This window comes from Danio rerio, chromosome 21, assembly GCF_052040795.2.
Source record: "Danio rerio strain M-AB ecotype USA chromosome 21, GRCz13ab, whole genome shotgun sequence".
In the NCBI taxonomy this organism is placed as follows: Eukaryota; Metazoa; Chordata; class Actinopteri; order Cypriniformes; family Danionidae; genus Danio; species Danio rerio.
The window spans coordinates 25,141,129-25,285,307 of NC_141041.1; the positions used below are offsets into that span (position 1 = coordinate 25,141,129).

The following is a 144,179-nucleotide window of genomic DNA, read 5'->3' on the forward strand; positions in this document are numbered from 1 at the left end:
AAAATGTACATAGACTCTATTGACAAATTAGAATTTGTTAATAAAGGCTTACTTTTCACCTACTTTTAGTACCTTGGACTTGATGTTTTTGTGTATCTTTATAAATCCTTTATCCAAAGAGCACCAGCACATCAATTACCCCTCAAGAACTTTTTGTTTGATTCTGGAAATATTAATGTTTGCCAAATTGTTGTTTGAAATTAATTTCACACACATGACACTCATGTGCTACTAGCTGGGAAAACGACATTTAACCATTTAATGTTTCATAAATATATAACAAATAAATAGATATGGGCCAGTAAGGTCCTTTTGCACCTACTGGTAGGCTAAGAGGGCTGCTATCATCCATCCACATAGCTAATCAGCTATGGATCACATTATTATATATAAATGTTATATAATACATTTATATTTATATATTTGTATATATATTAAATTTTATTTTTGAAGGGGAGCTGTGCCTACTTTCTATTTATGTCTAGAAACGCTCCTGCACAACAGTAATGTAAAAACAGATCTAGATCTGGAGTTTTCTCTATTACTCGTTTTACTCTATTATTTATGTTATTTGTTAAATTTCCCATTAATTGTATTTTATTAATGTCTATCCCTACCCCAACCCTAAACTTAGTTGTCACAGTAATGTAAAAACAGATCTGGATTTGGAGTCTTCTCTGTTAGTATAGCTGATTAACCATGTGGATGGATGATAACAGCCTTCTAAGCCTACCATTAGGTGCAAAAGGCCCCTACTGGCCCGTGTCTATCTGCTGATAACCATTGATAACAGCCATTCAATCAAGTGATAACATTCGAAGCAGGTGGCTATGTGTAAGGGATGGACAACAGTGTAATTAAATAAGTAATTAAAGAAATTAATCACAGATGTAATTACATGCAAGTATTTAATCAATCATAAGTACAATGAAAAAACATGTATTTACACAATAAGTACATTGTAAAAAAAGATTTATTCGAGTGTTGTGGGGAGTCAACGGATCGTTCCAGAACCGAACAAGCCACAGACCATGTTATCCTTAAAAGATTGGTTGGTGCCTAAATGTCTGAGCTTTGATTTCATTTTCAAAGCAATCCACAGGCACCCAGCAAAAGGCAATCCACAGGACGACTATCCAGTCAACATCACAGTTGCGTGTTAATTAACTTTACACCTTAAAACAATAAGAGGCTCTACAATCAAAAACCCACCAAACCGGTTTTTGAGAAGTACCTTTTGGTTTGCGTGTCCTTTGGCGTCTGCAAGGAATACACATTCTCAGGCAGACACAGAAGCTATCAGAAACGCTTGCAAAGTTTAATGGACATACAGTAAAACTGTGTTTATTTGAGTAATGTATGTTTGCTTTATGTTTCTGTAGATTTTTGTGTGTACATGTTCCATGTGTTTAACAAAACTGTTATGGATAGTTAATGAGTAATAGCCCTTAGTGATAAATGAAATCTACAGAATGTTTGTGAAATACTTCATGTTTGGTATCGATTGAAAGCTAGGAACATTTCATATGCATTGGTTTATATGAAGAAACTATACTATGAAAAGTGTCGACGTTATAAGACTTTATTTTAACCACTATGCTATCAAAGCAGCACCCACACCAGGTGTCAACCCGGCCTCCTAGAGGGCAGAATTGGGGTGTGACTCCACCCCGCACCTTATCTGATTGGACAAGCATTGTGTAGACCCAGCCTCTACCAAAGCCTATAAAACTTTGAACAAAGGAATTTCATCGTCGTCTTTTGCCGGTCATCTTTGCCAGTCGTCACCGCCGTCGCTGCCCGGACGTCGCTCTTCTCGTGCTGTGGCCGTTACATCGCCTCGCCGGAAGCCTCGTTACATCACGGAGCAGACCGCGACCTTCACTTGCTGCCGGCTCGACCCCCGATCTGCTTGTGCAACCGCTTCAACAACAAGTCATCGGGTCAACACATCCAAACTCTGAAACTCATCCTAACTACAGGAACCCAGGAAGGACTTCGAACGCCGCCTTGTCCAACATCCGTATCTCTAGCAATCGACTAAGGAAACCCCTCTTCACCGACAAGGGAATTCCATCACGTCACTGAAGTTGCTACGCTGACCAATCAGCTTCGCCGGGATTTCCCTTTGGACCAGTCGAGGAAACCAAATTACATCAGAACGCAAGTAGCACAAACAAGGTTTCTATCCATTGCTGACTCTGGTGTGAATTATGTTTAAGTAGTAAAGAATAGCGAAATTCTCTGCTTTTATGGTTTCTCTCAGGTTGCAATGCTAAGAACTTAGCAAAGGCTAGAAGTTAAATCCACTCAGTCAAAACTCTCCTCAAACTGCTTGTGCGTGTGTGTATGTATGTGCGTTTGTTTGTTTTACGTAGATTAGTACTTTGTGTTGTAGAGTAGCAATAAACTTTTGTTTCGTTTTAAGATCCGTGTTGGTGTGTTGTGTGCTTTATAAGTTAATGCCTCAGCTTCAGATACTGCTACCTTGCTCATTAAATAATTAGATACTGTTTTTATATTGTTATTGTTGGCCACGTAATAGTATAATACAGGATTGCTTTACACTAAACGTTCTATTTGCTGGACAAATACTTAAGTTAAGTGTAAGCTTTAAATAATTCTATGTGAATCATGTTCGAATCTTTGATTCGAATCCCCAAAGTTTAAACATGATTTAAACCAAAGAGCTGATTCTTACATAGTGGTGGAGAATGCGGGCAAGCAGATCTAACTTTTAAAGCACAAAACCCAGAAATCACGTTGTTAATCTTTTCTATTTTTGCCTGGAAAGAATAGATTAGAGGGAACAAAAGTTTTGTTACTGCACAATTTCATTGTGGTACCATTTGTTTTATTGCTTGACTACATTTAGTGTTGTTAAGAAAGTAAAACTTCATTTAAGTTGTCCGCCGAGACAAACTGTAAGCCGCTCTAAAGCGCATGTAGAGAAAGACAAAGCGTATTCCTTTGTGCTTATCTCATAACGTTATATAAGGCCTTCACAGTATGATTTCGTACGCCGCGATTCCCGGATGGAAACTCAACTGTGTTTTCTCCTGGTAACTGATTTAGCATAGCTAACTAAATTCTTGTTGCCCTGTAATTTGCTAAGACTTAGTGAATTATTTAAAACGCGGAGCTCAGAGAAAGCTGCCTAGCGTAGTTTATAGGAGAAGTTTTGAAATTGATCAATTGAAATTGTGGTTTGATTCCACGGATGTGTTTGCAGTCTACACAGACTTAACACAGAGTGCTGAGATCCCCCATATCTCTGTCCCGATTTGTATTAATCTCAGAAATCCTGTTGATTAATTTATCTCACTTTCATGAGTTGAGATGGTTCAGTACTGTTAAGATATAAAATCTAACTAGTGCTTTCTGCTTGAACAGTGTGAGATGCGCCGTCATCTCAAGTGATACTGTGAAATTTGCTAAAATTCCACTTTGTGGTCGTTGCCATAGCAGCAACCTTGGTCCGGAAGTACAGAGAGACTTGCCGGAATTACATTCAAGCGCGCATGTGCAGTCCGCCAGTGCCAGCTTGAATTGTAAACAAAGAGCATAGCGTGAAGCTAAGCTAAACTAACGCTAACGCGTTTGCATTAAAGTTTATGCATTTCCAGTAGCAGCGAAGGCTAATAGATAGCACGTAGCATTTAGTGGTCTTAAATGCATTGCATGGCTGATGCTTGAAATAACTCTTGCATCTCAGTTGTTTCTCTTTACTCACCTTGGAAAAGTTGACGAATGCAAAGTTAATAAAAGTGTGCACGATCTAACTGCTGAGTTTAATCACCATCATTTTATTTTATTTTTGTTTTTCCTGCTGTACTTGGCCTGTTGAATTTGATCAGTTTGAACTCACATAAGCTGTTGGTTTTATTAGTGATGAATTATAGTTTTGTTTTCATGACAATAAATTAATGCTCTCTGACCTGTACAAGTATAAATACTTTTTCCATTCATCAACATCTAGGAACACCCATTTCCTATAATTGTTGATTTATACGGATAAGACTCACTGATTAAATTAATTATGATTGTTTAATTTAATGATAAACTGCATTAAATGTTACTCTAACCAACTTCATTGTTTTGAAATTTTAATTTCATTAATGGTTCATTTATGCATGGCTTTATCATTTTAGCAATAATTAATAATTTAATTTAGTCATTAGTGTTCTTATCAATCTTAATGATAACTTATAAAAGTTATTACCACGTTAAAGATTTAAAGTTAAGTTCAATTCAAAATTAAATTTAGTCTATTAAATTTAGTTTATTTTAAGCCTGCTTACAGACAGTGCTCCCCCTGCTGCTTCATTGATGCAATTGGACAGTGCAGCCCAGTGAGCTGTAATGGTACCAACCTAAGCCATCATTGAGCCTAGTCTTAGAGCAGTAGCCCTCCAATTAGCCAAACTACAAAAGGAAAATTCAGATTTTTCTACTACGTAGGCTAAGCATTTACTATATAACACAATAAAACCAACACTTCTTGTAGTGTCAACTCGACAGCGCCACCGCTTTGACATCCTTAAAGACACCTAATGCTAAGAGAAAACTAACTCCTTTGTTATCTCTTTCAACTAACTATCTTCTTTTTACTGGACTATTGATGCTGGTTTAAGGATTGTGCTTGTGAGAGTCAAAAAGCAGAGAATTTTAGAAACATTTAATAGATGTTTGGGACACTTGAACACTTTTAATTGTTGAAATTGTCTGATCTCACCCCTCCTTTCTCACTCATCAGGTCAACAAGAGGATAGGCGTCGTTAGATCCAATTCTAAACACGCATCCAGAAACAATTTATTTGGTGTACGGAGTCAATCCTATTCAGAAGCCAATACTGTTATTGTTTTCCTACTTTCTGTCACTTCAGAGGAAAGTTAATAGCAACTTCAGTCCTGGTATTTAGAAATCTTATTTTTATATTTAACAAAAGCTAAAGGAACCCTCTCTCTAGGAAAGTGGAAACTACAGATTTTCACCCTACTCCTTAGTCTCCTTATCACTTTTGTTTTCTTTGTTCTCTCACTGTGTCTGTGCTACTGACTCTTTCCACAGAGACTACCAGTTAGACACGCGTACCCACCAGAGGGCCACAGTTCCAGAGAACCACACTTAACTCAACATTAGTACACACTTAACATTGCACATTAACATTTCTCCTTTTCTGTTTGCATTGTTCTACCTTGTTTTTTTTCTTTCTCCTCTCTATCTCTCTTCAAGGTCTGTGTCAGTTAAAATCCTAAGTCCTCCCCCCGCCGCAAAACATGGCTCACTCCAAAGATCCTGTTGGCCACTGGAAGGACCTGGAAACATGGCTAAGCATTGTAACAGGCAGTCTCCTCCCTAAAGCTGCCGAAACACTGCAGCCCCTGACGCAAAAACAATTGGATGAGAACATAGACAGCATCATGAAGCAAGACCCAAGTCAAAGCTTCAACCACAAGGAGCTGGCCAAAATCACTGGTACTTTGAGTCACACACTCATAGCCACCCTCAAATTGAGTGACAGACACGCCTCCCAACTCCAACACAAGCTGACACGCCTGCAAGCCCGCATCAAGCAGCTAGAGCTAGAGGCTCAGGAACGTCTGGAACAACCAAATGAGGTGGATGAAGGTACCACAGAGGAGATCGAATAATTACAAGAAGCTTTAACAGCAATCACAGAAGAAAGAGAACAAGCCAGAGCAGACCACGCTGACGTCGCTAACAAGCTAGATTATGCTGAACAGCTACTGAAGGAAGCGAAGGTGGACTTAAGAGACAAGAAGGCCAGAATCAAAGCCCTTGAAACTCACCTGAGCGAAGCAAGACATGAGATCGACAGACTAATGCAGGAAGTGGATGACATCAAAGAGGAGTCCGCCAGTGAACTCAGGCATGCCTATGCACTGCGCTATGAACCTCCAAAGACAAGATGTGCACCAGCCTCGCCCCTGCCAAGCAGGACAGGATCCCCTGTCCCTGAGCTCTCACCTATTGAAAGAGGTGAGAAACCATGCCAAAGATCTTCGCCAACACCTTCTGAAGAGCCTTACCTTACCCCACAGCGACGAGAGCCTGTGATAGCCAGTCACAGATCGTCATACAGTCTGGACCTTAAAGACCTTGACAAGCTGGCCAGAAACATTGGGAAGTTTACTCCAAGTGTGTCAGGTGGTTTGGAGGTCCACGCTTATTTGCAAGACATTGATTTCCACCTGGAAATGAGACCCAATGTCTCTAATAAAGAAAGACTGTATTTGCTTCGAGCCACATCCAGCACTGAGGTGCGCAGCTTCCTGGACCGACAACCGGCTCGGGTAAAGAATGATTATCGCTTGCTCCAAGAAGCCCTCATCAGAGAGTTTGCAAACCCTGAATCAGATCAAGGACTTTTAGGTGCTCTGGAGACAAAACAAGCTCGCAATGAGTCCCCACATGCTTACTACAACCGACTCAGGCAAGCCTTTTTCGGAACTCGCAACGAACCGAATATGGAAGAAGACCTGAACTTTAAGATTCTCTTCCTGAGAAACCTCCATCCTGCAGTAAGCCAACATCTCGGAGTACTCGCATGCCCACGAACAATGAGCATCCAACAATTGCGAGATTTGACACAGAAAGCCCACGACAAACAAAAGATGGTGTTAGAGAAGAACACTAAAACTGCAAAAGTTCTTGACTTTAACACCCAGAATCCAGAACTGGCACTAGAGGGTGCCCAACGCCCAAACAGCGTGAGACCACTATCCCCAGCGTGGAATGCGTCTCCGTCCAATAGACAACAGAACTCCTACGCTGACACGAGATTCAAACAGAGTAACAGTCACTGGGATGGACTGCATGGACAACGACGCTCACCTGAACACCACCAGGAAAGAAACCAATGGGGGTCAAACAAAAGCTGGTCACCATCCAGTAGTCCCTCCAAGGGAAGACATCAAAACCCTGTAACATCAAGTCCAAGGAGTCAACGAAGGTACTCCAGACACTTCCACCCTGACAACGCTCAGACTCAATCCCAGCAAGAGGAAAATGCCCCACCGGGATTTAACCCTCAAGAACTGGTGAAATTGATGATGAAAGAGTTTCTCAAATGCATAGAGGAGGACAGGAAACGGGAAAAGGAAAAAGCAGATTCAGCCTGACTAGTCGCCGAGCGGAGAAGCAGCAACCCCCTGAACCAACAAACACTTGCAGGTGAAAGCCCTCAGGCTCCCAAAAGTGCCGTTCGGGTCGTCTGCCACTCCTCCGACAAACCTCAGTTCAGTCCTGAAACCCTTCCTGACCCATGCCAAACTCCGCTACCTCCGTTACTGGATGAACATTTGACTGCTCCATCATCATTGAACAACAAATGGGGGAGGACCACAACTTGACACAGATCAACTGTTCTACCCTCTTCACACTAACATAACCTTTGACATTCTAGGGAAACACCTAGTTAAACACAACACTAATACTTTCTCCTCTACAGCACTGCTAGAACAACTTCTAGTAGCGAGGATCCACTCCACGTATGCAACACTGTTATTGCTGGTTTTTAACCTATCTTGTTTTTTTGCATCCCTGTGCCTCTTGATTTCCTTCTTTCTCTCTCTCTCCCTAACTGATTTGCAGTTCCAGTCCCCTCTACAGGGAACTCCTGCAAATTCATGCATAGGGCCTAAAAGTAGGATTGACTCCTTCTCCCAAATTAGTGTCAATTGCTGCAGAATTATTGCTTATTTAAGTTGAAGCTAGCGCCACTCCATACTTGCAATGAAGTAAACTAGCTAAATAACTAAATTTGAATTATTTCAGGCAATGTTACACTACACCTTGTGTTCTTGACCCGAACAATTTAAGCTAAAACCTGCACCAGAACTCAGTCTATGGAATGGAAATGTGGTTTGTGTCTTGTGTGTCTGTTCTCTCTCTACCTATGCCTCTTGTTCCAGTGTCTGCCGATGTTCATGCCAGGAACATCACCATCCAAATGGGGGATGTGGGGAGTCAACGGATCGTTCCAGAACCGAACAAGCCACAGACCATGTTATCCTTAAAAGATTGGTTGGTGCCTAAATGTCTGAGCTTTGATTTCATTTTCAAAGCAATCCACAGGCACCCAGCAAAAGGCAATCCACAGGACGACTATCCAGTCAACATCACAGTTGCGTGTTAATTAACTTTACACCTTAAAACAATAAGAGGCTCTACAATCAAAAACCCACCAAACCGGTTTTTGAGAAGTACCTTTTGGTTTGCGTGTCCTTTGGCGTCTGCAAGGAATACACATTCTCAGGCAGACACAGAAGCGATCAGAAACGCTTGCAAAGTTTAATGGACATACAGTAAAACTGTGTTTATTTGAGTAATGTATGTTTGCTTTATGTTTCTGTAGATTTTTGTGTGTACATGTTCCATGTGTTTAACAAAACTGTTATGGATAGTTAATGAGTAATAGCCCTTAGTGATAAATGAAATCTACAGAATGTTTGTGAAATACTTCATGTTTGGTATCGATTGAAAGCTAGGAACATTTCATATGCATTGGTTTATATGAAGAAACTATACTATGAAAAGTGTCGACGTTATAAGACTTTATTTTAACCACTATGCTATCAAAGCAGCACCCACACCAGGTGTCAACCCGGCCTCCTAGAGGGCAGAATTGGGGTGTGACTCCACCCCGCACCTTATCTGATTGGACAAGCATTGTGTAGACCCAGCCTCTACCAAAGCCTATAAAACTTTGAACAAAGGAATTTCATCGTCGTCTTTTGCCGGTCATCTTTGCCAGTCGTCACCGCCGTCGCTGCCCGGACGTCGCTCTTCTCGTGCTGTGGCCGTTACATCGCCTCGCCGGAAGCCTCGTTACATCACGGAGCAGACCGCGACCTTCACTTGCTGCCGGCTCGACCCCCGATCTGCTTGTGCAACCGCTTCAACAACAAGTCATCGGGTCAACACATCCAAACTCTGAAACTCATCCTAACTACAGGAACCCAGGAAGGACTTCGAACGCCGCCTTGTCCAACATCCGTATCCCTAGCAATCGACTAAGGAAACCCCTCTTCACCGACAAGGGAATTCCATCACGTCACTGAAGTTGCTACGCTGACCAATCAGCTTCGCCGGGATTTCCCTTTGGACCAGTCGAGGAAACCAAATTACATCAGAACGCAAGTAGCACAAACAAGGTTTCTATCCATTGCTGACTCTGGTGTGAATTATGTTTAAGTAGTAAAGAATAGCGAAATTCTCTGCTTTTATGGTTTCTCTCAGGTTGCAATGCTAAGAACTTAGCAAAGGCTAGAAGTTAAATCCACTCAGTCAAAACTCTCCTCAAACTGCTTGTGCGTGTGTGTATGTATGTGCGTTTGTTTGTTTTACGTAGATTAGTACTTTGTGTTGTAGAGTAGCAATAAACTTTTGTTTCGTTTTAAGATCCGTGTTGGTGTGTTGTGTGCTTTATAAGTTAATGCCTCAGCTTCAGATACTGCTACCTTGCTCATTAAATAATTAGATACTGTTTTTATATTGTTATTGTTGGCCACGTAATAGTATAATACAGGATTGCTTTACACTAAACGTTCTATTTGCTGGACAAATACTTAAGTTAAGTGTAAGCTTTAAATAATTCTATGTGAATCATGTTCGAATCTTTGATTCGAATCCCCAAAGTTTAAACATGATTTAAACCAAAGAGCTGATTCTTACAGTGTTTAAAATTAAAGATTTATTACAGTGCACTGTAACATGCATCCAGTGACAGACTCTATAAATGTTCTAAAATAGAAACACATCGAGGGTTCAATTTGTTTTCTGCCCACACCCACCCATGTCAACCTCTAACCCTCTTTTCAGAGCAGTTCTTGGGGAAGTGTTTCCTGCCTGTCACCATATTTACAGCAAACTCCCAACAGAGTCTTTCACGGACAAGTTGGCAACTTGCAGTAAACAAGTGCATCTTTCTGAGAGCGGAGGAGGGTGAAGACTCAGGTTGCATGTGTGCGTGTGTGTTTGTGTGTGTGTGTGTGTGTGTGTGTGTGACAGCAGACTATGAGACTGTTACAGAGGAAAAGAGCTGATATCTTCTTTACCTAGGGGCACAGACATAGTTTAGGGGTTGGCAAGGACAGCGTGGCATTGAGATATGGTAAAAAGCTATGAATTATAAAGCTAGAGCAGCGGTTTGTTTGATTACTGCTCATGCACTCGCTGACAGCTACTCTGTCAATCCAAGGATGTGTAGAAACCTTGACATGTTTAGGGCCTGTTTCACAACACACACAGTCCCTAGTGAAAAAAAAACACCCAAAACATATATATATATATATATATATATATATATATATATATATATATATTACATTACTGGTCACCACTTTACATTTTAGGGAAATCTGAATATTAATAAAAAAATTTAAAAAATAAACAGTCACATATTTCTATTAGAAGTTATCAACTTAAATACTACTAATTGTATTATATTTGTATTTCATCTGCCTGACACTTGAATATATATGTAATAGATATGCATTTTTTTCCTGATAATTGAAAGCTACTTTAGATTTTCTCTGCAACACTACTCACTCTGTACTAAAATGTTTTTAAAAAGGAAATCATATTTTTATGATCTGTCAGGTTAATGCTAATACTAATGGTTGGGTGGTCCACATTCAGAGAAAAATCTGCAGTATTTGAAGCACATTAACTCCAAACAGTGTGTGAACACCCTCCCATACATGGACGTCTCAATGATATCCTAATACCTGTGATTAGACAAGCACTTCAGCAAAGGCTCCAGCGGAATGTAAAAATCTTCTACTGATGAGTTTGAGTACATCTCATTGACATAAACATTTACTAATGTGAGTAATATTAGCGTGGCATTTGCTAATGAGTGGCAACATGTGAAGATTTACCATTAGTTCTAATTAATTAGAGCATGTCGTGTCAAACGCTGCAATATATTTTGCTGTCTCTCATGGCAGTTCATCCAATTAAAAATGACCTTTACTCTTGGTTTTTCCAATTACAATAAATGTTTATAAATTCTATTGGCTTGCAGGTTTGTATGCAGACAAACAATGGAACCACCCTGATGAACATTTGCAGTGTTGTGTCATATAGATTGCAAGCTAATAGTATATAATTATGACTAAAATGCAGAAATATGGGCCATGGTTCTTTAATATCACAAGTATAATACGGGAAGCTAAGCTAATTAAGTTAAATAGCCAGTGTCAATCAAAGTGACTCATATGGTATGTGTTTAAGAGACTCGTCTGGCTCGAAAGATATGAAAATAAGCACAAAATATTTGTCAAAATGAATTATACTGTAGGAACATAAGTAATGGGTTATATTCATAATTTGGCACCATCATGATATGCATGAGGAAATCTGTCACCAGACCTATTTGTTTCGCGTTTTGCTGACACAGTTCATCTGAAGCAACGTGATGAAGATAATGGCTTAGTTCCAAAGACTAGTGAGTCAAGTTGCTGTGTGCTGCCTACATAGACAGAAGACTGTAATCTTAGAGGAAGATTTTCAAACTCAAATGATACAAAAATTCCCATCAAAATCAATGCATAGTCTTACTGTGTGTAAAACATAAATACAGAAAAAAAGAAATATATACATATATTTATAAAGCAAGCATTAAAGGCACAGTGTGTAATATTTGCCACTAGAGGGTGCACATTCACAACAAACAAATGAGTAGGTTGATGACGCCGTGACTGAGTGTGGAATCATGAGAGTTGTGTCTTCTGCATAGTGAATAAATTACAGATTTACAATTTATTTTAACTTAATTTAAATTCACTACTGATGTTTACAGAACCATTTAAATTGTATGCACCTTATTCTAAAATGCATTTTTTTGGTCTTTAGATACCAAAGTGATTTTGTTACCTGTGGATCTTCAAACTTCACATCCAGGTAAGAAAAACATTAGATACAATTACAGATATAATTATTTGCAGGTAAGTAAAACATTAAAATTGCAACAGTAAAATTGCAAACAATAGTGGGCTCCATAGAATTACATTTGATATCTGAAGATTTTTTTATGTGTGCAACAGTAAAAACAGTAAAAAAATGTCCTAATGCAGTTTCTTATTATCTGTCAGTCTTTTACTAAAGCTAACTGATAACAGTGACCTCACTGAACTGTCATTTGCCAGTCACATTAAATTTGAAAAAAAAAAGTCAATTAAATGTAGCTTTAGCAAAAATTTAATGTAAACCTTAATGTAATATGTAAAATGGCAATGTATTTATTTATTTAATAAAATTTGTATTATGACATGTGCAAAGTTTGGTGCAAATTGAAGATGACAATTAAATTATAGAATTTGTATTCTATATTTTTCATATAGCCATTTTCAATCAGTTTTAATATCTAAATTACATACACATTCTTATGCTTTATAAGTTGCCAAAATAAACTAAAAATGTAATACCTAAATTTTTATAATTCTTTGATTGACAGGAAACCACAATGACATACACTGTTACACTGAGTAAAATCACAGTTTTCTTTAAAATTTGATAACTAAAAACACCTGGAATAATGTAAGTACACAATAACCTGTATAACCTTTTTTATTTTTTAAATAGAAGTTTAACTAAGGTAATTTTTAACTGATAAACTAAGGTGTTTCATCCATGCATCATTCTCACTGCACTTTTGTAACTTTACTTGTAGTTATTTCCTATTTAGTATTTAGCTATTTAATGTTGTTTGGTATCAATCACCTGAACTCCTGTTTCTTTTTTGTCTCCACCAATAGAGTTGTGAGGAATCAGAGGTGCATGCGGCTGCCCACGGGAAAAATTTGCCATCAGGCCAACACAGTTTGGATTATCATAGGACTGTCAGAGGTTTGCCAAACCTGTCAAATGCATGATGACTCCTGTTTGGACTTACTGATGTCCTCGACTTCAAGTATCCATCAAAACTGTATACATATGAGATATATCAGAGACTCTTTGTGGGACTGGACATTATGCATCCTAAATCTTCATCAAAATATGCAAATCTCCTCACTGAGTTGCCTTAGATGATTTCTCAATAGGATCTGTTATTATTAATGTTTTTATTTATGTATTGTGTATGTGTAGCCACATTAATGGCCTGTTTTGTAGTCACTATTAAAAGGAACACCGATTGACATTGAATGCATGTTATGGTCTTTAATCCATCCTCCCATTCTTATTTAATTGTTATTGACAGGAAAGTCTGTTTATCTGTTTTTACTTGTGTATATTGTGCTTACAATATAGAAATGAAGATTTATTTTCTGAGGTTACAGCCAGAAGTCAATTGAATTCATTTTAAATGACATATGCATGGTTAATTTTATTTAGATCATTAAGTTCTTAATACTTAATTAAAATAAGTACAATCAACATATAGCAATGTATAAGTAAGTTAAGTTTAACAAAAAAAGTAAGTTTATCTGATTTTAGTAATTTTAGAAATATTAGTTGGCTCAACTTAATTTTATTGCATTTGTTTTAAGCAATGTTTTAGTGTTTAAAATACTTAAAAAAGGCTGGAAGTTGAATCAACCTAAAACGTCCGATGCAGCCACTTGCCTCACTTTTTATAAGTTAGATCTAGGTAACATTTTTTACAGTGTTCATTACATCCTACAGGATTCCTGCAGAAATCGTATTCATGAATGAGCTAAAGCATTCAAAACCTACTATTTTTGGTATTATGAAGAAAGGATGAAAGTTGTCAAAACAATATTGATTAAGCATTTGCTGATGAGACGGGAGTAATAAGACACAAAACAGCAGAGCTTATATTATGCCACAGTCCACCAATTCCGGTTCTTCTGGTCATGATCATGTTTTTTTTAAATATTTTTTTTTATTATTACACCAATATGTTTATTCTGTGTTTCCCATTCCCTTTGTTCAAAGCAAAGGTGTTTTAAAGGGTGAAACATTTAAAAAACAGATTTCAAATATGTTACTATTTTGTCCCCACATTGAAAAAAAATTATTCATTGGATTTACTAAATTTTATAACTGGTGGCAAACCATTTTTATTGGCTGAAATTAAACAAGCAGCACAACTGTTTTCAAACTGATTATAACCGTAGAATAATTTCTGAAGGATCGTGACACTGATAACTGGAGTAATTGTTCTGAAAATACAGCTTTACAATCGAAGTAATTAAATTAAATTAAATTAAGTTAAAAATTGAAACTGTTGAAATTTAAACAACATGTCAAATGTCTTTTTTTAAACAACGTTGACAATGTTGCCATTTTTAATGTATTGTGAATCAAATAAGTACAGTCTTGGTGGGAATAATATATATATATATATATATATATATATATATATATATATATATATATATATATATATATATATATATATATATATATATAAAAAAAAATCACGCCATCCCTATATGGAGTGTGTGTAGAGAACAAAAAAGGCCAGTCACAATTCATTATGCAAATAGAGGTAAGAAAAAGGCCAATGGTAATTCACTATGCACATGAAATTTATGTTCTGAATGCTTAATATTTCATTGAATGCTTACACATTCACATTTTTACTAAAAGTCTACTTGAATTTCCTGTCTTTATTAAAAAAACACGCTGTTTGCAATTAGATAAAACATTTAATAGTGTGAGTGTCAAGGAATTATAAAAAAGTGAAATAATAGTTTATTTCTGACAAAAATTCTTACACTGCTATGTTTTAGTGTTATTATTGATTTGGGAAATTATAAAAACTGCAACCACTCATTGCTCATATTCAAATCATACTACTTTTTTCCAGAATTATTATTTGTGCCCACAAGGTCTTTTCCTTGGTGAACCAAAAAATAATACATATATCTGTATTGATCAGCTTGTGGGAGAGCAGAGAGATAGCACATGCCTCAAAGCCAGAGTGATAAAAACCTGTCTAAGGAAAGTTACGCAGGAATCAATGTTGGCAAAGGTCACGAAAGGGCAATTGCTGTCATCTGGAGAGTTAGGTGTTTTTGATGACGTTCAAGCTGTGCTCCTTTGGGCTGTTAGATTAAACTCAACTAGTGACCGCCAGAATTCACAAAGAGCTTTGCATTGCATGGCCATCAGAACATAGAGAGCTGGTGTAACCATGGCAACAGGGTAATGTACAGCTATGTGAGCAAATTTCTTTGACATTATATTGGCTCATTTCAATCATCATCAGGTGATTGCTAAGATAATGAAAATATGGTACTATAATAATAACAGATGATACTTTATAATAAGCACCAGTTTGTGGTTATTACACATACACATTTATCTTAATTATTTTCAGCAATACCTCTAAATAGGCGAGGCAGTGGTGCAGTAGGTAGTGCTGTCGCCTCAAAGCAAGAAGTTCGCTGGGTCGCTGGTTCGAACCTCTGCTCAGTTGGCGTTTCTGTGTGGAGTTTGCATGTTCTCCCTGCCTTTGCGTGGGTTTCTTCCGGGTGCTCTGGTTTCTCCCACAGTCCAAAGACATGCAGTACAGGTGAATTGGGTAGGCTAAATTGTCCGTAGTGTATGAGTGTGTGTGTGGATGTTTCCCAGAGATGGGTTGCGGCTGGAAGGGCATCCGCAGCATAAAAACTTGCTGGGTAAGTTGGCGGTTCATTCCGCTGTGGTGACCCTGGATTAATAAAGGGACTAAGTCGACAATAAAATGAATGAATGAATGATTACCACTAAATATCTTTAAAGGGCACCTAGGTTACCCATTTTTTCAGATTTAATATAAGTCTTTTGCGTCTCTAGAATGTGTATATAAAGTTTCAGGTCAAAATACCCATCAGATTTTTCATTATACTTTTTACAAGATGCTGTCTTATACTGATTTCCAGCAGGGGGTGGTTTTGTCGTACTGCGCCTTTAAGCTTTTTCCTTCCCGCCCACTGTTTCTACATGCCTCCTCCCTCAGCTGCGTCAGACAACAGACAGACTTAAAGGAAGGAGGTCTCACGTAGCGTTCGTGAGATACTACAGTAAGAACTAACCTTTACTAATCAGTATTGTGAAGTTGCATTGATGAGTCACACACAATATCGTTACAAACACACACACACACACACACCGCAGATGATACACACACACACGCAGGCAGGCAGACAGACAGAGCGTGCTTAGCCTAGTTAAGGCTAACCTCAAGTGTGGATATCTGTTATGCTAATGTACAAAATAAACCTGATTTAACTTCCACAAACCGGGATTGAAGCGTCTTCTTTTATAATTGTTCTGACACGCGGCTGTGCTGATAAAGTAAAGCTGAAGTAAAACGCTGTGATTAATTACACACATACTCTGTTTTAAAACACTTTAAACATGTGAAACTTACTCTTAATCACATCTGATGATGATTGCTGATCCTAGCGAACAGAACAGACCTTTTATTCCCGGTTGCTTTGCGTATGTCTGTCCGGTCTTGTTGACATATACACGTGACTACCGGAACATGTTAATGCGCGCAGCTGTCAATCAATTCGGTGGGCGGGGGAATCGCACAACTACGTAATGGTGCGATCGATTTGAAAACAGCTCCAATTGGCCGACCCTTTTTTTTGTAGTTAAATTGAAAAAAAAAGGACTGGGTGTGTTCATATCACCCCAGTATGACGGTCTATACACTATACCAACACACAGATCTGTCCAAACAGCAAGTAGATTTTTTACCATAGGTGCCCTTTAATAAAACACATCTGTCTTTTGTTTTAATATACTTAAAAATGTAATTTATTCCTGTGATGCAACAGTGTCACATGATCCTGCAAAAATCATTGTTGATATGCTGATTTAAAAAGAAAAAAACATCCTTAATAGCAACTATTAAAAAACTTGTTTCGCTTAATATTTTGTTGTGTTTTGTGATGTGAAAATATCGATTTATTTTGTATCATAATATATATCTTCTAATACTTTTGATCAACTTCATGCAAGCATAAATACAGCATCATTTAAAGTGGTGGTCCAGGGTATATTTTAAGGCTTGGTTGTGTTTATAAGATACAAAGCAATGTGTGCTCATGCTTCATTTGTAAACAACATTATTTTTTTCACATTATTTTTTGATTATTTGATATAAAGCTACTCAGCTAACATGAAAACGACATTGTCATACGTCATATTTCCTAGTTTCTCCGAAAGATTGCCCTCAAGAGGCTCTGATTGGTCAGTTAACAGAATGTGCTGTGATTTGTGGATTGGCTCCACGCCACCAGGAAAATGTCACACCTCCACATGCTCGCACTTTTGCAATGTGTAAATACTGTCAGTCAGAGTAGCTGTTAGCCGTATCAGTTTGAGCCTGAATCAAAATGACACAGAGAACACAGTTGAACTTCACGCCTGCTCTCTAACACAAAGGGCTCTATTTTGACAATCCAGGTGCAAAGTCCAAAGTGCAGGGTGCAAAAGCATTAAGGGTGTCAGAATCTACTTTTGCTATTTTAAAGACAGGAAAATCTGCTTTGAGTCGTGGCGCATGGTCTAACGGTTGAGCTTATTCACTCAATGTGTTTTGAGAATAAACCAATCAGTGTCTCATCTCCCATTACCTTTAAGAGTCAGTTGTGTCACGCCATAGTGCATTTGCTATTTACATGACAGACTTTATAAGTGGAAAAACTAGAGAGAAAACAGTTAAACAGAGCATCTATAAATCGAGAATGAGCCTTATCATCGTGGATAGGGAAACGTGTTGTATGCACATACATCCATTTGCCTATACATAATTAATTTTGTTTATTAAGGGCAAAGATTTGTTTCAAAACTATTTCTAAATTCAGTTCTAATTTCCAGCAAACGAATAAAAGAACAATAATAACGAAGTGTGTTATAAAAAACTGAGAGATATTCTAATGCACATGCTGTGCCCGATATGGTCTAAAACCTGACAGGTGGACAAATCTAAGATTTTTTAAATAAAAACAAATATAAATTTGCATATAATAATTAATACTATCACTAATAAAAACATCATACTAAAGCAAATTGTCATGAATAAACTAAAAAAAGCCCTCCGAGATGAAGGCATGAAGGCGGTGGTTTTTATATTTATTTAGGCCAGAAAATAATATAATATAATTATGAAATATAAATAATATAATAATAAAATGACTAAATGTAAATGTAATATTTTTTGTAATATTTTATTCCTTTAATTATTTTTCATTTGTAAAGAAATTTGGTATTGCTGTACATCCTGTGTGCATTAAGCAATGCGTAAGCAAGGCGCACAACTAACACGCTCTGCGCTGGACTTTAGACCTACTCTAAGCTAGTCTATTGAACAGTGTATTTTAGTTCCTCAAAATAGCAACGCGCCTTAACATGCCTCCTTTTTTAGACCAGACGCCTATGGGCACACGTATGAGCGCAAATGGATTTGCTATTTAAACAGCGTGGCGCAAAACGCCAAAATGACTCTTGCGCCAAGTTGAAACTAGCAAACAACAAATGTGTCCCGCCTTGCGCTGCATTGCACAGTGTGTATTATAGGGCCCCATATCTGACAAGTGTCTTTCATATATTTGGAATAAGCATGTGTAAGTAATATAAAACGTTTACTTATCTTCAGCGAGTTCATTTTTTGAGATGTATAATGCAGGGAAAGCAGCCGCATAGAGAGACCCTGCATTCTTAATGAATGTGACAGTTTACAGGGGTTTTAAGCATCCAAGCATTTATCGTTTTAATACATAATTAAAAAAAAAAAACAGACACCTAAATTTTGAAAACAAATACAAAAATGCGTGATCTGTTTTCCATAGTCTGTTCATAATTCATCAACTAAATAGTTACAAATGAAAACAAAGTACCAAGTAAAAAATATATGCAAGTCATATGGGCATGTTCATGCAAATTATATATTTATGTACACATAATATGAGCCCTTTTGTTTAAGCCAACATGGCTGAGCAAACACATTGGGAAAATATTATAAGTCCAAAACCACAGTAACTGAAAACAGAATATTAACCACAGATCAGCAAGATATCTGCCCTCCACATCTTTGAAATACAAAGTTTAAACAGGTTTGCATTTCAAGGAACCAGTGCACTCAGTAATCTCACCTTGCAAAAGCAAACACTGAACGGAAATCTTCAGAGCCAAGATAAGATTGCTTAAAGTTCACATTCGTTTTTTGACAGACCCTTTAGAATATTCCAGAATATTTCTTGCAGAAGTTGAGGAGAGTTTAGGAAATGGAGTCTAACACAGCAAGATAAATGTCCATGTTTATTTATTGTGGTGCTTGCGTATCCATTCCCACATTCGAAGGCAGGCATTGGATGTGTATCTAGCCAGCCCTGATAAACCATCAGTAAACCTCACTGTAGGAGGTCATGTGAATAGATCATTCTGGAAGGAAACGTCTATTCAACACTGAGTTATCGCAAACAATTCCTCTCCAAGGTGTTTTCACTTCAAACAACCCACCATTTAGACATGATAAAGCTTTTAGCACAGGACCAGATAATGTATGGGAGCGACGAAAACAGAATATTGCTCATGTTGGATGAAGTGATTTGAAGCAACTGTTGTGAAACATTATGGATGTGAGTGCACTGCAGAGAAAAGCTAACAAACCTCTAACCTCTGGCTTAACCTGGTATGATTGGCAAGGCTTGACCTCGGTTTGGATTCGGTATTGGCTCGTCTCTCTTCGCTGGTCACACAAATCTTAATCATAAGTCATAAAAATCAGTTGCAGTCAAGGTGTGAGGGATTCAAGTGGGCGAAGGTGGAGGATTTGCGCTGAAAATGTAGTCAATTCAGCCAAGTGCACTTATACTGAATTAGAAACGTCATGCATTATGCAAAAGATAGACAAGGCATTCTCACTTTCGCTGTCTCAAGTAGTTTCCTACAAAATTGCAATGCATGACATGTATTTACGGTAAGAACTCTTCAATAATATATAGACCATACCATACCATTGCTACACAATATATATATTTTTAAAATTCTCTTTATGAGAAATTTATGAGACGCTTTTGTTTCTGATAGGATTGCACTAAAACTTCAGCATTTCCTCTCTGGGCTTATCTGATATCGCAGTCACTCCTCCAACATAGTTCTGTGCTTACTTCATATAATCTCTTCTTGGATTTTTGTTATTCATAGCAAAAAGAGTGTTTGATTTAAATCAAGGAAATCTGTTATTTTTATCCAAGAAGCTGTCTGCATACTTCAGGATTTTGTGCAGCCTACCTGCAACAGATGTTGCTTTTACTTCTGTAGGTGATTTTCCTGGAAACAAATGGTTTACAATTTATCAACCTCTCAGAGAGGTCAATAACTTTACTCAATAAGGTAGTCATAGAAACCCACAAGGATGGCATTTGTTCAATATTTTTGAAGTCATCTGACCTGGGTTGACCTGATCTGACTGCATTTCTCCTTTGTTGTACACAGTGGTGGAAAGAGTACTGAAAATGCATACTCAACTAAAAGTACTACTAGCCAAATAAAATGTGATGCAAGTACTGTAGAGTATAAGTTCATTCATTCATTCATTCATTTTTCTCCGGCTTAGTCCCTTTATTTATCAGGGGTCACCACAGCGGAATGAACCGCCAACTTATCTAGCATATGTTTTACGCAAAGGATGCCCTTCCAGCTGCAACCCAGTACTGGAAAACAACCATACACTCTCACTTGCACACACATACACTATGGCCAATTTAGTTTATTCAATTCACTTATACCACATGTCTTTGGATTATGGTAGAAGCGGGAAACACTGGAAGAACATGCAAACTCTACTTAGAAATTTCAACTCACCCAACAACCAACAACCTTCTTGTTGTGAGGCAACAGTGCTAACCACTGAGCCAGTGTCGCTCATAGAGTATAGGTATCTGTTTGAAATACTACTCAAAGTATGAGTAGAAAGTAACCCTTTTAAAATTATTTTAGTGTAGTAAGTAATGAGTATCATAAATGCACATTAATGCTATAATACTACCTATAATAAGCCAACTAAAAGCAAGAGCTAACAGTGTTAAATCTGTGAATAAGGGGCAAAAATCTTGCAGCAACAATTTTAAAGCTTAGGTTATGGACTTTGAACTCGGTGCTAAGAGAATATACATGTATACAATTTGTGCACTTATTTAAAAAACATAACATTCTGTAGTTTTGTTCTGCATTTAGTTATTGTTTAAGTTTAGTCAGTGATTTCACTCATCATACAGTAGGCCTCCTTCATCTTCTCATCAAAGACATGCATTTAAACAGTCTCTCATTCATTGCATGTATTGATTAAGTCTTCTTGGACACTTTTAATGCCACCGCACTGTATAAAGTTTCATTCTTATTATGTACCCTTATATACATTTCTGAAGAAAAACAATTTTTTTTTTGGCAGTTTTTGTTTTTGCGAATCTGCCAGAGGGCACTGTGTACACTTTTTTTAAATCTCAAATTTATTCCACAAGGGCCATTCACACCTATTCTTCTTACATAAATCCACAGAGGCCGCTGATTGACTGACCAATCGACTGAATCAACCTTCTTCCTTCCCCAAACCCAACTAATAGTGTTTTAAAAAGCACAGATAGATCAGTGCCCAGCCACTTGCCTAAACCCAACTGACAATGTTTTTAAAAGCAATCAAGAAAAAAGTAAAGCCCTCATGATTTTTTTTTTCAGATTTTACCACAATTTCACCAGGTTATTTACTTGTTTACTTTAATTTTTGCCTTTTGTTTTTGTCCTACCTGCTTTCTAGAACCGTTCTTCACCACAGTCAAACCCCATTGTCATTTCGCCATTGTCATATATATATATATATATATATATATATATATATATATATATATATATATATATATATATATATATATATATAGCATGTGTATTTTTACTGTGCTAACATGCAGACACTATATATTCATATATATATATATATATATATATATATATATATATATATATATATATATATATATATATATATATATATATATAGCATGTGTATTTTTACTGTGCTAACATGCAGACACTATATATTCATATATATATATATATATATATATATATATATATATATATATATATATATATATATATATATAGCATGTGTATTTTTACTGTGCTAACATGCAGACACTATATATTCATATATATATATATATATATATATATATATATATATATATATATATATATATATATATATATATATATATATGAATATATAGTGTGTTTGTTAGCACAGTAAAAATACATATGCAGCACAATATATTTATACATTTAAAGAAACTATTCAATTACTGTAATCTGAGTATTTGTAATTTTATGCATTTCAATCTGAGTATTGATTGTACATAGGATTGTCACAATTTCAGATTTTTCAATAAATAATGGTAATACTTTATTTTGTTGGTCCATTTGAGTATTAGTAGACTGCTTGCCTAATATCTGTTGTTATTGCTCCTTCAACAGCCATTTAACTGACAGTAAGAAATTTTGCAAGTACAATGTCAACTTACACTAACCCCAACCTAACAGTCTACTTATATTATATCTACTTATATAATATTAATGATATTTTAAAGCATCTTTAGAAAACCAGTAAAAAAAGTCTCATTAGAACCCTACACTGTTTGAACTACACTGTTTCAATTTACTATGATCTTCTATGTGAAGCTGCTTTGACACAATCTACATTGTAAAAGTGCTATAAAAATAAAGGTGAATTGAATTGGATTGAATGATTGGAAATGAAGCATAAATTATATTGGTTAATATTGCTCTTTACACTGAAGGCAGTTAGCATTACATTAAACATGCATATTTGTTTTTAAAAAATGCCCTAGATGGCTTGAAGAACACTGAATAAACATTTTCAGTTGTAGTCATGTGTTGATTTTCTTCAGGTTTCTTCAGCTTCATCAGTCAATAGCATTTCTACAGTGTATGCCCTTTACCCAGATAAATTGTTGTGTCATATGCCACTAGATTGCTGTGTCATATTGCAGTGTACTATTCATTTTTAAAGATTATAATCATCACTAACATCACCGGTATACTGATACACAGTAACAATATTTCATTTTTTAAATATTATAATAATCATCAATACTGTTATATTGTGACAGCCCCCAGCTGTGCAATATGAAAAAAGAGAGTAATCCGGCAGCACCTCAAATACATTTCAGGGCCATGACTCAACAGGAAGTTGAACACATCAAACTGGAAAAGGATGCATACATTGATTACTGACATTTTTCAACATACATTCAGCAAGCCGATTGAAGTCAGCTGGATATCATCCCTCCAAATGACAAGCCTTCTGTGAGAGCTCCGCGCACAGTAAAGCTTCAAGAATTATCATAATATACATTCATTTGCACAAATTCCCAACAGAAAACCTCTGCCCTGCTAACCGCGAGCCCTGCAGCGAATCCTTTTTACCACTGCTACAAATAAGACAGAGTCATTACTCAAGAGATGGCTGGTTCAAGGCAAAAAAGCTAGCTATTTCCCTTCTCTGGGCTGCAGGGCTACTCTGGGATTTGATCAACATATCACAGAATTTCACCCAGACACTCGCTCAACTTGCTGCTTTATAGCAGAACTCACCCATCATATGGCACATGGGCTCCGAACCAGTGCACACAAACTCGGTTTCGTAACTTGAGTGAGCTGCTTATGGAGATTCTGGTGTGAAAACACTGCAGAAGGTAGGCATCTTAATTATGCTGCCTACATAGAGGCAGATACCTCATAAATATTTTATGATTAAGATGATCACTTATGCATTGCAACAAACTAAAGAAAGAAAAAAAATCCAAGAAGTTAAATTATTTTAACTTTATATTGAGATAAAAGTTACATTTAACAGTAAAATAAATTGATTATTTCACATAATATGTTAATATGGTTCGCTTGCATATAGTGTGAGACCAATTTTGTTAGCGCACATGCAATAAGGATTGACTGCATTATATTTTAGATCCAGTGACTGGCAACACTCACATTTTCTAAAATAATATGACAGGCTTTGGTGATTGCATTGCAGCTCTTGCTAAATTATCAGCTAATTTGTATGTATCCGTACAATCATATTTGTACAGATTCATATGATCTGCTCACAATAGTTGTTTAGGGGCATGTCTTTGTATTTTTTTCTGAAATTAGACTTATCTGTTGGAATAAGATATGCAAATTCACAGGAATTAGACACTAATTTGCCAAAATGTAAATCAGTTTTCCTGAGAGATGAGGTTGTGGTGGTTCAGTACTCTGCTTTGCATTTTTAATGCTCTATGTATTTTACATAGTTATTTTTAAATAGACTGTCTCAAGATGGAGTGGCCTTGAATTCCTATTCATTTGTGCAATCGTTCTTTCACTCCCTCTAATGTGAATCTGTTCTGTTTCTTTGTGTGAGGGTATGAGTAATCTAGGTCTGCAACCCCACAAGTAACAAGCCCCAAAATGATTAGTAATAGGCAAATTATCACTATCAGCATTTAAAATTCGTGCACTGTTCTTCTCCACTCCATTACACATCACTTTTGTTAGGATGGCAAAAAGGGAACATTTTTAAACATGTACATCAGCGTTCAGACAGTTCACATCAATGGCAAAAAGACAATGATAACTAATCAAATTAATAGGGTGGTCTAGTGTGTTTTTAAGGCTTGGTTGTGTTTAAAAGATGCAAAGCAATGTGTGCTCATGCTGCGTTTGTAAAGAAATCACAATAATTTTCATATATATTGCTTTAATTAAATACAGTTACTCAGCTAACATGAAAATGACTGTCATATTTCCTAGTTCTTCTGAATGGCCCGCCCTCAAGAGGCTCTGATTGGTCATCTAACAATGTTCTGTGATGCGCTGATTGGCTTTACATCACCGGAAGAGCGTCATGGCCCTACACATGCTTTTGCGCTGTGTAAATACTGTCTTCACGTCACCTCACGCCTGCTCTCTAAAATAAAATCTGACTAGTGTCTTACACAGATATTCGGAATAAGCATGTGTAAGTAATATTAAACGTTCACATAACTTTTGTGAATTCATTATTTGAGATGTATAATGAAGGGAAAGTGGCTGCGTAAAGAGACACTGCAGCACTGCTAAAGATTGTGGGTGTTTACAGGGGTTTGACGGATAAATATGAATTTGTAGCTAAATTGTTAACCCTGTCAAACAACATTTCCTGTTGTTTACATCCTTGTTTATGTGCTACAACATCCCATTAGCACTGGAAACTATGCATGTAATAGATCAATTGTAACAAATTAAAATAATTACATGTTGTGGCTCACAATCCAAAGCTTCTATCATGGTTGGAGCTGCTTCTTCTTTGAGGAGCTTTTAGCCTAATCCAGCACAAAACTGGAAGAGATTCTAGAAGCTATCCTTTGTCAAATGCTAGAGCTATACCTTAAAAGTTATATAGCTATATCTTAATAATTATTTGGAACAAAATTAAAACTAAATTGTGATCTCACTAACTCGGATGTATTTGTTAGTAGTCTCCTAACTTCATTCACTGTAGGCTTTGCTAAGCTAACCCTGTAAAATGTCTTCCTTGCATTGAACTTCGAATACATTCAAAGATGTTGTTTGTTCACACAGCTTCATTACACATGAACTAAAGTTTAAAATATGATATTGTAGTGGACCACCCCACTTTAAAGTAGGTGGGGTTTATGCTTTACAGTCACAAAGTACAAATTTCAGTAAAAATAATCAGTTTAATTGTAAAAGCATCTAATGTATGAAAAGTGTTGAACAATTGAAGTGTTAAATGTCTGAGAGTAATATACTTTACAGTAAAGCAAACTACATTTCGACCATCAAATATAGCTTTTTAATTGAATATCATCCTTGGTATACACAAAGTGCACATATTAAATTTTATCTATTTGCATACAGTTTAAAATAATAACTTTTCAACTACAATTACACCTAGATTTTCGTTCTTTTCATTAACAAAACTGTATTTCCGCCAACTAAGACAGAGTACTGCATTGGAGCAACTGTTTTTATTTTTACAATATATTATTAAAAGATATGGATTTTATGCTTTAAAATGTTCATATGTATATATATTTGGCTGCAAAACAGCTATGCAATGTCAAACAACAAAAGATGAAGATAAACGTGCATTTGTTAAGTGCTTGTGCAAGACAATAACAATAACATCATCTTATTTTGTGCACTACTTTATTGTCATGTTGTTTGTTCTTTTCTCTGAGGTGAGAAAGTTAAATAGCTAACTTACTTTTATAACCTCACAGCATCAAAGAGTAGCCAAAATAACCACTATAGGAGTAAAAAAATCCATCCTGTAGTGACTTCACTGTCAGAGCTAAAGCAGATGGATCGTGTTTAAGAGAGATAACTCTCTCTAAGATAACAACGCTGGCTCAACCTTTTAGTTTAGCAAGTCATTTTTTCAGATAGTAGACATTTGGGAAATAGCTAACAGTAATTAATTACTATTACAACCAGAGGCATTTTCGCTGAGGAAGCTATTCAGACACTGCCTTCTCCTTCTCCTCCTACTGTACAAATGCAAAGAATGCAACAGAATTAGGGGGAAAATTACAAACTATGTCTACTACTGCACATATTTTAATATAATAACACTCTAATGATCACATCTGACCCTTTATCTGGAAAATATTTACTGTAATGAAATGAACAGTGTAATGAACGGTGCTAATTCTCCAAAAATTCAAAGAAAGCATAGACTACAAAGAACATAGACTACACTAGCACAAACTTCCATAATAATGACAACTATGCTACATGACCCACCAGAACAAGTCCCAAAGCACATGTAAAATCTCAAACAAAACTCACAATTACAGTTGGCAATCAAAATCTAGTAAGCATCATGCACTTCACTGACTCTTCATGCAAACACGTGTAATTTAAGAGCACTTTCCTCTTGCAGTCAGCTCTTACAAGAGAGTTTCTCTCAGTCAATTTTGAAATCCTACCTGTGTTATTTTACAGTCGAGTGAGCTCAGGCCATTCCTGGGCTCAGACAGCACCAGTCAGCCTAAATAAGTGCCATTTTGTGTGTGTTTTTTTTTAACTCACTGTAACCTTTTGAAGACTTTCACAAGTCATTAGTTTGTAAGTTCTTTTGTATTGCTATATATTCTGATCGATATTTGAGGCTAAGTGGTTTATGGTAGCAAATTATGTTCATACAAAATGGACATATTCAGGGAAAAACAGGTGATTGAAGGCTTTTACGAAAGTCACCTCAACCTAAATAATAATATAAAGAAAAATGCAGGTGGTTGAAATTCACTGACCTTTACTTTTGCCTTTTTACTGGTGTGTGTACTTTCTGTAAGTATAGTACATGACACTAATCAAATTTCCATAAAGATAATAGAGGAAAAGCATCATTTATAATTGGTAACAGACTGGGAGGTTCATTCTGCTGTGACGACCCCTGATAAATTAGTGACAAAGCTGAAGGAAAAAACTAATAAATGGTAGACTTTTGACAAAAGAATGCCTATATAAGGGGGTGGGGTGTCTTTTTTCACTTTATATTAAGTGGCCTTAAATAATATGTACTTATACAATGTACTTATTGTGTAAATACATGTTTTACTTTGTACTTATGATTGATTAATTACCTGCATGTAATTACATCTGTGGTTAATTTCTGTAATTACTTATTTAATTACACTGTTGTCCATCCCTCATCGATTAAGCACCCGCTTCAAATGTTATCATTTATTTGAATGGGCATTGTCAGTGGTTATCAGCTGATAGATATGGGCAAGTAGGGACTTCTGCTACAAATAGGTTCAGAAGGCTGTTATCATCCATCCACATGGATAATTAGCTATACTAATAGAGAAGACTCCAGATCTAGATCTGTTTTTACATTACTTTGACGGCTGGGTTTAGGGTTGGGGTAGGGGTAGTTTAATAAAACATATTAATAATTCTGTAAAAATAGTGTGATCCATAGCTAATTAACCATGTGGCTGGATGATAACAACCTTCTGAGCCTACCAGTAGGCACAAAAGGCCCCTGCTCGCCCATATCTATCAGCTGATAACCACTGATAATGCCCATTTAATCAAGAGATAACACTCAAATCGGCTGCATTAACCCACCCTTAAACTTACCCATACCACCAAACGTATGCCTAACTGACCAATAACCACATCAGAAACGTTCTGCAATACATTATAAACACAGCAAGTGCATTGTATATGTCTTCTTGCGAGTACATAGTAGTCAGGGCCACTTAAAATAAAGTGGGACCCTCTTTTATTTGTGCTGTAAAAGTGTTTTTGTATAAAAAGACAAAATGATCCCTATCAGAAAACCATAAATATCAGTTTGTCATTTTTATCCTATTGTGTGTGTAATTTATTTGTCACTGCTTTAATTGGTTGTTTTGCTGGTTGTAAAAATATGTCCTATTTGATTAAGTCTGCAGCAAGATTTATTCATTTTTCATTATGATCAGTCCATGGATTCCAACAGAAGTTGCTGGAATTTGCCCACAAACATTGTGCAGAACATTGAAAAATGCATGTGTAACTCATAGACCATTATTGTAATTCAAATCATTTGGACAAACTGATGCTCTGTTTCACAAGGTTTTTTTGTTTTAGTCAAAAATCTAAAAAATTAGATTCTTAAATCAAGAAGCATTTTCTGGACAAGCATGTCTTGTTTTTTGGAATAATAAAGTGCAAATCAAATGAGTTTTTTCTTAAAACATGCAAAATAACATGCCAATGGAGTAAGCAAAATAATTTTGTTTTTGCTTTGGGATAAAAAAAAGGAGAAATAGGAACAAAATAGATAATAGATAAATAATACAACATTAATGTAATATATTCATTCATTCATTTTCTTGTCGGCTTAGTCCCTTTATTAATCTGGGATCGCCACAGCAGAATGAACCGCCAACTTATCCAGCAAGTTTTTACACAGCGGATGCCCTTCCAGCCGCAACCCATCTCTGGGAAACATCCACACATACACACACACATACCCTACGGACAAATTAGTCTTCCCAATTCACCTGTACCGCATGTCTTTGGACAGTGGGGGAAACCGGAGCACCCGGAGGAAACCCACGCGAACGCAGGGAGAACATACAAACTCCTCACAGAAACACCAACTGAGCCAAGGTTCGAACCAGCGACCCAGCGACCTTCTTGCTGTGAGGCAAACATGCTACCCACTGCACCGCCCTTAATGTTATATATAATATACAATTTTATAATATAATATATGATATTAAATAGAATGTCACGGTGGTGCAGTGGGTAGCACGATCGACTTACTGCAAGAAGATCGCTGGTTTGAACCTCGACTGGGTGAGTTGGCATTTTTGTGTAGAGTTTGCATGTTCTCCCCGTGTTGGCATGGGTTTTTACTCAGGTTGCTTTGGTTTCCCCCACAGTCCAAAGACATGCGCTTTAGGTGAATTGAATAAGCTAAATTGACCGTAGTGTATGTGTGTGAATGCAGGAGTGTATGGGTGTTTTCCAGTGCTGGGTTGCGACTGGAAGAGCATCCGCTGCATAAAAACATATGCTGGATAAGTTGCCGGTTCATTCCGCTGTGGTGACCCCTGATTATTAAAGGGACTAAGCCGAAAAAAAAAATGAATCAATGAAATCATATATGATAAATAATATATAAATCAAGACAAAAAATTTTGCTTGTCTTGAAAATGCTTCTTTAAGAATTTTTAGATTGCTATACTAGAAATGAGACATAAAATATGGAAATCATTATTTGTAGTGTATGGAAGTTTAATGAGGTCAAAATTTCACAGGAACTCATCAAGCAATCAGAATTGAACAGCCCCACACTTTAATACAAGATAATTTCTCATTTTCATTTTAACCTGGAAACAAAATACCATTTCTCTTTCCCAGAGGTCAAAATATGCAAAAATCCTCAAACTCATTTGTTAAAAGAAAGACATTTTTTATTTATTTTTTTGTTAATCTCCATTTCCTCAATGAATAACACCTCCCAGTGAATGTCAGCATGAGTGTGTGGACTGGACACAGTACTGTGAGTTTCACAGTGTGTGTCAGGGGAATACGACCCATGAATCTATATTAGATATTGCACTCCCTCTTTCTGTCCTCCTCGCCACACAAATGAATTTGGATCCGGAAACCTTTTAGAGAAGAGATCCAATTTAGCCACTCCTTGATATGAAAAGCATATCATCACAGTCCGTGCAAATGATTTAACATACCGACGAAAAAAAAAAAGAGAAATAATGTGAAGGTAATGAATTGAACTCTATTCATAAACCACACATCTCTTTGATGAAATATAGTGGCATTTGTTCAAGAATGCAATCTAGGATATCACACCAACTGATGCTAGCATACAGCAGTGAATGCCATAGAAATGTTAACGCTAATGTCCTGATTACATCATTAATACATTGAAGATAATGCCTCAAAGCTAAATCAAACATATAAATGCCTGAAATGATGTTCTTTTAAAAAAGGTGAATGTACCAGTGAATGATTCAGTAATACCAGGGTTACTTAAAACAGGGTTCAGTAAAAATAGGGTTTTTAAAATACATATCTTTAGGGCTACTGCTGTTTCTTCCACTATATACGGTAGTTACAAAAGGACATGTAATATTTTTGTAAACATTTAAGTTTACAAAAAACAGATCGATGCTTGTTTCATGCACATATCATGCAGTTTGGAAGTGATTAATGAGCAGAAATACTTTGTACTGAGTGGTGCTAAAGGTTATCGCATTTGAAAGTATGTACTGTACCACCAAGAACACCAGTCTTGGCCATGTGTTAGCACTTGTCACAAACGCCAATCTACAATCCAGTCATTCTTGGTTTTAACTTTTCATTAATTTTTTAAAAGAAAAAAAGGAATATTTAAATAAATTGCATATATAAAAAATCTACTCATATCTGAAAACTTACAACACATTTTACACTCTGTGATTTTTTTCGATACCACACATGATGGCTATTTGATGGCTATTAAATGTGTATTTTGGTCATATGATGAGTTAGAGTGTAACAGTCCATCAAAATATTAAGATATCAAATTATATAAATTAGTGCTGTCAATCGATTGAAAAAAATTAACGAATTAATTGCACGTTTTTTTTTTAATTAATCGCGATTAATCACATTTAATACTGAAACTTGTAATTTTGGCTATTCAAATGTAAAATTAATGTAAATGCAAGACAAAAACTAATTTTGTTTAACTTGTAACACAGATTTCTTCATGTAAACAACATACCCACAATAAACCATCAAGATCCTGGCTTGACAGCCATATTTATTACAGAAATTAAAACACAGGCATGTTAGTGCCATTTGAATTTTAAAACAATCAATACCAATAAAGAAAAACAGGATTCTGACACTGGAACGTGAAGCATTTCGTTGCGTTTAATGAGGAAACATGCTAAACTTAGAGAGCTCATGCTAAAAGGCAGAGTAATGCGCTTATGAGCTCGCGACTTTACCAGAGACTTTGAGTATATTTACATAAGACACCAATACTCAGTGGCGTAGCGCAAAATGCGGAGGCCCCCCTGCAGGGATCACCGTCGGGGCCCCCAGTTGAAGGCGGGGTGGGGGGTGGGGGAGGGGGGGGGGGAGATATACACATAGATATACACATATGTCTATGATCGGGAGTTTTCCTGGATGTTAGTATGCATTTTTTTTTAATGATGAAAATTTTTATTTGACATCACTTTTCTACATTGATGGATCCCTTATCGCACGGGCATTCCTGACAAAAAGCTTGTGTTTGTGTGTATGGAAATGTACTATTCACTCTCCCTGTTAAATTTGATCTAATCATGTGCTGAAATACACCTCCTCTCCTGCTTTCACTGCTCATACTGACGGAGGGAGCGATTCGTTTGTGAATGAATATCCGTTATGAACGACTCGTTCACTAGCCGACAATAATACAAGTTTCTGGCACCACAGCATCTCTTTGTCATATTTCTTTTGCATTGTTTGCTGATTTATTCAACAAACCTAGCATAAACCGAGTGTTTAGTGCGAGTTGGTGCTACTTTGCCTTATGGTGAATGCAGTAAGTGACTATAGCTATTATTATCAATAACGTGACCTGTTTAGCACAAATTTCAAAACATACAAAAACGTAAAAACTTAATCCTATGAAATGTTCTGCCTTTGTGCTTTGTTTTCTTTGTTTGCTCGTTACTACACTCGTAGACGGCGCTTAAGTCCTGCATCTTCACGTAATAACACTGTCTTGACCAGTGCGGTTGAATGACATTTGTCCTGGGAGCACTGTACCAATGTGGCGGCGCTATAGACGCATGCTCAGGGTCCCTATGCGATATCTAGTGTATATATCTATGTCACAAATTAAGGAGCGGGGAAAGGAGGCGGAGTGGCGTGACAACGCGGGGAATCCTTCACAAACTGAGGAGCGATCACAAATCGAAAGTGGCGAGAGCGTCAAAGTAGCCAGAAGTCATTCATTTTTTAACGAGAACCGGCGGCGAGAAACAGCAGCGCGTCTTCATTGGCTATGACGCGGTTCGGAATGAAGTAGTCCACCACCTGAGCGGAGTTCAGAGAACACAGACCTGTAAACTTTGGGCCCCTAATCACGCGGGCCCCCCCGCGGTGCATGCCCTGCGGGCCCGTCCGCCACGCCACTGCCAATACTCCGATTTTAATATGATTAAGATAATACTCTTATTAAAAGTCTACCGTGTAAGCAGCGATTTGATTATCTCAAAGGACCACCGAATCACGAAATGCAGAGGTTTTTCTTTCCGTTCACCATTCGGTATCAAATTGCCTTAAAACAGAAGTCGAAAGTTAAAAATGAAACACCCGAAATTGCATGAAAGTCTGGAGAACCTGGTGATGTGACTAATTGTTTTATACTGAAACTTGCCTTCATAAAGTGCTTCCTTGGTTTTGTCCATATTTCTTGCATGTTGAACACACCACACCACAGGAAATAAAAAAACCTGCAACTGCGTTAATTGCGTTATTTTTTTTTTTAACATGTTAAATATTTCAAATTAATCACATGCGTTAACGCATTAAATTTGACTATTATATAGCACTATTATAAATGTAATGATAGACATCAATAATGATGCATCTGAACTGTGCAACATGTAAAATATGTATCCATCTACCCCAGATGGGGATTTTTTTGTGAAACTTCAGATAACTGTCTCTTCAAGTCTATTCACTGAAATAAAGGTCATAAATACATCTTAAAAACACCGCGCTTTTCTATGCAATAAATAGATCCGATGAATGCTTGCCTTCACAGCTTAAGTGTACTACGTGAGGAAAAATGAACATCTACTGAGGTTCAGTGCAGTACTGCATTAAACTATAACCTAGCATATAATGTTTAATAATGCAAGAAGGAATCTGATAATGACAAATGTCTGGTTTTACCAGTGAAAATGGACTACTGTATGTATATGCAGTCAGTGACCGAGTGCAAGCATATATGTCTAACACAATTAATAATTCAGCTTCAGAATTATGGATAGCTGAATTCTGGTGTCCACAGCCAGGAGACCAGGACCCAGTTCAAATATATTTAATGCAAGTGCAACACCCTGAATCTATACCTAATTTAGCATTTTAATCAATAATGCCAATGACAATCAATAGTACTATATTTGCAACATGTATTCCTTTGTATGTAGATTACATTGATGTATATAGTCCACATAAACTAACAAAAAAGTCTGTAGATTGATAAACACATGCAAAAAAAGATTATTAATAGTGAAACCTCATGAATTTCAAATAATTTTTAATCAACATGCTAGCAACGTTTATGGTAGCTCTTAATGCACACACGCTGGATACTGCTACAGTGCAATATATTTTTTAAACAGTCTGCTTTTTATAATGAAGAGATTTTTCATAGTTATCAGTTTGTGTTTCAGATAACATATCTGATAACATAGCCCTATCCACTATAATTCTTCTCATAGATATGAATTCATGAAGCTAATTGAGGTAGACAGGCATTGGACCAAAAGCGATGCAACGACCCTTTCTTTGCCCTTTTACTTAGCTGAAAACATCAGATTGTTTGGTATCCTATTTTTGTGTTGGTGGAGCAGTATTGAACTTTCCCTCATTGTTATCATCAGGGTGCATTGATTGTTTTCAAGGTCAGTCAATAATTTCTGCCACAATAACATTATACAGTTGCTTGCGAATTTGAATTGCAAGGGTGTAGAAGCTTGCCTAAATGGCTTTTATTTATCAACTGTTATTTGTTGCTTGGACAAAGCTATCTTACACAAAAAGCATTATTGCTTTTTGAGCTTTTCATCATTTGACTGGGATGCTATTAACTTAGCCAATCAATAACGTTCAATAACGCCATACTGCATCTGACTTACAGCTCTTATTTCTCAGAATCCGCACACATTTTTACACTTCAGCTGCTGCCAAGGCATCAGAACAGATAAACACAATTTAATCTTTGTTTTTTGACATTTACTCGGTGTTATGCTCCAACAATAACACTCGTCAAATTGAAAACCCTCCATTAAAGACAACACAAGCCGGTGGAGCATTGCCTGATTCACATTATCTACCACAAATATGCTTCATATTGGATAATTATGCAAAACAAATACTTGATACACTGTATATTTGCTTCATTCTTAATTCCCAAGAAACATTTTGCTAGTGTAAATGGATTAAAATGCTAATAAGATGCCATCAAGTTAGACAACTCTGTGATAATGCACACTTTTTGCCCTGTGCATGACTGACACTGGTGTTAAGTAGCTTGTAGCACGAGTACTTTAGTGAAAATGGGCCATTACCATGCAAAAAACTCTATTAAAAGAAAAGAAAGCACCTACTTGTTTGCTATGCATGACTTTTATGTCGTCCACTCTCTTTACAACCCTTAACAGGTGGCTCTGCATCTGAGGAAATGCTCCTTGGATGTAAATGGTGGCTAAAAGTGGGCCGCAACGAGTGGCCACATCTGTCGGCTTGTGTGTTTGGATTCCAGTCGTGTTTGCCATTAGGCTGTGGGACCTTTCTGGGTGACCTGTGAAAAAGCACCTGCCGCATTTGGACTAGACAGCACACTGCTGTGATTTTTGAGGACAGGGCTGGTAATGACAGCACCTGTTCAACACGCACTTACACACACACACCTAAGCAAACCAGACTAAAGCCTGGATGAATAGGTTTTTGCACATGTGCATCATAACATAACATGAATAAGGCTTCCTCAGCTTCCCTTGCAGCTGGAAGCAAAAGTATTAGGTATTGGTGTGTGTGTATGTATACAAACTATGCCTATGTTGGTTTTTCTAAGAGCTGACTCTGGAGTTCTCTTTTCTGTTACAAATGAATCAAATAAATAGGCTCTATAAATACACTTTTGTAAAAGTGCCATTGTATAATTAGCAGCAAGAGGCCCTTGGCTATCAACACTCACAATTAACAAGTAAACCACAGTGAATTTTAATGAGAAATTAATGAGAAACATCTTTAAGTATTTGCTTTAACAGCAACCCCAGTAATTCACTCGTCTGAAATAAACTATACAGGTCAGATCAATGGCGAAAGAGGAGGCTCTGGTTTTGGATAGTATTCAAAACAAACTAGTTCAAAACAAATTAGGCTACATAGATTGATGCATGTAACAAAACAAATCCAAGCCAAAAATATAATATATATTTATTCTGCTGAAGTGAGTTTGGTTTTGAGCAGGATTTTAAAATTGGGTTGGATTTGTGACAAGACAGGAAGATGATAGGGGCAGAACAAAACAACTAAACAAAGCACAAAACAAGCCAAAACCACAAAAATTAATAAACATTAAGATAAACAAGCCACATAATAATGAATTTTTTAAAAAAGGTAGCAAAATAAAGAGTAAACATCAGTAAAAGACACCACAGGTGATGAGGGTAAAGATTAAAGTCAGCATAAAAACTGAAGCTAAATTTATGATCCCCCTTATTGTGATGTACATCTGATTGAAAAGGTGTCTGAAATGAGAAAAATAAGTATTTTTGTATATGTGCCTGGTTTTGTCCTTTGGGAACCAATTGGATCATTGGAAGATGGCTGTTAACAGAATGGAGAAAGGTTTCAAATGCCAGTTTGTACTTACTTGTGGAATTGTCGGCACTCTCTGTTCCAGAATGTTTTCAGATAGCCAATGATGATGTGAGCAAGAAGCTTTATTTTACAGATGGAATTGTATCTTATTCATTTAAAGCACTGCCTCCATTCAATATTATGAAATAATAAAGTGCACAAAAATATTGTTCATAACAAACACTACTATAAACAGTACATATAAAAATAAGACTACATTTTGATTTAATGTCGACGTAAAAAAGAAATAGAAAAGAGAACATAGATATAAGATAGAAAAGCCGAAAATAGACATCACCATATTTCTCAGTAAATTACATTTTGCAGTGAACAAAACTACTGTATAAACAGTACACAGTTCTTTAAGACCTATGACAAAACAAACAAACAACCAACAACAACACATTAAACAGATCGAACAAGAAAAAATCTTAATTTAATTTAATTTAACTTTAATAACATTTTTTTTTAATTTTTCCTGGGTTTGGTCTGTTTAATGTGTTGTTGTTGTTGTTTTTTGTTCTTAAAGCAAGTCATTTAAAACAAGAAAAGAAAGGAAAATCTGAAACAAAAATAACCCAAACTAAATGTTAAACACACATGCACAATAAAAAATATATATATATATATATATATATATATATATATATATATATATATATATATATATATATATATATATATATATATATATATATATATATATATATATATATATTATAAACAAAACATCAAACATACTTCAAATCAAAAACTGAAACAAATAAAACCCAGCACAAAATCAAAACAATTACTGCATTTAAACTAACATAATTACAAAAGATAAATATCAAGCTAAATGTTTTGTTTTTGAGGTTATCAGGCAAACTATATTCTTTCATCTGCTGTAGGACTTTTCCTTTCTACCAGTCGTCAGTAAGCCAAAAAAAGCCTACACTCTCAAATAGGCCAGTGTGTGAAAGAACAATTGCTTTTGCCAGTAAGATGTAGCCTTGAACTACGCCATTGCAACATAACAATTCCAAAAATGTTTGTAGACTTAGATTTTTTTCAGATTCAAGTATATAAACTTTACTTGACTGTCTGTTACCTAGAAACGAATGCCCATGGGTGTCGCCAAGAGTCACCAAGTAAACGGACTTCAAAAGACTTGATTCTTGGTATCTTTAGTAGCGCCAATTAATCAGATTGTGGACATCCAGCCAGACATCGACATGAAAGAAGCTGTGCATTCGGAGATTTGTCTGTCGGAGGATGATTTAATGTGACAAGGACTATGGAAGCAATATACCAGGCCTGATGGGTAATTTATTTAGTGCAATGACAACTTTTTCAGCTGCTTGGATGTAGAGGAGTTTAAGTAAAAGCGGTAAGCAAATTTGATGATGTGAAACGCACACGGCTGATAGAGTTTCACAGATGGATTCTTATTGGACATATTGGAAAAGAGCTGAATGCATCAAATCCAAGAAGCATCTCAATCTTTTTCTGTTCTGGGCTACACGGTATTCCTTCAAAATGCAATTTTTCCACATTATTCATGACTTTTTCCAGGTATTATCATAGGTAGGCATCATGATGCATGTGTTATTGGTTAGGTCTCGCTCTGTGTTGAGTGTTTGCTGAGGAGAATGAATTTTTTCCACATAACCAGACACACATAATTCAATTCTGGACATATTCTGAGGAATGCTAGGGCTATAGTTAACTCATAATTGTGAGAATAATTTCATACTAGATTTCATCTGATTGTCTAATCTGTATGGAAATCTCTGTGCTAATGAGTTACAGGTACAAGACTGAAAATGGAGTTCCAGCGTTTAGTTTGGCCTCAAATCGGGAAGCGAATCATAACGGGGAAAAAAACACTGCTGCTTCTTATTTCTTTATCATACCACTACACTTGTCTACTACACAGTTATCAGATGTTAACTGTAATTGGTACAGCAATAATTGTACTACCTGTGTATACTCGTAATTACAACGGTCATGTAATTTGTAATGGGAAATAAGCAGAATAAAATGTTGACTCCCATCAAACAAAAAATGACTTGTATATTGGCTAAATAAAAAAACATAGATGTTTAAATGCGGTGCAATTTTTTAACATCTATGCTTGAATGCTTTTCTATATATATGCAAATAGAAACATACTGTAATTACAGACGTGGTAAGACCGATTTTCCGGTTCTTTATTCCATGTCTTCATCTTCCAGAATAATTTCAAATCCATGTTAAGCTGAAGTTTTAACGTGAAAAATAAATAAGTCTCATGTTGTTCCAAACCTGTTTTTGTCTCTGGTAATGAAATTCATTTTTAATTGGCAAAAAAATGTTTGGGAATTCAGCATATGCAAATTTGAAAATTGAAGATGTTGTTTTAATGCTCTTTCTGAAATACATTAAGAGTATTGCATTTTGTAAAATATTACACAATATTTATTAAATAAATAAAAATAAAGAAATAAGTCAAAAAATTCTAATAATCATCAAAGAAAAGAGCTAATTTTATTAAAAAAATAAAAGAAAAACCATGCATTACATATTTTTAACACATTTCTAAACATAATAGTTCTAATAACTCATTTCTAATAAGTGATTTACTTTATCTTTGCTATGATGGCAGTAAATAATAAATATTTATTCAAATTTTAAATAACTGCTTTCTTATTGTAGTTTCAAATAAAAGTACTACTCCAGTCATTATTGCTTTCGTTACTATTATTATTAATAATAATAATAATAATAATAATAATAATAATAATAATAATAATAATAATAATAATAATAATAGTAGTAGTAGTAGTAACAGTTATTTTATAGTGCAAAAACATTTCACAATTTTACAGTACTGTTGATTAAATAAATGCAGCCTTGGTGAGCAGTATAAGCCTATTTTAAAACATTTCAAATCCTATTGACCCCTAACTTTTGACAGGTAGTGCATATATAAAGGTCTTTGCTGTCACACTTGACTCACATAATTTCATTCATTATTAGTACTTTTATTATTATTATTATTATTATTATTTTATTTTATTTTTTCAATAATAATAACAACAATAATCATAATAGTAAAAATTAAATGTATCATAATCATAATAATAATACAAGTAAAATAATTTTACAATTTAGGATTATAAATATATTTAAGTAGCAATGAAACAATTTTATACCAACATGCTTACATTAAAAATAATGATAATAATTAATTACATTAAAAAAGTTGGAATATAAAAATTTTAATATATTTTGTAAGACTATACTATTCATTTTTCTTATATAACTATAATGATAATCGTGATTTATGACTACTGTAAACAACATGTCATTAGTGAATCAAGCAAAAATGTATAATACTAATTATTTTTGGCTCAGATTCAGAATAAATAAGTACATACAATTTTTTTTTAATTGTACAAATAAAATCATGCCATTACAAATGTAAATTGTCTTATTTTAATAGTAATTTTAATTAACTACACCTTTAAACCAGATGTTTAAATAATTTGACCTGTTGCTCTGCACATATTGTTGATGCTACTGACCTTGTTCACAAACACACAGAAAAACAAACACACTGAAAGCTGCAAACAAGACTCACAGATCCATGACATTTAAAATCGCCTTGTGTTTTATAGCCACTGAATAGAAGGTGTAAAATAAGCGTGAAGCCAGGTTGTCTCTTTTGTCCTTCCCTGAGCTTCATCTCCAGCGTGCGCAGCTGCACTGAGGGACACAGAGCCAGGAAGGCGCAGATAATTGGGTCTGTGAGGTACAAGCCTCTGGAGATTAGATTCCCTCTTTAGCTTTTCATAGACACTGTTGTGTTATAACCATGGGCAGGACGTGAGACCCGAAGAGACACCAGCTCCATGATAAACAAGATACTGCACTTGGTTCTCTTACTCTTTCCTCACAGTTTATTAGTCATTGTAGTTCTTTTTACTCAGTCAGTTCACGTTACTTTAAGAAACTGAAAGCCTTCATAATGCAGTTCTGTTTAATAACACAGTTCTGTTTAATATGAAATAAATTAAACAGAAGTATATATATATATGAAAATATATATACATAAAATATATGGGTCATATTTGTTATTGCTAAGAACTGTAAGAATATTAAGTTCTATAAAGATATTTTGTAATTTTCCTGTAAATGTATGTAAAAACTCAATTTTCAATGGTAAGATACATTGCTTGGAACAATCTTTTTATTTCCTTTAACCCTCAGACTCCAGATTTCCAAATAGTTATATCGGCCAAACATTGTCTTATAAAATCCATATATCAATGCAAATCTTATCTTTTTTAGCTTTTATGTGATGTGTAAATAAATATTTATAAAAAAAATAATAATAAAGAAAGAAAGAAAGAAAGAAAGAAAGAAAGAAAGAAAAAAGAAAGAAAGAAAAAAACAGGACTTTTATGAAATTATTTATTACAGTATTTACTATGCAATATTTTTTCATAATGATGTTCACTCACAATAAATCAATTGATAGTGTCCATCCAACACTGTAAAAAACTGTTATTTTTACGGTTTTATTCCTGCGGCTGGAATGCCGGAAAAAAATTACAGCCGTTAAATTACAGTACTTTACTGTAAAATAATAGATGCCATTTTACAGAAATTTACCAGAAATTAATTTTTTCTGTATATTATATATAGTTCTGTAATATAACATCTATTATTTTGCAGTAAATTTCTGTAATTTAATGGACGTTATTTTACGTATTTTTTTTACACCCCATTTGCCGGAATAAAACCGCAAAATAACTGATTATTATTATTATTTTTTTTGCAGTGAAGTTTCTCATTATTATAGCTGACATTATACTGTGTGTATGATGAGAGATAAATTATAGTAATTCTAGTCTATAATAATATGGTTGTTCAATATTGAATATTAATTATACTTCACAATATATATTATATATTATTCATTGGTCACACTTTAAACAATCATTAGTTGATGCATTTACTAACATGAACTACATACAACACTTTATTAATCATAATTCAACATTTACTAATGCATTATTAGCATACAAATTCATGCTTGTTAACATTAGTTAATGCACTAACGTGTTAACGAACTAACAATGAACAATTGTATTTTCATTAACTAAAGTTAACTAACTTGAACAAATACTGTAATAAATGTAGTGTTTATTGTTTGTTCATGTTAGTAAATGCATCAGCTAACATTAACTAATGCAACATTGTTGTGAAGTGTTAGCCATTCATGCATGTTTTCTCTTTAAAATTACACTTATTACGATCAATTGCTTGTTATTTATGCACTTAAAATTTACATTTTTGGCAGTAATTTAAAAGTTCAGTAAAAATTCACACACATTTATCATATAAGATTATTATACAAAACTATTTGGTGACAACTGCTTTTTTTTTTTTTAGCAATAAATCATTTATTAATAGCTATTTTTAAAGAGGACAACGATTTGACAGAATTGACTTTTAAGAGCTTAAACCAGTGGCGTTAAAAATGTTAAAGTCTGCATGAACTGGAAGTTGTTATGGACTTTTATTTTAGAATGATGATGGATTTTCAACTGTTGTGGAATATTGAGCTGAGTGTGCTTATCTTACCCTCCGAGGCTAATGTTGTGTTCCAGACACAATAAGAGGTGCGAATTTCAGCAGTAAAATGTCTCACTTCGACCTTATTGCATTTCAGTCAATCGCACATCACAGTCGCATTTTCACCATGTGAGATGTGAAAATTTCATAATATTGTGCTAATTATGACTAAAACAAAAATAATAGAAAATGATACTGTAGCTGTCCTTTGAATACAGCTGGTGGAAAATGCACAGTATATGTTGCACTACAAGGCTAATGTTATCTGAGAAATACTTTCCCGTTTTGTGTTGTAAACAAATATCTCAAATTTAAAAGCTTGTTGCTAAAATATACAATCTTCACTCACTTTTAACTCAGCAGATAGCAAAAGCTTGCCTGCAACAGCAATCTGGTGCCATCACAGATTCTGTCATTACAAACAACTCAAATAAGCTGAATTTTCTCAGACAAGAAATCCCACTGTCCCTTAATTAACTCCCTTTAAAAGAGAAGCTTAATTAATCTTTTAAATTAATAAAAATCTTAATCAATTATGTTTTGTGTGTGCAGATGGTCCAAAGTTTTTATTTTAAGAATCCTGATGCATGACAGTGTTCTAAACTGATGCAAATTATTTTTCTGTTTTTACTTTGCATTTTAAGCCCTCTGAAAGCACCTAAACAATAGGTGAGAAAAAAAAGTGGTGGGGGGATGTTTCAATTTTTTTTGGTCATGGCACTAAGTGGCGGGTAAATCAGAACACACTGAGGCAGCTGACCAATCAGAGCATGTTCCAACTTTCTGAGAGAGGGACTTTATAGAACCAAGAACTCTTGAGGAATTTTAATGAGAATGGTACAAGTGGTGTTTAATTAATATAAATAACATATTTGAAAAATAATGAGGTTTTATTATTTTTTAAATAGCATGAACATATTACTGTGCACCTTAAAGTTGTTGAAGTCAGAACTATAGTTGAAGTCAGAATTAATATTAATAGAAATTTTCACAGTATGTAATATATTTTTCTTTTTCTGGAGAAGGTCTTATTTGTTTTATTTTGGCTAGAATAAAAGCAGTTTGTAATTAAAAAACAAAAAGAAAAAGAAACATTTTAAGGTAAAAATTATAAGCCCTTTTAAGCAATGTATATTTTTTGATAGTCCACAGAACAAACCAATATAATACAATACCGTGCCAAATAACCCTAACCTGTCTAGTTAAACTAATTTACCCAATTAAACCTGTAAATGTCACTTTAAGCTGTATAGACGTGTCTTGAAAAATATCTAGTCAAATATTATTTACTGTCATCATGGCATTATATATATGTTCATTCATTTTCTTGTTGGCTTAATCCCTTTATTAATAGGGGGTCGCCACAGCGGAATAAACCGCTGACTTATTCAGCAAGTCTTTTAAGCAGGGGATGCCCTTCCAGCTGCACCCTCTGGGAAACATATACATATATATATGTAAACGAAGAACGAATGAGAAATGCCAACTAAGCTGAGGCTCGAACTATATATACACACACACACACAAACACACACACACACACACACACACACACACACACACACACACACACACACACACACACATATATATATATTGTAGCGAGGCAGAGGGAAAACAGCGGCACAACAGGATGAGTTTACAGACAAGTCCCCGGAGGGTGCTTTATTTACAAAGTGAATGTGATGTAAAAGGTGCTCTTCTTTAGGGTGAGGTGCTCTGGTGCTCCGGGAAGTAGGTGAAGGACAGTGAGTAGTCGGGTGAAGGATCGTCACGAGCTGGAGTCCGCTATGGAGAGACAGAGAGACAAGCATTAGCACAGGGAGTCATAGAAAGAATGAAGCTCCTCTTCTCCTGGCGTGGGTTGGGCTTATATGTCTCTCCGCTTGATGCCGTCCAGCTGTGAACGATCCTGGCTTGATGATGGTCCAGCTGGGTGAAATTAGCGACCAGGGCGACGTGGCATGTAATCGCTCGCTACATTCCCCCCCCCCCTTAGCGTCGTCCTGGTCCTGGGTGTCCTGCGGAGAAAAGGTAGAGTATTGAGAGGGGGGGTAGAATGGTTTGACAGACCTGCCCATCCTGACCATAGCCTTGAGAGCCCGTCGGCGTTTCCGTGGGAGGCCCCGGCCCGATGTTGAACGGTGAAATTGTAATCCTGGAGCGACAGGAACCATCTGGTGACTCGAGCGTTGTTATTTTTCGCTGTTGACATCCACTGTAGGGGAGCGTGGTCGGTCACCAGGGTAAATCTTCTGCCTAGGAGATAATACCTGAGCTCCAGTATTGCCCACTTGATCGCCAGGGCCTCTTTTTCCACCGTGGCGTATCGGGTCTCTGCAGGGGTAAGCTTCCGACTCACGTACATGATGGGGTGTTCTTCATCGCCGTGGACCTGGGAGAGGACCGCGCCCAGGCCCGAGTCGGAAGCGTCTGTCTGTAGGATGAAGGGGCAGCCGAAGTCAGGTGCGTGCAGTACCGGAGAGGATGTCAGTGCCGTCTAAAGGGCTTGGAACGCGTCATCTGTTTCCCTGTTCCATTGTATCTTCTCTGGCTGCCCCTTTCTGGTCAGGTCTGTCAAAGGGCTGGCTATGGATGAGAAATTGGGAATGAAACATCTATAGTAGCCCGCTAACCCCAGAAATGCACGTACCTGGGTCTTTGTGGTGGGTTGTGGAGTTTCTTGTAGTGCTCTGATCTTGTTCTGTTGTGGCTGTATGAGACCTCTACCGATGTGGAAACCGAGGTATTTGGCTTCTGCTAGACCCAGGTGGCATTTCTTGGGATTAGCTGTGAGCCCAGCCCTACGAAGATCAAGGAGCACCCTCCGCAACCGGGATAGATGTTCTTCCCATGACTCGGAGTGGACGATTAGGTCGTCGAGGTATGCTGCTGCATACGGCTGGTGGGGTCTCAGCAGGATGTCCATCATACGCTGGAATGTTGCTGGAGCCCCGTGGAGCCCGAAGGGAAGAACCCGGTATTGCCAGTGCCCACCGGGAGTGGAGAAGGCGGTTTTCTCCTTGGCGCTTTCACTTAGTGGTAGTTGCCAGTAGCCTTTGGTGAGGTCGATCGTGGATATGAATCGGGCTCCACCCAGCCGATCCAGCAGCTCGTCCACCCGAGGCATGGGATACCCGTCGAATTTGGATATTTCATTCAGCTTCCTGAAGTCATTGCAGAAGCGGAGGGTGCCGTCGGGTTTGGGGACCATCACTATGGGGCTGGACCACGGGCTACGAGATGGTTCGATGATTCCCAATTTCCTCATCTTTTGGATCTCGTCGTTAATAGCCAGCGGGCGAGCTTCTGGTACTTGATAAGGCCTCTGCCGGACGATGGTGCCAGGTGGGGTGATGATGTCGTGCTGGATGATGGTGGTTCGGCCCGGTTTCTCTGAGAACACATCCCTGAACTGACCGACCAAGGCTTGCAGCTCCGCCTTCTGATTCGGTGAGAGTTGCTCACCTATATGGATAACGGGAGAAGTTTCTTCTGAGAAGGCAACTAGATGACCTGGAGCTGCAACCCATTTCTTCATCAAGTTGATGTGGTAAAGTTGTTCTTCTCTTCTTCGTCCCGGCTGACGGACTCGATAGTTTACCGGCCCTACCCTTTCTACCACTGTATATGGCCCCTTCCAAGAGGCCGTGGTGGTAGGTGGTGGTAGGTATCAGGATCATTACTTTGTTCCCTGGTTGGAACTCTCTGGGTTGGGCGGGCCGGTTATATAATCGCTGTTGGGCGCGCTGGGCTTCGGTCAGATGTTGCTTGACGATAGGCATGACTTTCTCTATTCGTCCTCTCATGTCCCGCACGTGCTCAATTACTGACCGTTGTGGGGCTGGCTCTTGTTCCCAAGCTTGACGAGCCACATCCAATAGCCCTCGTGGTTGGCGGCCGAACAGCAATTCAAATGGTGTGAAACCTGTAGATCCTTGGGGAACTTCTCTGATCCCGAAAAGCACGTACGGGATCATGAGGTCCCAGTCGCGCCCATCCTCTGCCACCACCCTGCGGAGCATCTGCTTCAGCGTCTTGTTAAAGCGCTCCACCAAGCCATCAGTCTGCGGATGATAAACAGAGGTTTTTATTTGCTTTACCTTTAGGAGCCGGCAGAGGTCTGCCATCAACCGGGACATGAATGGGGTGCCCTGGTCGGTCAGTATCTCTGCTGGTATTCCTACTCGGCTGCATAATAAAAACAGCTCCTTAGCGATTGCCAATGACGTGGCTTTTCTCAGAGGGATCGCTTCTGGATATCTGGTGGCGTAGTCGAGGATGACAAGGATGTGTTCATGTCCCCGGGCCGACTTCGGCAAAGGCCCTATCAAGTCCATGCCAATGCGGTTGAAGGGCACCTCAATGTTGGGTAATGGTATCAGAGGGCTGGGGGGTGGTCGTTGGGGAGACGTTCTTTGGCAGATGTCGCATGCCTGACAATACCTCTTGACTTCTCCATCCAACCCGGGCCAGTGGAAACGATCTCTGATCCTCTTGATCGTGTTGGCTGCTCCTAGATGTCCTGCCATCGGGTGAGTATGTGCCAGTTCCAGAACAGTCTCCCTTTTGGTCCTCGGGACGACCAATAGCGTCTTCGTTTCCCCCCGCCTCTCTGCGACACAGTACAGCAGACCATTTTGTACAATAAAATGTGGGAGGGGGTGAGGGCTGGGAAACCGTTCGTTACCGTCTATGATCCGGACTTGTGGCCAGCAGTGCTTCAACGTTTCGTCTTCACGCTGTGCTCTTCCGAAATCGCCACCTGCGGTAATCTGTTGGAAGAGATCATAGTACAGGTTAGCCGATGATGACTCACCCCCTCTGTCGCTCTCGGTGGCCATCAGCGCTGGTTGGCGGTCCCGTTGAGCCCATCCCTTGCTGTTCTTCTTTGCACGAGCCGATCGAGCCTGATGGTGGGTGAGGAGATCATCGAACCCCGGCCAGTCTCTGCCCAGAAGAAGGGGTACTGGCAGATCTGGAACTACTCCTACTTCGATGCGCCAGCTTCCCGACTTCGTCGCTATGGTGACTTTTTGGGAGGGTACGTGGCGGGTATCCCCGTGTACGCATGTAATCGGGATTCGGCTTTTTCCTTCTTGATGACATTTTAATGTTTTTGGATGAACCAGGGTTATTGCACTTCCTGTATCCAATGTGGCCGTCTGTGTTTTCCCATCTATGCATACTTTACGGGTAGGAGCTTCGGGAGGGACGTTGCGATGTACCACGCACCCTGCCATCCAGGCCGGGGTCGAGTGAGATGTTGGCTCTGTGGGCATCGGCTCGTCGACTGGGCTGGGGACCGCCGGTCTGCTGCCTGGTCTTGTTGTGCCCTCCACCGGTCGCCATGGCGCATTTACCCTCCGGGGTGGCAGAGCCGCTCTCTCCCCAGTCTCCCGGGCCACGTGAGCTTCCGCCAGCTCCACCGCCTCCACCAAAGCGGCCAGCGAGTCGGGGTTCCTCATGCTGGTAAGTGTGCGGAGCCGTTTGGGTAGCGCCCTCATCATCTTTTCAATGACCACTTTCTCAGCGACCTGGACTGCGGTTGGATCTCCTCCTAGCAACCATAATCTTCCCAATCTGGATAAGTTGGCTGCTTGGGTCCGAAACGGCTGTTTGTCATCATATGACCACTGAGAAAATTGTTGTGCTGCGCTTATGTTGGAGAGTCCCATTCTGGCGAGTATCTCCTTTTTCAATGCTTTATAGTCGTCGTTTTTCGGTGTCTCTAATGCGAAATAAGCTCTTTGAGCTTCTCCAGTCAGAAATGGTGCTAACATCCTCGCCCAACTTTCCTTCGGCCATCTCTCTCTTTCCGCAATTACCTCGAAGGTGTGCAGGTAAGCATCAATATCGTCCAGGTCGCTGAGTTTTGTGATGAATTTATGAGCGCTCACCTCAGAGAACTGGCTGGAACCGGCCGCTTGGCGGAGCTGTTGTTCCATACGGTCTTGTCTGGCGGTGAGTTGTTCAGTTATCACTTGTTGTCTTCTTGAGATTTCCGCTAGATGGCGTACTACCTCTTCGATCGACATGACTCAGGAGGGGATGACAGCCGAGTAAGAGAGCGTGAGTGAGAGAGAGAGCGGATGCCTGTCTGTAAACAGAAGAAAAAACAGAGAAAATTCAGTGGTTACTTCTTCTTACTGGTAAGTGCTGAATTTTTTTCCCTCTGAAAAAGCGCGCATTCTCCTCCAGTTGTAGCGAGGCAGAGGGAAAACAGCGGCACAACAGGATGAGTTTACAGACAAGTCCCCGGAGGGTGCTTTATTTACAAAGTGAATGTGATGTAAAAGGTGCTCTTCTTTAGGGTGAGGTGCTCTGGTGCTCCGGGAAGTAGGTGAAGGACAGTGAGTAGTCGGGTGAAGGATCGTCACGAGCTGGAGTCCGCTATGGAGAGACAGAGAGACAAGCATTAGCACAGGGAGTCATAGAAAGAATGAAGCTCCTCTTCTCCTGGCGTGGGTTGGGCTTATATGTCTCTCCGCTTGATGCCGTCCAGCTGTGAACGATCCTGGCTTGATGATGGTCCAGCTGGGTAAAATTAGCGACCAGGGCGACGTGGCATGTAATCGCTCGCTACAATATATATATATATATATATATATATATATATATATATATATATATATATATATATATTTATGGTTCGAGCCTCAGCTTAGTTGGTGTTTCTGTGTGGAGTTTGCATGTTCTCCCTGTACACATATCCCTCAAGAAAGCAATGTATGACCAGTCTAAATATCTTTGGAATTAATAATAAAGTGTTATTTCAGTATTTCAATTTCAAAATTATATTATATGAGCAATTCCAGCAATATGTATGTGACCTTTGCTGTAAAAACTCAAAACTTAAATTTACATAGAAAGCATACAGTATGTTAACATTTTATTTAAACACCTATTTATATTTTCCAGAATAACTCAGCACAGAGTTATGGGATCAAAAAAAAATATCAATCTGTAAACATGTTTTATACTTCAAATAAAGAAAATAAACATGCATGGATGTGATCAAAAAGGTGTGTGTATGTGAGTTTACAGTATACAACATACTTTGTGGAAATTGTAAAAATTCCATTCTAAAAATAATGCTGATCAAAAGGATAAGAGGGAACTCACTAAAGAACAAACATGATTGATTCGATTTAATATTTTTGCATTTATGAGGGAAAAGCCTTGTTATGGATGAGACACTTCTGCGTTATGGATGTGACAGATGTGAAATTGCCATTCGTGTGATTTTGGTAAATCAAATAAATTTTTTAAAACATTGACAGAGACATTGAGTATTTCTAATGTATTGTAAAATACTTGTACACACCAGCATAAAGATCTGTTACACACAACACAACAGCATTATGTGCTCTAGTGGTGGAATCATGCTGCCATCTAGTGCAAAATCTCCAACTCAGCATACAATAATAATGATGTCAGATACAGTATAGGGCAATCAAGTATACAGTAAAAGCCAATTTCCCAAGGAGATTTTCTTATGAATGCCTCATGTAATATAGATAATATTTCATCAAATGTTTAAATGATGGCTTAATGCACATGCTCTAAGCTAACGTGATGCACATAAATAGCAGATCCAGGCACAGCTGTTAATTGTTTGCAAGGATTGCTACAACATTTCAGAGAGAGTGTCTGAGATGTGAATAAACGCTGTCAGAACATCGAAGCTGTGATATGGAGGTCATGTGGTGGGATGTCATGTGTTATCTAGTCAAAAGTGACAGTAAGTTATTACTCTGTCGCATTCTGCAAGCAGCAAATGCAATCCAACTGAGGAGAAAGGAGTAAAAAAAAGGAGATTTGACATTCTGTTTAATTGGGATGAAATAGATGATGAATGAAAAAAAAACATAATAAACGTCCTCTGTTATGATGAATAGCTAGCATCTTGAAATGTGGAATGAGCAACAACCATTGCTATTATGATTTGCTGTTAGGGTCATTTAAAGTTCATTTAGCGTCATCTGTCATCAGTTCCCCATTACCGTCATAAGGGTTTTAGATCTATAAATCTATATTTATGCTAAAACTTTAGTTTATGAATGCCAGTGTCTGAGTGGCAGTAATAATATAGTGTATTCAAATTATATGCAAATATGATTATGCATAATAATCAAGAGCTGCATGTAAACTATATTTAGTTCATGGAAAAAAAAAAGTAAATAGATACTGACTTTTATAAAGTGAACTTTTAGCAAAAATATATAGTTTTTTAAATCTAAATCTGTTATGACAACAATAGGCAATCCCTTTTATTTATGTAGTTGTGTTTGTTAATAGCATGGACTGCATTAACACTCAATTTATACACATCCAAGTTAATATACGCATTTATATTACATTAAAGAAACTTGATCTTAGATATATGGTAACTTTTGATGTTAAATATTTATTTTTATTGGCATTTCAAAGCTTGAAACTAGACACTACATTGCATACATCTAGGTTGGCTATTTAAATTATGCTACATAAATTTGTAATGAGTACTTTTTCTATTGTAATATCAATAAAAAAATGCATTTTATTTAAGACATGTAAAAAAAAACAAAAAAAAAAACACCATCACAAATAAAAACAGGTAGAGTGATCCAGTTGAGAACAGTGTGTGTACAGCTAGACTCTAAATCTATTCCATTTTTTATATTTACAATTTATAGAAACAGTCTGCTAACACTCCCTTTGTAAATGTCGTTGGATGGGAAAAGTCCTGCTCTTTAGTGATGATCTCTCCCTCATTAGCACAGATAGCCCTGAGTGAGAAGCAGCCATACACCACTAGAATTTTCTGGTATTGGGCAGATATGTACAGTATGCACCAAAAAAAGAAAAGAAAAGAAAAAAGAACAAGCTAATTTTTGTTAAAACACACAATTCAGTTTTCAGGTTTCAGTTTGGACAATCTATGTCTGGATTTAGCATACAAACAGCACTGCAATAACTTTATACAACAACGTTTTTAAGCAAATGTTAAGAGAGATCTGAGAATGCGAATGAGAGATGATGCCGCAGAGACATGTTTTACAGTCTGATTACTGGTGACAGGAGCGCTGCATGGAAATGTCTGAATATGCACAGGAAAGCACAAGATGCAGCCATTTTAATGAACATTACCTTTAACCTTTATTTGTCTCATTTTTTCCTCAATATTTTCAACATTAAATACTGTGCAGATCATATTTTTGTTTGTCCAGGTTTTGTTAGAGCTTATTTAGGCAAACACTTAGGTTAATAAAAGTCACTTGGATTAATAAAAGTTTCAAAGTCTAAAGCTTAAGTAAACATCCACTTTATGTACAAAAGCTCCATTTAATATAACGGTACATCCAAATATAAAATTTCAGTTTATTTGTAGATTATAGTAAGTTAGTAGGGTGTTTGAAAACTCACCAGCACACATATTTTTTGTGATGAGTGGAATATTGAAGGACAATTCTAAATATTCTGGGATTTTATTAAGATATTTACAAGCGAAACACTGTCATTATAAACATGTACGTGGTATTTTCTCCTTAGATTATATCAGTATAATGTATATTAAATATGACAAGTTTTGCATACCGCTGGTACTTCTGCTGTGCTACAGTAAAGGCACCACCTGTTGGAACAAATTGAATTTGTATTTTGTATTGAAATTCAAATGGCACTAACATGCCTTTGTTTTAATTTCTGTAATAAATATGACTGTCAAGCCTGGATCTTGATGGTTTATTGTAGGTATGTTGTTTACATGAAGAAATCTGTGTTACAAGTTTAACAAAAATTCAAATAACAATTACATTTTGAATTTAAATATTTTTGCGTTTAAATTAATTTTACATTTGAATAGCTAAAATTACAAGTTTCATTCTTTTAAATGTGATTAATTGTGATTAATCGAGAGTAATTTTAAAAAGAATTAATCAGTTATTTTTTAATCGATTGACAGCACTATATATATATATATATTAGTGCTGTCAATCTATTAAAAAATTAACTGATTAATTTGTTGTATTCATTTTTTAATAAAAAAAATTATATATATACATACATATATACACATATATACAATTTAAATCGCTAACTATCAAGATATTTTCTGTTGCTTTTTGTGTGGATCATGATGAATGGCATCTGTTGCCTCTAATAAGAAATCACTGCAGATTCAGTGTGATAAAGCATTAAAACAATAATAAAATCATAAAAATTGGAAATTGAATTGGCCAATTTGCTAGTAAAAATAAATTGGAATTGGAATCAGCCATGAAAAAAACCTAAATGATGCATCAAGTAATTGTTAGTTAAATGGTAGATTGAATGCTGGAAAAAGAAGATGAGAAGCTCAGGGCTGACTACTAAATATTGCTTGTTTGCTTTTTACCGTATTCTTTAGTTTATTATTATTATTATTATTATTATTATTATTATTATTATTATTATTATTATTATTATTATTGTTATTATTATTGTTATTATTATTATTATTATTATTATTATTATTATTATTATTATTATTATTATAATCATCATCATTTTTATTATTATTATTATTATTATTGTTATTATTATCATCATCATCATCGTTATCATCGTTATCATTATTATTATTATTAATATTATTATTTATTATTATTATTATTAATAACAATAACTTCAATGACAACAACAACTACAACAAAGATAAAAATAATTTAAAAATAATAATAATAAATTTATTACAAAAAACTTTTGACCAAGTTGTAAGTAATTTAAAATGCTTATAATTTATGACAGACTTGACTTTAGCAAACTGAGAAAACTTAAGGTTAAAGTGCACACCATGAAATAGTAAAAAACATTCAATGCATAATAAAGTCTAAAGTCATAAAGAAAGCAATAAGAATCACAATATAATTAATGTTAAAAAAAGCAAAAATGCAAGCACACATGCACGTACACACACACACACACACACACACACACACACACACACACACACACACACACCTGCCATCGACACAAATACAGGCTCTATACTTCATATTAGTAACCATGGCAAAATGTCAACATAACACAGACCCCTATAATTCTCAACGCAATTGGTCAAACACTAAAATATCTTTTACAATCTATATTTAATCCTTAAACACACAAAAATTATATATATATATTTTTATATTTACACAGCCACTAATGAGAAAAGTTTGGACAGTATAGAAAACGCAAATAAAATAAAAAGTACCTTGATTTGTATTTCATTGCAGACAATGAACACAACCCCATACCATGACAAACCCTGTTTTTTAACTTGTTGCCGGTAAATGTCTAGATTTTTTTAGTCCAGAGCACACAGCATCCATTTCTCCCAATAAATACATGAAATACTAATTCATCTGACCCCAGTACACGTTTCCACTGTGTCCAAGCCCAGAGAAGTTGATGGAGCTTCTGAACACTGTTAGGGCTTCCTTTTGGCACAGTATAGTTTTAACTGGCATTTGTGAATGTGACTATGTATTGTGGTACTTCACAAAGATTTGCCAAAGTTGTCCTGAACCTATGTGACTTCACTTACAGATGAATGACGATTCTTGATGCAGTGTCCTGAGGGATTGGAGATCACAGTTGTTCAGCTTAGGCTTGTGCCCTTGTCCTTTATGCACTGATATTTCTCCATTTTACTTGAATCTTTTATTGATGTTATGAACAGTTAAAAGTTAAAGACCCAAATGTCTTCTTTTATTTCTAATGAACATTGTTTTTAAAAACACGTTAATAATTTTATCATGTCTTTGTTGGCAACCGATTTTTACTCCTAAAGGATTAGACCTTTGTTGGATGCTGTTTTTTCTAGCCCTAAATTGCTCCTGCAAATTTTTCTTTTTGCAGTGTTGCTGGTCCGAATGACAGGAAAAAAATGTATATTGACAAAGTAAGTTGTCCAGACAAAACTGAAATACTTGTTCATACTGTATTGTCAGTAATAAAATACAAGTCAAAGTAAATTTAGAAATCACTACTTTCTCTTTTTTATTTGCCTTTTTCATTCAGTCACACCTTTTTTTAATTGTGGTTGTGTATTATATTATTATTAAAGTGTATTTTAATGCTATTTTAATATAATAATTTACAATATGAACAATAAGGTCTACCCTTGCATTGGTTTTCCTTATATTTTAAGGTTAGAACCATTTCAGCCAGTTCGTTAAACTGTTCTCCTTCTGTTGTAAAATTAAAATGTGGAGTTCCTCTGGGCTCTAATCTGAAACCTGTTTTGTTTGCCCTTTAATTGGTGAAGGTTGTTTATGCCTTTGTTTCTTCTCATTTGTATTACTGCAACACTATTGCAGTCACAGGGGGTCAAAACTACAGTACAATATTTAATATATTTAAATTGTAAAAGTTGCTGCTTAAATGTTTTTTTTATTTAAGTGTTTAGCTACACATTAGAAAATTTTACGATACATACAGTTGCAACCAGAAGTTTTCATACACTGTATAAAAAGGCACATAACCCTTGAAAAAAGTCAGATGTTAATGTGACTAAACTTTTTCTCTTAAAGGTAAGTTAGGCTATATTAAATTTGTTTCTATTATGCTTAATAGCAGCAAAACGAGACAGATATTTTTGAGAAATTGTTAAAACTTTTCTTAAAAGTCAAGTTTACATACATTAAAACTATTATGCTTCTGAAAAAGCTCAGACGATGGTGTCAAGGTTTTGGAAGTTTCTGATTAGTTAAATGACAACATTCAAGTTAATTGGAGGCACAACTGTAGAATAGTATTTTAAAAAAACCTCAAACACACTGCTTCCTTGTGTTACAAAATGAGAAAATCAACAAGCTATAATCAACAACAAAAGGCAGATTAAAATTAGCTAAACTACACTGGGAAACAGAACATTTTTGGAGACATGTCCTGTGGTCTGGTGGAACTACGATTGAACTGTTTGGCCATAATGACCAGTGTTACATTTGGAGGACAAAGGGAAAAGCTTACAAGCCTAGGAACACCATCCCAACTGTGAAGTATGTGGGCGGCAGCATCTTGTTGTGGTACTGTTCTGCTTCACAGCATAGATGGCATCATCAAGAAAGAATATTATTTAGAAATACTGAAGCAACATCTAAAGACATCAGCCAGGAAATTAAAACATGGCCACAAATGGGTCTTCCAAACAGACCATGACCCTAAGCATACTGTTAAATTAGTTAAAAATGTGCTTTAAAGACAACGGAGTGAATATTTTAAAGTGGCCATCACAAAGCCCTTACCTCAATCCTGTAGAAAATTTGTGGGCAGAGTTGAAAAAGCTAGTGCGAGCAAGAGAGCCAACGAACCTGTATCAGTTACACTGGCGTTTGGGGATCCCCAGAGTGTTCAAGATGAAGACATTAAAAGCAAAAGATATGCAAATAATGAACACGACACATTCATTTTGCATAACTCTCAAGAGAAAAGATTACTTGGATGCCGAAAACTTTAGGAACTGGGGAATTGTTTTAAGATGTGCTGTTATTTCTACTCAATTTGTTCTAAAAGGTTGAAAAGACGCAAAGTGGAATCTAAGAAGTTTTCGCTTCAAGTACACAATTTGAATCATTGCAATTTCAAAGGACAAAAGCACATACAATATCATACAATGATTAAACAAGTGCTTGTTTCTATATATCAGAGAACAATGCTAGGATAATAGTTACACGTCTACATGCTATTCATTTGTCGGTGCAGGACAGCACAGGCAACCAATCATTTTTAGCAGTTTTTGAGCTTTTAGACAGTTCACATTTCTTTTTCAAAGTAGGTGCTTCAATTTGCTTTAAAAAGCAGCAATATTCAAAAGAGAAAGTGCAGTCTAATGTAACAGATGTCTGACTGACTGCTGCTTCCGAACAGCATTTTCAGACGACCAGACAATTCAATTGTGGCACTCTAGCTGAACAAGACCTAGTGGGTTGCTTTGTCATTTTTCCACTTTTTTATTTGTACATTTAAATGTATGGAAAGATCACACAGATGGGTTTGGTTTCACAATGTACTATTAAAAGTTTTACATATAACTTTGCATAAGTATGGATATGCAACCTGATCAGAAGAAAAGAAAACCTTAAAACACACACACACACACACACACACACACACACACGCACGCACGCGCACGCACGCACACACACGCACACACACGCACACACACATGCACACACACGCACGCACACACGCACGCACACAAGCACGCACACACGCACGCACACACGCACGCACACACACACGCACACACACACACACACACGCACACACACAGAAACGGTAGACATTGTTGGAAAAAAGTGGGGCACACCATGACAACATTAACAAAATGATAAATTAATATTTTATCTGATCTGCTAAAAATAATCAAGACAAACTAAAAATAACCTCAATAAAATATTTTTAATGAAAAAACAATAATTGCCTAAAAAACAAGTCAAACATTATGTCCTTTTAAATAAAGGCAAAAATGGCAAAAGTAAATCTAAAAAAAAAAAATGAAAAATTCATTCTGAAAAAAAATAAAACAAAACAAAAAAGGAGTATCACAATTCTAATATTACAGGGTGAAATACTGTAACATTACATTTCTCAAAACTGAGTGTCTTCTGCTATTGATACATTGCAAAACTGCCAGATAACAGACTGGGGTTTAAAATATGGCACATTTTCAATAAACACTAAAACCTGAGATGAAAATTGTAACTTCATTCAGAAATGTACGTTTGCTATGATTGAGTATTAAAATGTTTAACAGTATTCTTAAAACTGTTGCACTTTGGTACATTTTTTCCTCCATTAACCGCTGATATGACAACTAGTAAATACACTTTCAAACATTAAGGTACAAGTTTGTCCTCACATAAACAGTACACTCACTGGCAACTTTATCAGATACACCTGTCCATCTGCTTGTTAACATAAATTTCTAGTCAGCCAATCCCATGGCAGCATCTCAATACATTTAGGCATGTGGTCATGGTCAAGATGACCTGCTGTTCAAATCGAGCATCAGGATGGGGAAGAAAGGTGATTTAAGTGGCTTTAAACGTGGTATGGTTGTTGGTGCCAGACAGGCTGCTCTGAATATTTCAGAAACTCTACTAAGATTTTCATGCATAGCCATCTCTAGGATTTACACAGAGTGGTCCGAAAAAGAATTTATCCAGAGAGCAACATTTTTTGCCAACAATACGACAATGCCTTGTTGATGCCAGAGGTCAGAAGAGAATGGCCAGACTGGTTTGAGCTGATAGAAAGGCAACAGTAACTCAAATAACCACTCGTCAAAACTGAGAAAGAAGAGCATCTCTGAATGCACAACACGTCAAATCTTGAGACAGATAGACTACAACAGCAAAAGACCACACCGGGTGGCAGTCCTTTCAGCTAGGGATGTCACGATTTCTGCTGCGACATTCGGTTTGTAGGGTCAGAATTTGGCATTAACATTATGAAAGCATGCATCCATCCTGCCTTGTATCAACAGTTCAGGCTGGTGGTGATGATGGTGTAATGGTGTGGAGGATATTATCCTGGCACACTTTGGGTTCATTAGTACCAATTGAGCATCATGTCAACCCCACAGCCTACCCGAGTATTGTTGATGACCATGTCCATCCCTTTATGACCACTGTGTACCCATCTTCTGATTTGATCTCATGAAGCGTGAATCATCTCAGACTGGTTTCTTGAATATGACAATGAGTTCCCTGTACTCAAATGGCCTCCACAGTCACCAGATTTCAATCCAATAGAGCACCTTTGGAATGGGGTGGAACGGGAGATTCGCATCATCTATGTGAATCTATGTCACAAAGGATTAAGGCAAAAAGGGGTCCAAACCGTTACTAGTAAGGAGTACCTAATAAAGTGGCTGGTGAGCATATCTGATTGAGCAAATAGAATGTAATTGAGCAAATAGCAAACTAATAAGTAAGTAGTATAGGTGAAATAATCATATTTACACTTACCTGTGGTTTATAGTATGTGTTAAAGTCAAAACAGCATTTATAGTTAGAATTTCCTCATAAAATGCACAGAATTTAAAAGATAAGACTCTGTTTTCTTATTGAAAGTAACAGAGAATGCTTCTTGCCATTATTGAATGGGAGGTGTGCTACAGAATGGACTAAATGTTTTTTTTAGAATATCCAGAAATATATTTATTCATTAGAAATTATGTTAAATGTGTAAATAAAAATGTATTATAAACAGGACACAGAATGCAGCATATGCAACGCAATCTTACAGCAATTCATAACTTTTTGATTTAGTGGCTAAATTGAATGAGTTCGTAGAATCTAAATCATACAATTTAGTATGATTTGCTCCTCACCCAATGGCGGTTGGGGTTAGGGCTGGGGTTGGGTGCCACGTCTTCTTTTTAAAATTGAACATTTTCTTTTGACTGAACTCATACTAATTCGTACAAATTAGCCACCATACTGACAAAACGTAAAAATACTTACGTTTCCTCGTGAGGTCAGGCATATTCTAACAGACTAGACCCAACAAAGCTCCATGCTGTACCATATTTAGAATTGCAGACAGCAAAAGCACGCCTCCCTTAAGGTGCATATGGTGACTTTTGTATGTGGGCTGCTCAATCCAGTGCATTCAGTTTCTCATTAGCTGAAAAGAGAAACCGGTGGAGGCTGTTTTCAGTCAGTTTCCGCCCCCGTGTGCCCATATGTCTGAGCTTTGTGCTTTGAGTGACAGGACACTCCTACTCAGCCAATGGGCCCTTGATCAGCTGCACGAAGCCTGAAACTCTCACATTATCTCACAGTAACATTAACAGCTGCTGGGGAAAGCGGTGTTGTTGTGACTGATGCAAAAAGGAAAATCTTGGCCTTCAGAATGTATGTATGCATTGTTTAAAGATATTGTGACATTTGTTTATTAGCATAATGTATGGTAACGGTCCAACATTTGAGATCTGCATTATTCTCAGCAAAATAAATAAATAGTTTAATTCAGCAGGGACATATTCACTTGTTTAAAAACAATTGAAAATATATTTAGAATGTTACTGAGTAAATGTATTTTAATAATAATATTTGGGCTAATCTTCAAATGGTGTGATGATCAAAAATCCTAAAAAAAAAAAAAGGTTTTCATGAATGTATACAGATGCACAAATCATAAGAAATATGATATAATTTGATAATATGATAATCATAAGAAATAACTGTAAAATTTAGTTTAGGTCACAATTCATGGTATTAACAAACCATTTACTTACACTACTAGCTTAATAAACTAGCTGTTTATTAATAGTTAGTAAGATAGAAGTTGTGTTTAGGTTTTATGTAGGATTAGGGATGCTGAATAAGATCAGAATAAGACTTTATAACTACTAATGAACAGTTTATAGCTTAATAATAGGCAGGTAATAAGCCAGTCGTTAAAGCAGGAATTGTGACCTAAACTAAAGTGTTACCAAAATAATGATTTTTGAAAGATCGTGTAACACCCAAGACTGGAGTAATGATGCTAAATAAATCTATTTTAATTTAATAAATTTAACAAATGATTAAAAAAATTCAATTAATAAATACATTTTAAAATTTGGGGTAGCATGGTGGCTCAGTGGTTAGCACTGTCACCTCAGAGCAAGAAGGTCACTGGTTCGAGTGCTGGCTAAACCAGTTGGCCTTTCTTTTTTTTTATATATATATCTCATTTTATTTACAGTATGAATTTTATGGCAAATTACAGTAAAAAAAGACAAAACAATTATATTTTAAAAAGTATAAGTAGTATAAACTTAAGTGCATACAATGAAATAAAAGGGGAAAAAACACACCAGCAAAAAAAGGTAAATAATAATCCAGTTACTATGACCATTTATGTGAAGCTGCTTTGACACAACCTACATTGTAAAAGCACTAAACAAATAAAGCTGAATTGAATTGAATTAATGTGGCTTAAACTTTAATTGTGCAATGTATCATACAATACACTCTACTTTGAACTTGGCAAAGAAAAAGTATCAATTAGCTGGAGCAAGGACTTGGTACATATTTTACAATAAAACATGTTCTTGGATATTTTCCTAAATGGATCCCAAAAATTCTTAAACTGGTTAGACAAACTTCTAAACAGTCTAATTTTTTCCAACTTTAGGAAGAAGAGGATATCATGGATCCTGTGTTTGGGTTGGTGGTTTCTGACCCTTCCACCTAACATTAGTCGTTTGGCCAGGAGCACAATGGAAGCTATGCAATCATAGCTTTTTTTTTAAATCATATAACATGGGAAAGGTGTCAGTGGAGCAGTGAATAGAACGATCGCCTCACAGCAAGAAGGTTGCTGGTTCGAGTCTCAGTTGGGTCACTTGGTATTTCTGCGAGGAGTTTGCATGGTCTTCCTATGTGTGCAAGGGTTTCCTCCAGGTGCTTCGGATTCCCCCACAAGTCCAAAGACGTGGTATAGGGGAATTGGGTAGGCTAAATTGTCTGTATAGTGTATGTGTGTAAATGAGTGTGTATGGATGTTTCCCAGAGATGGGTTGCAGCTGGAAGAGCGACCGCTGCGTAAAACATGTGCTGGATAAGTTGGCGGTTCATTCTGCTGTTGTGAACCCAGATTAAGGGACTAAGCCGAAAAGAAAATGAATGAATGAATGACATGGGAAAAATCCCAAATGTGGCAATCAATGGGCAAGTGGATATAGATATACCCCCCAAAAACACATAGTTTTAAAATAGTGTCCCAAAAGCAGTTAAGCTTTATACAAGACAAAAACATATGTGCATGCTGTGGCTGGGGTGGAATTACAGTGATTACGAGCAGGATCTATATATACTGTAAGTGCTTTGAGAGCTTTAGGTTTGTCCAGTGTGCACAATGCACTATTTGGCATTTCTGTGTGGAGTTTTCATGTTCTCTTCATGTTTGCGTCGGTTTCATCCAGGTGTTCCGGATTCACCCACAGTCCAAAGACATGCACTATAAGTGAATTGGATCAACTAAATTGACTGTAGTGTATGAGTGTGTGAATGTTTGAGAGTATAGGTATTTCCCAGTTCTGGGTTGTGGCTGGAAGGGCATCCGCTGCATAAAACATAGGCCTATGCAAGATAAGTGGCTCATTTGCTGTGGTGACGCCTAATAAATAAGGGACAAAGCTGAAGAAAAATGAATGAATGAATGACTTTTAAAAGTCTTAGTAAATTTTACTGAATCCAATTTTTTAAATAGTAAAGTTTAAGATATACATTTTATAAATACACAACATTTAATGTACTGTAATGCATAACTATCATTATTGCAGTAAAGAATGTTTCGATTGTGAAGGTTTTTGTTATTAGCGTTAGTTAGTCTTTAAAAATTAAAATAGGTTTTTAAAAGCTTTTCGTTGTTCGGCTAATTTATTATTTTCATGTTACTTTTTAGTTCACAAAATTGTAGCTAATATCAACAAACGTTACTTTTATTATTTTTTAATAAATATTCAATATTCAGTAGGCCTAAATGTTCAATCTAACATCAATTTAAAGCAAGTAAACAGTAATTAATGTTTTGAACTACAGTAGTGACACACAAAAAGAGCAATAGCTTTCTTCAACCTGCAGATGGAAGCATCGTACAAGGAGAAAAATAGATCAACGTTCACATCTTCTGTGAAAATAAAAAGCCATCCTGAAAATACAAACATCAGTAAAGATGTAGAACGTTATGAATGAATATGAATAAACTTCTAACATTAATAATTTTCAATACGCAACACCTGATTAACACTTTATTACTACACTTTAATTTTCCAACATTTTATTTATTTATTCATTTTGAATGAAATTATGACTTTAATCCCTTTCTTTTACCAGCTCTCCTTTGTTCTCTCAATCCTGTGAGTCTTTCCATCAAGCCAGCGCAATAAGCCATGCTGTTAATGTGTGAAATAATAAAGAACTCAAGTTCAATCCCCTGGCTGTCTTAAGAATGAATATTTAATGCAGAAAGAGAAATCTGAAGTATCAGACCCTATTAATAGTTTGCACGTTAAAAATATCATAAATCTCAGATGGCTTGAGTTATAATCACATATTAAGCATATGATTCATATTAATTCATATGTAGTCATAATTGTATATAAATATGACTGACAAGATTTCTTTTTTTTTTTAAAGTACAATTTACTAAATAACAATGACATTTTAGTGGGCGTCTTTTAAGAATGTCAAAAAAACAAAACAAAACATAATATTCATTATTTTGCTCATAGCCATTTATACTTGATAACTTCTAACCTTTACTAATCCGCTGTTTACTTTTATCACCAATGACCTTGGTTGTTTTTTCAGAAAATATGCAGTGTATCTGGTGGTGATAAGCAGATGCTAGAGAGATTGACAGACAGACAGACAGGCCTTATTTATTACTCCCTCAGGGAAGATTTAAAATGATGAAAAGCAGCTCGCATTTTAAGATCCATTCATGCAGAAATCCAGATAAATTAAAAAGGCTTCATATTCTTTTTCATAACCATATGTCCAATTCAGAAATATCTGATTGCTCAAGGCTATATTTCGAACACGGGGGATGAAAGATGTGTACGTTTCATATACAAACTGCATGATGACTTTCAGATCTTTCTCAGATCAAGCCAGCTGAATGATGGATGCTGAGGCTACTTAGAGAATGCGGATGTCTGTGATGAAAAAATATATCCATCTCACCAATTGTCCACTCAGCACAAGTTGGGTGAAAGTCTGTGAACACCATCAAAACACCACTAGAAGTTGCCGAGGCAAAGTTCAGACTTTCAAAGGAAGTGGACTTTTCTCTCAGCATCCTTCTTCAAACATCAAAGAAAAACAAGAAAAACTTCCAGCAACCTTTCCAGGTGTTGGACTGAACATCTCAAACAAAATGCAGTGCAACAGCTAGCCAATAAATAAAGCAAGCAATGCTGAAAACAGCCAAAGTGTGTGATTTCAGGAATCTGCAGTATATCTACCTGAGCTGACTTAAAGAAATAACTTTTGTTAACATAACCCAAGTAGATTTCACTTGAGAGTATCTTATAATAGACACGTCATGATAGTACAACAACATGTTTTCAATTCTGATACCCAATGATGACTTGACAGTGTCAAATTAAGTGTGACGAATTAGCTAGCAACATTTGATGATGTGCAATAAAAAATATTCATTGTTTTTAGATATATAAATAATCTTAACTAACTTTAAAAGCAAAAGAAACCACAGACATAAGGACAGTTCAAACCAGTGGTAAACACTAGAAACCTCTTTAAGCACACATTTGACAAAACCACACAACTGCAGACTGATGATATACAATGAAAGAAATCAATTATTTTTAGATATACAAATTAAGAGATATATATTTACAAAATATAAAGGTTTAGTTGATAATATCCTTTGTATGAGTAGATTATGCAAATGTTACTTCATTAGTATCAATTATTATCAAATCACTTGTCATTATCATGTTTAATTTTTTTTTATTTTATTTTATTTTATTCATTTTCCTTTAGCTTAGTCTCTGATTTTATCCGAGATTGCCAAATTGGAATAAACCGCCAACTATTCCAGCATATGTTTTACGCAGCAGATGTCCTTCCAGCCACAACCCATTACTGGGAAACACCCATACACTCTCACATTCACTTACAAACATTTTGTTTATTTAATTCACCTATAGCGCATGTTTTTGGACTGTGGGGGAAACCGGACCACCCAGCGGAAACTCACGCGAACATGCAAACTCCACATAAAAATGCCAACTGGTCCAGCCAGGACTCGAACCAGCAAACTAATTGCTGTGAGGCTAATCACTGAGCCACCATGCGACCATTTTTATTTTATTGTTATAATTATTATATATATATATATATATATATATATATATTTTTTTTTTTTTAACCATCAAGTAAATACATGTACTAAATACTAGTTAGTAGTAAATGGTCTAGTATAATAGTTAATAGTAAATATTCAAAATAAAAATTACTATATTTTATTCATTTATTGTAGTATAGAAATTTTTAATTTGTTTCATCAATTTACTATTGCGATTACTATTACTTTTAATTATTTTAATAAACAAATTATTTTGTCTACATCTTTAACAAATCACACAACTAAAATTCTGATTAAAATTCAGTTAAACAAATTCATCCAGCAATAACAGATGTTATCACATTCACAGTCTCTTCTTTTGTAATGTATTCAGTTTTTACAGTATAATAACTAACTGCTGCATGTAAATAGGGACTAGAACCCTCGTTGTAAATAGAAAATGTTTCTTCACAAAACAGAATACGTCAAAAAAAATCAAACACATCCGGACATGTTTGACATTGACAGAACCAACCAAACATGTAAACATATAGTGGGGAATTAGGAGGAGTGCAATTTCAAATTGAATCACTGTTTAAATAAATCAACTGAGAAAATGAATCAATAGTCTTACACACCCCTTTGTACTTATAGCAGAAGATCCGGACTCCATCACCATTTTCATTAGCCAAGGACTACTCAAGATGCTATCTGACCTATATACTGTACAGCAACCAATCACAGTTTGTTTATATTAGAGGCATCTTTAACTGTAAAAATTTAAATTAGTGGTTCATAATAAACCAATACATCATTAATTCAAGAATTCAGTCATCGGTTATCAAGAGTCACCGTGGTGTGAACCTCACATACGTTTGAAAAGCAAGTGTTTACAGCCAGACAGACTGTCATAAAAATCAACACACAAATCTTGCAGAAATCCTGTAGAATTCATCCAATGAGAAGATGACTTTGATGTGCCCAAAGTGTTTTTTATTTTTTGTGCCTTATGTCTTGTTCACACAAGACACTTTTCAAATATGAACTGATTTTAAAAGCAAAGAAGACCACAGACGTCAAAGTTCAAACCAGTGTTTAACACTAGAATTCTCTATATCACAGGTGTTGTAAACTCAGTTCCCGGAGGGTTGCAGCTCTGCACAGTTTTAGTTCCAACCCTAATTAAATACACATGATCAAACTTATTGAGTACTTCAGGCTTGTTTGTAACCTACAAGTGAGTGTGTTGCAGCAGGGTTAATACTATGCAGGGCTGTGGGTTTGACTCCCCTGCCCTATATGCACACATTTGACTTCAGAAGAAAACCAAAAGAATTGACTTCACAAGAAACACAAACATTATGAACAGCACGGTGATAATGAAAAGTTCTAATGTATTGGACAGAATAAGAAGCTTAAGCAATCAAATTTGAGAACCAGGACTATAACAAATCATTAGTAAAACAACTAAAATGCTACGGTAAAAATCTGTAATCTGATTAACACTAGGTTTCCTTACATTTACTTTCATAAAAATTGAATTCCCTGCATAAATGGGAATTCTTGTGGGAAATGTTTGTGATGAGCATTGGTTCATTATATGACTTTCTATTTCCCTTATATTTATGGTTATACTGTATGTGTGTCAGTTAGTACTTTAAAACAAAATAAATTATTACAATTTACTTTCCTGAATGACACTTCACTTTTAAGCTTTCTTATTGACATTACTACAGTATTTTTTATCAATTGTGTACATTAGAGTTTTATGATACTGTACATCTAATTTTGATAATAATGTTTATTACATTACATTAATTTCATGTCTGTAACCATAATGGTGTTTAGTAGTTGTGTGATTGGCACTGAGTGCCTTATCAGTATGTTTCTCTGCGGATACATGAATTTACTAAGTTTGATGTGATCCTGGATTAACATTTATGTTATTATCATTGTTGTCTAAAAAATGTAATACATACCTACTCCCTACCCATAAACCCAACCATAACTTTAAATTATTCCCAAAATCCGTGGAGAATAATAGTTGGATAATAATCATGTACTACCTGACAAAAGTTTTGTCATCGATCCCAGTTGTAAAAGCAACAAATAATAAATGGCTTCTAGTTGATCATTTGGAAAAGGTGCAGAAGGTAGATTTTTTTCGATAAATGAGCTGCAACCTAATCTTCAAAAGTACTGAGGAAGAACATGGACTCATGGACTCAAGAGTCTTACAGTAATCAGTCAAGTTTGGTGAAGGAAAATTTGTGGTTTGGTATTACATTCAGTATGGGGCCTGTGAGAGATCTGCAGAGTGGATGGCAACATCAACAGCCTTTGCTGCCCATTATATTACAAACCACAATAGAGGGCAAATTCTTCAGCAGGGTAGTGCTTCTTCTAATACTTCAGCCTCCACATAAAAGTTCTTAAAAGCAAAGAAGGTCAAGGTGCTCTAGGATTGGCCAGCCCAGTTACCAGACGGGCTGTTGACTGTTATTGAGCAAGTCTGGGGTAACATGTAGGAAGAGGCATTGGAGATGAATCCAAAGAATTTTGATGAAATCTGGGAGTCCTGCAAAACGCTTTCTTTGCCATTCCAGATGACTTTATTAATAAGTAATTTGAGTCATTGCAGAAATGTATTGATGCAGTCCTCCAAGCTTATGGGAGTCATAGAAAATATAAATTATTTTTCCACTGCAGCATTACTTTATACTGTACATTATTTCTGTTAAATGACAAGACTTATCTCAGCAAAGTCAGACCTTACTGTCCAAAATAAATTATTAAAAATTAAGGCATTATCAAGGCATTATCATAACATAGATGTTAATCCAGGAATATGTTCTACTTTGTGAAATCAGGTTGGTGTTTCTCCACTTGGTTCATCACATGACTTTCTCATTCTCACATGCTTACTGTTTATGGTTATGTTTGGGTCTGTAGATATTAGTACTTCAAAACATTGGTGAAAAACACAAAACATGAATGAAATCCTGTAGCTCACCATAATATTTTGAAACCTGATTTTTCTATTGTCTGAGGGTAAAATTCTTGCAACCACAGCTCTTTTTTTACCATACATTTTAAAAAAAATTTCAGTGTATTACAAAGTTCTCTAGAACCCTTGATTCTTACTGATTAGTTGTTTTTAGTGGTCAGCTCTTCCTAAATAATAATATCCCCTTATTAAAGCCAAACTGAGCAGTGTGAAAAAAGAAAACAAAACATTGCAGTAGTCCCTCAAAGTTTCCTGCAAATATGTCACACCATATTGAACATATGGAAGAGCACGTTAAATAACATTTCTGCTGATAAAGTGAGCAATCGGTAGTAGCTGGAGGTCCATTGCTACAACGATTGCATCAAATGGCAGAAGGATGGCAAACATTTGAATGCCACACTGATGGATAACTGCTGCATGTAAGTGAGCGGAACCAGCATGAATGTCTCAGTATATTCAGAGCATGATCCCGGGCTCTAGTGGTATTCCGGTAACACATCGAGTCTGACTTGAAAAATGCCAGGCAGCACTACGTGTTTGATGAGCACACTGCATGGTTCATTACCTGCATGATATAAACCCCTCAGCTGATAAACATCCCTCTTAACACTGCTGTTCAACATTGACAAATTAACAGATTTGAGATGCGGAAAATGTGTGTCTGAATCTTGCAGCATGCATATGATTAGCTGCATGGCCAGTTTTAACATGCAGCGAAGCTGACATTTCAGGGTTATTGTAGACGTTGCTTGTTCCATCCCACAATTGATTTGTAATAACATACAAGCGATACACGGATCTCACCGAGGTAGATTTATAATGACAAAGACGCTCTCTACATCTTATCTTCACATGGAGATTTGCATATTGTGAGGTGAAACTCTGCAACTTATTCATATATTCATGAATCATATATCATAAAAAAGCTGGCTTAGCATTACCTTTAATACAAGGTAAAAACATGACATTTTGGTTCAAAGTAAAGTGTTTTCACATGGAATGCATTCCACATTTCTAAAGCAGCTTGTGCAAAAATAAATAAATAAATAAATAAAGTCTCTACAATTGTGTTATAGTGCATTTGCTGATTCTGTCAAAATCAAGATCAAGGCTTTCTTGAAAAAAAAAAAAAAAACCTGGCATACAATTTTAACTTTAAATACTCATGGGAGGTGTTAGACACCCCAAGGGTAGAAATACGCCTTGGTTTTAGTGCAGTAATGGGGCAGAAATTAATCTGAAGACATACCAGAGTGCTCGGAGGGGTCAGCAGGTGTTGGAGGACAACATCATGGCTGGGCAGAACAGGTGGTGGGTCTGCGTAGGTGGAATCCAATTTGGCACAGAGACCTGGAGCAGAGATTAAAGGGTGAAAGCAAGAGGACACTGTCAGCTTGACAGCAAGGACTGTTGCACATGAGTCACAGCTAAACTTCAGATGAGAGGAAAGGAATGAACAGAACCAACGAGTTTGGCAAACATTTGCTTAGATAAATACTGAACAGTAAGCAATCTACTTGATTTCTGCCAGAAAAAACAAGTAAACAGCTAACAAATTGGTATGTTGGATTTGAAATGCATAACAGTGAGCTGTATATATATATTTATAAATGGACACAATCTATAATCTGATAATCTATTAAGGCTGTATACGGTTACCATCCTCAAACTGGTCTGGGATGCAATCAACCATGACAAGACAATGCAAAAGATATTAAAATTGGAAACATTGGTGCATTGAGCAGCCTGTTCTGATGACGCAAGCATTGCATCTATAGAAGCTGAGAAGGCCATTTATTGTGTTCTTTTTGAAGAATTTTCAAAGCCACATGAAGTCATTACAAATATGTGTTTAATACTGCAAAATAAGCTCAATGTTACAGTCACTCCATCCAGAATATAAGAAAACATCTCAATCAAGTGAAGGGATTTGTGGAGAGTGTGGTTCCTATTTTCTGTGATCCAGCATTTACCACTTTTCAAAATGAATAGACAATCTATTCAGGTGAAGGACAATCCACTTACCTCTGAGACTGTTATGATTTATATTACTTTATTACTTTTGTGGGGAGTCAACGGATCGTTCCAGAACCGAACAAGCCACAGACCATGTTATCCTTAAAAGATTGGTTGGTGCCTACGAGTCTGAGATTGATTTCATTTTCAAAGCAATCCACAGGCACCCAGCAAAAGGCAAATCCACAGGATACCTAGCCAGTCAACATCACAGTTGCGTGTTAATTAACTTTACACCCTAAAACAATAAGAGGCTCTACAATCAAAAACCCACCAAACCGGTTTTTGAGAAGTACCTTTTGGTTCGCTTGTCCTTTGGCGTCTGCAAGGAATACACATTCTCAGGCAGACACAGAAGCGATCAGAAACGCTTCCAGAGTTTAATGGACATTTAAGTAAAACAGTTTATTTGAGTAATGTACGTTTGCTTTATGTTTCTGTAGGTTTTTGTGTGTACATGTTCCATTTGTTTAACAAAACTGTTATGATAGTTATTGAGTAATAGCCCTCAGTGACAAATGAAATCTACAGAATGTTTGTGAAATACTTCATGTTTGGTATCGATTGAAAGCTAGGAACATTTTAAATGCATTGGTTTATATGAAGAAACCATACTATGAAAAGTGTTGACGTTATAAGACTTTATTTTAACCACTATGCTATCAAAGCAGCACCCACACCAGGTGTCAACCCGGCCTCCTAGAGGGCAGAATTGGGGTGTGACTCCACCCCGCACCTTATCTGATTGGACAAGTATTGTGTAGACCCAGCCTCTACCAAAGCCTATAAAACTTTGAACAAAGGAATTTCATCGTCGTCTTTTGCCGGTCATCTTTGCCAGTCGTCACCGCCGTCGCTGCCCGGACGTCGCTCTTCTCGTGCTGTGGCCGTTACATCGCCTCGCCGGAAGCCTCGTTACATCACGGAGCAGACCGCGACCTTCACTTGCTGCCGGCTCGACCCCCGATCTGCTTGTGCAACCGCTTCAACAACAAGCCATCGGGTCAACACATCCAAACTCTGAAACTCATCATAACTACAGGAACCCAGGAAGGACTTCGAACGCCGCTTTGTCCAACATCTGTATCCCTAGCAACCGACTAAGGAAACCCCTCTTCACCGACAAGGGAATTCCATCACGTCACTGAAGTTGCTACGCTGACCAATCAGCTTCGCCGGGATTTCCCTTTGGACCAGTCGAGGAAACCAAAAATTACATCAGAACGCAAGTAGCACAAACGAGGTTTCTATCCATTGCTGACACTGGTGTGAATTATGTTTAAGTAGTAAAGAATAGCAAGATTCTCTGCTTTTATGGTTTCTCTCAGGTTACAATGCTAAGAACTTAGCAAAGGCTAGAAGTTGAATCCACTCAGTCAAAACTCTCCTCAAACTGCCTGTGCGTGTGTGTATGTATGTGCATTTGTTTGTTTTACGTAGATTAGTACTTTGTGTTATAGAGTAGCAATAAACTTTTGTTTCGTTTTAAGATCCGTGTTGGTGTGTTGTGTGCTTTATAAGTTAATGCCTCAGCTTCAGATACTGCTACCTTGCTCATTAAATAATTAGATACTGTTTTTATATTGTTATTGTTGGCCACGTAATAATATAATACAGAATTGCTTTACACTAAACGTTCTATTTGCTGGACAAATACTAAAGTTAAGTGTAAGCTTTAAATAATTCTATGTGAATCATGTTCGAATCTTTGATTCGAATCCCCAAAGTTTAAACATGATTTAAACCAAAGAGCTGATTCTTACATAGTGGTGGAGAATGCGGGCAAGCAGATCTAACTTTTAAAGCACAAAACCCAGAAATCACGTTGTTAATCTTTTCTATTTTTGTCCGGAAAGAATAGATTAGAGGGAACAAAAGTTTTGCTACTGCACAATTTCATTGTGGTACCAGTTGTTTTATTGCTTGACTGCATTTAGTGTTGTTAAGAAAGTAAAACTTCATTTAAGTTGTCCGCCGAGACAAACTGTAAGACGCTCTAAAGCGCATGTAGAGAAAGACAAAGCGTATTCCTTTGTGCTTATCTCATAACGTTATATAAGGCCTTCACAGTATGATTTCGTACGCCGCGATTCCCGGATGGAAACTCAGCTGTGTTTTCTCCTGGTAACTGATTTAGCATAGCTAACTAAATTCTTGTTGCCCTGTAATTTGCTAATACTTAGTAAATTATTTAAAACGCGGAGCTCAGAGAGAGCTGACTAGCGTAGTTTATAGGAGAAGTTTTGAAATTGATCAATTGAAATTGTGGTTTGAATCCACGGATGTGTTTGCAGTCTACACAGACTTAACACAGAGTGCTGAGATCCCCCATATCTCTGTCACGATTTGTATTAATCTCAGAAATCCTGTTGATTAATTTTGTCTCACTTTCATAAGTTGAGAATCATTCAGTACTGTTAAGATATAAAATCTAACTAGTGCTTTTTGCTTGAACAGTGTGAGATGCGCCGTCATCTCAAGTGATACTGTGAAATTTGCTATTATTCCACTTTGTGGTCGTTGCCATAGCAGCAACCCTGGTCCGGAAGTACAGAGAGACTTGCCGGAATTACATTCAAGCGCGCATGTGCAGTCCGCCAGCGCCAGCTTGAATTGTAAACAAAGAGCATAGCGTGAAGCTAAGCTAAACTAACGCTAACGCGTTTGCATTAAAGTTTATGCATTTCCAGTAGCAGCGAAGGCTAATAGATAGCACGTAGCATTTAGTGGTCTTAAATGCATTGCATGGCTGATGCTTGAAATAACTCTTGCATCTCAGTTGTTTCTCTTTACTCACCTGGAAAAGTTGACGAATGCAAAGTTAATAAAAGTGTGCACGATCTAACTGCTGAGTTTAATCACTACTATTTTATTTTATTTTTGTTTTTCCTGCTGTACCTGGCCTGTTGAATTTGATCAGTTTGAACTCACATAAGCTGTTGGTTTTATTAGTGATGAATTATAGTTTTGTTTTCATGACTATAAATTAATGCTCTCTGACTTATTCAAGTATAAATACTTTTTCCATTCATCAACATCTAGGAACACCCATTTCCTATGACTGTTGATTTATACGGATAAGACTCCTTGATTATATTAATTATGATTGTTTAATTTGATGATAAACTGCATTAAATGTTACTCTAACCAACTTCATTGTTTTGAAATTTTAATTTCATTAATGGTTCATTTATGCATGGCTCTATCATTTTAATAACAATTATTAATTTAATTTAGTCATAAGTGTTCTTATCAATCTTAATGATAATTTATAAAAGTTATTACTTCTTTACAGGTTTAAAGTTAAGTTCAATTCAAATTTGAATTTAGTCTTTTCATCTAGTGGAGCCCTCCAATTAGCCAAACTTCAAAAGGAAAATTCAGATTTTTCTACTACGTAGGCTAAGCAGTTACTATATAACACAATAAAACCAACACTTCTTGTAGTGTCAACTCGACAGCGCCACCGCTTTGACATCCTTAAATACACCTAATGCTAAGAGAAAACTAACTCCTTTGTTCTCTCTTTCTACTAGTTATCTTCTTTTAACTAGACTAATGATGCTGGTTTAAGGATTGTGCTTGTGAGAGTCAAAAAGCAGAGAATTTTAGAAACATTTAATAGATGTTTGGGACACTTGAACACTTTTAATTGTTAAAATTGTCTGATCTCACCCCTCCTTTCTCACTCATCAGGTCACCAAGAAGATAGGCGTCGTTAGATCCAATTCTAAACACGCATCCAGAAACAATTTATTTGGTGTACGGAGTCAATCCTATTCAGAAGCCAATACTGTTATTGTTGTCCTACTTTCTGTCACTTCAGAAGAAAGTTAATATCAACTTCAGTCCTGGTATTTAGAAATCTTATTTTTATATTTAACAAAAGCTAAAGGAACCTTCTCTCTAGGAAAGTGGAAACTACAGATTTTCACCCTACTCCTTGGTCTCCCTATCACTTTTGTTTTTCTTTGTTCTCTCACTGTGTCTGTGCTACTGACTCTTTCCACAGAGACTACCAGTTAGACACGCGTACCCACCAGAGGGCCACAGTTCCAGAGAACCACACTTCACTCAACATTAGAACACACTTAACATTGCACATTAACATTTCTCCTTTTCTGTTTGCATTGTTCTACCTTCTTTTTCTTTTCTTTCTCCTCTCTATCTCTCTTCAAGGTCTGTGTCAGTTAAAATCCTAAGTCCTCCCCCCGCCGCAAAACATGGCTCACTCCAAAGATCCTGTTGGCCACTGGAAGGACCTGGAAACGTGGCTGAGCGTTGTAACAGGCAGTCTCCTCCCTAAAGCTGCCGAAACACTGCAGCCCCTGACGCAAAACCAATTGGATGAGAACATAGACAGCATCATGAAGCAAGACCCAAGTCAAAGCTTCAACCACAAGGAGCTGGCCAAAATCACTGGTACTTTGAGTCACACACTCATAGCCACCCTCAAATTGAGTGACAGACATGCCTCCCAACTCCAACACAAGCTGACACGCCTGCAAGCCCGCATCGAGCAGCTAGAGCTAGAGGCTCAGGAACGTCTGGAACAACCAAGTGAGGTGGATGAAGGTACCACAGAGGAGATCAACAAACTACAAGAAGCCCTAACAGCCATCACAGAAGAAAGAGAACAAGCCAGAGCAGACCACGCTGACGTCGCTAACAAGCTAGATTACGCTGAACAGCTACTGAAGGAAGCGAAGGTGGACTTAAGAGACAAAAAGGCCAGAATCAAAGCCCTTGAAACTCACCTGAGCGAAGCAAGACATGAGATCGACAGACTAATGCAGGAAGTGGATGACATCAAAGAGGAGTCCGCCAGTGAACTCAGGCATGCCTATGCACTGCGCTATGAACCTCCAAAGACAAGATGTGCACCAGCCTCGCCCCTGCCAAGCAGGATAGGATCCCCTGTCCCTGAGCTCTCACCTATTGAAAGATGTGAGAAACCATGCCGAAGATCTTCACCAGCACCTTCTGAAGAGCCTTACCTTACCCCACAGCGACGAGAACCTGTGATAGCCAGTCACAGATCGTCATACAGTCTGGACCTTAAAGACCTTGACAAGCTGGCCAGAAACATTGGCAAGTTTACTCCAAGTGTGTCAGGTGGTCTGGAGGTCCACACTTATTTGCAAGACATTGATTTCCATCTGGAAATGAGACCTAATGTCTCTAATAAAGAAAGACTGTATTTGCTTCGAGCCACATCCAGCACTGAGGTGCGCAGCTTCCTGGACCGACAACCGGCTCGGGTAAAGAATGATTATCGCTTGCTCCAAGAAGCCCTCATCAGAGAGTTTGCAAACCCTGAATCAGATCAAGGACTGTTAGGTGCTCTGGAGACAAAACAAGCTCGCAACGAGTCCCCACATGCTTACTACAACCGACTCAGGCAAGCCTTTTTCGGAACTCGCAACGAACCGAATATGGAAGAAGACCTGAACTTTAAGATTCTCTTCCTGAGAAACCTCCATCCTGCAGTAAGCCAACATCTCGGAGTACTCGCATGCCCACGAACAATGAGCATCCAGCAATTGCGAGATTTGACACAGAAAGCCCACGACAAACAAAAGATGGTGTTAGAGAAGAACACTAAAACTGCAAAAGTTCTTGACTTTAACACCCAGAATCCAGAACTGGCACTAGAGGGTGCCCAACGCCCAAACAGCGTGAGACCACTATCCCCAGCGTGGAATGCGTCTCCGTCCAATAGACAACGGAACTCCTATGCTGACACAAGATTCAAACAGAGGAACAGTCACTGGGATGGACCGCGTGGACAACGACGCTCACCTGAACACCACCGGGAAAGAAACCAATGGGGGTCGAACAAAAACTGGTCACCATCCAAGGGAAGACATCAAAAACCTGGATCATCAAGTCCAAGGAGTCAACGAAGGTACTCCAAAAACTTCCACCCTGACAACGCTCAGAATCAATCCCAGCAAGAGGAAAATGCCCCACCGGGATTTGACCCTCAAGAACTGGTAAAATTGATGATGAAAGAGTTTCTCAAATGCATAGAGGAGGACAGGAAACGGGAAAAGGAAAAAGCAGATTCAGCCTGACTAGTCGCCGAGCGGAGAAGCAACAACCGCCTGAACCAACAAACACTTGCAGGTGAAAGCCCTCAGGCTCCCAAAAGTGCCGTTCGGGTCGTCTGCCACTTCTCCGACAAACCTCAGTTCAGTCCTAAACTCTTCCTGACCCATGCCAAACTCCGCTACCTCCGTTACTGGATGAACATTTGACAGCTCTATCATCACTGAACAACAAATGGGGGAGGACCACAACTTGACACAGATCAACTGTTCTACCCTCTACATACTAACATATCCTTTGACATTCTAGGGAACACCTAGTTAAACACAACACTAATACTTTCTCCTCTACAGCACTGCTAGAACAACCTCTAGTAAGAGAGGAGCCACTTCACATATGCAACACTGTTATTGCTGGTTTTTAACCTACCTTGTTTTTTTGCATCCCTGTACCTCTTGATTTCCTTCTTTCTCTCTCTCTCCCTAACTGATTTGCAGTTCCAGTCCCCTCTACAGGGAACTCCTGCAAATTCATGCATAGGGCCTAAAAGTAGAATTGACTCCTTCTCCCAAATTAGTGTCAATTGCTGCAGAATTATTGCTTATTTAAGTTGAAGCTAGCGCCACTCCATACTTGCAATGAAGTAAACTAGCTAAATAACTAAATTTGAATTATTTCAGGCAATGTTACACTACACCTTGTGTTCTTAACCCGAACAATTTAAGCTAAAACCTGCACCAGAACTCAGTCTATGGAATGGAAATGTGGTTTGTGTCTTGTGTGTCTGTTCTCTCTCTACCTATGCCTCTTGTTCCAGTGTCTGCCGATGTTCATGCCAGGAACATCACCATCCAAATGGGGGATGTGGGGAGTCAACGGATCGTTCCAGAACCGAACAAGCCACAGACCATGTTATCCTTAAAAGATTGGTTGGTGCCTACGAGTCTGAGATTGATTTCATTTTCAAAGCAATCCACAGGCACCCAGCAAAAGGCAAATCCACAGGATACCTAGCCAGTCAACATCACAGTTGCGTGTTAATTAACTTTACACCCTAAAACAATAAGAGGCTCTACAATCAAAAACCCACCAAACCGGTTTTTGAGAAGTACCTTTTGGTTCGCTTGTCCTTTGGCGTCTGCAAGGAATACACATTCTCAGGCAGACACAGAAGCGATCAGAAACGCTTCCAGAGTTTAATGGACATTTAAGTAAAACAGTTTATTTGAGTAATGTACGTTTGCTTTATGTTTCTGTAGGTTTTTGTGTGTACATGTTCCATTTGTTTAACAAAACTGTTATGATAGTTATTGAGTAATAGCCCTCAGTGACAAATGAAATCTACAGAATGTTTGTGAAATACTTCATGTTTGGTATCGATTGAAAGCTAGGAACATTTTAAATGCATTGGTTTATATGAAGAAACCATACTATGAAAAGTGTTGACGTTATAAGACTTTATTTTAACCACTATGCTATCAAAGCAGCACCCACACCAGGTGTCAACCCGGCCTCCTAGAGGGCAGAATTGGGGTGTGACTCCACCCCGCACCTTATCTGATTGGACAAGTATTGTGTAGACCCAGCCTCTACCAAAGCCTATAAAACTTTGAACAAAGGAATTTCATCGTCGTCTTTTGCCGGTCATCTTTGCCAGTCGTCACCGCCGTCGCTGCCCGGACGTCGCTCTTCTCGTGCTGTGGCCGTTACATCGCCTCGCCGGAAGCCTCGTTACATCACGGAGCAGACCGCGACCTTCACTTGCTGCCGGCTCGACCCCCGATCTGCTTGTGCAACCGCTTCAACAACAAGCCATCGGGTCAACACATCCAAACTCTGAAACTCATCATAACTACAGGAACCCAGGAAGGACTTCGAACGCCGCTTTGTCCAACATCTGTATCCCTAGCAACCGACTAAGGAAACCCCTCTTCACCGACAAGGGAATTCCATCACGTCACTGAAGTTGCTACGCTGACCAATCAGCTTCGCCGGGATTTCCCTTTGGACCAGTCGAGGAAACCAAAAATTACATCAGAACGCAAGTAGCACAAACGAGGTTTCTATCCATTGCTGACACTGGTGTGAATTATGTTTAAGTAGTAAAGAATAGCAAGATTCTCTGCTTTTATGGTTTCTCTCAGGTTACAATGCTAAGAACTTAGCAAAGGCTAGAAGTTGAATCCACTCAGTCAAAACTCTCCTCAAACTGCCTGTGCGTGTGTGTATGTATGTGCATTTGTTTGTTTTACGTAGATTAGTACTTTGTGTTATAGAGTAGCAATAAACTTTTGTTTCGTTTTAAGATCCGTGTTGGTGTGTTGTGTGCTTTATAAGTTAATGCCTCAGCTTCAGATACTGCTACCTTGCTCATTAAATAATTAGATACTGTTTTTATATTGTTATTGTTGGCCACGTAATAATATAATACAGAATTGCTTTACACTAAACGTTCTATTTGCTGGACAAATACTAAAGTTAAGTGTAAGCTTTAAATAATTCTATGTGAATCATGTTCGAATCTTTGATTCGAATCCCCAAAGTTTAAACATGATTTAAACCAAAGAGCTGATTCTTACACTTTTATTATGAGTATTTGGCTTTTCATTAGTGCTGATCACTGTTGTTGTGATATGATGTTGTAATATTTACCATTATACAACCAGGGGATTATAGAAAGGTTTATGAGTGTGTCACTTCACAGTACTATAACAAAATGAATACATTTTAAATTTATTGTATGTCACATTAATTAATGTAAATAACTGTGCAAACCAGATACATGTTCTTGTGAAATTATTTTGATGTTAACTACATTTACTTACTTGAATCTCAGCATTAATACCGTGTGGTTTACATACAGTATACATTGCTGCTGATTGGGTTGATATTATTGAAACCAACCAAACAAGGGAAAACCTATTTGTTGCACTCCATTTCCAGGAAACTTATTGTTAATGGTGGAAACCATAGTAAAATCTTCCTTCAATGATGCAGCATTTTGTAAAAAAAAAACAAAAAAAAAACATAAGTATGATATAAAACAAACATGTACAGTAGTGTTTTATATACCTACCTAACATTCAATGGTTTAAATCAATTTTAAATTCCAATGTCTGGCACTGTGATGCATATATTGCAAAACAAACTCCAGAAGGCACCAGCAATTCCTCCTCTAGAGCCTGCTCGACTGCTCTAATACTACTGCTGTTTCAGAAAACGTCATGATTTCTTTCAACATTGGAAACTGATTGTCCTAGCCTTCAGCTACTGGAGCTGACTGATCAACATGTCCTAATCAATGTGTTTATTTGTTTGCTTGCTTGCTGTGAATAGCATTTTCCTTCTTTCCTTACTTGTACAATACATTGAAACATCGTGCATTGAGTAGGCTATGCCACACAAAACTACACAAATTAATTTTTTTTATTTTGAATTTAAAGTAATAGTTCATTTAACAATTAAAACACTGTCATCATGTTGGACAACTTAGAATCAAGTCGGAACGAACTCATCAAATCTGAGAGATAAGTTTGTTTAAGCCAAAAGAGGCCATGGTAAAAGTGGACATCAAGGTGCACATTACAGAAAAATGTTTTTCCACCATTTATAGGCTTTACACTGATGTATACATTACAATTTTGAATTTAAAACAATTTAATAGTTGCAAAACTATAATTAAGAAACAAATATTTTTTTGATAACTGGAAATGAATATTTGAAGCAGTTTACAATATGCTGATGCCCTGTTTTTCTAGGCTTTATTGGTGACAATGGTCAGAAATGTTGGACCATTATAGCCTTTTTAGCGTATACTGTAGTAGAGGACAGACACTAACTAGACTGAAGGGTCAATTGCGGAGCAGGCTATATTTAAAAAAAAAAAAAGTTTTATTTTTCTTTTATACTTGCCATAATATATATATATTCGAAGAGCAACCCATGTTCTTTTGTCATTAACATATGAATTTAATTTACTTTAATAGGTAGAACTATGAACAAAAGCTAGTGATGCATTCGAGTTTGACTTACAAAAAAATCTTGAATGGTTATAAAAATACTTAGAATCATTAAAATACTTTATATAGTTATAATTTTTTTAAAAATATTAAATGATATGACTTATTTCTGGAAGCTTCCTACTGCTATGTTTATCTGTGTAATTTATTTTACGGTCAGTTTATTTTGACCGCCCCGTTTCAAAGAATATCACAGTGAACGCGTCAAGTATAAAAGCCTTGTCCGTTATGTCAGGTGCGCTCGCAGTCAGCGGAGTTCCATGACGCGGTACCCGGCGAAAGTAAAAATCAGGCTTTAGGAGAGCGGTTTAGGGGCATGACTCAATTTAAAAATCCACCTTCCACTTTTTTGAAAATACATAAAATACTGTAGTTACATTTCCTTGTGAGATCAAAAAAAAAAAAAATACTATTGAAGTCAAGGGCTACGGATTTCCAACATTCTTAAGAATGTCTAATTTTGCTTTCAACAAAAGGATTAAATTCAATCCAATATGAAATGAATATTTATTTTATCTTTTTAAGCAAACATTTAATTCAATCTTTCTGCTAGATGGCAGGGCTCCGACCAGAATAAAGGATCCATTTCATAATATGTAATATAAAAGAAACAAAAAGAGTGTAGAATATCCAACTACTGGCAATCAATATCAAGATCTGATGTAATCTTGAACATATTTCTGAAGGTTTAGTGTTGACTGGCAAGCAGAGCTGGCATCTTGTCTAGTGCCACCCCCTCCTCTAAATGTGCCGTATCCTCACCGTTTGACTGACAACATTCACCTTGCCAAAGGATAAGAGTGCTAAACTTCACAAAACAGCTGTCATAGGAGCACAAATTCTTAAATCATGAAAAAAATCCAGATTTCCATGATTATTTTCTACCTCTTTTAATCATCTCATTATTTTTGTTAAGGAATAAACAGCAGCTTGAGTGTGTAAACATAATGAAGATTTTCAGTGCTTTCATTTGTTTTAGAGTTATATTTTTACTAGACTGTAAGCATTATGTTAAACCCTCAGAGCAAGCATTGGAGATTTCGCTTGAGTTATTATCTAGCTATCTGATCAGCTGTGCATTATTCACATTATGAATGCTAAATGTACAAATTTCACACTGATACAGTTACAGTGTGCATGAAAGCATGGATGATTCAAGATATTAAAACTGGGCTATGAGAAAAAGCAGTTAGAAATAGAAGTTATGTTTTCAAGTCAGGTGTTTTAATATGCGCCTTTTAGGGGTACTCTATGATTTCAGTGAAGTGGGAAATCGTGGACAGAGTCATAAAGTGAAAAGTCCAAGAATGTTATTTGGACAAATAAATCAAAACTAGGGCTGTGCATCTATATTGCAATAATGTCTAGAAATATTAAAATACAAAAACTACTATTTAAACTCAAAAGGTTCTATTTTAAGGATCTAGGTCCAAAGTCTAAAGCACATGGCGTAAAAACATCAAGAGAGTGGTCTGAATCCACTTTTGCTATTTAATGGATGGAAAAATAAGGTTTGCAGCACAGCACATGTTAAACAGGGTTGTGCTTATTCTCTTAATGAGTTATGGGTGTGTTTTGAGCATAATGTGCATTAAACCAATCAGAGTCTCATCTCACATTCCCTTTAAGAGTCAGTTGCATCGCACCATGCTGCTATTTACATGCCAGACTTTATAGAGGGAAAAAACTGAATGCTTTACTAGGGAGAGAACAGTTAAACAGACCATCTGCAGTGGGAGAATAAAGAATGAGCCTTCTCCAATCAGCCCCTTTCTCTTAATTTTACTTTTACTCTTTACTTTACTCCTTTACTTTCGTGGATAAGAAAATTGTGTTTTTTCACGCACTCCATTGAAGACATCTATTAGCCTACATATTTAATACTGTTTTGTTAAGCGCAAATATTTGTCTTTAAAACTGTTTCTAAATTCAGTTCAAATTTCCAGCAAATGAATAACTAAACAATAATAAGAAAGTGTGTTTGAGTTCTAAACACATGTCCGATTCTTATGCCCGATATGGTGATGCATACGTCTCTAAAACCTGACAGGAGGACAAATCTAAACAACATGGCGAATGGAAACATGAAGACATGAACTTCATATCTATAGCTGATCTGACTAGAGTAAAAAACACTATTGTTGTACCATGCATTACCAAAAAGCAAATATTCTATTTACAAACCATCAAATAAAAAAAATGTATTCCTTTATTTATTTACAATTCTCTTATACTCTTATATTAATTGGATTTACTTTTTTTTTCTTCATTGAGTGTTTTTAAAACAATTTATATGGACTGAATCTGAACAAACATAATTAATTTAGTAATGTTTTACTTAATTGCTTTGTTTAAATTCGGCTTATATAAATTGTTTGTAACAATTTGCAATGAAAATTTTTTTAAGTGTTCTACAAAAAACACTTCTTAATAAAATTTGAATTAACATGCTTTTTGATCACTAAAATGAATTTGAACCATTAAAATGAAACCATAATTAATACATATCAATACAAAATTAAAACACTGAAAACAGAATATTGGAAAAGTGATTTAAAAAGATTGGGGGGAAATAACACTATAATAAAGTGATCAGTGAGATTTGTCTCTTGTCAAGGCTGCATTCACTGTGACAATAAATAATTGCAACATGATGATTAACATTTCAAATTAAGAATGCTAAAAAAAACTGTTGAAAAAGAAAAACAACTTATTAGAACTTCTTAAAATTATATCTGTAATTTTCCTTAATTAATATATTCTTGCTTAATTTACAATTAAAATTAAAACCCTGAAACAATGAATGATAAAGTATGGTAAAAAGAAAAAACAGATACAATTAGGTTCCATTAGTTAATGTTAATGTAAATATTAACAAACAATGAACGACACATATACATTTACATTATTGCAGTGTTAATAAAATAACTCTTAAAAAAATATTTAGTTCTTGTTAACTCGCATTGCATTAAGCAATGCTAACAAGCACAATTAGTAAATGTTGTCAATAAATGCTGTACAATATTGGTAATTGAAATCTTATGGCACTGTAAAGTGTGACCGGAATACCTTTGTGAACTATTGACATTCTGTGTGCTCTAAAGGTAAAAAAAATTACAATCCAAACTATGACGTCAAACAGTCTTTTTAGTCCATGCTACAATAAATGTGACCTGAAGCATGTAAAGACATCAAAAAGAAATGCAAAGCTCTGAAAATAAACTCGCCTTCAGAGGGAAGCTCTCATTCTTTGCACCTTTTGCAATGCATCCACTGATAAACGCAAATGCCTCTGCGTGTAAGGTTTTGTTGGCTAATCCAAAGGGACGGATCCTACAATAACAGTGAAACTGGCATTTTCCCCGACTGACTCGTTACCTGGATACAGTGATGAACAGCTGCCGTGATGCAAACACACAATAAGACCCCAGCAGTACAATGTGAACAGAGACCTGTGGATAGAGAAGTGTAGCCCGGACCACCCCATTAAATCGACTGTGAAAACATCATTAAATTTAGACTCAGTCCTGCTATAAGATGTTTTATCAATAGATTTCTTCATTCTGTGTCTGCACACATTATTTTCAGGATGCTTGGCATGGAAAAGAAGTAAAAAGCAGTTCTATAACATTTTCTCATTTCTAGGTGAGGGTTATGTACTGTATTTATGCCTTTTGATGGATTATTCCTTATTCCTGGATCATTCCTGGACTAAAACATATATATCAAATGGTTTGTTGGCATGCTATTGTTATACTCTATCTTAATTTAAGCTCTTGGCCTGCCATAATTCATATTTAGATCAGGTTTGTCATGCAATTTTGAATATAGGCACTGAGAACCTTTTTTTTCTATGTGATAAATGTACAAATAAACCAGTGTTTTTTTGTTTTTGTATTTCACTATTTTTTATTTCAGTGAAATGTTAAAGCCGGATATTTGACAGTCTGCTTGGTTTTATTTGCTACATTGGACAAAAATATCAATTCCAATAGAAATTACAAATATTTTGTACACTTTATTTGAAAAGCACTTAATTATTACACATTTTGACATTTATAAAAAATACTTTATATTGGACTGTTTGCTTAAATGGAACTGGAGCTTTAAATGCACTTTCAAATAGGGACGTTTTCGTTCTGACGATCCTGAGTGTACAGTAATTCTGTATTATACAGTAATACAGTAATTTGTATGTCTAGTTGAAAACAGAAACTGAAAGAAAGTGTCACTGAAATAATATCTGATAATATATTGCTAAGTGATGAAGCATGCTGTCCATCTCAGATGCAGAACAGCTGGTTCATGCTTTTATGACTTCTAGGCTGGATTACTGTAATCCTCTGTTCACCGGTTACCCAGCATCCTCTAGTAATGCACTTCAGTTAGTACAAAATGCAACTGGCAGAGTTCTTACCAGGCATAGAAAATATGACCATATCATCCAAATTTAATCCACATTACACTTACAGTTTTGTATTGATTATAAAATATTGCTTCTTACCTATAAAGCTTTAAATTATCCAGCTCCTGTTTATCTAACCAACCTCCTGTCTTGCTACAACCCAACACGCTCTTTAAGATCTTAAAACTCAGGGGTTCTGTTAGTACCCAGATTAGCAAAGTCTACTAAAGGAGGTCGAGCCTTGTCATTTATGGCCCCTAACATCTGGAATAGCCTTCCTGATAATGTCAGAGGCTGACACACTCTCTCAGTTTAAAACTAGATTAAAGACCTATCTTTTTAGTAAAGCATACACACAATGCATCACATAACGATATGATGTATGAGTGTGCTCTATGCAGGTGATTGGGCTTGACAACACCTGTAGAACACACTCCTAATGTCTTAACGCATCAGGTATTTTGTTAGAAATACTTTTATGTTTTCTATGTTTGTTTATATGTATGCTATTTTTTATTTATAGCAGTTCATTTTCATTATGACATTTAATATCTCTTGTTCAAATGCATTATAAACAGCAGCTATGCTAACTATTTTCTTTGTTGTCTATTCCCACCTGGGGATGTTCATCCTGAGGCCTCTAGAGATTGTGCAGCACTATTGATAGAATCCAAGGCCTGTAAAGAGCTGATGCTAACTATCCAGAACCTTAAAGACAACATTTATGAAGAGATAATGCCAACCATCGAGTATTGCAGGACAACACATAGACTTAACACACAAATACACTTCGTTAAACATATACACATATAGACATCGCCTATCGCAGGTTAACTATGTCTGTATATAATAACTTATATTTGATTGTAACTTTAACTTAATTTCATGGTAATGCTATAATGTGCACCTTTTGTAAAGCTGCATTGAAACAATAACTATTGTAAAAAGGGCTATACAAATAAACGTGACTTGAATTGAATAATACATTTCAATAAAAATGCACTGTTTGACAAAATTTATGCCGTTTATGCCTTGTGCTGGATGCACAAGGGATCATAAAAAACTTACTTTGGGTCTTTAACAAGTCTGAAGTTCAAAGTATGCTACATGTGAGAAGGAAATAATAATATTCATGAAATTTAATTATGTCCATCAAATGTCCTTATGGATTTCAATGCATGACTTTCACATGTAAGTCTGCCAGTCAGCATCAAAAGCTTTAAGGGGGGACAGGTGGTCCAAAAGACCCCTGAGAGCTTACGGACCAAACTTGAAGCATAGACGACCGAATTATGGATGTTTTTACCCTTGCCGTGTAGGAGGACAGGATGCCAAGAGTTCCTCTTTATTCTCCATGGTGCATCAATGACCTTGCAGTGACTGCTCGGCTCGGTTCATTATGCTACAAAAACACTCACAGTAACGCCGGCTCTCTGCCCAACAGCTGTAAATTCACAGCTCATCTAGATTGCTCCAGCCAAAGGGCTAATTCATCAAAATAACGATTCATTCACAATGCATAGATTTCAAGAGGTTCATCTCACTTACTTCATATGTCATATCTAGTGTTTTTATGTTGTGAATCAATAAGAGAGCTATGCAAAGAAAAACACATACTGTAAGACAAGGCTGAGGGTGATGAATGGGAAAGTGCATGGCAACTTGATTTCATCAAGGTTGACTAATCAACAAAAGAGGCAGAGAAAGAAGAAAAATAAGACTTATGAGATTAATTGAGAACAGCTTCGTCATATAGAGGTATGTAAAGCCTATTTTGAGAGGCTGTGGGTTACATTACCAATAATGACTTACTTTAAATGGATTATGACTACTTACTGTAAAATAAATATTTTATTATAAATAACAATTGTAAAGTGATCTATTTACCTTGATAAATGATAAATTAGCTCCTTATTTGCATGAAACAGAACACTAGTGGTAATGCTAGGTACAATGCCAAAAAAAAAAAAAAAAGCCAAAACCAGACAAATGCTAAAACCATTAATGAAATTAATGCTAGATTTAAGATAAAATATGAAGAGTTCAGATACAAAAACCTCTGCAAAATACCTGTCTTAATTTTCCATCGAAAATAAACATTTTTCTCAGCCTCCTTTGTTTATGTTGAGATATTTTACTTTAAAGACCAGGAAAAAAACTTATTATTTGCCATAAAAGTGATATTACTGAACATACACACAGGAGCCTGATAAAAATGCTCATTTTAGAGGAAAATTTCAGATGGCATTTAGAGGGTTTAGCATCTAAACTCTTCATATGTTGAATGCTTCAATTACTAAACTGAAAGCTAAAGCACTAGCTTTACTATATATGCTAAAGAGAATCAAAGTCTATAGAATACACAAGACATATGTCACTCGTATAGTTTTGAATGCGGAAAAGCGTAAAGGTCAATATGGCAAATGAAGCCCCGCCTAGTAGCACAGGAGCCAATCAGTGATTGCTGTAGGCTGACATTTCTCCAGGGGAAAAGCTCAGACCAGACGTGTGCTTTTACGACAGTTTGGTGGTCGACAAACACACTGCATCTCAGCGAAAACTTGCTTCACAGACATAGGAAATATATCAAGATCAACTTCGAAATATGTGCATTTAAATGAACCAAGTGCACTTGAAAACAACTTTTGATTTTGTAATATGCATGAAACGAACGTGAGGTACAGTCCATTCTGTCAAACGCACATCACGTGACAGCAATTCCTCAAATGCCCACAAACTTGTAAACATGCAAATTAGCTTGGGCAACCTGAAAATCTGCCAACTTTGTTTAATTAGGATGTTTAGAAACGAAATTTGTGGGATGGTTGTTTAATTTTATTGGTGGGTCCAAATATGTAATGTAATCGTAAGCTTGGCAAATAGTATTGGAGAGTTTAATGTTTCCCCATTCAGACAAAATGCCCAAGAATACTGCCCGAGAGACGTTTCAAAGATCGCCACTGAGTAAAAGGACTTGCCTTAAAGGGACTTTATCTGCAGAAATGCTAGACAGTATGCTATACTAAAAAATAATTGCTAGAAAATGCTAACAACACTACATAGAATGCTAAAGAGAATGAATGTTAGAGAGATAGAATGCTAGACAAAAAAATGCTTAGACAGTATGCTGGAGTACAAGATGAACAAAATGCTGGACAGAAAGAGTGTTGGAGAGCGCTAAAATGCCAAAAAGAATGCTAAAATGCTACTGTAAGTGGCAGGCTAGAAAGCTAGAAGAGAGGATGCTAGTTGGAAAAACAGATAAAAGCAGATGCAAGAATGCTAGATAGAAAAAACAATAAACAAGACACTAGGTTAGAAAGCTAGACAGACAGAATGCTAAATATTTAAATGATATTAAAAAGGTTATATTAAATAATAATTCTGGCAGATCTGGATCCATTTTAGCAACAACAGGTGAACAAATGCTATAGACAGAATTCTAGAACCCTACCTAGAATACTAGACAGTGAATGTGAGATAAAATACTAAAATGTTCGATATAAATGAGAAAATATAGATAATGTCTGCTAGATCGAAAAATAAGAATTGTATTAGAAAGGAAGAAAGTTAGAATATAAGACTGATATAATGCAAGGGAATGCTAGATGAATTGTTGTACCATCAATCCATCTATCTATCCATCTATCTGTCCGTCCATCCACCATCTATCGGAGCTATCCTGTGCAAATGTCAACCTTGCCATGAAAAACAACAAAATATGGAAACCTTTTCTGGGTTTTTTGGGTAAGCAAGTATTTTACAGTTCTTTATAAATACTCAAAAATGCATCTGTCAATGTTTACAAACTGTTCTACTTGATTTACCAAACAAGTGGCAATTTCACATCCATAGCGACACTTTTTCCTCATAAATGTGAAAATATTCAATTAAATCAATCATTTTTGTTTTATAAAAAGCCAGCACTTCTCCTTTTGATTAGCATTATTTCTTTTGGGTTGTGCAGTTCAATTCACAGAATTTCTACAAAGTATGTTGTATACTGCAAACCAGCAGACTTTTTTTGTCTAAGCATAGACAAAACATATTTACAGATTGATATTTTTCTGGTTCCTTAACTCTGTGGTCAGTTGTTCGGGAAAATATAAACTTTCAAATATAAAGTTTCAATATAATGTTAACATATACTTTCTATGCAAATTTATGTTTTGAGTTTTTACTGCAAATGTCACATCATAACGCTGGAATTGCTTCTATCTATCTATCTTCTCAGTTCATATATGATATGAAAAGTATTTTTGGAGACTAACTTTTTTAGTTTTTCTTTTCAAACTGAAGGCATGAGCTATAGTCCTACTCATGTGAATAGAAATAGCTGCCCAAGACATTACCAAGATGGACGCCCAGGGGACTGGCTTTCCTCAAAGGAACTTTGGTGGAGCTGAGAAGCATTTATAGCTAATACATTTTCTGTTGCATCAGAATGGAAACCGATCCCAGAGCCGAGAAATATTGGCTGATGCAGCAAGAAGCAGCGGACACTTGGTATGTTTAGTGGCACTCTGTAGACAAGACTAAACAATAGATAATAAAACTTCTACGTTGTAAATTAGAAGTGTACAATATTAAAAAAAATGTGTCTAGTGATTTCCAATGATTCTTAACGTTGAAACATGAAAACTGATGGGTAAGATGCGTAATCATTTGTACTGATAATGACTAATGTTAATCGCATTAAAATTATGTATTGAATTGCTTACACACAACATCTTTTCGTCACATGACTTCTGAAACATCTCCCTCAAAATTCAAAAATCTCAAATCTCCAAAACCAGACATTATTCCTCAGCCTTGGCTAACTTGCTTTCCTTTTCAAAACAACCAATCAAAATGTTACACTTATCCAGGTCACACAAAAAGACTCCTCACAAGTGCAAACACTAATTCTATATCTAATCAATAATCAATCACTGTTTTACTCTAGTATAGGCCAAAGGTGATGTGACACCTTTGGGGGCTGTTCTGGCCCCCAAAAACTTTACATTGTTACATACAGTATGTTTATGTTTATTTATTTATTTTTTTTTTGGGGTGTGTGTGTGTGTGTGTGTGTGTGTGTGTGTGTGTGTGTGTGTGTGTGTGTGTGTATATATATATATATATATATATATATATATATATATATATATATATATATATATATATATATATATATATTTTTTTTTTTTTTTTTTTTATGCTATATACGTCAAAAACGTTTGGCCTATATAATAAATTCAGTATTTACAGTGTACTTATTACTCCTCTCAGCAGATTATTTTTTTCTTTGCTCATTAGGCTTATTAGGCCAAAAATCGTTGTTGTTTATAGCATAAAAAACATAAACATACAGTACTGTGTGTAAATAAATAAAAAAAAATTGAACATATGTAAAGCAAAAGTATAGAAAAGTACAAAACACAACTGTGTGTGAATGGAGTCTCAGGGAGGAGGTATCCATTACCTGGAAAAGCATCATGTGGTCATAGGGTTGGCCATCATATACTTTACAGTGCTAGGCTCAGAAGAATTCTCTATTCTTTTAGAATTCAGGATTTAGAAAATGAAAAAAATCCTGTAGGTACAAAACTACAAATTGTGAATGGAAACCATTTTTTTGGAGCATGTGTGTGCAAACTTGTTAATATGTGTAGCATTTTGATTTGTTGTGTTTGAAAAAGGAAAGTAAGTTAGCTTCCTGATAGAGTTTTGTGTTTTAGGTAGAGAGTTGTGTGTTTTGAAAAAGTGTTTTATGCAATTGAAAACTGAGTTCAAGGCTGAGAAATAGCTTCTGGTTTTGGAGATTTGAGGTGTAGTTTTGCATTTTGAGTGAGATGTTTCAGAAATTGTATGACAAGAATAGATTTAGTGCGTAAGCAGTTGGAACAAACTGTCACTGCAGAGCACCGTACTGAAATGTAGACAAATGTCTATGAAAGAGCAAAAAGCTTTAGATTTAGAACAATAGTGTTGACAAGCTATATGCAAAAGGATTAAATTACGAAAGAATTGTTTGCCGTTTGATGACAATACTTTATAGCGTACAGTCCACAGATAAAATTACTTATTGATTTTATCACGGAGTATCTTGCGTACGTTTTACGACTCCTGGCTCCAAGAAGTCTGGTTTTCCGCGACAGAATATTACGCTACCCAGAGAGACTGGAGAGATAGGGAGAATGCTTCAAAGACATTAATTTCTTACACACACACTCATCCCCACACCCACAAGGACACTAGTCCAAAGAGAAATCGACTGAGAAACCAGGGACTAGCACAGAACTAAAATGTTATGTTTGCAAACATAAATGTTATGTTTGTATCTCATTTCTGACCTTTCCTACCTGTACAACCCCTCCAGGAATTGAGTTTGACACCCTTGCTTTAGGCCTGTTTAGAGCATAAATAATGTAAGGATGTGAAAAATTATGTTGATGTACTTGTAAACCCCCCATGTTTAGTACAGATAGGTTTCTGCTGACATTTTACAACACATGATGCGTAGAGCAGGATAATAACTCGTACGGCATGCATTCTTTAATGCTCTGAATTAATGCCTCTCGGCATGCTTTGGGCGGACACTCAAGTTTGCATACGAGCAGCCTCGAGACAAAGGAAGGTTTCGCGCTCAAACTTTGCCCTAAAATCATTGGTCAAGAATGCTGAACGGGTTGTCACGTGACCCGCAGGTATAACCGGGCTGACCCCCAACCTCTGAACAGATAACGTCTGAACAAAGAACTCAAGAACTCTTCGCCCCTATAAGGGGCAAGCGGCTCCTCTGGCCGCTGGACTTCCAGCCACATTTCTTATTTTCCGGCAAAGTAAACTCAGTTTAAGGTTTGCGATTGTGTTCGTCCGAACTGTATTACAAACTCAACGCATCAAGAAGGACATCAGGAGTTTCATCAGGACGGAAGCATAAAGGGAGAGACCCCAGACATTAAAGTCCAGGTATTTTTAGTTATGCGATTAAGCTGTGCCCCTTTTATTTTAGTGTTTTTGTTTTTATAATCTTGGTGATCCTTAATGGTGCGTGTGGAACTGGAAGTTTTGTCACTCTTTATCTGAAAACTATATTTCCTCGCTTTACTATTTCTCTTTGTTGTTACATATTCTCTAGACCCGTACAGCCGATCTCCACGTGGTTTACCTTTGTTCTATGTTTAATGTATGTTCGAGTGTTTGTTCGTTATCTGTCTGACTAGTCAATAAATCCCATTATAATCAAATAAATTGTATTGTTTGCCTCACACGGAAATGTCACTGAAACACAGATTCCCCTGCCTAGCTGTTATAAGTTGATTAAAACTTATAAATGATCAATCTACTTCACAAGAAGTAGCAATTAAATTCCCTTTTTCTAAATGAATAGATCATTACCGTGTCCACTCGATCCAGAATATTAATAATGAATAATAATTCGTTATTGTTGATAATTAATATTCATAATCTGAGAGTCGAATAATGAATCGGTCGCGCGGGCAGGATCATATACAATTATATGTTTGTTTGACCAAATTGACTGAAGCTTAAGCCGGAATATTAATTATTAAGAATAAACCATTAATGTTGATTATTAATATTCATAAAATGAACTAATTTCTGTTACAGCTTCATTAAAACATGTGTTTATGGCATTTTGAATTCAGTGTTACATTTTGAAGGGAATGTGAGGCATTTTGCATTTTGTGTGTGCAGTTTTGGGAATTGTGTGTAGATTTTTAAAATAAATGGTGGCGCTGTTTTGAAAATGTGTATAAGAAGTTAAAAAACTGTACTTAAAATAAAAATAAAAAGCATAAAAAAGCAATAAAAAAGCAAATGTACTATTTTTTTTATATTGCCTGTAAGCAAGTTAATGCTATTATTAATAATTATCATTTTAATACTCCTTGAACATTTTAATACTCTTTTTAATACTCCTACAACTTAAATGTTAAAACATCCCTACCAATGTTTAGAGAACAACATTCATTTATTCATTTTCTTTTTGGCTTAGTCTCTTTAATAATCTGGGGTCACCACAGCAGAATGAACCGCCAACTTATCCAGCTTTTGTTTTACTCAGCGAATACCCTTCCAGCTGCAACCCATCTCTGGGAAACATCCATACATAATTATTCAAACTCGTACACTACGGACAATTTAGCCTACCCAATTCACCTGTACCGCATGTCTTTGGACTGTGGGCGAAACCGGAGCACCCAAAGGAAACCCACACGAATGCGGGGAGAACATGCAAACTCCACACAGAAACGCCAACTGACCCAGCCGATGCGCGAATCAGCATCCTTCTTGCGGTAAGGCAACAGCACTGCACCACTGCCTCACTCAGAGACCAACACTTCAGCCTTAAAAATAAAATGCCCTCTAAAATAGATAAAATACTCAATTATGGTTCTGCAAAGAATCTTTGAGTGAAGAGTTATTAAAAAAAATCTTAGTATGAAGAACATTCTGAAAAGATTCAATAAAATGTTAAAAGTTCTTCATGGAGCCACTGATGTCAATAAAGAACTTTTCTTTTTAGGAGTGTTGTTTAGCAAGCAGTCCGAGTTTGATGAGATAGTGAGCCTGCAGTTCATTTGAATGTGGCTCTATCTATCCACGAAAAGCAGCAGCAGGTCATAACAGGTTTTACTGAAATCCTTCTATTTTAATAGATTTTACACTCAAGTACAAATCTTCAGCTTGCTTTTTTTTGAGACAGGCAGGCAGACCAGACTCCAGCCAAAAACAGAGTACATCTTGTCTGCGGAGTGTCAGATAACCTTCCGAATGCACGGGGCGAGTGCCCGATGACACCATTCTGCATTCGCACTGTCAACCTGTCCGATTCTGTGTCCATCACTGCATTCTTTCTTCCTGAAATTGAAATGCGGGGGAAACGAGATGGGCCTGCACTCGGGGCACACAGTTAATACACGTCCACTCCTGTTACTGCCAAAACGTGGAGCACCTGTGTGAGTGTAACCAAGCAGAAAGCACACATGCGTCATACGAGCACGTTCTGCACACACATCGCTCATCCACTCGCAACCACAACCCCTTTCTGTCTCTGGCCTCTGATCTTCCAAGGAATTAGAGGAGTGGAAATCATCGGAGCATGATAAATGTGGAAATGATAAGTTTATGAGGCAATAAAAGCAGGGAGGAAAAGGTTTCCTAATAAGGGAGATTTAAATAATGGAACCTGATCATCCTTACAATACGTGGATATTAATATTGACCCATATTTCAGCGAAAGAAGAGCCCAATTAAAGGTCAGAAATTAATGTGGGATTACAATGAACAGGCTGGGCTTTTGTAGATAAACATATCTTAATAAAAATATATCCCGACAGTAGATTGGTCAAAGCAGCCTGACAGACTCCTGTTTCTTTTCTGTCATCTTTAGAATATGCTTTCAATTTGCACTAAGGCATGTATAAACAAGCATAAAATTATACGAGTACAGCTACTAAAACTAGAATCACACTCAAAAACTTGCCCTGAGCACTTTGGATGAATGGTATAATGCTACAGATAAAACATTTGACAGGTTTGTGACTGTTCCTGCTAGGATACATTTGAACGATTATGGCGGCACTGTAGATTTAGCTGTAGTTTTAGTGTATAAAGCAATGGCGCATTGGGGAAAAAAGCTTCCCACAAGCAGTCTGAGTGTTATTCTGGCAGGTGGGACACCTGGGATATTTTTTATGGGCTGCTGGTATTTATATCCATGCTGGTCTTTTTGCCCATGGTCATTGTGCCCTAGAGCATGCCACTTAACTTCAACGGTTACTCCACGGGTGCAAAAACATGGCAAAGCTCTCAAACCCTTCCTCGGTTTTCTCAGGTACAGAAAGTGCACTGCTCAGTGGTTTTAACACAAAGCAATGGCAGAAATTAAATGGCAGAAACCTTCAATTTGGGAATAAAAAGAGTGACTGTTGAGTAACAATAAATAGCTGTGCTTTTCTTTGTCAAGTAATGTATAAAAATGTTTTTAAAATGTGCACTTTCATCCTAGATATTTTCATTTGGACAGATGTGTTCACATGAAGGATTTCATGAGACAGTGCGTGTATAAATCTGTATTCAGTAATGTGGTAACACTTTAGTTTCAATTTACACCATTTACTACTGACTTATTACCTGCTTATTATGATGATATACATTTTTTATTGGCACTTGTATGATTCTTATTTACATCCCTGGTCCTACCTATTACTTAAACCCTTACTAACTATTAGCTAGTTAGTAGTTTGTTAAGCTAAAAGATGATTTGTTAAAAGCATGAATTGTACATTAAAATAAAATGTGACAATTAACATTTATACATTTGTATATAAAATGTATTGTATACAGAAATTTGAATACAGAAGATGGTAACACTTTAGATTACGTACAAATTCTCACTATTAACTACTGGCTTATTATCTTCCTATTATTAAGTCATTTGTTAGTTTGTGGCAGTTTGTTAGTACTTAGTTATTATCTTATTCTACATCTCTAATCCTATCCAATACCAGTACCTTACTTAGAATTAATAAGCAGCAAAATAGTGTTTTATTGAGCTGAAAGAATATGTTTGTAACTTATTAATAGCAGGTATCGTATACCTTAATAAAGTGTGACCGATAAGATCTACTCTTACAAATACATGTTCCACAAGATTTTTTAGGAATTCAGTTTTTTGCTGCAATGGCAGAGAAGACCCTTTTTAGAATCTGCAATTTAAAAAAGTGTGTTGCCCAGATATGAATAATTAATATTTACATCCACCATTTTGTCTGACAAACAAGCCAAAGCATGCAGTTGATTTTAAGAGACCTAGTAAGTTTATTAAAGGTATAGGCAAATTCAATCCTGGATAGGATTATGCCCTGCATAGTTTTGCTTCAACCCTAATCAAACACACCTGCCTGTAACTTTTTTAGTGATCTTAAAGAAACTACCTGTGTCTGAATTTGCCTAACACTCGGTAGGTATTGCATTAGAATGTAAATTTACTATGCTACCTTTACGTTAGGAAAGTTTTCTACAGTATGAGTTTTACACAGTATGTCAGAAGTATGAATGGACCTCGTATGTCCTACATTTGCCGTTTTGTCATCATCACCTACTCGCGTCAGTTGCATCTATTCCAGATCGATTTATTCCCACTGATTGATCGATTCATTTAAATGATGCACCATGGCATAGTGTAGCATACTATCCATCCAATGGGTAGGTAGTGGGTCAGACATCAGGTACTTCTCAGAGACTGTTTTTTCAAATTCTATGAATTCGGGCACACTGCTGGACTCACAAGCTCGGACGCAGCTACTGATTAGCTTGTCCAGGTGTGTTTGATTAGTGTTGGAGCAAAACTCAGTAGGAACACCAGCCCTTGAGAATCAAGTTTGCCCATACCGGATTTGGTAGGTTTATGTGGTATAGCAGGTACACAGAATATATCAAATTAATTTCTACTCAAAATCAGAAATACGATTTTGAATATATAACCTATATGTTTTTTTATTTTATTTATATTCATAAACCACTTATATTTTTAAATGTCTAATTTTTAATGAAAAAAACTGATCAGGAAATACCACTAACGTGTCATCTAGATTGCTGCTTGTAATCTAGAATGCTCTAAATGTGCTCAGTCTCATTCACTAGCTCATATACTTTCAGATTTTCCCTGTGACTTATTAGACTAACATCAGTCGTTATTTTGATTACTTTAAATCATTTTTATTTCCTGAAAACATATGAATGCATATCTATTTATCTGCTTCTGTCTTATCAACATGTTTCACCCACGAGTGCACAAACTGAATATTTGTAATATTAGTCCCACACAAACATGCATATATTTTCTGTTTGTTTTTCTATAAACAAAAACAAAATGTTTTAATGAGTGTTTTAATGACATTTTTGAAAAAAAAAAATTAACCTCTACTTCTACACCATTTATTTCTAATGTGTATAAAACATTATATAAAAAAACCTAGTAACAAAAAATAAATAAATTAAAACAACAATTTGTATAATACGGCTGGAGAATTGGCTGCAGAACATTCAGCTTTGCATAGCAGGAATAAGAATAAAATGAATTCAAATATATTCGTAAAATATATTCAACCTAGGCTTATGAAAAATATGTGCCTGTGGCAGTTTATTTGCAAATGTGACATTGCGTTGCATCTTGCATGTTTCATGGCAGTTTAAAAGTGAAACGGCACTAAAAATCATGCTAGATTGTTTAGATTTTTTTTACAAATTAAGGTAACTGTGGCAACATTTTATCGTGTTGGTTCATGTAGTGCAACAATTTAGAGCCTAAACAGTTAATGCTGTGACTTTAACACACCACCGTTACTAAACCTTACCTAATACCAATACACCTATAAAGCAGCCCTGCTATTTCACACTTTTGTTAACACTACTTTCAGTCATTTTGACAAAAATGGCTTCACAAGGGTATCGATGTACTAGGGGTCTGTTTCGGTAAGGAGGTTTAACCAACTTGAAGTTTAAACTTGAACTCTAAGTTGACTTACCAAGAGATTGAAAAAACCAAGAGGTTTCAGAACAGCTGATCAGATTAGGTCAATCAAATCTGCGTAGACTAATTCAGAGTTAAGCGTGCAAACCGCAACTATAAAAAGTCTTTATCAATGAATCGCAGATATTACGAGTCACTATGGAAACATCTGAAAATGAATCAAATCAGCATTTTTTTCTCTAGCTGAACTTAATGTGCTCATGCAGAGCAAATATGACCATTTGTTAACAAAAAAAAAAAACACCACTTCATAGGCGAAACAGAGACAATTAGTGTGGAAAAACACAAACAAAAAAACACTCAAGTTAATAAACAAGTTTACACTTAAATTTTTTTTTTAAGTATTTAAGTAAAATAAAAAAACTTTTTTTTCAGTTGAAAAAGTTGGGAATTGGCCATAATTTTGAAGTTATTTAAGTTTTATAAAATATAACCTTAACTTAATGTTTAGTGGAAATGTTTTATTTAAGGTTCCTACTTTTACAAACGTTCTAAAAAATTCTAAAATAGATTTTTTTGTTTTTGTTTTAAAAGTGCACTTGAGCAGGAAAAAAAACAAAACACCAGCAAAGAAACTCGAGAGGTGCATAAAACGTCACTACCAGCTAACATTTCGGAAGTGTTAAAGTATAAGTATAAATAAGTATAAATGCACGACAACATGCAAGGCATGCTTTGTGGATCACGCCGGTCACTTGACGCAGAAGTATAAACCAGACTAAAGGCTGAGTTATACTTCTGTGTCAAGTGCACACGTGTGCTCCGCCGCACCCTTCGCATAGACGCATAGCCCTTGTCGTTTACGTGGTCATCAAGCACCATTTAAAAAATGTAAGCACATGTTGAAACAACGTATAGTGCAAGCTCTGCAATTGGTCAGCTTGGTATCGCTGATGAGTTTGGGTGGGACTGAGAGCCACACGAACCTGCTGGAGTTATTGTTTACAAGTGTCGAGTCCCGTGAAGAATCTCCAGTCCAGATGGAAATTTTTGTTTGGTGTTTACCTTATGATTATTGTTGATGCACGTCCCCTGGTTCCCGCCTCAAAATGAGTGAGTTTGAGCTACTTTTACAATAAGGTATCAAACAAAACACCAGTGAAGAAGCTGGACATATAAGATAAAAACCTCATTGGCAGCTAGCGTTTCGGAAATGTTATTGCAGAGCAACACAAACAGCAAGCAGAAGTATACAGTAAATGCATGGCAGCGTGCAAGGTATGCGCCATGGGTCACGCCAGTGACTCGACACAGAAGTATAAATCAGGCTTATGAGAAATACAGATTCGTCTTTAAAAAAGGGGAGCAGTCTGACAGAAACCCAGGTTAGGTGTACAGAGTTAGTTGCATGATAACTGACTCTGAATAAAGGCTACCTCTCTTTCAGAAACAAGCTTGACTTACCTGGCTTTCTCGATTTTGACACATAAACAAAAACCCAGAGTTTCTCTCATTTCAGGGTTAACATACTCTGAGTTTTCACTTAACCTCCTTTCTAAAATAGGGCTCAGGTGAGCTACTGAGCAAGTTTATTATTTGGTAAAATCAGTACAGATGAAGATACGCGCACTACGTATGTTAAAATATATTAGCTTAGAGATCATGCACTATGATAAAAATGATTTGACTTGGTGACAGTATTGTGCAAAGAATTGTGTTGAAAATTTCCCTTGGTATTTAATAATCTGTCTCATAATCATAATTTGCATGACAAGGAACACAAGTTGCACTTGTTTTATTGCTTTATAGAGTGCATTTGAGTTGAAAACGGCAGTATTACAGCTGTATAAATCAACCTCATTTACAGTTGCCTCTGCATATTAAACTAGAATACATAATACATTTTAACACTGCAATAATTTCACACTTTACCTTTAAGAACATGCATAATTTACAAATCAGTATGAGCTATAAAACATCTGTTAAAACGTGTGCAGCTGGTTCCACAGGCTGTATCAAGATATCAAGGCACACATGAATATGAGCCAAATTAAGCGTACAGTTTTCATTCAGCGTTTGATTTCTACAATGTATGAATGTGTAATTGTCAACATTATTGCCGTTTTAGTGAAAACAGGGTATAACACAAAGCTAGTGTGGTGTGAAGACTTAAATATAAAAGCATCTCGGTTACACCAGCTGTCTTTCCGAAAGAAGCTGTAAAGTCATTTGTGCATCTCTTTTCTGCGCGCACAAAAGGTCACCATCAAAATTGCCATTAAGACAAGTAATTGCATCCTGTGCCTGGGGAAAACAACAAGAACTTGATAATCACAGAGTAAATTTGGCGTGATAAACTTTTTAAAGGGTCAGTGAGAAAGACCATAAACATTTATACGAGCAGTGGAGTGCAGGAGAAGCCGTCTTTCTCTCGCTCAAATGCAATGACATGGTTGGTGTCTTTGGACATTTAATAGCCATTCATAATTGTTTGTTTTCTCTCCATCTGCACAAAATTCCATGCTTTTCAACTGCAATTGCGATCCATTACGCAGGAACAAATACAAGCAGCGTTTTTGTTTGGATGTGTTGTGATGGGTCTTCCTCTTTTTCTGCTTATGCGTCGATGCGATTAGTTCTTCATGAACTGTTGGTTCTCTAACCATATGCCCTTGAATTTATAAAATCATAAATAAAACTATTTGGAGTTTATAATTTATGCCATTTACAGCTTGTGTCATTAAAATAAGATTTGGATATTGATGGAAAAGATTTGCCTTTTCTTAAGTAAAGATATTTTACTCTGTTTTATTTGAGCAAGAAATAACATGCTCATTTATAAATCAGATATTATTTTGGTTAAATCAACATCAATACGTACATAATTTGCAATTGTTTAGAAATTATATTTACTAAAGATTAATCTTCAATTATAATAATTATCCTTATTTGTTTTTTCAGGAATTTTTGGCTGTTTTAATTCAAATAAATACACAATTAAGTGTACAACTTTTCTTCATTCATTCATTCATTCATTTTCCTTCTGCTTAGTCTCTATTTCAGAGGTCTCTACAGTGAAATGACCCGCCATCTATTCCAGAATATGTTTTTAACAGCGGATGCCCTTCCAGCCACAGCCTAGTATTGTAAAACAACCATACACATGTTCACAAACACATACGGACAATTTAGTTTATTCGATTCATCTATAGCGCATGTATTCAGACTGTGGTTGTAACCGGAGCATCTGGAGGAAACCCATGACAACACGGGGAGAACAGGCAAACTCAGAAATGCCTGCTGACCCAGCTGTGACTCGAACCAGCGACCTTCTTGCTGTGAGGTGAAAAGGCTAACTACTGGGCCACCGCTGCACAATTTATATAATTTGTAAATTCAGATTTTTCCAAATCATGGTAAAAGAAGGTGACATGGTGGCGCAGTGGGTAGCATAATTGCCACACAGTAAGAAAGGTACTGGTTTGAATCTCGGCTGGATCAGTTGGCATTTCTGTGTGGAGTTTGCATGTTCTCCCAGTACCTCCTGGTGCTTCCGTTTCCCCCACACGTCCAAAAACATGTGGTACAGGGGAATTAGGTAAGCTAAATTTGACCGTACTGTATGAGTGTATGTGTGAATGAGTGTGTCTCCCAATGATGGATTCTGCCACTTTGGTCTAGTCAATTTCAGTCCAAACGCTAGTCCTGTCTATTGTTGCCAACTATTTTTAATGGAAAGGCCCTAAGCTCTGCCCGAAAAGTTGCTAAAAGTTGCTAGATTATGTCATACGTCAATTTGCATATTACTGACATCATCACCTTCTACCATTTCTGTTTGTTTACAGCTAATGGTCAATAAAGGGATATTTATATTTGCACTATGCTTTATATATGCATGTCAATTTAATAAAATTGATTGCTGTTTGAATACAGTATATCAATATAGATGTGGTGAATTTGCAGTAGGCTAATTTCTCAGATTTAATAAATTCAGAGAAGTTTGAAACTGTCACTTAAAATATCTGTGATTGTGAACAAGAAGAGAATAAACATTCAAATTAATTTGTTAAAATAAAGAAGAAGCAGATCGTTTTGACTGTACTAGGGAAATACCTTCACACTGGCGGTGCTAAATCATTTGCCGTCGGTACGCAGAGGAGTGACCTGCTCTCAGGCTGCAGGTGCTGTATGAGGACTGGGCCGCCTGTCAGTGCTCTGAGGCGGGGGAGGGGCCAACGGCATCACCAACAGCTCAATGAGAAGAGTAGGAATGGAACAGTATGGACAACTGACAGTCTATAGAAATCTCTAGTAACACAAAGTTGCTAGATTTGTTGCTAGTCGCTTGTTTGGAAATTTGTCACTAGGGGTCAGAATAGTGGCTAAATCTAGCAACAAAGTCGCTAAGTTGTCAATACTGTTCCTGTCCTGTCTTGTATGTTTTCTTTGGTCGAGCATATATTTTCTGTTTTTGTTTGTCTTTGTCTTTTTTGTCTTCGCTTGACACAGGCAAGAGGTCTGGGCGTGCTCGGGATGCATGCTCTCATCCTGGTCTTTGTGTTTGTTCTGTCTGAAGCATGCTGTTTCATTCACAGCGTCTCTGTCTAGTTGGTTTTGGTTGGCACTGGGATGAAACATGCACGTTGCATGTGTGAGTGCACAGTAATTGTTATTTAACGTGTGATTGTGTATTGCATTATGTCTTCTGTTAGTGTTGTTTCATGTGAACACGCGGTTATTGAGTTCTCTTATTGGTTGTAGTTGTAGTCTCATTTAGAGCACATGGCTCTTGTTGTTTCTTTGTCATGTGCTCTTGTCTCTTGACTACTCCGACCCTACTTGTTAAGCCATTTTTAGTTTGTTTACCTATTTGATTGTCAATTATTTCTCTTTTATATTCTCCTCATGTCTGCTGTCCTCTGCCAGTTCATTGTTGAGTATTGCCTTGTCCTGTACTGTAAAACACAGCAGTCATTTTTATCAAGTAGAGTGTAGTTAACTCAAAATTTACTGAAAGATAATTCCACTCATTTGAAAGAGTTTTGAACTCAGTGTTGAAGGTAATCAGTTAATTAAATACCTCATTACTTCAACGTAAATAGAGTAAGTTCACAGTACTCATATAGATTAGTTTTTAACTCAAATGGTTTGTAGCAATCGGTTTCTTTAAACGGTTTGAGTTGCCTTAACTTATAAGGTTTTACAGTACAGTTGGTTTGAGTTCTCTTCATTTATCAGTTTTAACTGTGCTCAAATTGCTTTGCTTACTCAAATGGATTAAGTTCATAGTACTCATTAGGATTCGTTTTTGAACTTAAAGGGTTTGTTGCAATTGTTTTCACCAAATGGTTCGAGTTACCATAATTTTTGTGGTTTTACAGTGTCATGTTCAACCCTGATCCCTGCCAGCCTTCCTGGTTAAGTTTGTTTGTTTATTTGTTTGGTAATGTTTTACCCATAGGGGCTAGTTTGTTTGGCTGTTTATTTTATTACTAATAAAAACCCATAATTTTCCCTGCACTTGAGTCCTCGCTCTTTCACCCGTGACAGCAACATTGCTTCAATTGTATATATACTTCAATATACACAATACATGCAAAATTTTTATTTGTTTTTCAAATTCTAGCTTTACTAAATAATCTATTACAATTGTTTCCTAGCATTGTTATGATTAATTCAATTATAGTACACTTCAACTTCAATGCAATGTTACATTTGGCAACAACACCACAGCTTGATTGGCACTGAAAGATCAAGTTGTGCGTTTTTTATGCAACACTATTCGCAAGACTTAAAAATTAGACAGAACAGAAAGACTCCGAATGTCTAACAGACCAGCTGCACTTCAAAGAATCATCAGTTTTACAGCCAAACAAACATATTTGCCCATGCTTTGAAGCGCTCATCTCATCTCATGAAAATATCCTATTCTTTTTGACATTCCATCTTAACTTAGCAGAGCGAAATGATCTGCAGTACACAATCCAACAGGCCACTTAAGAGAATGATCAAATGGGCTGCACAACATGGAGATCCTCTAATTAATCTTGCTTACATTTCAAACCTCGAGCTGCGGCGTCGAGGCAGACAGTTGTTATTCAGTCAAAACGCTACAAATGGTTTATGAAATGCTTAATTTTCTGGAAGGTCAGAGGGAGGACACCCGCACGTCTGTATAAAAGACGGAGCACACTTTTACCTGATGAATTCCCAACGGGAGGAATATCACGCAAGCACTTAGGTGAGACTTTAAATTAACAGGCTTGGCTGAGAACACAGAGTAGATTGATGTCTTACTTACTCTGTTTGATGCACCATGCTGAGATTAGTTAAATTGAAATGAAATTGGGTGTTAAATAAATATCTGGCTGAATCTGACAGTGACAAATGAGAGAGTGTTTGTAAATGGAGAGGTTGGCTTTTTCTCATATGGAGAGCACAGCGCCTGTAATATTTGTGGGTGTCACTGTTAACCTCCGTGTTGCAAGGCAAGTATCACATATCCTTGTAAAAGCCATCTCCGGTGACTGTGAACTACGCCTCAAAAGTTATTACGGCTTTCCCGTCTGCCGTTCCCATCACCGGAGGTTCAAAATGCGCCTCTGTGTTTTTCCGCAGGCCTTGAACTTGATCTTTATGACTAAATTGGATGGGATTGTTCTGGATCTTTTTTCGATATTTGAAGCATGGCTGGGCTGCGAGACTACAGCAACTGCAGCAGGCTATTTTTCAACGCTTGATTTGAGCTGACGTTAAATCTGCGGTTAAAAGCATCACTAGTTGCTTTCGGTCTGGAAGGTATCGATGGGTTTTAGAAGCAAAACATTCTGACAGGTTCAAGAATAATCCTCAAATAAAGAGCTCTTTTGCATTAAATCAAAATAAAAACTCTTCCACATGAAATTTATTAAATGGGTTCAGTTCCTAACTGAAGTGGCTTTCACATATGGCCAAAGGAGCTTATGTATATAGAAACATGATACAGTCCAAAAATTAGTAGCCCAAATGTATATGTTAGGGAAAAATATTAAATAAAACTTTCAAAAAATAGCAAAAATCTAGAGAAACAAAATATCTATCCAATTTTGTTGAATTGTTGTAGTTGGTATTTTTATTTTTGCACTATTTAGTATTCATTCAAATCTAACATTTTTCCATTTATAAAGATGTTCTGTAACTAAAATATTATTTTAATGAATATATCTGTTTAATAAATCTGTTTTTTTTCCAAATCCATATATATTACCCATATTTATTGAGAAATGAATAAAAATATTCATTTTCAAAATGCCGTGTACTCATTTATGCTAAACACTGTTTATGGCATTGTATGTAAATTAAGTTTGTGCCTCATAACAAAACCAGGTATATTTGTGGAAACAGCCCAAAAAAAAAGTACTGTATGAGGCAATATTGTTTAAAAATTCAGTGTTTTCTTTCATTTTTTTAACCCTGACATTCCAGATTTACAAATAGTTGTGCCTCTACCCAGTGTTATCCTATCATAACCAACCATACATCATTGAAATTCCTATCTGTTCAGCTATTCAGATGCTGTATAAACCAATACTTCCAAAAATTGACCACAAGGTCACATTTATGACTTATGAAATAGCTGTTTACATGTTTGTTTGTTTCTTTGTTTGCTTGTTTTATTTTTTGGAATTACAAGTTTGTGCATATGTTCACATACATTGGCTATAAATATAATGTATTAATGTTTTTATATATGCCCATATAAAGAATTAAATTTAAGTATGGGTTCGGATAAACAACACAATTTAGTTTAATCTTTTCTCAAAACTCAAATAAATTTAAGTAAACTTTGGGACAGCTCTTTGTCCACACAACATGCTCAGTGAAGTTTAATCAAGACATTTGATTCTTTCTGCTGTTGAAGGTTTGATCACTGGGCTTTCAGTTCAAATTTTCTGATATGTCTGCATACTACGTTGAGACATACAGTAGATCTTCACCCTGTTTAGCACTGAACTGACTGGCCATTGAGATTCTCCACATTATCCAGTCCTTTCCTTCCCATTTGTCTTTCATGGATGATCAGCCTTTTCATGAGACTAAAATAAGTGATGCTGTAAAAATGCAATATTCAAGAAATCATAGATTTATTCTTTAAATACTTTATTTTCTTCAAAAGATTTTTATATTGTGCTTCTGACATGTAACTCATGAACTATACTTAAAAACAGCCATTTTACTCCGGTTAGGATAACTTACAGCACTGTATGACCAGGGAGTGTAGGAAATTTTAGAACATTCATTTTAATCTCCATTGTAACATTTATTATTATTATTATTATTATTATTATTATTAAAATATCAGGATCAGTTGACTTGCAATTTATTATTAATCATGAATTGCATTATCCAATAAACAAATAAATAAATAAATAAATAAAATAACTTTAATGTTGCATTGAAGAAAATGAAGGTCCACATTTGTAATGCTAAGGTAAATTAACAGCCAATTTAAATTTTGGTGGGTGAGCTTTCTCTTTAAATTATTAGTCCTTGATTGCTAGTTCAAACAGCAAAGTTTGATTAAATCTAAGAGTGAAAATAAAAATCTTTTCAGTCAGTAGATTAGAACGATCAATTGAGTTTTTCTTTGTTTTAATTGCATTACTTTTAATTAAGTTTTTTAATAGTAATGCAATCATGCTCTAAAAAGACTTCTGGCATTTGAATAAAACATAAAAATCCTTAACTGTATAATAAGTAAACATGCATTTAAATATATAAACGATAGACAAGGTACAAATCGACAGGAGCAAAACAAAAACACAATAACACACCCATTTAAATAAATTATTGTTCAAATTAATTTCTCACATCATTATGTCAATTGTTTGCATGTATATTCATTTTATATTTTCAATAACGAGGTAACCAGTTCTGCAAACTCGAAAGAAAGAAACAAACAAACTAATAAAAATAGCATGCCCTCAAAGGCACTATTCATAGTAGTCAATTTTTTTCTATAGAAACAGAATTCATTAGCATTACCAAGACATGATTGAAGCTGACTTTTAGCAAAATAATTGCAAATATAGAACATGCACTATGAAAACAATAAATAGAGTAGGGCAAGAGTTTATCAAAGCCAGCAGTTTTACCAAAAAAAAGTTCAAGCTATGTACTGCATGCATATTTACTTTTACCCATAAATATATATATGCTTCTTTTGGTCAGTTAAGATGCAATCATTTAGATCAATAATATTAAATGCCATGCTGTTCTTATTCAAGCTCTAAAGGCTTCACTTTCTGTTGACATCGAATAATAATTCCACTCTCTCTTGAGCTACAGAAATAAGCATTTCATGACTCAGTGGTGTCAGTGGTTACTTTTGGTCCCCAGAGTGTAAAGCATATGCGTTATGTGAAATGTGGGTGTTAAATTTGGAGCAGCGATGGTATATTTCTTCATTATAACAGTGACAATTATGTGACTAATTAAGCAACGACCTGACAGAAAGTCAACGTGACACACAACACAATCCAGGCATGCGAGTCTACGGAGCGGCTCAATCGTGTTTGCCCAGTGATGTTAGCATAAACATTTTTGACAGAAACGAGAACAAACGCTGACAGGAGTTCAACAAAACTTGAACCAAACAGATCCTACAGCGGTAATAAAGAAATAGTCCTTACTAAGTTTAAATAAATAAATACAGCTTTCCAAATAGCATGTTTGTAACTAAATGGGAGCAAGATTAGTATCAGTTAGGATTGATATTTTGAAGGTTTGTTCTGAATGAGAGCTTAATTTGATGGTTTGACAAGAATGAAACCATTCTGCCATTTGACGAAATTGAAATGAAGATGATTATTATGCAGGCTGTTCTGTATACAAAACGCTCAAACAAAAGTGACATTAAAGGGTTCTCTCATCATTTACTCATCCTCATGTCATTTCAAACTCAAAGCTTTCGTTCATCTTCAAAACAAAAAAAAAACAGGTATTTTTAATGAAATCGAAGTGATTTCTAGCACCGAGCTTATATTGTACAGTGACTAAAGCTGCGTCCCAAATGGCACACTATACTGTACACTATGCACTCATGCATTATGTACTTATGCACTTACACACTCAACAGTATAGTATATGTATAATCACTTTTGTAGGAGAATGTTGCTCTTACCATCCAAAATAAACAAAGTTATCCAACATGTGCGCCCGATAGCTCCGCCTTATTACTTATTATTTTTATATTATTTTTTATTATTGTTTTCAGTGTGCACACACTACATACACTATTTATACTACAAAATGGCGTAGAATAGTGCATAAGTATGCAATTTGGGACGCAGCTCAAGAGAGCTCAGAGCACTGCTACTGAAGAAAACTCATTCATCAGTTTGATGTCACAAAACTTTACAATGCAACTAATTACACAAACACTGCAGAAATTCCTACTTTGGTCAAATACAGAAATCAAATAAAGAAATGGGCATACAATAGTCACTGCACAAGTACAGTAAATACAGAAAAAAATGAGCTGCGGATATTTACAATGCAACTAAATACAGGTACATAGCCTAAATGTGATATACAGTACTCACCAGCCACTGCACTAGTACTGTGTTGGACCACTTTTGCCTTCGGAACTGCCTTCGGAAAATCCTCTGAGGCATAGATTCAACAAGGTACTGGAAATATTCCTCAGAGATTTTGGTCCATATTGACATGATAGCATGCGTATTTGTCAGCTGCACATCCATTATGCGAATCTCCCATTCCACCACATCCCAAAAGGGCTCTACTGGATTGAGCGCTGGTGACTGTGGAGGCCATTTGAGTACAGTACAACTGAGTACAACTCATTGTCATGTTTAAGAAACCAGTTTGAGATGATTTGCGCATTATGACGGGGCACATTATCCTGCTTGAAGTTGCCATCAAAAGATGAACTGATAAACTGATAAAACTGATAATCAGTGGTCATAAAGGGATGGACATGGTCAGCAACAAAGCTGAGATAGGCTGTGGCATTGACACAATGCTCAATTGGTACTAATGGGCCCAAAGTGTGGCAAGAAAAAATCCCCCACACCATTACACCACTGATACACCATTGATATAAAGCCAGGATGGATCTATTCTTTCATGCTGTCCATGTCAAATTCTGACCCTACCATCTGAAAGTCACAGCAGAAATCAAGACTCATCAGACCAGGCAATGTTTTTTTCAATCTTCTATTTTTCAGTTTTGGTGAGCCTGTGTGGATTCTAGCCTCAGTTTCCTGTTCTTAGCTGACATGAGTGGCACGTTGTGTGGTCTTGAACAGCAGCAGATTGTGTTGACCATGTCTACATGCTTAAATGCATCGAGTTGCTGCCATGTGATTGGCTGATTATAAATTTGCGTTAGGGAGCAGTTGGACAGGTGTACCTAATAAAATGGCCGGTAAATATAAATGCCCATGTGATTTACCCATGTTTTTTTCTTATTTCCATGAAATATTCTCCAGCTCATTTAACTCTGTGCTATTCACTCCAAACTCACTCCAAAACTCATTTAGCTCCACAAAACATAATAAGAACCAACAAAATAAATCCATGTTAAAAGGATCGTTTACCCAAAAAAATAAAAAGTTCCTTACCATTCAATTACACTAAAATGGTTCTAAACGTTTATAATTGTCTTTCTTCTGTTGAACACAAAACATAGCTATTCTAAAGGATCTTGCGGGAAAAGCAGCCATTGACATACATAGTTGAAAAAAAAATACTGTAGGTCAATGGCGATTTTTTTTCAGTATATCTCCCTTTGTGTTCAACAGAGGAAAATCACACAGGTTTGGAACAATTGAAGGACAAGGAAATGATGGCAATTTTCTTTTTTGGATGAACTATCTTTTTAGTCAAGCTATTTATTCCAAGCTATCTGAAGTGACACAATCTATTATACAATTTAACAGATTAATTTTGGATTTTTAAAATCACATATTAATAGTATACACTCTCAGAACCCGAAGGGTCCCTAATAATACCTCAAAGGTACTTTTAGGTACATTTAAGCACTAATATGCACCTTTGAGGTAACACTGTAGTCTCTTTGGGTACAAATATGTATCTTTTAAAAAGGTACTGCCCCAGTGACAGCTCCTGTATCTTTATTTTTGAGAGTGTACTATATAAACACTGATATACAAACATTATGATTGATGTTTAAGATATAACCTTATTGGCTCTTGTACAAGCTCAAACTTTTCATCAAATTAAAAACAACTTAAACATTGTTCCCATTAATATTTTAATATGAACAAAAGCCTACATAAAATTCAGTAGACTTAGATTCTATGAACTTATTATTTCTTTCTTTCTTAGTTCTTTTTTATTATTTTGTTTTAGAGAATAAAAAATATAAAATGTCATTTATTATGTCTTATTAATACATGGGTGTCCAAACTCGGTCCTGGAGGGCCAGGTGTCCTGCTGAGTTTAGCTTCAACTTACATCAGCACACCTGCCAGGAAGTTTCTAGTATATCTAGTAAGATCTTGATTAGCTGTTTCAGGTGTGTTTGATTAGGGTTGGAGCTAAATTCTCCAGGACACTGGCCCTCCAGGACCGAGTTTGGACCCCTCTGTATTAGTATTATTATTCATTTTTCAGTTCAGTTTTCATTTTGGCATGTACTTTCTACGGTGGCCGAGAGAACTTAAGGTGTGGCAATTAAAGAAAACACATGCAATTACATAAAAAAAACTGCAATTTAAGAAACTATCATCATCCATTTGACAACACACGTACTTCAAATCCTCACAACGCATGCACAAAAAATGTGCTGCATTTTCATACAACGCAAGCAAATGAATAAAACACACTGCATTTTTTCACAATGCAAACAATTTATGAAAATACAATGTATTTTCTCACAACACTTGCGTTCCAAAACTTTGGAAAACAATGGAAACGTCTCAAGTGAACCCAAAAAAAGTGACACTGCCATGCCGTGACTATTGCTCTAAGTTGTAGGTGATCTTTGAAATTTGAGTTTTTTGTTTGTTTATTTTAACATCCAGTTTCTCGTCTCTTTAGTAATTATTTGCCTAAATTACCATGGCTGTCTGAAACCGCCCACTTAGCAGGTACTGCATTTGAATTTAAACTCAGATGTTAAAAAAGGACGTTCTATACGATATGAAAGTTAAAAGTATGAATGGAATTCGGACATACTACATCCGCGATTTTGTCATGGTCATGTGACCTACATGCGTCAGTTGCGTGGCTTCAATCCCATGCATGAATTCTCTTGCAGGGCATCATGGGATAGTGCAGTGGAACTTGCCGGAAGTCATCCGGGTGTTTCTCGCATACTGATTTTCGAATTCTATAAATTCAGACATACTACTTGGCTCGCATACTGATTTTAGCGTACTGTATAGTATGGAAGTGTGCAGTTTCGGACACAGCCCATAAGCTAAATAGCTGGGTCCGTCACGTTTTAGGGTTCTCTTGAAACATTTACGCTGTATTTTATTCATTCATTTTCTTGTCGGCTTAGTCCCTTTATTAATCTGGGGTCGCCACAGCGGTATGAACCACCAACTTGTCCAGTACGTTTTTAGGCAGCGGATCTCTGGCAAACATCCACACACACACTCATACACTACGGACAATTTAGCCTTCCGAATTCACCTGTACTGCATGTCTTTGGACTGTGGGGGGAAACCGGAGCACCCAGAGGAAACCCACGCAAACACAGGGAGAACATGCAAACTCCACACAGAAACACCAAATGAGGCGAGGTTCGAACCAACAACCTTCTTGCTGTGTGGCGACAATACTAGTTACTGCGCCACTGCGTCGCCTCTGCTGTATTTCATGCTATTTAAAAGTATTGTGAAAAAAATGCAGTGCGTTTTTGTAAATTGTTTGCTTTGTGTGAAAATGCAGTGTGTTTTTTAAAAAACAAATAAAGTTTTTAAATTGCAGCATGTTAGGCTCTCTCAGCCACGATAACTAACCCTTTGAGTTTAAGTTTAAACAACCTAATATGAACATTTTATAAAACATTAACAATTTTCAGCTGAATTTAACAAGGTTATTGAATTCCTGAAATAAGAATCCATTCTCTTTGGCTCCCACAAGGCTCTGCTAATGACATTGACCTTGGGACTTCAAGTTATTTTAGTCGTCTGAGGTGCTGATGCTTTTTGGATTCACTTTTGAAAAGTGAGTCAAGACATCAAAACTACCATGTGTCGTCATAGACATACAGTACCGCATGACTCATAAAAAAGACAAAATCCTCTGCCAAAACCCCTCTCTGCTCTCTTCTGAAACTTTGCAACCTTCTGACTTTCCCAGAAACAAAGGTTTCTTGAACTTCAGAGATTTAATTAGGTTTAATGACACTCATAATATGGTTAAAGAATAGATGGCTTACATTTAATAGCTTACTCTTTTCCACATTTAAAGATTCAAGGCCCTTTAAAATTAAGATTTGAATCCTAATGTGATTTCATCGTGCCTGCCAATGCAACACATTAATACGGCATTACTGCTGAATTACAAGGGATTTCTTGTTATTATAAATAAATGAGAGGGGATTGTGCGAGTAGTAATGCTAGTGATTTGCAGGCTGTACACCCACTATTGTCAGCGGACAGTAATGGCTTAGTGACAGATGCCTTCAGGCCGTATGGGCAGCACATTGAGCTGAAAAAGGCTCCGCTCTCCATTTCTGGAATACATGCTGCATTACATATCAATCAAAATGGAATTTCGCTCCATTTCGTCATCTTTTTCTTGGATTTTACAAGCGCCGCTTTGTTGTTCGCTGCCTCCTTGATAGCAACCTGTCCAGATGGGCTATGACACCAATTCAGTCTCATCTCGGCTGTGGCCATAAAAGTTTTCCCTCTTCAGAGACATTACGTTTAAGACTCTTTTACCGTGCAGCGCAGTGGGAGGAAGTCTTTTCTTGCGCCGGACTGCTTTTGTTGCTTCTGACAAAGATAGATAAATTATTCAGATATTTTTGCAAGTGTTGCCGAGCATGTTTTTGTAGATAAACAAACATATTTATCTACGAAACCGTCTGCAATTTTCGCTCGCCTGAAAACGCACATGAAAAGCCTTTGCAATATGTACTTTTACAATGATTATGGGAATTGGCTCTTGGAACGCTTAATGAGCTTTCAATTTGCTTGCTTTAAGGGGATGTGAATTTCCAGTCTGAAATATTGCCTTGAACTCAAACACTCTAAATGCCAGCCTTCTTGGTGAAATAACCTCCGAATTCGACTGCCTTGATAGCAGACGAGAGTTTTGTTATAATACACAATTCCAAATAACCTTGAAGATTATGCTGGAAGCACACTTGCATATTATCGAGCGCTTTCCCCGAGTGTGGGCTTTCAATTGCCGGGTCAATAATTCCATTTAGCTGGTTTTAACAGCATGATGCAGATTTGATGGAGAAAAACATTGGCATCTAAACATACTATGATTTGTTCCAGTTATTCTGAGCGCTGATGCTGAACGTTCCTTTACTGAGACACAGGTTCAGACATACACACACGCACGCACGCTTCTCACCCCATTTTTCCCCTGAGGTTAATTTTCTTTTCTTAACCACACAGGGCCGGTAACGACTAAAGCTTGAGCACACAGCTCTAACAAACGCCGCTCACTTTCCCAACTCTGTTCATAGATGACACATCACATCCTCTGCTGTTAATTAAAATGACTGACTATGTGCTGGGCCTGTGGCTGAATGGACAGCAGTGGCTCTATAACAGGCCAGAATCACTTCAGGTGAATGTAGGAGGAGGTCAGACTGCATCAGATTGGAACTATCCAAACAGATATTATTTTAATATTAATATTAAATCTCTGAAAATGCTATTTCAAGGCTGCATTTTGATGCATCATTTTTGCGTCCTTATGTATTAGTGATAGGCTGAGAATATGTGAGGTGTGCTTGATTTTTAATTTGCTCTTGCATCACTGAAGGGGCTCTGATCAATAGCTTCCTTAGCAATACCACAGGCAAGATGCATCTTTGATTGATTTTTTAAAAATGTCATGCAACTATAGTAATTTATGTATGATTATATACTGTGTATATAAATAAATGCATTTTGTAACACAGACTCATTGTGGATACATACCCAGGTCTATATTTCTGAGAAACCACAAATATGTACCTGGGGATACAACTGGCTATTTTTTTTTTTCCTGTAAAATTAATGCTATTGGGTAGTATGGCGCTGCTGATAACTTCTGTTCCTATTCACACTTTCACGTTTACCTCCATATTTATGCATTTTAGATGTTACCAGTTTGCCAAGTAGCTCGCCATGTACGCCCATGCACTTGGGATGTGGAACTAAAATGTAATTTTCTATGTGATTCGGATGTCCCTGGATGTCATTAAGTCATCCTTTGAAAATCATTGGACCATTTTTGAATATCTTTTGGACATCAGTAGACTGCTTTTGTATGTCAGTGGATGTCTTTCAGAAATCTTTTGAACATCAGTGGAACTTTTTAGGAAATCTTTTGGACATCAATAGACTGCTTTTGGACATTAGTAGATGTCAATTGGATGTCACTAAACAGCTTTCAGTTATCTTTCAAATATCAGTAGACTGAGGGCGAGGCAGTGGCACAGTAGGTAGTGGTGTCGCCTCACAGCAAGAAGGTCGCTGAGTCGAACCTCGGCTCAGTCAGCGTTTCTGTGTGGAGTTTGCATGTTCTCATTGCTTTCGTGTGGGTTTCCTCCGGGTGCTCCGGTTTCCCCCACAGTCCAAAGACAGGTGAATTGGGTAGGCTAAATTGTCCGTAGTGTATGAGTGTGTGTGTGAATGTGTGTGTGGAAGATTCCCGGAGATGGGTTGCGGCTGGAAGGGCATCTGCTGCGTAAAAAAACTTGCTGGATAAGTTGGCGGTTCATTTCGCTGTGGCAACCCCGAATTAATAAAGGGACTAAGCCGACAAGAAAATGAATGAATATCAGTAGACTGCTTTCTTACATTAGTGAATGTCTTTTTGTTGCTCTCGGGCCACTTTCGGACCTCAGTAGGAACCAATTTTAGACATCAGTGGACAACTTTCAGATGTCTTTTGGACATCAGAAGACATCCATCTGACATAAGGAGCTTGCTTTTGGACATCATGTACATTTTTTGGACATCAAGGATATTTTTTGGACGAGAGGACTTGTCCATCCCTTTTGCGTAGGCATTTAGTTTGAATATACAGTGGTCCCTCATTATTCATGGGATTTACGTAAAAAAAAAATAGGTGAAATAGGCGAAATATGCGCAGTAGTCATCTTTTTCTTTTTTAAAAATCAGGTCATGCTTGATTTTGATGGTCTGTTTGTTGAATTTAAGTTACATTGCATCTACATACCAATGTATTCCCAATAGATTATAAGTAGACTGTAAGGTTGGGGTTAGTGTAAGTTAACATGTACAGTACCTGCAAAGTTTCTTATAGTCAGTTTAATGTTTGTTGAAGGAGCAGTATCAACATACTAAGCAGTCAACTATTACTCAAATGGACCATCAAAATAAAGTAACCTACAAGTATTTTAGATGTTTTAAGGCTGTAAAACCCCTCACTACACGCTTTATACACTTTTCTTAGACAGGCATTAAAATTTTCACATTTTTCTCTCGTTTAAATACTCTCGAAGTTCAAACCTTTGCTAAAGAAACCCAGTATTATAAAATGAAACAAAAAAATCAAAACCATTTGATCTTCATTTATTTATTACTTAATATTGCTCTACAGCTGTGTAGCTTCTACCTTCCGTCAGCATGTTCAGAAGTCCAAGTTTTTTGTGCGATGCTTAGCATCTTCCTCTGCCTTTTGGGTGTTACCACAGGTGCCTTTGATGGTGCAGATCGTTTCGTCGACATTCTGGGGAGAAAACTTGCAAATAGGCTACAGTACAGCACTTCAGAGTGACTCTGCTAGCGGTTAAAGATTACTGTAAATTTGGCAAGCTGAATGTATTCCGTACTGTATAAGACACGGCACGGAGGAGACTGATTAAAAGTGGTCTGCAGTCAGGATGCAGAACACAATGCGATGCAAAAAAATTAAAATAAATAAATAAAAAATGTCAAATTCTACAGAAAAAATCTGTGAGGTGGCAAAAAGTGAATCGCACTATAGCGAGGGACCACTGTATACATATACATACATACATATATATATATATATATATATATATATATATATATATATATATATATATATATATATATATATATATATATATATATATATATATATATATATATAATATATAATATATATATATATTACTTGAAACTAAAATATAAATATATGCACACTGTGTCTTAGCCTGTTCCTGTGATAAATTAGTTAAATTTAAAAAATTACCATGCATGTTCTTTATGTGAAGTTTTGTGAACTGATAATTTTGTAGAGATCTGTTTGTACAAAAATGTATATTTCCTGCCCCTCTTCCTAAAGAAATGTGCCCCTGTTGGAGTGGATTAAAAAAAAAAAAATTAATGCAGAATTACCCTGTGCAACCAGGTAATGACCCATTGGCTCAGTAAAGAACATCTGGCTTTCAATGCGCTCATTTAGATTCATTTATCACGGGTTGCAAACTCTTAATTAGGCAAGTGACTATACATTACTTAAGGCTATTCTATTCGTTAGGCTGTTGATAAAGGATCTGCAAGCTGATTACATAACTCTTTCCAATATTTTAGTACTGAATTCAAACAATACACTTTTTTGTCCCTAATGGACCATAGACAAATAAAGTCTCATTCCCAGAGTGCTCTAACAGCTGTAAATGTCCATTTTGGTGGGCTTGTGTTTTTTGTGTATGTGTTGCATGGCACAATAAAAATGTTTTGATGGCTATGTTAATTTTTTGACAGTACTTAGTTTAGAGAAGCATATCTAATGCATTGTGCATTTCAGGAATAAAAGGCATAATTAATACTGCGTATGAACTAGATGGATGAAAGGGGAGTACAATGAACACACAGCATGCTTCTCTTTTATTACATTTCTCTGGCAGTACAGTATTGATGATTGAAGGTCTGGGAGACTGACACAAGGAGGACACCGCTGGAGTCTATGAACAAGATAAAGAGCCAATGGTGTATTTCATTATGCCTCTTCGGACATTGCAAGGACACTGTTTGCCATTGGTTTTCAACTCACGTGGAAGAGAGTTTGATTTATAAACAAACCAAATGTGTCACCATAATGCCTTTCTGGGACTTGCATTGGCTGGAGGAAACTTCTCAGCACTATGATGAAAGATTGGACAGGACAGGATTTGATCAAAGTAATATGAGACACTGATTTAATGAAGCAAGACGCTTACACAGAAACTCTGTGGCACAGCACTTCATCTGTAAACAGTTAATGGTGACTGTCTTGAGCACACCATTGCTTCATTCATCAGATCACTCTGCCTGAGCTCGGTAATGACAATCTGCTTAAAATTTGTTGTTGAATGATCGATTCTGTGACTTCGCTGCCCTAATTTTTCAGGCTAACAAAGACTCTTTTACCTGCAAAATAGCCCAGGTAGTTCTCTGTCGTTCTTCTAGCGGTAATTCAACTGTGGAGATGCTGTTGCTATGAATGATGAGGAATCAATATCACGGCTCTGTTTATCTTTAAGCCATGCAACTCACAAGGACTGCAGATGCTACTGACTGAAGTGGATGTATTTGTCCTTTCTCAAATCTTTCTTGATTAGGATAAGTTCATTCTTCTGGCATTTAATCAATGGTTAGGACTGATTGTTTACTAATTAGGAAAACCCTCCATTAAATTCCTCATAATAAAGCTAAAACACCTTCATTAATAATGGTGATAAGAAAATTAAGAGTAAAACTAAATAGAACACAAAACACGCTAAACTCAGCTGTTTAGAAAGAGTTGAAATGCATTAAAATAAAATCTAAAAGTCTCGCAGTCCTTATAAATTAATTGAAAATGTGTTTGATGCTTTGCTCATTTTATAAAAGAGACATATGTTTAGGGCTGCCCTTTAATAGTCAACAAGATGTGGTTTGGTCAACTAAATTTTGCTTTGCTGGTTGGAAAAGACTTCACTGGAGACATATACATATAATATAAAATGTGCATATAGACTGTTCATTCTAATTCGTATAGCTGACTAATGAGTTTATGGACACTGAGTGACTTGTGTGGTACTGTAAATGTAATGTTATGTGATAAAATTTCCTATTAAATTAGTTTCATTCTCAAGATTTCCAGCTCCAAGATGGCAAAAGCAATGGCAACTCAAAACTTCCTCCCCAAAAAGTTAATAGTAGCCCATTTCCCAAAATGATTGATTACATTATACAAATCACCAGCCACTTTATTAGGTACACCATACTAGTACCGGCTGGACTCTGTTTGCCTTCAGAACTGCCTTAATCCTTCGTGGCATAGAATCAACAAAGTTCTGGAAGTATTCCTCAGAGATTTTGGTCCATATTGACATGATAGCATCACGCAGTTGACATCACGACAGAATTGTCGGCTGCACATTCATGATGCGAATCTCCTGTTCCACCACATCCCAAAGGTGCTCTATTGGATTGAGTTCTGGTGACTGTGGAGGCCATTTGAGTACAGTGAATTTGTCATGCTTGTGTTTTATCACATGGTGTGTTATCCTGCTGGAAGTAGCCATCAGAAAAATAAGTGCACTGTGGTCATAAAGGGATGGACACGGTCAGCAACAGTACGCAGGTAGGCTGTGACATTGACATCATGCTTAATTGGTACTAATGGGCCAAAATTGTGCCAAGAAAATATCCCCCACACCATTACACCTCCCCCATCAGCCTGAACCATTGAGACAAGGCAGGATGAATCTATGCTTATATGTTGTTGATTCCAAATTCTGACCCCACCTTCCAAATGTTGCAGCAGAAATTAAGACTTTTTTCCAACATTTTTCCAATCTTCTATTGTCCAGTTTTGGCGAGTCAGTTCAAATTGTAGCCTCAGTTTCCTGTTGTTAGCTGACAGGAGTGGCACCCGGTGTGGTCTTCTGCTGCTGTAATCTACCTCAAGGTTGGAAGTGTTGTGCATTTAGAGATGCTCTTTTGCATACCTCAGTTGTAACGAGTGCCTATTTGAGTTACTGATGCCTTTCTATCAGCTCGAACTAGTCTGGCCATTCTCCTCTGACCTCTGGCATCAACAAAGCATTTTTGGCCACAGGACTGTCTGTATATTTTAGTTTCTGACTAAATTACTTTGAATGTTCTGTCAATAAATTTCTATTATGATGTTTTTGTATTACATGACAGAATTTCAAAGCTGAGACCTTGTAACATATTAACAAAGTACTTCAATATATAGTACTGAGGTGCTCACAGTGTCTTGAGTTCGATTCCTGGCTCAAGGTACATTGTCAATGACTGAATGAATAATGATTTATTGGATTTACTATTTTTGTTAATGCAAGTGGTTGCAAACAATTTATCTGGGCTGAATGTAAACAAAAATCACGTTGAATATTACTAAATTTAATTTGATTGTTTAAATTCAGCCTTAATAAATTCTTTGCAACAATTTTACAAAATTTTTTTTTTTCAGAGATCTGCCAAATGCATTTTTGCCAAATGCTTTCCTGTCTCCATCTCCATTGTACTATACATTCATTCATTTTCCTTCAGCTTAGTCCCTTATTTATCAGGGGTCACCACAGCAGAATGAACAAACAACTGTTCCAGCATATGAGTTACACAATGGATGCCCTTCAAACCGCAATCCAGTGAGAGCACCCAGAGGAAACCCGTGTGAACACGGAAAGAACATGCAAACTCCACACAGAAATGCCAACTGGCCTAATTGAGACTCGAATCAGCAACCTTCTTGCTGTGAGGCAACAGGGCTAACCACTGAGCCACCATGCCGCCCTGTCCTATACAATAAAGATGAAAAAGAAATATAAGAAATATAATAAAAAATTAATCTTATTGCAATTGTTAGATTGCAGATGCACTAAGAAAATAGTTTTATTCAAATTTATTAATTAGAAAAAAAAGTCTTATTAAAAGATTGGTCTTGAGGTTTATAAATTCATATTAATATTGATTAAAAAATGAGAAAATCAGTTATCATATGATAATCGACAAATAACTAGAAACTAGGTTACCATATATTAAAAGTTATTAATGAACTATGCAAGCAGGAACTTGTACACTGCTTAAACACCTAACATAAGGAAGTAATGGTGGGTTTATCACCTCTTTCAGTTTTCTTTAATAAGGCACAGTTGTGGCACAAGCTGTTTCATAACAGCTCAATCTCCTGGGCCTCAAACTAAAGCCTGTTGTAATTGGCACAATGACTTTAATGCCGGCTATGCAGTTTTTATATGAAACATGATATTCAGAAAACATGATGACACTTGATATTCAAGCACATTTATGACAGAGCCAAGTTTCTTCGCTCCAAGAACACAATAAAGCCTGTTTAAAGCATCCAAGGAAAGTATTATGGTGTTGGTCCTTGGATCTCTTCCACTCCAAAAACTCTAAAGCAATTAATCAGTGAATGTTTCAGGGTTAATGCAATGTTAAAGTAGAGCTTTGTACATAATATTAAACACCATTTGTTTAACACAGACGCACAGGAAACATTTTATTTTTAAGTTGCCTGATTGTTGGCTATATGCAAAATCGACCTAAAACTTGTAAACAGTTGAACCTTGACTATTATTAAATGGATGGCTTGTACATCAATTGTTTTACCATGTTATGAAGTGACAGACTTTTTTTACCCCCCTGTTACTTCTTTTAAAGAAATACTGGGATTGGATTAAATGTATTTATATGCACATTGCTATATTATGCATCTGCACTTAAAAGAAAATAAAACCCTGCAAACATCTCTGAAAAAAACATACATTGAAAGTGTTTATATTGCATTTGTGCTTTAATTAATGCATTAAGTTTTAATAATTTATTTTGTATTTGATAATTGATTGCATTAGGATCCATTATTTTTCTTTCACAGATTTAATTAAATTCCTAACGGTTAGCAAACAGGAGGAGAATAAAATCTGTAGCTTTATTTATTTAGAGGGGCAAATAACAATCTTTGTAGGCTTCAGTTTTTTTTTTTGTTTTTTTTTTTGAAAGATCATGTAAGGCCTCAGACCATTTTAAAAATCTCTCCCTCACACAGAATGACATTAATGTGAACAGAAACTTGGCTCCGGTGGAACCAATTAGGCTTGTCTATACTGATCAATTATCTTCACAATAATAAAATGTTAACTTGAGACAAGGATTGGCATCAGTAAAACACCAGGGCTTCAGTAAATAGAAGTGAATTTCAGCTCCCTGTTGTAAAATGTATTGTGTGATGGACAGTGTGCAAAAACAGAGCATTAATCATTTATTTTATCTGTAAATAAGATATATGTTAAGCCTGACGCACATTTAAGATACAGTATATATATATATATATATATATATATATATATATATATATATATATATATATATATATATATATATATTTTTTTTTTTTTTTTTTTTTTTTTTTCTTTTACAAGAAACTGCTAGCAACATGAAATGCATTACAACAGAAGGCCAAACAAAATACACCAACATTTATTTATATATAATTATAATTCAGTGTATTTGTACTGTCAATTGTAGGACAAAAATATAAAAACCTATATGTTTTAACGAAAATTGTATAAAATTGTCATGAATGTAAGAACGAACAAACAAACAAATAAATTGTTAATTTAAATTGACCATATATTTAAGAAAAATAAACTTTGTTTAAAAATTTTAAAAATTCCATAAAAATTGGATAACCATTTTGAATGACTTAAGGGATGCATTGATTTTCCCTCATATGTTTTTGAAGCATGCTGCGTTGATTTTAAGGTTCCTATTATTCTCTCTCTGCAGGGTAATACCAATTCAGCTAGCTGCCACAGCTCAAAAAAACTAATATTGTAAATATTTAATTCTAAAACAACATAACTAAAGAAAATAGAATTAGAGTTGAAGGAAAAAATATGACATCTCATGGATGGATATTTACTTATCAACTGTTTTGGAAAAGGGTTTAAATGGAACCTGTAACTTGGAGCCATTAGATGAACGTTTTTATTTTATTTTATCTTTAAACAACATCTGGATTTTATTTTACACAGAGACTGATTGATTTTTTAATAAAATATGGTTGTTCTAGCAATGTGTGGTTATTTAAATATGGACGCAATTAAAGTGTTTCAAAAAGCCCTTCTTTTGTATTTTCCCCTAAATTTGTATGTCTGTAACTCAAAGAGTCAAACTCAAACTCTGCTACTCAAAGTAAGTCAAGTCAAAGGCTCTGTAGTTAATTTCCAGAGATAACCAAAAGATCCACCAAAAATAAAAATAAATATAGTTTTTACTAACACTAAAGTGGTTCTAAACTTTAATGAATTTATTTGACTGAATGGATTTTGATGGTGACCAAGAGAGTTTAATATGCTGTAATTTAAGAAAAAAAAAAAACTGCAAGCAAATTGAGAAAAGATCTTCATCAGTTTCAACACACGTGCTGCAAATTTTCAGAATGCATACACATTTTAAAATAATGCTCTGCATTTTCACACAACGCAAACATTTTATGAAAACACGCTGCATTTTCTCAGAACACAACGTAAGTATTTCAAGAAGATGCTAAAACATAACAGCTTAGCAGTGATTTAATTAAAATATATCATATCTTAAATATAATTTAAAAAAATTATAGAATACTATAAAGGTTGTTTAATGATTGATTCTGATTGGCTGATGAACATTCAGTGGTGTACAGTTCCATATGCATACTTTTTAGCCCATAACAAAACAAGCAAAGGCAAAGATACATAGTCAAAGATAATAGCTGCCTTAGCTCAAGCTTCTATTAGATGTGCTTTTCTTAACTTAAACTTGGTTTTGCTATAAGTAGAAACACTGCTGCCGGACACACATAATTCATGCACGCTTAATCTTTCATTCTCATAACTGCATTAATAACTGCTTTAATAACTGCATTAGTCTGCTTTCAATAGCTCAAGCCTTTCTTACTAGCTCTAAAATTACATTTTGGAATCAGCCATGGAGACTTTGGATGAGATGTGAAGGAAATAGTCCCATTGATAGGAGCAGTTTGAGTAGAAACACGACAATTTTCTTGAAATACAACATTTGAATTATACCTTTAGATGTGGTAACAATAGTACAAGTAGAATAATTAACTCTGGTCTTATTGAATTATTACAGCCAAGGTGTAGCAGGATCCTCCTCGGGTGTGCATTATTGTCTAATAATTCAGCAGCTCATCATCAATTATTCCTTATAGCCTGAAATTAATCAAATTAATAATCTAATAATCTAAAACAGTCTCAAGGCTATATAAAAATGTAAATTCCCTCACTTCCAGTAGTAATACTGTAGTTTTTGTAACACACCAAATTGCTGGACATTAACTTGCTAGTCAGGGTTTAAAGTGCACAAGCTAAGCTTTAACATAACAGCAAGAATTTTTTCCCCTTTGGTTACCGGCTTTCTGTCGACTTATTATAGCTGCATATATTAATGTAATGCGTTCTCATATTTTAATGTACAGTCCATGGATGGCAAATAATTTAACTTGCATTTAGAAACACCATTAAAAGAAAATGACATTGATGTAAGCTATTTTTAATTTGCAGGGTATAAGGTGGAAAATTTTTCACAGTGAAATAGTGACTATTCACCATCTTAAGTACTTTTAGATACTCACTTTGAGTTGTATTCAGAGCAGATACTTTTATCATACTTGCCCTACATATTTTGTCAGGTAAAGGTAACTTGATTATGATTTTTTCTGCACTTTCCACCACTGATTAGCTGTAAAAAAATATCTGTTAATTACTAGTTTTGGTATTTAGTGTTTTTTGTTTATTTATGGTTGTGAATATGATTATGGGATGTTGATCTCTGCTCTTTCAACTTTTGATTTTGAAAATTTATCTATACAGTTGATCAGAGTGATTTGTGTTGATATTTTCGTAGTTTGAAAAAATATAACGTACAAAAAAATAATGCATACAAAAATCTGTAAAATAACAAAAAAATGTACTGGCAGTTTATTAAAAGGTTTTTGCAGCACAAAATACAACACTAACCCAGACAATAGGTGCATCCCAAATCACATACTTATGTACTATTATTCTCCATTTTGCAGTATAAATAGTGCAAGTAGTGCATTCACACTGAAAATTCAAAAAATTATAAATACACTTTAAATCCCCGGATGATGCATTTATTCAACCCTTAAAATGAAGTGTGGAATGTTGGACACTTCACGCACTCAACGACTGCAGCTTGCTCACATAGCAGAAGGGGCAGAGCAATTGAGCGCGTATTATGCTGCCTCTCGATGGTGAATGCAGTTTTAGTCATGGCAGGTACAGGTATATTTGGTAAACCTCATTAGGAAAATGGTTTGAATTTCCGCTTAGTAAAAAAACCATTAGTGTTTCATTTGTGATGACACTGCATACATATACTATGCAGTTGAGTGTGTTTATACAAGTCACTTTTTCAAACTTTTTGGGGTTAAAAGTTGACAGAAGAAAGATCAAGGTTTTATGATGCTATTCAAAATAATAAATAATATTCACAAAATACATAAAACTGTTAATTTAGGGATGTTTTTACAGTGAGGGCTTTTTAAACGGCATTTACAGAGGTAATCTAAAATGAAAACACATTCTAAATGTGTCTACAGATGGTGAATTCCCCTCATAGCAAGGCAGTAATTTTGGCATTACATCTGCCCATTTATGTTTCTGCTGTTGTGTTTTTGTAATGCAACCAAATAATATAAAAATAAAAAGAAATCATCAGATGCACAAGTACATTAAGAAAGCTGAGAGGGTACATTTCAAGAATTCAAATCCAAAAATGTCATCTGAAAGCTCTTTCCAAAATTAGCTTTTTTTTTAGTCTGCATATGTTCAGTTATTACCTCAAAGCCAATAAAAATAACCTATTCATCATCATAAAAGTAATATTCCTGAGCCTATACAAAGGAGCCTGCACTGTAAAAAATGTACAGTGAGGGTACAATTTTGCTCCTAAAGGTAACAAAATATATAATTTTGTTCCCAAATGGGCTATAAAAGGTACAAACGTTCAGATTTAGATTTACATTTTTGTACATTTATAGCCCATTTTGGGTACAAAATTTTACCCTAAAGGACCAATTTGAGACATTTAAAAGGTATAATTATATATTGTGTTATCCCAGGACCAAAACTGTACCCTCAGCTCATGACAAGATCAAGACAATATATAACACTAATATAATGTATTAATACTAAAAATGAATACTAAAACACATAATTTACAAATATAAAATATATGAATTTATTGAATTAAATATTAACATAGTTTTTTTATTTAATGTTTTCAAGTGTATTTTTTTCTCAAAAATGTTTATAATTTAATGTATAATTTAATGTAAATTTAATCATTAAAAACGTAAATTCTGACCTTTGCATAACTAATTGTTTAAGACCCTAAATGAGATTTAGAATAAGGACCATGCAGAGTGGCAACAACATTTATTTATAGGCCTACATGATCATTCAGGTGGTGCTGTTGCTGTCTCTTTAAGAAAATTTGGCTTGTTTAGATGTTAGCCGAGTTCGTTACTGAGGCGGTCGAGTATGCTGGCTGTTTACACAGACCTTTGCACGATTTTCAAAGAAAACTCAGAGTAAACATTTACTGTCATCCCTTCTTTTATCATTCCAGAGCACACAGCAAAGCTCCACTCGTACACATCCATGATATTTTACTATGTGAATTACAATGAAAATCATGTTTTTCATTCTTTCTTCAGAATAAAAAGGCAGAAAAGAAAGAGAATCAAACATTCAAGTATTTTAAATAATCAGGTTGATGATCATGCTATGTAATCAATACATTGGAATTTATTTAAAAAGCAAGTGCACAACCACAACTAGTGGAATGCTCTGCAGTAAAAAAGGGTAAACAAATCATATTCAAAAGCTTTTTCCTTTCCCCAAACCCTCACTTCTACCTTTTTCATCTACATAAATATGACAGACAAAAGAGCTGACACACGACGGTGATATTTACGGTTCCATTCAGAGATCCTCAGACAGAACACGCAGTATCTGTCTCCACTGTACGGATTAATCATAAATGGGATTTTCATCTGGCGTAGTGAAGTGTGGCACGTAAATTACAGTCAGAAGGTTCACTCTTTTCAGCTCGCATCCTGATTGACAGTTCTGCCTAGAATAAAAACTAGTTTCAAAGCTTCATGGGGTCTGCAGAGCACCCAAATTGCCTCAAGACTGCAGTTCCACATTATGAGTTGTGAAGCTAATGTTCATCTGCCACCCAGGCCAAGTCAGCAGAGTTTAATGAGCCATACTGTATTAAAATGCCTCACTCGAGTGTGGCTCTTCAAATTCTGTTTTATTGTAAAAAGAAAATTCATTTTCTTCAGTCCCACTCTCTTTGGCGATGATTATTTCAAGCCGTATCAGAGTTTGTGGATGTATGCTCCCTATGCGGGGATGAGAGGCTGCCTTTTCAATAAATCTAGAAGACAAAATATTGCCTTTGAATGATAATGCCCAGCCATCTACAGTATAACAAAAGCTCTCATTCAACTTTGTTCTCCACAGTCATTATATCCCTTTATTTCTCATACACATTCACTCGAAACGTGGCTCTTCTGATGCCTTTTTGTAACGCAACCTTTTAAGCATTAAACACAGGTTAAATTTATTGTAAAATATCAAAAGCTTATGCTGACAGATAAGAACTCTTTTTATACCTCCATTTACTCCATCTGATAAACAAATATTTTTTGTTGTTGTTGTTGATATAATTGTGTTTGCATCAATTCATGAAAATGTAACTTTAGCACTAGTTCGACTAAAGACCTGGTGCTCCATCATACACCCGGCACAATAAGGCACAAGACATGTTTGGGGTGATTTGTTGCTATTTTCAGACCAGCGCCACCCTAATTTTCACGTTTTGTGCCACATTGTTTCAATAGCAAATCCGTTTGCACCACTTTGTGAACTCATGGGAGTGCTGGTTTAAAAAGGGAGTGTGTTAAGGTGCATTGTTGCCACATTGCTATTTTGAAAAACTGAAATAGACAGGTCCAAAATGCGTACACATTGCTTAATACACACAGGATATACAGCAATACACAAACATCTTTACATATGAAAAAAAAAAAGGATTAAAATGTTTCCACATGAATATAAAAACCATTACCTCCATGTCTGTTTGTTTTTTCATGACAATTTGCATTTATAATGTTGTATAATTATTAGCAGAATTATTTATTATGTGCATATTTATATTTGTTTGAATAAAACAAGTTTAGATTTGTCCACCTGCTGGGTTTTGGAGATGTATGCATCACCAATGTGTGTTTGGATAGAACTTATCTGAAATGTCTATTGTCATTTGTTATCTGAAAAATCTATTGCTTTTCCTGCAGTTCCCGGATGTAATGTTGAATTTTAACAGTAGAATTTGATCCACTGAATTCATGGAAGCAAATATTTGAACTGAAATAAAATGAACTGAAAATGACCTTTTGAATATTATACATTGTATTTTTAAAGGGTATTGAATATTTTGTAAGTGAAATCTGAAAATTTAATATGAATTATTGAATTTTTAAGTATGAAAACGTGTTTGAAATATTTTTCGTTGAAATATTCACAGCTTAAATAAACAGATATGTCAAATTTCAGGACCTAAAAATACAAACCCTGGAATTCAAGTCATTAAAATGCAAGAACTTGTTAATACGGTGTATTATTTTTTTCAGTTTGTGCTATTCAACAAGCTTTTTAATTCAAGACTTTTGGCATTGGTTTTGTTCCATACTGGTGGGGCCTCTGCCAAAGGAATCCTAAGTTTTGTTAAATAAAAAAATTGTTTAATAATACTCTTGTCAAATAAATGTAATTTAATACTAGTAACAATGTAATATGGATCTCCATGGTCTTTCTAGCAGACATGATCATTTTATTGCAATTACTGGATATGTTAGATGTGGGTTTGAGCTTAAAACATTTGTTTTATTTTATAAATGTCATCAACACATTCTATAAATCGTTTTGGTCAGAATAACAAATATTTTGATTATGATTTTTGTGATTGAATCAGGGTTATTTAACTAAATATGAACTCTTCTGAATATAAAACAAGGACAGTGTTGTCTGTTAATGAATATTAACATTTAGTTATACACAGATTAGTTCATGGCTTAAAATTTTATTATATAATATATACAATATTCTATTGGTCCATAAATTCTGTTCTGTACTTAATAGAATGTATTAGAGTCTAATATAATTGTTAATATGCTATTGGTTAACAACATTTCAAAAGTTACAAATCTACAAACTGTCGTAATTATAATATTGGTCTCTGCATATTGTTTTGGGGAATGTGAAAATGTTACAGTTAAACATTTCAAAAGTTTTTCAAAAATATATCAAAAGATTAAGAAATACAGTGTGGATAGTCAAACTGCTTTTCAGCATCAACAAATAATCCTGAAATGATGATTCAAATAAACTCTGACATAAACAGATCCATTAAAATACAACACGCAGAGATTTTTGGGGTTGAAAGCTACAGTAAATTTGAGACTGTTTTAATTATTGTCACATAGCTACTTTACACAGAAGGGAATTTGCTTGAAAGTCACTGTTGTGGGACCAAAATAAGGTTTCAGCAGCTGCCGCACTGGGCCAATTATGTATTTTGAAGAGTGTGAACATGGTGGAAATTGTACTGAACATACATGGCTTCAAGTCTATAACAAATATCCACTTATAATTTGAGTTCAGGGAAGCGCAGGGATGTTTTCGCAGCAGCAGCCTAATTGACTGGTAGAGATGGCACAAGTTTTTAGATAATTGCTCGAGGTGATCATTAAAATGAGTCGAGCACAGCTGAAGGGCTTAAACTCAAAGTTAATATAACAGGGATAAGGAATTTAATCATTTTTGTTTAATCATATGACATTTATTACGGTGAATACTGACAAGTAAAGAATAAAGATTTTCCTATTAATTTAACATCATTAGTAAGCCCTGGTTTAGAGTCTGTAGTTAGCAGTTCCTATTTCCCTTGTGCTTCTGATGAAATTAGATTCAGTCTGATTTACCGGACACATGTGTAATTTATGTGTTATTTCAATGTGCACTGGAGCACAAAAGTGAATGCCCATTAGTTTAGATTCATTTTTTCTACATACTCTAAAAACTTAAGGTTCTTTCTTAACATTCCAGAAGAACCCTTATCATAAAACGCACTTGTAATTCTGTAATGTAAAGTGTGTTTTAATATATTCGAGAAAGGTTATAGATTATCAAAACTTTTGTTGAACTAAGACAAAATTTTATTTTAAAAACTAAATGAAAATTTCAACTAGGGTTTCAAAAACCTCCGTTTGAAACTTCTTTTAATAGTGCAGAGGTATTAAAAACATGTTACTCTGAAAAGCCAGGCTTAAACCAGTTAAATCTGAGACAAATCATAAGCTAACAAATGTTAATTCAATGCTAATTTAATATGTAACTCATGAAACCACAGGCCAATCAATGTTTTATCCTATGAAACACTGCAAATTATGCATTTAAAGTGATATTATATTATATTATATTATATTATATTATATTATATTATATTATATTATATTATATTATACATTTAATAATTTACCTTCATTAAATGGCACGGTTGCAATGTTTGATTTAAATTAGCATCATCTAAGATTAAAATATTATTTACTTGAGGCTTCATCGTCAGTTTAGCTTAAAGGTGCTGTTTGTAAGTTTTTTACTCTTCGAAAAGGATAAAAATATTATAGTATGTTTGCAGACATTTAAGAAACATGCTAAGTGAACATTCTTGTTTATCTGAAAAACAAGATATACGTGCTGGAATGGTCTTTGTTTTTGTCACTTTAACCAGCCCAAAGTTAGTTTAGCCAATTATATTATATAATTATATTATGATAATAATTCCAGCACCCAGAGTTGTCTTGGTGGAAAACAACGTATTTCATTCATTCAGTCATAAAGGCTCTCAAATTATGCGTCCTTGACCAAAATGCTACCTCCTGTGGATTGTGACAGCCTTCGAAATGACATGCAGATTCAAGTTCCACTTAAGGTAGTTTCTAATTAGCAAATAATATAAATATTATAAACGTAAACATTAGGTGAGCAGGTTACATTGTAACTTCTGTTGTGGCCTAACAACACGCTACTTGAGGACATTTGTGTTAATAAGCAATTTGGTTGTTTGCACCTGACGAAACATGACAAAAATTCAAACACATCCATTCAGAAGCACAGAATAGTGCACTTACTGCACTCTAACAAAATGGTAAGGTTTACAATCTCATTAATACATATTAAACCTCTTTAACATTATCAAATGTACATGTTGAATCACTAATATGCGTTGACTTGCACTGAGTCACAGTTCTAAAGTTCCATTTCAAATGGTTTATTTGATTTTATTTGATCTGCTGCTGCTTTCGGTACTATGGCAATAAATGTCATATGAAATGGCATTCTAACTCACATTATTAGCATTCAACACTGAATAAAGCACATGAGGTGTGCATGAGGTCACCTGAGGTGATCATTGTCAATTTTCTGTTGTTCTGTTGAAATAGATGCCGTTTCTAAAATATATATTTCAGGTGTTGGTTAAAACAAACACTCCTTTTAATATGAAAAGATTCCTTCTATTGCGTGCCACTGCTATTGTCTAGAACATGATTTAAATAAGCCTCAAATCAGCATTCAGCAGGCCCGGATTGGCTAATCGGACGGACCAGTAGAATTACCGGAGGGCCGGTCCATTTTTTGGCCACAAGGGGCGGTCTCCTTAGCTGCTTGCACTCTCAGCAGTCGCACTTTTTTAATTTATTTATTTATTTGACTATAGCCTCACTTTTTTTATTCATTATTTTGCCGCAGCTCCTTTCTATTTATTTTCTTGCAGCACCATGAGCAGAATTCAGCCTGCTGGTTAATGATGACGTAACTATCATTTAACCCCAAACAGCGGCACCTTAGTGAATTTAAGAATCTGAATAATTAAAATTAATGAATATTATACCTGCTCAATGACAATCAGATTATTCACTACTTTAATAAATCTGACTAAAATCAATAACTTGATCAGAAATCTAAAAAGGGGAGAAAAAGATCAAGCCATCAATAGAAAGTACTACTATGGTTAAGAGTCTTGTAGATAACAGTGCAATATTAATTTTTTATTCCAAACACACCAGCGTAACAGTATCGTTGTGTTCCTGTGGTCAGCACATTGTGTTACGATGCCGCTGACCAGAGTTTGAACCTCACCCGAGTATTTTTTTTTTTCTTTTCATTTTTAATGTTAAGACATATAATACTGTTAGGGTTGTTGAACATTTGAAGTTCTAAAGCAGCTGTTTTCTTGAAAAAGACATGATAGTGTCATTAGAAACTGAATTGTAAATGACTTTTAATATAGTCTAGTCTGCACTAAATAAAACAAGAAAATACACACATTTTCCTCCCTTGTATTTGTAAGTTATGCAATTTATAATATTGCTGATGGGTTTACCAACCGCAGAAACCTTCTTGTTTCCTTTCAGGGAATGGTTTTAATGCTGAGGACATGTTTTTAGAGGTTACTGTGACAGAAATGAGAGGCCATTCAATTACAAGCTTGCTGACTGGAGAACTTGCTGAATGTGAAGGTTTATGGGAAGCATCTCCCGAAGGCTGACGGTCAAAGTATGCTCTTGTTATTAGCATGATTAAATGTTAAAAGACCATCTTGGAATTTAATGCTACATACAATGGCACTAACAACTCCACAAAACAAACATCTGACTGATACCCTCTTCATAAAACTGAGATGATTAGTCGAAACACTTCGGCATCACAACCACAAGCTGACATTAATAGCTGAAAATAAGACTGTGTTTAAGTGGTGCTAAAAATAGCAAAAGCTCTAAATTATATTTTAAAAACAATGTCTATTGGAAAAAACATGACTACCAATATTTTTCCAGTAACATCAATAAGCACTAGATTTATGTAACAAAAGTATTGCAACATTTTATTTATGTATTTAACTTTAATTTTATTAGTTTAAAAATCATATCTTTAAGTTTTAGTTATTTGTCATTTTTTTCAGTTAAATAAGGTCTGTGGTAAACATAAATTGATAATACATTATTGTTTTGTTACAGAAACTCTAAACAAACAATGTAGTCTAGTAGCTTATTAGAATTATAATAAAAATAAAATAAAATATAAAATAAAATAAAATAAAATAAAATAAAATAAAATAAAATAAAATAAAATAAATACTTCAGCTTCAGTTTTTGTAACATGGACTCCAAGCATTCGAATCTAGTAACTTATTGGAAGCATAATTAAAAAATAAAAATAAATACAATAAAATAAAACTTTGGCTTTAGTTTAAGTCTTGAACAATAAAAAACATTAAATAATAATTTCAAATGTATTAATCTGTGAGCTATATTTAATAATAAAAAAATTAAACTGCTATTGCAATTACCCTGTTGGGATTTTTAAGTCATTTTTGCTGCTGACCTTTCTGCAAATGCATTTGTAGAACTTTCCCTACAATCTACAAGAATAGCTAAATTCAATTAAATTCTGAATCATACAAGATGATGCAATTTTATAGGAGAATATCTAAAGCAACTTTGTGTATGAAAGTTTGCACTGCATTTTTGTTGCTGCTTAAAACATCTCAACCCATTTTATGCCCGTGTTGTCAATAGATTATCCACACCTGATAACCAGCATGAGCTGCTTTTGGTAGATTGCATTGGTCATCATGTAAATGAGCTCTGTGTTCCTTAATTTGTGGTATTGCTCAAATTTTGCACTTCCTTCAGCACTTTCTGTGGCATTTTTAGCTTTATATATTTTCTGTTATAACAAAAGCACAATTTAGGAATGCCTACCTTAGTGACATGATTTGACCACTAGCATTTCTGAAAAGCAAGACTTTCAGACCCAAGCTGAGCAAGATAGAAAGCATCAGTGGTAATGAAGCCAAACTCTATCAGGTGACAGAAAACCTAGGGAGAAATAAAGCTCAGTCAGGGAGCCAAGAAAAAAAAAAAAGTTACAATTTTACTGTAGCTAGGAGCAGATGGCTGGCTTAACGGTGGCATTGAAGGAATAGTTCACCCAAAAATGAAAATGTATACTTCCCTCACCCTGGAGGCATCCTCAATGTATATGGTATTTTTTTCTGTCAGACAAACATACTCTGCATAGTTTTACATTTGATTCAGGTTCTTCCATGCTGAATAATGGTGTTTGGTTAGTGGGCCTTGGCACATAAATCCATCATAAAAATAACATGCATCACAGGGTTAACACAAGTCTTAAAAAAAAGGAATCAATGTGTTTTTGCAAAAAAAAAATAAATAAATACATATATATATATATATATATATATATATATATATATATATATATATATATATATATATATATATATATATATATATATATATATATATATATATATATATTTACAACAGTTCTGTCTGGTTCTCAAATGTGATTGGCTGATAGCCGTGCGATATTCTGCAATGTCAGAACTCCCACAGCCTCTTTACCCTTTGTGTATTACTCCGCCCACATACAACCAGCAAAAAGCAGACACTAAAGCTCTAAAGTTTAAAAGATGCACGTGTAACTGTCACGTGCATTGGTGGGGGCACTAAGGCACGAGACCGCAGTGCCGATATACAGCCATATCTCACTGCTACTCGTGTGATATTGCTCATAAAAATAACAATAAAAATTAACAAGACTGTAATCTTTTTTTAAAAATGTATTTTTGACCTTTATTAAGTCAATAGAATGGTATTATAGACAGAAAGCGAAGTGGGAGAGAGATGGGAAATGTCCTTGAGCTGGGATTCGAACACAGGACGGTAAAACGGTACTGCACCATATGTCAGCAAGCTAAACACTAGGCTATTGCACCGACACATGACTGCAATCTTATGGGAATCAATTACCATAGACCAACTGTACTGTAATACTCATATTCATTCATTTCCTTTTCGGCTTAGTCCCTATTAATCTGGGGTCGCTACAGCGGAATGAACCGCTAACTTATCAAGCACGTTTTTACGCGGTGGATTTCTTTCCAGCCACAACCCATCACTGGGAAACATCCATCCACCCACACTCATTCACACACACACACACACACACACACACACACACACACACACACACACACACACACACACACAGTTATTAAATAATTAGAAATATTTGAGTTACAAAAACACATACAGTAGATCCACTTCTTAGGACATACATTAGCCTCATGGTTTAGTTGGTTTTGATGTACTTTTGGAAACTCAAATCATTATTAATCATGGAAGAGCCCAAATAAAATTGAAAACTATGTTGACTGTTCATTTAAATAAAGTCATACATCAAAAGCAAGTAATCTATGCGAAGACTTATTTTTTGGATGAGCTATTTCTTTACAAATGAGAATACTTTTTGATAGATTTCTGGTTTTATTGGGTCTTAAAACCAAGGCTTGAACTTGGGTCTCTGGTGTAGCGGCTGGACAGTTTTACCACTGAACCGCTTCATAATATAAAAGCTACGCAAGGACATCCAACAGAATCCCTTCTCAGAGGAATTACCAGCATTTCAGGCAGCAGAAAACAATTCACCTCAAAACAAGACAGCAGAAAATAACAAAAGGAATGCAAAAACATCTTACAAGGCAAAGATCAAGCGGTCTTGCTAACCCAAGGCAGGATCACAGTGTTCAGACTCAAAAATCAAGTCAGAGACAGAGGAACAAACACAACTTAAATACCATAGTGGAAACAAGGCACAGGTGATCTGGATTAGGCTAACAAAGACACATGATGAAGAAATAATGTACAGGGGAAAACAGAGACCTCTAGGTTCATGGAGATTAATTACTTTATGTTGACATTGAGTCCTGGTATGGCACGTTTAAGCTTGCCACATAGATTTCACAAAGATCTATCTAGGGTTTGTTCCACTCTACCTTTACACAAATACATAAATGAACTTCCCTTTCCTCGTTCTCTTGGGGGATCCCCATCACCAGTTTAAAGTGTGTTCCACTTCATCAAATGAATGAGAGGTAAGCTACTGTAACACATACCCTTGATCCCTCGATTTTGACAGAGAGAGCGAGTCAGCTTCAAATGTTCACTCCATCACCTACTGTATGTCCCAAAATGCAATGAAGTTGTGACATCACACCAGTGTTGTTTCCAAGTACTTAAGAGTTTAAGACAGGGGTGCCCAAAACTGGCTCTGGAAGACAAGTGTGTTGTGGAGTTTAGCTCCAACCAGACCCAAACACGTATGTAAAATATTCGAGATACTTGCTTGGACCTAAAAAGAAACGCTGTATCACTGCATATGGGATTATAAATAAATACAGAACTTCTGGAAAGGTGTAAAAGAAATGATAGAAAACATTTTTGAGGTTAATATGCTAGTTTGTCCTTTCATTTTTGTTATTTAATTTATATCTCAAAAAGATCAAGTTAAAAAAGATGGAGCTTATATTCATAAATATATGTCTGCAAGCGAAAAGGCTTATTTTCTTATATTGGAAAAGTATATGTGCACCAAATATAGGCCCTTGGCTGAAAGGGTCTCTGGTTCGAGCCTCGGCTGTGTTAGTTGGTGTTTCTCCCGGTGCTCCGGTTTCCCCCACAGTTTAAAGACATGCGGCAGCAGTACACAGGCCTCATGTGTTAATGCTGCGTATGCACCAAAACTTTGTATACGCCAGGTTTCACAGTCCTGTTTGGATTTACTAACTATGAAATTAACTTGAGAATGTTGGTCTGCACCAACTTCATGTCTGGCGTACGTGTATTTCGTTATATTACGTTAAATTACACACTACAAAGTATCGCACCAACACATGTGAAAAATATTCCTATTAACTGATAACTGATAAAATGGGTTAATTGACACAATTTATTTTTTACCAATTATGTGATTAAAAACATATAAAAGCATTTGCAAATTTATACAACCCTTAGTCTATGGCAATGGCAGTGTTGGCCTTATTTGAGGACATTGTCAATGGTCGAATCCGAAGGGAACACGTTTTTTAGGGATCACCGTGATTTTCTGGCACATGATGATGACTGGCTTATTAGCCGTTTCAGATTTCCAAGACATAACTTGGAGCTCTGTGTTGAGTTGGGTCCAAATTTGGAAAGAGAGACAGCGAGGAGACTCCAAGGTGGCAGGGTGCATGATGGGTTACTTCTTGGTGAGTGATGTATTTAAAGATATTAAGTTGTTTTTTATTTTTAATTTTATTGAGCGTAATTATTTAACTGCATTTCATGAGACTATGGTTATCCATTAAAGACGTGGCTGTTAACCCCCCTTAACAACCCACAAACTGACCAAGAGTGCAGATACAATAATGCCCATTCTCGCACTCAATCAGTTGTAGAGCGGGGGGTTGGGCAGCTGAAATGCAGATGCCGCTGCTTTGATAAGAGCGGAGGGATGCTGCTATACTGCCCTAACAAACTGTTCCTCTAATCTGTGTCTCTCACAGACTCCAGACAGTTAGTGTCACCCACAATGGAGGCAACTTTTTCCTTAAAGGGTGTTAGCTCATCATCCCGTTTTCCTGCCTGTTCGGTCCACACTTTAACAGTGCACCGCTGGTCTCCTCTTTACCTGCACCTTTACATCGGACCATTTCTTTTTTAAATTCGTTCACAGTACGCTGTTCAGACCCCACTGCGTTAACCACATCAGCTAAACTCTCCCACTCTATTTTTTTTCTTTTGTTATCTTCCGGAGGAAAAACATGCAAATAGCAGTTTTTCTTCAGTCCACTCCTATAGGAGCACCTTCAATTCACATTCTGTGAAGTTACTCTTCTCTTTGTTGTGCTCAATTTCACATTAATTTGGATGTACAAAGAGAATACGCGTGGGATTCCGCGTACACAGAGTTGCATACATTAGATTTTTTTTACATGCACATTTACAGCTTTGTCCGTATGCAATGTTTTAGTATGAATTCAACGCAAGTCTTTGTATATGAGGCCCCAAGTAAAGTGGGTAGGCTAAATTCATTTTGGGTTGACAATTCATTCTGCAGTGGCGATAATTAAGGGACTAAGCAGAAAAGAAAATGAATGAATGTATGAATGAATGAATATATATATATATATATATATATATATATATATATATATATATATATACATACATGCATACATTCAGTGTGTGTGTGGCAGAAAGAGTAAGGAGGGGTAAAAAATGTTAAATAAAAAATCTATTTTAGAAGCACGTTTTACTGAGAAAAAAAATCAAATTTGCTAGTTATACAAGCAATGTTTTGTTTGATTTGAAAGCTGCACATTTTTCTTGCTCTATACTAAACTCCCAAATGTGTTCTCAAGTGTCTTGAGTGCTCACAATTAAATTAAGAATCCAACTGATATAAGCTTTTTCATAGAAAGGTGTTGAATTCTGACAGAGCATACGCCATAAAAAAACAATTAGGTTCCACTTAAAACTAGCAACTGTTATACATCCAATCTCACAGTTTCTGAAGTGCAGCAGGTGCGTTCTCTTGATTAGATCATCTGTAATTACTATTTTAATTAAACAGCCTATCTGAAGCAAGATTTTCAAAAGTCACTAAGAGTGGCTAGGGAATGAAATAAAGAGGAACAAACAGGGGAATCTGAATTCTGAGAGAATTGGTCACAAGAACAGAAGCACGACAGTGAAAGAGTAAGAAGCAAAACAATGCTCTCGAACAATGGCAGCAGCTCACCAACAATAGCCAAATAGTTTTGTGGCTGATGTCCAAGAAGCAGAAAAGCCTCAAGAGTAAACAAAAGACAAACTCCAAACACAGTCCCACAACCCTCTCACACCGAGTATCCCGCTTCTCCCAAGGTATCCGAGCGCAAACCGTTTATTTGTTTACAATCCGCTCAGTGCTTTGTCATAACGGCAGTTAACTGTGAATTTACTGTCGCATACTGTACGTTTTTGATAACATAGTCAGCAAGTCTACCCTGGGACTCATCGTTTTGTATGAGGACTCTGGGAGGCAGATGGGAAATGGACCGTGGGTCTTTAGCATAGTGAAAAACGGCAGATGACTGACAAGGGAATTCTGTTGGCTGTAAATGTTTCCCGACTCACTAGCTCATTTACAAAGGGATGCATAATGATACTTAAACACGGGAATGATCTGCATCAATCCTATGCCTGTCTTCTTCCAAAAACTGTGGAACGGATCTTAAAGTGCAAATTACCCCAGTGGGACATTTACTGACAACTGATGTGGAAGGAGAGAAAAGGTGAGCAGTGGAGGATGATCTCAGGTTTTGTGAAGACAAGAAATATCAGTTCTTTGCAGGAACTTAAGAAGGTTTTTAAAGGTAAATTAAGGACTTTAGAATGTCTTTCCCAAATGACCCAAAAGAATGATTTAAGGGGAAGACAAAATATCAATAGGCTACATGTACTGTATGTTCTTCAAATGTAAATTGATGGAAAGAACAGAGCGAATTGCACAGTATTGCGAACACTTCAAAGTTTGAAAATACAACTTCACTCCAATTTCCATCTTTTTAAAAAAGGCTTAAGGCTTAAATAACAAACACTTGAATAACAAACTTTTACTGTAGTGTCTGATTAGTAACTAAAGACTGAACTGAAACCCACCTTTACTTGATACTTTTACTTTAATAATTAAAACAAGCAGTATCTTCCAATGGTGTACATTGTTGCATCTCACATAAATGCATCTGGATTAAAAGATGATTGGATGTGTACACTGGAAATCATGTAAGGAAATAGTTTGTTTCAGTGCTTGATGCAACATACACTATAATTCCCAGACTTTCTTTTAAGATCTTTTAAAACCTAAAATTATGGAACCGTGAAATAACACTTATTATGAACTTTAAAACCTGCCTAAACCTGGTTACAATGATTTAAAAAGTAAATAAAGACTTTTTAAAATAACAAATAAAGAACATTTCGTCACCTTAGAATTGTAAGGTTCTATCTGATATTAAATGACAACTTACTTACATTATGTGATGTTTTTTGAAAGGTTGTTTACATTTTAAGACTTTTTATTTAAAAACAAATGAACAAACAAACAAACTCTAACTTGGCTCTATAAGGTTTTTTTCTTTGAGCCAATCAGCATTTCAGTTGCACACACAAAGACCAATCAGGATCAGCTCTCTGTCATTTCACCGGATTGCTCCATTGACAACAGGGGCCTGTTCTTCATGCCTCGCTTAAATGATCTAAGATGATTTGGCAGATCCTGGATCTTTTAATCTTGATAACTGATCTCTTGCTAATTTGGTTCTTCAAACAAGTTCGTGAATCAAATTAAAATGTCTGGATAAACTGATCTGAGATCGCTGCATGTGTTGTGAAGGACAGATCTATCGATCCTCGAAATCATGATCAGCAATGCAGCTGATTGGCTGACGGCACAGCAGCGTAATGACATAATTTGATTAATATTCAATTATCTATGTGAGTAAAATTACATCAAATTTGCAGTAAACGGTTTGTTAAATATAACACGCAATAATCTTCCACGTTTGTTATGAGCGGCAGGCTTTACACTTTCATGGTTCAAGAGTATTCATCATGTATTTCAATGCATATCAATGTATTTATATATTTAGAGAAGATTTTCTTTATTATAGTAGCTGCTTTAAGTAAAGAAGTCGGTGTAAAAAAAAGCATTTTGATATTGGTAAAGGTGTCTGCAACTTTAAGCATCAAATCACCATCATATTAACTGCCAAAACATGTTTATGACAGCATAAATGTATTATTGCTTTTAAAAAATCACATATTGTGCATGTCTAGTATCATACACAAATTGTACAAAAGCGATCTAAAAAGTACATATCAATAAGTTTTCTCTTTGCACCACCAGGTGGCAGTCTTTGTACTTTCATTTCGTGGATGCAGATTACATAAGTTTTATTAATATTTTATTTATTTTATTAATAACTATAACTTTATATAGGTTTAAAAACAATTATTTTCCCAAGTGTATATGACTGCTACTGTAAGAAGATATCAGAATTCGGTACATACTTTCTGTATTATCTTTGCTTGAACTGAGCCGATCTAATCTTGTTTATATTAATTAAACCTGCTTCTGACCAGGTTTGAGCTAGCAGAACTGTTGCTATGACAACAACTCTCAGATCAGTTTTGAAGAATGAAACAATCCTGGATCATGTCAAATCATCAATAACCAAATCCAGCTAACTGAGTAATCTACGTATGAAGAACGGACCCCAGGAAAGACCAGAAATAAACACAAATCAGAGTGGACTAAATAATGCCACACCAAACTAAATTGAGAAGAAACCTGAAACTGAAAAAAAAAATGGTGTTTTAGAAGATTTTTTGACACTCAGATGAAAATGTTACATTTTAAAGAAACAGGAGCTAAAAAAATGTATATATTAAATGTGAAATATTTTTATTTGTGTATATATAGTCAGTGAATCATTTTCAGTGTTTCTTAAACTTTGTTAAGCAATTTGCTTATTGTCTGTTTTTTTTTAAGTCTTTAAATTTGATATTAGGCATTGAAGGGCAAATACTTAATTTAATTCATAAAGCATATAATTCAATAAATTTAACTGAATACTTCATATAAAGCATATAATAAAAAATATCATATTAATTACATAAAATTAACATCTGCACTGAACAAAATATTTAGCACAGCCTTGTATCCTTAATTTGAACATAAATCATCCTAAAACATTAAATAAATGTTATAGAAAGTAAAAAAATAAACTTTCTCAAACATCAACATATTGTTACAACATTTTTTAAATATTAAGCATACTGATTGCATTTTCCTGAAAAGTAAAGCTTCAATTAATGATCTGCCAGATAGAACCTTATAATTCCAAGCGAAAATGACTTTTTAGAATTAGGAGCTTCTATCTGCATTTTCCCTTTTTTTTTTTTTTTTTTACTTGCAAATTTAAGAGAATTTTGATAATTTACATTTAGAGTACATTTAGGGTCTCTGTCATGTTAATGCATGAAAGATAACTGTTACACACATATTATTTGCTTAATTTAGCGGGAAAAAAACTTTGAAACTCAATATCTCAAAATCATTTAGAAAGCAGACAGAGCCTTATAATTCCAAGGTGATGATTTCATGAATAGTTAGAAAAATATGTTTGTTTTTTATTTGGGAGCACACAATGAGAAGCATTAGCAATATATCAAATGTTGAAAATACACCTTTGCATCCATCTCCATCACTTTGTAATCCATTTTACAATAAAAAAAATGCTTAAGGCTAAATAACTTTGCTACAAACATGTGAATTTGGAAACAACTCTTACTCTACCCTCTGATCACACAGTCTTAATGTCTAATGATTTTTAAATCAAGGCATATTTACTTGGAAAGCAAAATTACCTTAGATAAAAAGTTGTTTATACTTTTTTAAAAATAAGCATTATTTTTTCATGTTTCAAGCATAAACTCACTTAATTTTAAGACTTATTTTGTTAATTTTTTTAACTCAAGTAAATGTATCTTGATTTAAGGATGCTTAGATATTAATGTTAAAAAACAAAAAAAACAAAACAAGATATGAATTATTTGCAGTGCATGCAACATTTAATGCCATAACGTCAGGAAATCAAGATCTTGTGCTCTGATCCCTTTGGAGACCTTTAGTTGTGGAATAACACCTTTTTAAGCTCCACAGAAAAACCTGTCAAGCATTCTTTTTGTTGGATTGGATATGAGAAGTAATCATTTCATATGTCCTGCTAGCAAAGTGTCCGAGCCATTGCCATTGCCTGGGGTGATGCTGACATGCGCACAGATGCACCCAGCCAAAAGGGAGAACAGAAGATCACTGCCGCCAGATGGAATTAGACATAGCAGTGTAAATATGTGGGTTGAATTCAGCGAATGTGTAAAAGTTCATTAGTAGTTCCTTAAAGTTAGCCACTAAACTTTTAATAACTCGGATGTGGGCGCAGATACGCTTGCTAACCAGGACCTTCCAATTAGCTCCTAAGCGTTCTGTTCTTCTGTGCTCATGTGTTTACATACACTTTTATAAACACGGCTCATTTTAGATCTAATTTAGGGAAACATAATTTTGAGTTAATGATAATCCACAGCTTTCCAGTGCAACTGAATATTTTTAGAACACAATCAAGCATTTATAAATGCTACTATAAGTTTTGTGTGTGTGCGTGTGTGTATGTAGGTTTTTGTCTATCATTACCTTCTCCTAAGACTTCTGTATTGTTAAACTGACACAACAAGATCTCAAAGGAATAGTGCCTTAGGACAAACTAACAGCTATTAAAACCACAAAGCTTGTAAACACAGACTGTCTGACATTATATTCTTGCTTTTTCACCCACACTTTGGTTTTAAATAATTAACAGCAATAGGGTATATGTGAAAACTACCGTTAACAACCAAGGCCGTGCAAAACTCCCCTACCAGGCTACCGCAGGTTTTCAGATAACATAATGAAAAGAATATTTTTTGCGCAGGCGTGTGTGCCGGTCGCTAGTTTTTAATGAGTTTGAGGTGATCGTTTTTTTCTGACTGCCTGTTTGCTTTATGTCTTTTTCTGGTTTGATCTTTAAGTACGTATACTTACTGTTTATTCTAATTTAATTCCTGTAACTTCAGCACATTTCTAAGAAATACATTATCACCAGTTGTGATTCAGTTCATTTAGTTTGTAAAAAGTGTTTGAAGTGCTCGTTTTTCGCGCAAAACAACAGTTGTGAAACTGTGTTGACATCTTTAGCTTGTTGAAAGTCATGATTAGAGTGGTCATGCAGGGTTAAGCAAAACTTTGAACTGATGAATTGGCTTTTTGGTACTGGAATCGGAACTGGACATGATAATATCTCCACAGGATGAACTTAAATGACAGGAAGAAGAATTTACTGACAATTCAAAGGATTTCTGTAAAGCATAAGTTGTTATTTTGTTTTTTTGACAAATTATAAATATAATCGAATCCCAAATTTGACTTAATTATGCCTAGAGGGTGGAAAGCACCCTCAAGCGAAAGCAAGAGCACCCACAGTTAAAACCCACTGCAAAAGCGTTTTGGAGATTTAGCATATGCTTCAGTGTGCATGGCTCAAGAATGCGAGTAAATGGTCATATTTTGCAACCTTTTTTTATGCCAGAGAGACATAATTTTACTAGAGGTCCTGCTGGTGCCATTACTGATTTACCAGACTGATAAGCGCTGACTTTTTGTTGCGTGTGAGATCCATTGGTCTAAAACACACCAAAAGCAGAGTGACACAGCTGTACATGTTTGAACTGCGAGTGGCATGGACCAATTATCAGCTCAGTTAAAGGTGATGTATGTATGTTTTTGAGTATTCCACAGCATACAAATGTTATAGTATGTTTACAGAAATTAAAAAACATGATAGGTGAACATGTTTTTCTAAAAAGCATTTTTACAATTAGTTATTCTGCATTTAAAGGTGCATTCTGTGTCGCAATTTCTATCTTTGTTTTCTGCGTAACCCGCCCACCGCTCGTTTACCCAATTATATTGCAGCACCATGGGCTGCCTTGGCTGAAAACAGTGCATTTTATCAATTATAAGTTATAAAATCCACATGAGGTAGTTTTTATTTTGTAGACAATTACAAATGTAAACAGCTCATCTTTTCACAGTGTAAGACTGGGTTCACAACAAATATAGACCTCGATGTTACTTGCTCTTGTTTACTTGCTGGATGTTTAAAGCTTAAGTAAACTTTCTGCTTTTGTTGAATTATTTGCATTTGCAAGGAAGACACAATTGATGGAGAAAGTTTTCCAAAGTTTTGCACAATTCACTTCATTAACACTTCCTAATAAAGGTTTGCCTATTTAGACATTTGAGTTGACTTTGTTTGTAATCCACTGACCTGAAGAATTTCACTTTTGGCTTACTCTGGTTGGTGTCATCAGGTAGCTAGCATATGCAGTACTTCAGTCTGAGGAGGGAGGCTAGGTCAAAAAAAACATCTAATGTTGAGCTGTACATTATATGGATGTAGGGATGAAAGGGATGGTAAGGGAACACTGGGATAAAGGGGAAGAGAAGTAAGAGGATAAACAGTAAACAGGTAGAGGTTAATCGGGCGTCCTACAATGATGCCCAGAGACTCTGAGTGGGGGCACCGTCTCTGTAATATTTTGGTAGAGTGATTGGAAGAGAGGATTATAAGATTGTTAATGGAAAGCAATAAAATAAAGAGAGGGAGGGTGGCTGTTACAGTCATATGTATATGCCTGTTTGTTTTGCTTGTGCGTGTGCGCTCTCTTTCTCTCCCTCTCTCGCTCGCTCGCTTGCTCCCTCCTCCTCTCTCTGTCAGTTCTCAGGTTCGCCCATTTCAGTATCCCATTCGTCCGTGAAAACGTCAATCTCAATTACACCTTGTGACGTCATCACCTTCACAACCAATCAGCACAGGAGCTCAAAGTTTAAAAGGGATGCGAGCGGGGAAGCTCGTTCTGCTTTTGCTCTGCCTTGCTTGCGGTCTTTGCTTGCCTTTGTGTGTGTTTTTGGCTTGTTGTTATGTGCTGTGATGTTGACGTGAACTTAGTTTTGATTTTGGTCTTGTTCTTGTGTTGATCGCTGTTACCGTCTTGGATGTGTATATGTGGCAATCCCCTGAGGTCTGTCTTCAGCCTGTCTCTTGGATTCGAGGAGTTTAGAAGTCACGTGACATACATATTGCATCACGCAGATAACTCCACTGTCTAAACACACTAGTTTAGAAGTGAGCGCCACTCGCTGTAAGTTTTCTCCATATATTTGGTTAGAAGAGTAGATTAGTTATAGCGTGAAAACGCTGAAGATGTTTTGTTTGTTTATTTTGTATTAGACAGTTTAGAGGGAAGTTATTAGTTAGAATTGGGGTTTTGTTATATTTCTTTCATTTATTTGGCGCCACTTAACTCTCGTTTCCCCCACCATCTTTAATCTATATTGATTGATTTATTTATGCTGTGAGATCTTGTAAATATTACTTTATTCCTTTTTGACTTCCTTTCACTATTGTATAAATTCACTTATTTTTGCAGTATTTTGGTTGTCGTGTTGATATTTTGCCACCAACTGACCACAAAATATTATCACCTTAAATGTTACCTTTTAAACCCTAGATACCAAAACTTAAAAGTCGTAACATTTAAATGGGGGCTCGTCCGGGATCTCTTTTTAATAAAAGAAACCTGAAATTGTGATAAGTTTTGTGTTTGTTGGTGGCAATTGGTGTTAGTTTGTGTATTGTACATTATAGATGTTTGCGGAAGGGTATCTTGCTGTTTGTTTCGTGTAGTCTGTATCATGGAGGTTTTTAGTTTGGAGGAATTTGTTACAAAACCAACCCTAGAGCAGATTAATGTTTGTAGGAAGCAGGATTTATTACTGATTGCTGATCATTATCAGATTGTTGTTAACAAGCAGAGTCGTAAGGCAGAAATAAAAGGTAAGATATTGTTAAAGTTACATGAGAAAAGTGTTCTTCTTCTGTCAAATGTTGTGGAGGAGACTGGTGAAAATATTAGCCAGGATGACGTTGCTGTGGCGCATCTCAGTCCGGGTGCTGAGGATGATCCTAATGGTCAAGTTGATGTCGGCGCGGAGGCGAAGGCTGGCTTGCCAGTGTTTGATCCGTTCTCCCCTATTTCCTCTGGTTACAGAGATGATGCGAGACTGAAAGTCCGCTTAGCCCGTCTGCAGTACGAGGCACAAGAAAAAGCGCATGCACGTCAGGCTGAAATAAACTTGCGTTTAGAAATACGCAAGCTAGAAATAGAGGCTGAAAAAGTGATCAAGCTGCGACAGCTAGATCTGGAGGCGATGAAGATTTCTTCTGGCTCAGCTGCGCAGCCCAATTCGGCACCTGCCTCTGTGTCCTCTGATGTGGCCCCGCCTACTGATCCAGCTCCGACCGCATTTGACATAGGTAAGCACATTGCATTAGTCCCACCATTTAGAGAATCAGAAGTAGATTCTTATTTTTGTGCTTTTGAGCGGATAGCCATTTCTTTACGTTGGCCTAAAGAGGTTTGGTCACTATTGCTGCAGTGCAAGTTGTTTGGTAAAGCTCAAGAGGTTTGCTCTACTTTGTCAGTTGAGGATAGCTTGAAATATGAAAATGTCAAGTCTGCAATTTTACGAGTTTATGAACTTGTTCCAGAAGCCTATAGACAGCGATTTAGAGCATGTAAGAAAACATCTGCTCAGACTTTTGTTGAATTCGCAAGGGAGAAAGGAATCTTGTTTGATAAGTGGTGTAGCGCTAGTAAGGTGGCTGATTTTAACTCACTGCGGGAACTGATGTTAATGGAAGAATTTAAAAATTGTTTGCCCGAGCGAGTTGTTG

General features: G+C 36.0%; 1 protein-coding gene and 1 long non-coding RNA gene across 2 annotated transcripts; one reads left to right on the forward strand and one right to left on the reverse strand.

Annotated features, from left to right (window-relative positions):
* Nucleotides 1–5,769: 5,769 nt before the first annotated feature.
* LOC148679513 (uncharacterized) lies at nucleotides 5,770–76,968 on the forward strand. Its single transcript, XM_088651618.1, has 2 exons — nucleotides 5,770–8,058; nucleotides 68,734–76,968. The coding sequence occupies exon 2, from the start codon at nucleotides 72,836–72,838 to the stop codon at nucleotides 74,687–74,689; it is 1,854 nt and encodes a 617-aa protein (XP_088507744.1). The 5' UTR covers nucleotides 5,770–8,058; nucleotides 68,734–72,835; the 3' UTR covers nucleotides 74,690–76,968.
* Nucleotides 76,969–123,342: 46,374 nt separating this feature from the next.
* On the reverse strand, nucleotides 123,343–132,523 carry LOC141379807 (uncharacterized). Its single transcript, XR_015520354.1, has 3 exons — nucleotides 132,456–132,523; nucleotides 130,654–130,770; nucleotides 123,343–124,202 (listed from the first exon to the last, which is right to left on the reverse strand). It is a non-coding gene; the product is annotated as an uncharacterized LOC141379807 (long non-coding RNA).
* Nucleotides 132,524–144,179: the final 11,656 nt, after the last annotated feature.

Excerpts from the sequence above, each read along its gene's own strand:
- LOC148679513 (XM_088651618.1), top strand. The coding sequence starts at position 72,836 with ATGGCTCACTCCAAAGATCCTGTTGGCCACTGGAAGGACCTGGAAACG.